General features: G+C 38.7%; 3 protein-coding genes across 9 annotated transcripts; 2 read left to right on the top strand and 1 right to left on the bottom strand.

The window, feature by feature from the left end:
* The first annotated feature begins 521 nt into the window (after positions 1–521).
* On the top strand, positions 522–18,248 carry ndc1 (NDC1 transmembrane nucleoporin). 2 transcript variants are annotated; one of them, XM_012869493.3, is made up of 18 exons: positions 523–707; positions 2,864–2,984; positions 3,089–3,190; positions 3,477–3,651; positions 3,738–3,864; positions 6,043–6,151; positions 6,233–6,284; positions 6,382–6,514; positions 7,582–7,674; positions 7,757–7,838; positions 7,936–8,097; positions 8,958–9,218; positions 9,352–9,464; positions 11,568–11,618; positions 15,809–15,872; positions 15,962–16,062; positions 17,342–17,502; positions 17,588–18,248. In XM_012869493.3, exons 1-18 carry the CDS (start codon positions 669–671, stop codon positions 17,649–17,651), a joined length of 2,010 nt encoding a protein of 669 aa, XP_012724947.2. In that variant the 5' UTR covers positions 523–668; the 3' UTR covers positions 17,652–18,248. The 2 variants fall into 2 exon arrangements, with proteins under 2 accessions (XP_021175645.2, XP_012724947.2); XM_021319970.2 differs by lacking the exon at positions 11,568–11,618 and having other exon boundaries at positions 522–707.
* Positions 18,249–20,246: 1,998 nt separating this feature from the next.
* dcaf8 (DDB1 and CUL4 associated factor 8) lies at positions 20,247–37,311 on the bottom strand. Of its 3 annotated transcripts, none has more exons than XM_036138445.1 (13): positions 37,264–37,311; positions 36,517–36,592; positions 36,308–36,403; positions 33,127–33,770; positions 30,504–30,644; positions 30,292–30,386; positions 28,249–28,359; positions 27,983–28,113; positions 26,785–26,892; positions 25,672–25,802; positions 25,309–25,428; positions 23,404–23,520; positions 20,247–22,252 (listed from the first exon to the last, which is right to left on the bottom strand). In XM_036138445.1, exons 2-13 carry the CDS (start codon positions 36,551–36,553, stop codon positions 22,145–22,147), a joined length of 1,839 nt encoding a protein of 612 aa, XP_035994338.1. In that variant the 5' UTR covers positions 36,554–36,592; positions 37,264–37,311; the 3' UTR covers positions 20,247–22,144. The 3 variants fall into 3 exon arrangements, with proteins under 3 accessions (XP_035994338.1, XP_035994337.1, XP_035994340.1); XM_036138444.1 differs by having other exon boundaries at positions 37,038–37,297; XM_036138447.1 differs by lacking the exon at positions 37,264–37,311 and adding an exon at positions 36,741–37,031.
* A 4,532-nt stretch (positions 37,312–41,843) lies between these two features.
* LOC105931034 (guanine nucleotide exchange factor VAV3) lies at positions 41,844–120,892 on the top strand. Of its 4 annotated transcripts, none has more exons than XM_036138448.1 (28): positions 41,846–42,323; positions 51,640–51,756; positions 64,659–64,717; positions 65,518–65,583; positions 66,393–66,513; positions 69,123–69,215; positions 69,510–69,578; positions 69,657–69,760; positions 71,812–71,911; positions 72,257–72,352; positions 75,948–76,016; positions 76,811–76,897; positions 78,169–78,254; positions 78,442–78,574; positions 84,416–84,525; positions 87,845–87,946; positions 88,365–88,456; positions 90,954–90,979; positions 94,022–94,046; positions 95,947–96,077; positions 102,225–102,290; positions 102,539–102,573; positions 102,701–102,817; positions 108,673–108,760; positions 109,560–109,689; positions 115,112–115,165; positions 117,437–117,585; positions 119,890–120,892. In XM_036138448.1, the coding sequence occupies exons 1-28, from the start codon at positions 42,120–42,122 to the stop codon at positions 119,929–119,931; spliced, it is 2,571 nt and encodes an 856-aa protein (XP_035994341.1). In that variant the 5' UTR covers positions 41,846–42,119; the 3' UTR covers positions 119,932–120,892. The 4 variants fall into 4 exon arrangements, with proteins under 4 accessions (XP_035994344.1, XP_035994341.1, XP_035994342.1 ...); XM_036138449.1 differs by having other exon boundaries at positions 90,957–90,979; XM_036138450.1 differs by lacking the exon at positions 115,112–115,165.
* Positions 120,893–135,097: the final 14,205 nt, after the last annotated feature.

Raw genomic sequence — 135,097 nt, forward strand, 5'->3', positions numbered from 1 at the left:
ATAACTGATAAATTTCAAAGAGACTGGATTCTGGATATTTATTAGCTGGAAACCTTAATACTCAATCATATACCTAATCAAAATTAAGAAACTCTTGAAATGTATCACTTTGTGCAATCAGATTATATAATACACGAGTTTCCCCTTTTTAATTAAATTATTGAAATAAATGACCATTTCACGAATACTGTAATGCACTATTGTACCACCTCATAAAACTGGGCTTGCTTACTAAAGGTTGGAGAACGAACATGGGAGCCGAAAGAGTCGATTCTTTCTCCTCTGCTAGCCAATCGATTCCGATCCCGAAAAGTAGTAGAAATTCCCACTGAGCCATATTTTTTGGGACGGCTTGTTTTAATGCCGTGGGTTGAGTTATTTAGCAATGTTGTTTTCCTATGGTATCTCTGTTCTAAAATAAAATAATTAGGAATTCTTTTACTTTTTCAAAAGGGGCAAATATTTCATCACGGTATTGTTGTTAAATAAAACATGCGCAACGGAACCGTTGGCAACAGGCAGTAACACGGACAACCTTTAATCGGGGGTCCTTCGAGCTTTCTTGAATGCATGTGGCGCGATGTGGACACCGGAGGCTAAAATAGTTTGACAGCCGGGGAGCTGAGGACAATTTTCTCGCAGAGAGGGGTTATTTTCGGACAAGCAACATGTTTCCATCAGAGACAAGCTGTTGGTTTATTCGCAAGGTGAGTTTAAAAAATATATATTTTATTCACGGTTCATTTACAGAAGTACACAAATAGTTCGCATTAGCTCAGTGGCTAACCCCAGCTCCGTTTGTTTATGCTAACTTCCTTTATCTCACTTATACAGCATGCTGTTCTCACTGTATTTTTGAATTGACTTAATTAATTTAAAGCTTATTTAAAGAAAACATGATAACTATTGGGTTAATGGTGTAAATGCTGGAGTCAGGAGAAATAAAGTTAACAATAAACAAAGTTTGCCGAGTTCATATTTCATTACTATTGTACGACTAGGAATATTCAGAGGATTTTTGTTATCATGCCGCTAATATTTCCACTGAGAGAAAGAGCATAACTAATCACACATTAGTTTAACATATAGATTATGCGTGTAAACCCTGGAATGATTTAATGTAGCGTTTATGCTTTCTCTCTTATTCTCTTTACATGTTAAACAAACCGAGAAAGGCTCTCGGCTTGGTAAGCAATATAATTAAAATGTCTGAAGATGTCACAAGACTAAATACATGCTTTTTTTTCGCGATACAGTACATACACATGCAGTTTGATTTAGAAAGTTAAATACTTTCGATTAGAACAGGCATGAAAATCTTGTGGACTTTTAATGAGGAATCAGTATACAATATATGATTTAAATGTTTTATTGTTTGCTTTTTTTAATGATGGACTTTAAAAAACAACAACTAAATAACAATCATTCTGATGATTGCGTGCATTTTATTTTACCATCTTACTGTAACAATCAATAATCTTTATTGTCATACTGAGTTACCATAAAGAAAAAAAATGAACACAGATATCAGCTCAAGATGTACACAGAGTACATAACACTGCGGACACAACAGACATAATGTTTCCACGCTTTTTATAAAAGAGATCAGTTGATTGCACTGACCAGACCTGCTTCCTGAGAAGATTAAAGCGTGCAAATAGTCTTATGGTCTGCTAAGACTCGTAAAGAATTAAAAAAGTCCAATATCAGTCCCTTTGCAAACAATATCAATTAATGTGTTGCATGAATTAATCTCTCCAACGCTCCCTCAATGACACATCTATAGCCTCAGTGATCTTAAACCTTCGTTTACAGAACTGTGCAATCAAAAATACCCTGAGAAATTAGTCTGCCATTACCAGTAGTGTGAATGTAACACAAAGCTCTCAGCAGGGGTTAAAGCCCTTACAGCTTTTGGAAAGAAGATGTTTTTGAGTTTCTGAAGCGTTTGCCTGATGGAAGTGGCCATTGGGTCAAACAGTGCATAGCCCAGGTGGGTGGGATGATCTGCAGCACTGTGTCTGGCCCCCCTTTTTTTTTTTTTACTTGTGCTGCATAAACCGTGTCCAGATCTGTGCCAAACCCTTCCTTTCCTGCACTCTGCAGCTCCAGTACCACACTGTTATGCTGAGGCACAGCATCCTTTCTGTAGAAGCTCTGTAAAGGTTTGTTTTAAGAGCTTAGTAGAAAGTCCAGTCCATAAAAATATCACATTCTAACTCACTTTTTGTGCAGCAGGGTGTTTTAACAAATACAGTCAGACTTTAGTTTTCCTCTAAATGTAGGCTTTAATATGTCACCCTTGTTGCAAGCGTGTCATTTTAAAAAGTGACAAACGTGTTAAATCTCTCACTAAATACTAGGGCTGAGCAATTAATCGCATTTTCAATATAATCGTGATTTAAAATAACGCAATTTCCAAATCGTAGAGGTCTGCAATTTGTGGCTATGTAATAATTAGGGAATAATTATGATTGAAATTATTGTAGGCAGAACGCAATCATTAACTTACTGCTCCGAGTTTAGATGCTATGGGTCTTTTAGCAACTAATCCACATGGCGAGGAAACAAATTGATTTGTTGTTTGTATATATTTTGAAACACTTGATAAATTAAACTGGAAAAAATTTGCATTAAATCACAATATTAAGAAAAAAAATCGCAATTAGATTATTTTACAAAATCTTTCAGCCCTACTAAATACCTGCATTGCAGGTTTTGTTAGTCAGGAATGGTTTGTAGGTTCTTTTAGAGAACAAATATAAGATAATATTTAGTTTCCTGACCAACACTGCAGTAGATTATATATAATGTTTTGCAGCATATTCTTTTTTGTCTGTGTAATAATGTCATCTCTGTTTAGGTTATTTGGTGGAGAGCTGCCGCCAGCATTGCCTGGTCGGTCCTGCTGTTGCCGCCCACCACAGCAGTTTTTGTGATACTCAGCAAGTTCAGTTTTCTTCACCCTATCCAGACAGTTTCAGGTCAGTCATCACATCGTCTTCACTGTTTGACCCGTTTACATGACTCATTTAAAAATCTGTTTAAATAAAAAAAAAAAAAAAAAAAACTTTTCTTGTGACCCCAGATTGCCTGTCTCTGCTGATGAGTGCCAATTCAATTTTCTCCTTCATCCTGCTTGGTGGAGTGGTCATCATGGTTGGGTTCTTGATTTTGGAGTATTATACAGGTGAGTGGCAGACAGCTGTAAAAAAAAAAAAAGTAATTTCTTTGTCATTGGGGTTGAGGGTTTTTGAAACTTAGATTTAAGAGAAAATAAAGAAATGTGTTACCTTTTTAAAATTGTGTTTTCCCGCTTTTTTTTTTCTTTTACCGGTTTTTATCGTTTGGTCAGTTACTGGAGGATTTGTTTTGGTGCAGCCAAAGCACTGGTATATTAAAATAAGTGTTTGTCATTTAATTTGCCAATAGATTTTGTTCATTTTTTGATCTACCACGACTCTCTTTATCCTTAGTTATCCCGACTATTGCCTGCTCAAAAATTGCATTGTTGGGTCAGCTGCTCCACCCTCGTCAGGTTGTCAACTCCCTTGCCCACGGCCTGATGGGAATGATTGTAGGCTGGTGTTGTGCAGTCACTGTGGGCCACAGATATGAGACGCTCGGCTACCCTGCTAGAAGTAGTGATGGGTAAGTAGATGCCAGGCCAGACTCGGTTTTTAATTTGTCAGTACTTTAACCAACTACTTCAGAGGTTTTTGTGTTTACGCCCACAGCCATCCTCAGATGTGCCTCAATGAGTACCACCTCGTTTTTCTGCTGGCAGGAGCATTTGTGGGGTTCTCTCACAGTTTGCTGGGAGTGATCCATAACATCAATTATGTCTACTTTCACACTGTCCAGGTACGATATGATACCAGTGACATTTACAGTACCACTCGGTTTTAATGTACTCATCATTAGCATGAATCTGGTCTTATTTGTGGTTTTATTTTTTATTATTTCTTAATACAAACCATATTTTTCCAGCAAGTAATGATGGAAGCTGTTATTTGGGTTCACAACGTGTTCAAAAGAAGCCCAATTGGCAACACTTTTTTTTTTTAGATTTTGGGAGTTTGAGATAATTTTTTCGCAGCACCACAGTGGTCACAGAGCTAGTGTTCAGCCTGAAGCAAATAAAATGCTGAAAAAAATAGACATCCCCCTTTAATTTGTTTCTGCAGCATGTCTGCTCAGACGTACTGTGCGCATACCATGAGCCGCAGGGATGTTTTATTCTTCATAGTCAATAGCACCGATTGCCTACATTTCTTGTGAAAAATTCCTACATTTCCCACACTTTTTGCCGGTGGCACGAAGTGGGGGGAAAGCAGCGTGTACGTTAATCTAGTCGGTACGTAGAGTCGTTTCTTCTCCAGCAGGCAGCCACCAGGCATCTGTTGGGTCCTCCTTGTTTTTTTTTTTTTTTTTTTTTGTTTTCCTGAAAAAGTTATCAGCTCTTTGCTAATGCTCGTATTTCAGTTTGACTACATGTGCGCGCAGGGCCCGCTGCAGTGTCCTGCTCGTTTGGTAGATTCAGGGTTTAACTGTTTACTGTAAATTCTGCAATTCTGTCCGTGTTTTCTGCCTCACGGAAACTATAGTGCCCCAGCAACAAGCTACTTTATTGATACCTTGAAGATTACATAGTCCTCCAATATGGGAGAAAATTTACTTGGCTCTGAAACAGCAGCTTTATTGAGTTGTAGGAGCATGAAGTAGGCTGCTGATGCTGATCGCTGCTGATGCTGATCGCTGCTGATGCACACTGGAGTGAGGGTGGGTGGTCTATGTGCGTTGTTTAAAAATACCAGGGTTTTGTTTTTTTGGGGTGGGGGGGTTATCTTCCTGGGCGGGTCTGAAGTAGAGTCTATGTATGGGAAACACTGGCCATAATTTAAGTGATTTAACTGCGGATCTGAAATTATGTTGCAGTCTCTAACTTAATTCATCACCTGCATTGTGTAGCTTAACACCCCCTCAGCATGATGCTACCATGACCATGCCTGACAGCCGGTTTGGTGTTTTGGTATAAAAAGCTTCATCTTGTGTCCTCTAAATCCTAGATATTATCTTTGTGGCAAAGTAGTGAGGTATTTTTGTAATAGTAATAGTAATATCGCCTTTATTGTTATTGTAACATACATTGCAATGAAATTTGTTCTCTGCATTTAACCCATCACCCTTTGGGAGCAGTAGGCTGCCACTGTGCGGCGCCCGGGGAGCAATCGGGGGTTAAGGGTCTTGCTCAGGGACCCAGAGTGTCGGCACTGGGGATCGAACCGGGTACTTGCATCCTTCTCTGAGTGCAAGCGCGCTGCTCTAACCACTCGGCCACACCCCCCCCTCCCTATTTTTGTCATCTAGCCATATTGTTTTCCAAATCTAGGCATTTGGCTTGTCCATGTGTCCAAAAGAAAAAGACAAAAATTATGTCAAATCTGACAACTTGGAAGCAGGAGCTATTTTCTTTGTCTTCTTAGGACGTTGATCCTAAATGCATCAAAAAAGATTCTGAAGTGGATAGAGCGTGCTGACGTTAAGCTTTGGGAAAGTCCTGACTTCATTTATACTAAACAGTTTCATATTACGCTTAACAGTCAGGCTTGTGCCAGGAAACTAAGCAATTTCAACAAACTCAATATGAACTTAAATCTCTCTACCATGAAAAGGGTTCAAATATCCACCAGAATTGGACCAGAAACCTGCTGATAGCTTTGAAATATATGGTTTTGCTGCAAATCTTTAAAGAAAATATCTGTAGACATTCATCTATAGTTTTCACCATGTGTAGATAAGAAAAACTCCCCATTCAGTTAAAATGTATGCACAACATTCTTCTCAAAACTTTTGTTGCTAAACATATTAACCCTATGTATTCAAAGTTAAAGTCCTTATAATAAAAAGAGGAGATTCAGGTCTATGATGGGTGTATGCAAACTTCTGACCTGACTAGTGGCTTCAACTTTATTGCCAATATTAATCCCAATGTAAACTGATTCACACCTCTTACTAACCAACCTGTTCCGGGTTCCTCAGCAATACAAATACCTCCATTTCAAGGGCTCCCTGCCTTTGGTGGTGAAGTGCAGCGCCATTCAAGCCTTTTACTCCATGAGGAACTTCATAGTCGTGTATTTCTTTCTGGGTAAGTGACTGTGCTGTTATTTATGGCAAATTATCACAACATTTCCTGCACAACCTTTTGATGTGAAATGTATTTATTTAGGATACATTCCAAAAACCTGGATCTGCAAAACTCTGACTCTTCATTTGGACAGGTATGTTTTCTACATCAGTACCATTACACGTTTCTGGCTTTAACACCATCGCGAGGAATTAAATGAGCAGTGTTGTCTTTGAATCTTCCTCCCGCAGCTCTGTCCATCCTCTCGACAGCATAGCTGGACTTCTGGACCTGTCCCTCCTCTACCACCTCTGGATCAGCGCTACCTTCCTCCTCTTCACCTGGTACATCACATTGCTGCTCTTTAGGATCTTTGTCACAGAGGCAAGTGAACTCATACGTGTTTTTCCAGACTCGCTCACAGTAAAAGTAAACTGACATTCATTTGTAATGTTTATTTTGTGTGCATTATATGTTACTATGCGAGTTAGTTTTACTTTTAGCAGACTTGAAGATTTGGCTGTTTTTTTTAAAGGTTTCACTCCCTACGTCTGAGGAAGAAGCTTCAGAGTTTTTTGCAAATTGAATAATTTATGATTTGACAGTGATTTATGGGGTACCTCGGGGTTCAGTATTATAACCTTTTATGTTCCTTGTATAGAAGGTTCTAGGTCACAATTTAATTTAAGTGTCTCTGCATTCCAGCATAAAAATGTTATGCTGTAATGCCGTTATGTGATGATTTTTATCTAGAGTGACTTACTGTAGAGTTGTACGATAAAACTACATGAAGTACAGGAATTGTGGCTGTATAAAAACCAGGTTAATGTTTCTGAATACATCCTGTAAACTTACTGGAGTGAAATGTGATGGACCAGAACAAAGTGGCCCATATTTGTTAAGTGGAAGGAAAAAGTATGCATGGAATATGAATTTTTTTGTTAGACTAATAAAAATCAAATGTGTGTGGTGCATTTTGTACACAGTACCCTTTTTACCCTGGTATCCTTAAATAAAATCCAGATTAAGTTATATAAAGATGGGTTCATATTACTCATTAGGGGTCCTCTGAAGGCAATTCTTTACACTTAGATCGGGTCATGGCATCAGCAAATGGGCTTAAATCAAAGGGGAACCGGACTTTCACATAGTTTTTCTGAAAAGTTTCTGACACCTATACAGGAGTCTTTGTCATTTCTGGCTGGTCGTATTTCAGCAACCTGTTGCAAACCGTCAGAAATGACAAAGACTCCTGGATAGGTGTCAGAAACGTTTCAGAAAAACAGAGTATAAGTCCAGTTGCCTCCGTTTTAAGCCAGTTTGCTGGTCGATACCATGAGCATCATCAGACGGAAGGTTAAATATTGAGACTGTTTTAGAATCTGGATCAGTCTGGCATGAGAAAAATGTGGGTTTTGATTTTTATTTATGTAATTTTTTTTTGTGTGCAGGTGTACAGTTTTCCTGTAAAATCAACGTTTACAGATGATTCCCACCAGTGTCTTCCCAAAGTTCTTACTGATAACCAGCCAATGATCCTGAAGGTATAAGAATCAGCTTGCAGATCATTACAGTACACGCCCATATTTGTCTGGTCACTGACGTTTCTCTTTCTGTGAATTTTAGTTTCTAGCCCTGCAGGACTTGGCGCTGTTGTCCAAACATTCTCCGTCAAGACGCAGTGAAGTCTTCAGTCTCAGTCAGCCAGGTCTGCCACGTTTCCCACAGTTCTTTTTGATTTATTTATTTTTCTCCTTTTTGTTGTCAACACGATAGTTTGACTTATGGCAACATTTTCCCCCTAGGTGGACATCCTCATAACTGGAACACGGTGAGTAAAGAGTGTCTGGCTCTGGTGGCTGATCTGACGCAGAGACTGGTGGCTTATCATGAAACTGTAGCAACCAACGGGAGGGCCAAGTCTCTGTCAAGTGGGAGTGAAAGGAAAACTTCCTCCGAGACCTCAGGTAATTTCCTTTACAAGTGTTTTGATAAGGATAAAGCTTTTAAGAGAAATGCTAACCTCACTCTAGCCAGATGAATTTCGCTCCGCCTAGTTCCACCTACATCCATCTGGGACCTCTCCATAGGAATTGCCTTTTTTGAAGGCTGGGCCTTATCAAAAATCCTTGCATATGATTGGATAAGCCACTTGTCTGTCATCTTTATCGACGTGCTATTTAAACCACTCACACCGAAGCTGATGAGAGCGACGCAGGAAAAAACAAAACTTTTTTTTGTGTGTTTGCGGCTCTAGTAGCACGGGTTTTATTGACAGTGAGCTGACATGAAGAGGGGGGAAGACAGGCAGCAAAGCGCCGCGGGTCGGAGTCGATCCCGGGCCGACCGTGTGAAGGACTAAAGGCCTCCTAATATGGTTCACGCTAACCGCTCCGCCGCAGAAAACAAAACTTGCCAAATCGGGTCGGGAGAAGGGCGAAAACATTGTTTCCACCAACAAAAGCCTTCAGAGCCGTTCTCTGATGTTCTTTTAATAAAACAATATTTGGTAGATTGGACAACACGGAAGAAATAGCAGCATCAATGTTAACGCTTGCTTCCTCGATGCGAGCCGCCATTGTTGTCTAAATCAAAACAGTCTCACGTCACGGTCGCTTCTCCACTACGTCACATCTATGAAACTCCAGCCCTGCATCCTGATTGGCTGGACTATAAAATTGGTTGAAGAAATCACTCTCTATGGGAGATGTCCCAGATGGATGTGAGTGAAGCTAGGCGGAGCGATATCAATCTGGCTAGAGTCAGGTTAGAGAAATACACCTTTTCTAATATATCTTTTTTTTTTTTTTTTTATTATTCATCAAAGCAACCTCTGGTACAGAAGACTTGATGAGTCCAAGACCCACTTTCCTAATGAAGACTCCAGCTTCAATTTTTGCCCGCTCCGTTGCCAGAGGTCCGCACAGCCCCCTGACTTCACCGTTCACGTCGGACCTGGACAGCCCCTTCGCTTCGCCCGCCCTGCGTCGGCTCACCGCTCCGGTGGATCAGTGCTCGCCGTGGCACGGCTCGATACAGAGCCCGCACATCATGAGGAGGGGGCCCCAACTCTGGTCCACCTCCACAGGTCAGAGCGGCGTTAAAGAAAGTTCGCATTCTACATTTGGTGTCTTAATGTTTAAGAACAAAGCGTGTTTAACTTACCTTGTCTTCCTGTTTTGGTGGTGTAGTATTGGTAATGAGGCTGTGTGTTGTTTCAGAGTCTCATGCCAACGGCAGCCCACCTCCCTCTCCAGCCTCGGTTCCCAGTCCCAAACAAGAACCCGCCAAACCAAGTTTCCTGGCTCAGTTCCTTCAGAACAGAAAAGAGCAGGTACAAACAAGTCAGAAGGTTTTACTAAAAGAAGACAAAGTATCTGAAATTAAGATACAAATACAATATCTTAAAGGGAGTACACCTCTCACATTTTTGTAAATCTTTTCTCTTTCTGGGACCCATGTGATATGACACTGATGCAGTGTAGTGTGTGTACAGCCTGTGGAGGGGCGTCTTCTCAAATTAGCTCAACACACAGCAATTAATAGCTGAAGTGCTGCTCCTTATTCCTCCATGAAGAAATCAGACTTGCTGGATGTTGGAAACCTCCAATTTCTGGAAGCCCCGCATATGTTTAATGGGGTTTTAGGCGGTGATGGTCTTGGAGGTGTGTCTGGGGTCGTTATCGTGTTGGAGCCCAGTTTCCAAAGAATGCTTCAGTATGTAACGGAACATGTTGGCATTCATGGTTCCCTCAATGAACTGTACCCCCCTCCCCCCTCCCCTCCAACGGTCCACAGCCGTCCAAAGTCATGCTGGACTGTAGGCAAAACATATTGGTCTTTCTTTGCACCATGTTGCCGCCGCACGCTTGACACCATCTGAACCAAATAAGTTTATCTTGGTCTCATCAGACCACACGAACACGGTTGCTTGTGTAGAGCAAACTGCTTTTGGGCTTTCTTCTGTATCGTCTTTAGAAGAGTCCTTCCTCTGGAGCAACAACCATGCAGACCCATTTAATGCGTATTGTCTGAGCATTGACAGGCTGATCAACTTCTTTAGTCGACCACGGCTTGGCCTGTTCTAAGTGGAACCTGTCCTGTTAAACCGCTCTATGGTGTCCGCTACCGTCCTGCAGCTCGGTTTCAGGGTGCTGGCATTCTTCTCACGTCCACCGTCGTCTTTATGTAGAGCAACAATATTGTTTCAGATCAGAGGTGCATGTCAAACCTCCACTGATCAGTATGGATATAATGAGAGCGATGACTACACCAGAGACCCTGTAATACTAACAAATCCCATATCACAGGGAGGGGAAAATGGCTAATTGGGCATGATTTGGACATTTTCTTTTAGGGGTGGGCACACTTTTGTTGCCAGCAGTTTAGACATTAATGGCTGTGATATTTTGAGGGGAGAGCAAATTTAAAACCTTTATACAAGCTGTACACTGACTCCTTTTATATCAGGGGTGTCAAACTCATTTTGGTTGAGGGGCCGCATACAGATTAATCTGATCTCAAGAGGGCCACACGAGTAAACTCATTGCAAGATTAAATAGAACTAATAAATGTGGACTTGTTGATTTTTATATTAAGTTAATTTCACGTTTACACAATATATTATGAATAACCTCAGCGTTTTTAAGAAAAGTATGTGCAATTTCAACAATACTTTTACTCAGTTAAACATTTACTTGTGCATTATGCATAAGAACCGATCACAGTGATTGTACAATGTTGAAAAACATTTATTCACATTTTTTGGAACTTAAAAACACTGTTCTGCATGACAAAATACATCAAACAGATAAAAATTAAGAAATGATTTGAATTTTTCCACACCTGAAGCTTAATCTGCTAATGAAAACACAGCGCCCCCTCGTGGACAATATAGGAACTGTATATTTTCAATTAAACGAAGTACATGTTTTTTTCAATAATTGTCTTATCATTCTTTTCCTTTTATCTTGTCCACTTGTGAAAGTCAAATCTGATGAGCTCGTTGTGGCATCTTATTGCCACATTGCCAGACAGGACACTGGGGGGAATTTTTTTTTTTTTTTTTTTTTTTTTTTTTTTTTTTTTTATAATGATAATGCGTTTAGCCACAGGGCCGGACTAAATTGTTCGGCGGTCCGGATCCGGCCCGTGGGCCGTATGTTTGACACCCCTGTTTTATATTGTATGAAAGTGATCATATTTCCAGTGTGGTCCCATGAATAGATATAATCCAGTATTTACAGAAAATGTGAGGGGTGTCAGAAAAATGTTTGAGGAGCCTAGCAGCAGTTTTTTATCCAAACATGTATTTATTTATTTATTTTTTGCTGGAAGTACGGCTCCACCTTAAATAATAGTCTGACATGAGAACTAGGTGTTATCGCTATTATCTGTGTAATATCAAAACACTTCTGCACTTAATTGTCTCGTTCAGGTTAAAAATTTCATGGCAAAGCGGGTGCTGATAATGTATTTGTTTAACAAGGTAAGGACGTGTGAAGCACGTGCATGAACACCGAGGTGCCGCTGCATGCTCTCATCTGACACCGTAGATGCTCGTTTGGCTCTAACAAATCACTAATCTACCTTCTGGTTCTGGGCCTAATCTTCCCGGCATTACTAATGTAGCTCTTTTCCATCTAGCTGTAACACTGAGCCTGGCTAATTACCTTGAAAGCTTGGATTAAGGAGTCATGTAACATGCGCTTTGAAACTCTTGCTTGATGATGAAACCTGTGTTATTTGTGCTTATCAAGTATTGATGAAACTTTGCTTTTCTAATCACGTCCGGACTTTTGTAGTGCCAGGTATCTGTCGGCGTCGCACAATCGGTGGTACTTTGTCTCCCGAGATTTATGCTTCTTCCTCTAATTAGTGCTGCATGTAATGTAGCCTACAGACATGTGTCCAGCTGACTACCCTTGAATTTACAGCTGTGAGTGTATAAATGAAAACCCGACTAAGACGACTTATACAACTGCTAAGAAACAGTACTCAAAAAACAAAAAAAAATATTTGAATTGCTATAAAATACTCATTTTGTCATATTTTGAACCCTAGAGCCCACCATAACCTTTGGAGGAATAAAATATACCTTCTTTAAAGGTGCATCTCAATAAATATTTAAGGTTTAGTTTGGATATGAATAACACTTATGAACAAAGTTAGTAATTTTAATCAAATAAGTTGGGGCATTATCTGGTTATTGGGAATAAATAACCAAGCAGCTTTTGGTTTCAGTCAGTTTTATAAAAACCTGTCGGTTGGGTGAGATGTGATATTACAGAATAAGAAGAAAGAGTTAATTTACGCTCTGGTGTTTTCAAACAGCAAGAACTGCACAAATCTAATAAACACAAACTTTTTTTTCTAAAGAATTTATTAACAAAATACTTCCATTAAAAAAATACTTTAATCAAGAAACTCTGACTAGGCTATTGACATTTAAATAAAGTAAAATGAAAAGAAAAGGGAAAAGTAATAAACAGTGGGGGGATAAAAAGGAACAAATAAGAATAAAACTGAAATAAATAAACTATGCAGTATAACAGATCAGTGTGAATAACGATGTGTAAGAGCCAAGGTTGGTCTCCAAGAGCAACAGTTGCTAGGTGTTCAAACAACCAGCCCACAAAGCAGAAGAGAAACTAAAACTCTATTAGTTGTTTCTAAAATAGTTTTTGCTGAACTAGCAATCATTAGTTATGGATAATTGACTCTAAATGTTGCTAACCAGCCATCACAGTGACTGAATGGAAAGGGTTGGACTGTCAAGATGTTGGGAAAAACGTTTATGGGTTCATAACATGGCCAACGAACGGACAAACGGCGCAGTGATGTCACTTCCTGAGTTAGCACTTCAGCTGATGGTGAAGTAAAATAGCAGCTGCTGCTCTATTCAGCAATCCCGGCATTAATACAAATCTAAATGTGTGATTGAGCGCTAGCAGCTCGCTACGGCCGATAGCATCTTGGATAACTCAGACAATTTAGCAAGTTTATTCAGACCATGCAGGCATTTTTTTTTTTTTTTTTTTTTTTGGCGAGTTAATTGCCATGTTTCCATCCAATTCTCATGCGAATTTGAGCAAACTTTTAAAATGTGGCCAAAAAAATGTGAATCTAAATGTGAATTTCCATCTAAGTCATTTCAGTAGTTTTGAGGCAGATCAAAAGGTTGGGACCACGGCGCATCAAGAGCCCTCTCACACACCGACACGTATTCAGGACATGAGCTTCAACGGTAACAATCTCAGACACCCCTGGATTTAGTGCAAGTTAAGTAAACATGATTTTTATCCCTGTTCGTTGGTCTACTCCAGGGGTATCCAAACTTTTCGGTACAGGAGCCAAAATTGTCCAGTTAAAGGAACTCAAGGGCCAAAAAAAACCCCACAATTATTTTTTTTAAAACCCCAAGAAATTATGTAAATTTTTTTACCTGCTCTACAAAATACCTTTTTTAAAAGGTAAAAAAGGGCTTTGCTCATTTGTCATATTAAAAGATGGTCGTCCCGCTTGCAAATTATTTTAAATAATTTTATTTGACTCTTATTGGTTAAGCCATATAAGAACAATATTTGGCTCAGTTGTTCTTTGAAAACACTTGCTGTAATTAGCCAATTTTAATAATTAAATTCAAAGCAGATTTAAGGCACCAAAGTTTGCATTTGAGTAATTAAATGTCACTGAATAGATGTTACTATGAAATTAAAGAGAATGCCAAAAGTGTGTTTATTTAAAGATGAATACTTTGTGTTGAACTTAACATTTTCAATTGTAGGCTTTTTACTTTTCTGTCATAATTTTGCCCTAATTAAAAACTAAAAAACTTCCATCTGCATCAGCCACCTGGACCAAATCTTTCTTGAAATGCTGTTGGGGGGCCACCCAGAATGAGTCCAGGGGCCACAAATGGCCCCCGGGCCGCACTTTGGACATGCCTGGTCTACTCTATATTGTAACACTGGGAGTCTGACAAACTAATATTAGCACGTTTTAAACATTCTTTAAAAATGCATTTTAATAACGTTAGCTGAAATGTTGACTGTAGAGAAGAATGCCTTTCAATGAATCTATTTGTTACAAGTTAGGTCTGTGAATACCTGCTTCAGAGAACATCCTCGGTTAACGTTGAAAGAACTTGCCCTTTGTAAAGCGCTAACACAACTCTGCTCAGTCACAGGAAACTGCTCTCTCTTCAACTGTCTGGCATCTTCTCAAAAGCACTTTAATCTGGAGCAACGCTGTGAAATGGAAACTCTTAGTGGGTTTAAACTGGGCCACCTGCCCCGAGCTTTGCCTGCGCAGGTTTTTATGTTGATGTATGGGACAAAACGCTGCCTTATGATGCAGGAGAGACCACCTGGATGCAGAAATGACATGGGATCGTTTAAATAAGACAAAAAGATGTTCACTTTGTTTTGGAAAGTCGATTAGGTAATAGACCTGGAAAGGTAACGTTGACCTGAAACCTTGAAATAAACTAGGTTTCCAGTGATATTCTAATTTATTGAGATGCACCTGTAGTGTCCAGAGGCGCTTGTGAAGCTTACCGTATTTTTCAGACCATAAGGCGCACTAAATATTCTTCCCAAGTGTGTGATATCACTCTGCCCCTTCACGTACACAGCTCTCTGTCAGGAGGATGGAGAAGTTGGACTACACTGCCCTGTTTCTAACATAAGGCCAAAATAAACGTAACTTTTATGTTGAATTAGCTTACTAGGTTTATTGTTGCTAGCCTTTACTCGGAGCGCAGTCTGCCTAAAGGCTCCCACATACTCGGGCGTACTGTACGCATACTGTGAGCTTGGTGTACTCTGCCTGACTTTCTGTGGATGTTTTACCTTCATAGTCGAGCGTACTGTTGCTTACATTTCTTGTGGCAAATTCCTATAATTCCCAGACTTTCTGCCAGTGGGATGAAGTGGCGTAACGCATGGTAAAATTTGTGATTAGCTAGCTGAGCACCTAGAACCGTTTCTTTTCCAGCAGGCTCCCACCTGTCAGGAAGAACAGAGAGGGACTGCGATGCCATGCGTCCTTGTTACCGCCTGCTTGGAGCAGCTCCATGTATCAAGCTCGGTGTCACATATAAAACAGTTCAATGTAAAGACTTCTTGCCTCCAAGAAGTTTATAGTGTGACACTGTGTATGCATTCGTAAAAATTGAGTTCTGCACGTACCTGAATGCACAGAGTCGGCGGAGTGAAGTACGCCCGAGAATGTGGGGGTCTTTACATGAATGCCCTTCTAGTTTCAACATTACAGTCAGGCAGTACTGTAGACGGCTCAGGGGTCCGATCAGGTAGTGAGTGTACCGTAACGCTCTGAATGTCCATTGAGCGGAACGGCTTTGTTCCTTACCAAAGTCGTAGTTAAACATTTTAACAGATTTTTGAGCGCATTGCATGACGGTAATCATATGTAAGGCGCACCATCAATTTTTGAGAAAATGTAAGGAATTTAAGCGTGCCTTATTGTCTGAAAAATACAGTACTGTAATTTAACAGTAAGCCGTTTATTTAACCACTAAAATCCTAATTGAAAAGGAGCAGCATTCTGCTCATTGTCCCCATGGTACCAGTACTGATCTGAGAAGCTGTGTGAGTCTCGTTAGTCGGGGTTAAGCCCTGAAGCAAACGCTCACTGACTTAATATCTCGTCCTGCAGCTTCCAGAAGCCTCTAGTCAGGCTCTCTTCGCTGACAGCCAGGCTCACATCTGGGCGCTAGAAGGTAGGAGGAGGCGTCTCTGGTTCTGTGTCTGTCAGATGAAGCGCGTTAGTCCAACATGTTCATCATGTTCTCCTGCATCCACCCTGCAGCGCTGTCTTACCTTGTGCAAGCCTCCTTCACAGAGGACCAGTTTGGGGTTGTTCAGACTACATTACCCAGCATTCTCAGCTCCATGCTGCACTTACAAGAGGTAAGTTGACATGGTTTACTGTAGCTTAGCAGCTTACATTAATTACAAGGTAAATGCACTTAATGGTGGGTATCTGTGAGAATAATGTTTGGTGCAAAACGTCTGTCTCGTTGGTGATGGTGATCAGGAAAGTGCCCTTTGTTTTGTCTCAGCAAAACTAAACAGAAGTGGGTCGTTTATAAGGTGAGTTCTTTGAAGCTTAAATAATGTATAAAAAGATCAAGGGGTGTTGGCACAACTTCAAACCCACCAAAGATGCGGCCGATCAACTACACTGGTGGGTTGGAAAGAATAGCATTGATCAGAGTAGCAGCCAAGAAGGTCGCGGTAACTCTGGAGGAGCTGCAGAGAAGTAGGACAACAGCCACATGTGCCTGGCCTTTATGGAGAGGGCTGCAAGGAGAAAGCCACGCTGAAGCAAGCTCAGGGCTCCCACTGATTCAACTTTATAGTGGCGTGAATATTTTCATGCACTTTACTTTTGCTATTTTGATATTATTATATTTAGGAAATAGCACAGTTTTTATGCAGGTCATGCCATTTTGTATTCTTGTACTTATCCACCCAACCTTAAAGGCCTGACATGCAGAAAAGGCTGGGGACTACTGATTTAGGGGCCACTGCAAACATGTGGAAGAAGCATCTCTGGTCAGAAGAGATAAAAACTGACCTACATGCTAAGTGAGTTATGGGATCTTATGATATTGACTCTGTGTCCCATTAAACTTTTTTAATTTTAACAAGATTTACATTTTTTGGTGAAAATCTCACTGAATTTTTAAAATTTTTCCCAAGGGTCCATCTGCATCAACCAGCTGTGTTGGGGGAGCAAATTAGTTCCATTATTGAGCCGAGGGCAGGTGCTCAGAAAAATAATTCACAGATGGGCCCCAGGCTGCACATTTGGACAAACCTGGAGTTGGAAAACTAAGACTTTAGTACAAAATAGAACGACCAGCTCAGATTAAGTTTTTACAGGAAGTTCAGTGTATCCGCCTGTATGATTGAAATCCAGTAATGTGATGGTTTATGCAGGTAAATGACCAGTGTGAGCCAGTGGACATGTGGTTTAAGGGTTTAAATTGTTGTTTAAATGAAGTACTGGAGTTTAAATAAAATGCATTGTTTTTCTAATGTGTCCAGTGTTGAGTTAACATTCTTGATTATATCCTTGGTTCAATGAAATATTCTCAGGCTAATAAAGATCACTGCGCCGCTGCCAGATTACAGCTCCAGAGGTTGCACAGACTAGTATCTGTTGTTCCCTTTTCATTTTTAGGCTGTGGATCGACACTTCAAGCTGCCCCACGCGTCCAGTAAACCCGTCAGGTCCACCAACAGCATGGAGGACTTCGCCTTCAAAACGCTGCGCTTTGCTCTCAGAGCCACGCTCAAGACCGCCATTTACAGGATAACCACCACCTTCGGGAGTCATTTAAAGTATGCTGCTTTGGATTTGAAAGGAATAATACAGGTATAGGTGCACTCTTTACATTGCTAATAACGTTGTTTTTTCGGCTTTCAGCGCTGTCCAGATGTCCGGAGAACACCGAAAAAGACTGCAGCAGTTTTTGGAGTTCAAGGAATAAGAAGCTGCGCTCGGGTTTCTGCTCCTTGTTGGTGTGAGTTGTGCTTGTTTGAACCAAGAAGAACCCGCTGAAAGCAGAGGATCGTGCCTCCACTGGCACAAAGGTGTTGTAGATTGTATTGGACATGTTTGATCCCAGCTCCCACATGCAGAAGATGCAAACAGACTACAACCTGCAAAAAAATGGACTACAAAAAAACCTTTGTACAGTCGGCTCATTCAGAAAAAAAGTATTGTTTGTAAAGAAAAAAAAAACATGATTGTCTGTTTGGATTTGTAAAAACCCCGTCTTTGCCAAAGTTCCTTCTGTGCTCGTCTTACAGCAGCATCTTTTTATCTGGTATGAGTGAGATGGCGTGACCGTTGGCAGAATCTTGTTATGAAATATGGATGTTGTGTAGTTTGCGTCTAAAATCTGTTTTTAGGTTTGTAGTTTCCTTCCAGTCTGCTGCTTCTGAAGTTACACGGCCAGATCTTTGGGTTTGTGTTGGATGAGGATGTCCTTTTTCCTGATCAAAAGCACAGATTTGGTGCAGCTTTTTGAGTGTTTGTTTGATTTTTCCTCTCAGACTTGAATAAAATTTAAAACTAAAATTTATATGATTCTCTGGTGAAATGAGGCAGATAAGGGATTTACACCATCATTCGACTACAGCATTTATCCTGTTGTAAACCTTTAAATTCAAACAATGTCCTCCAGTATTTTTTTTAAATGTATCGAGTGGCGACTGACCAAAATGCCTTCGTCTTTCCCATAAACTCCTTTCAGGTAATAAATAAAAAAAAAAAATGAAATTTTCATTACAGAATTATGACTGACGTAGCCCATCCATCATCTAAGTCCAGCTGACAAGCGGGGAAGAACACAAAAGTTAAAGTTCACTAAGGCTCTATCTACTCTGAGCTTTAATTTTTTACAAAGTGAGCAAAAATAAAATGTTCTTTAAAGTACAAGCTGTAGATGTGCAGCCTGCAAACTTACAGCTGTAACTTCAGCAAAAGGTGGATTTATAACACAGGAGACACAGGCAACATTTTTCAGATTTGTTAAATATTTTTAAAATCGTCTTTCTTCCACTTCACAAGTATTTGCTAACTGAGAACCCTTTAAAGCAAACTGGAATAGGCTCCCACATTAGCTTTTCATTTTTTTTTTTTTTTTGTGATTTCTGATTAAGCCCTCTGTGAGTGGAAGATCTTATTTTAAGCCAGACTTTAATGGTCACTAATTACAGTCAAAAGTTACCAAAAGTATTTGCTTGCTCACCTGTTTTTACTGGTGACATCCCTTTAATCCGTACGGCTCAATATAACGTTTGCAGCTATAACAGTTTCAGCTCTTCTGAAAAAGGCTTTTGAATTAATTATAGAACTTATGGACCATTCTTCCAGCAGTACCTCTGTGAGGTCAGACATCGATGTTGGATAAGAAGGCCTGGCTCTCCGTTCAGTCTCTGCTCTAACTCATCCCAAAGCTGTTCCATCTGGCTGAGGTCAGGACTGCAGGCCAGTCAAGGTCATCCACACACCAACTCTCATCCATGTCTGTATGGACCTGGCTCTTCCAACGGTGCACCCGAGCACAAAGCAGGGGGCCGTCTCCAGATCCCACAGGGTTGGGAGCAGAAATTGTTGACAAGCACAGCTCCTGAGAATCCCCTCTCCACCAAACTTTGCACTCATCTCGATACAGTTAGGCAACCACCAAACCCAGACTCATCCATCAGATGTCCAGGTGGAGAAGCGCCATTTGTCACTCCTGAGATTTGCAGAAAGTTGGAGACTAACGCCTCAGCATCCGCTGAGCCTGCTCCATCAGTCTACATGGTACACCACCTCATGGCTGAGATGTTGTCATTCCCAATTGCTTCCCCTCGTGACATAACACCACTGACAGTGGACTAAAATATTTAAAAGGACATTTCACGACTGGACTTGTTGCATCCAACACAGAGAGCAAATGTAGAAACAGTCTACAACCAAGGTGCTTAAATTTAGTCTCCTTTGGTCATGGAGGTGATTGGAAAACATGATTTTGATCATTTGGATGGGTGAGCAAATACATTTGGTAATATTGTGCATTTACTGCATTTTAGATACAAAAAAATAGAACAATACCAAGAAATCATATGTAACAACTTTAGATATTTTCCAAATTCCTGTGTTCCCCCCCCCCCCCCCCCATTTCAAGTGATAAATATCAACCCAGTAAAAAGTAAAACAAAACCATTTGCAGCAGGTAAAATACATCCTCCATAATCACACTGACAAAAGTTATATTTATATTATTAGCAGCTACAGCAAAGCTACAGCAAAGATACAGCAAAGATTTCTAGGAAGCCTCAAAATAAACTCGTCTTTTTATCGCAGTGGCAAAATTGTCAAAAACTGTCAATGTTACGTTCATTCAGAGGGCATAAAATTCTCACGAAAAAAAAAATCTATCAACTCACCAGCGGCTCAATTAAGGCGCCAATACTGCAATAAAATTTGTTTATTGCAAAGTGTTTTTCTCTGTATGTGTTTTCCAGTGATGACAATAGCAGAGGGCGCTGAAAACTTTTTGTTCTGGGGGAAAAAAAAAAAACAGACAACCTCAAGCGCATCATCTTTTCGTTTATTGCACAAATTGTACATATTTCCAAATCAACCAGTAGAATGCAATATTAGGCAGACGTGGGGAAAATAGTTTAATCAAAGCCTTTTCTTTTGCTATGTATGCGAGATGCCAAAAAAAATAGCACGTGGGACAATCTGGATAGAACTGTTTGAAAACATGGAATAATTATGTGAACAATCCTGAACAGGAGGAATACACTTTTGAATACTTAAATGACAGCTGTTCATGTCAAGAAAAGGAAAAAACAAACCAAAAAAAAAAAAAAAAAACACGTCAACTTTTTCTTTTGTGGATTTTAAAAGTATTTTGTCCTCGGTACAGTATAGAATATAAATCTCTGCATCAATACCAATCAAATGTTTTGACTATTTTTTCCGTTTTTTTTTTTTAAAGTCAAACAGCATTTGCTTAAGTTTTTTTTTTTTTTTTTTTTTTACAGTTCTAATATATATTTATATATATGTACATATGAATTCAATTAACTACAGTTCTCATAGAAAATGAGAAAAGCTTAACTTTATCGCTTTCACGCAGCAACTGACTGGCAAGCAGACCGACCCCGCCGCTCTCTCCGTCCCTCGTCTTTCGGCCAGCGTTCAGACGGCGCCGACACGACTCCGAGTGCAAGAAAAACCGAAAACCCGGTTCAGGCGTTTGTCTGAAGAGCGTCTTTAATTTTAGACGTTCTGCAAAATGTTTGATGGATTCACTCTTGATGCTCAAATAAGATGCATGTTTACAATTATGTCAAAGGAGAAGGTTGAAAAAAAAAAAAAAACACGCAAATAACTTCTGGCCCTTTAAAAAAAGAAAAAGGAGGAGGGGGTAAACACAACCCTCAACAGAACTAAAAATCCATCTTTTTTTCTATTCACCTGTTTACCTCCCGTTTGTCGTGTTCACCGAGAGGACAGTTAAAGGCTTCCTGTCCTAAACGTGTTTCTGTTTGGAGAGAGAGGGAGGAGGAAGCGGAGGGAAGGCCGCTGGAAGCGAAGGAAACCAACCCCCCCCCCACGGTCAAACGCTCAAGTGCAAAATAATCCCGTCTCAAAGGGGACAAAAGAAATTAGATGAGCTAAACTCCGCTGCTGCGATTCCTATGACAAATACAAGACGATAGCTGCTCCCCCATCATAGTCATCATCATCATCATCACACAAGCGCACATTTCGTCTGTAAGCACACCAAATCGTCCCTGATTCAAAGTGCAACCAGCAGTGATGAGAACGAGGAGGAGAAGATGAAGATAATTACGTGAAAAATGAAAACTACCACCTCAAGCTGCTCCAGAGTAAAAAGAAAAACACAACTAGGGAGAGTCTGGAGTAAAGCAGAGCTTACCCCATACACTGAATCTCAAAGGGAGTCACATTTAGGGGAGGTTTAGGGGGGGGTACGCGCCGTCAGCGGTCATTTCTGCTGAACCCTCCTTCGAGAGCAGGAGTTGTGGAACCCGGATTGAGGGTATGGGTCTGCTGGTGATGTAAAGCTCACTACAGGTCGGATGCAGCAGGTTTGTCGCGCCTCTTGCCACGCATCTTTTCTGAGTCTACGACGCGCTGACCAGCGGGGGCGCGGCCGAGTGGTTCAAAGGGTCGCGGGCGCTCACTAGACCTCTGTGCACGAAATTCCCGCAGTAAAATTCTGGAAGTGTCGCAGTCGAGAGTCGCCGCTGCCAGGAAAACGGGGCGCCGAGCACCTCCGCCGCCCTGCTTCAACAGTATAGTATGTTCAGGTAAATGCGTCTGTGGCTCGTGCCGGTGTGTGGATAGTGCTAGCCTATGTGCATCAACTCAAGGGCAATAGATTGTGTAAATGTCTGTATATGTATGTGTGTGTGTGTGTGTGTGTGTGTGTGTGTCTCTGTCTGTGGCTCAGGACGACATGCACTGGACGTGGTCGGGACCGCCGTCATCTTCGTCCGAGGAATCCGGAGAGCTCCAGGACTCGTCGGTGTCTGTGTCTGCTCCCTCACGGCGAGTCTGGATAGAGACGGAGGAAAGCATCGCCGGGGTTATGTGTGCTAAACAAAACCGTGCTGCCACCGATCTGTCTGTGTTTGTTCCAAAACGGCGTTTGTGGCACCAGTGGCCTTTATTGACAAGTAATCGTTAAGCAAATGGGCAGAAAACGCCTCGCTGTGGGGATACGATCCTCCGTACGGCGCGGCTACCCAAATGCTACCTTGCTACCATCTTTCTTTCTTTTTTTTTTTTTTTTTTTTTTAAAGCTGATTACTACTCAATTTTCAATTAACTCATGACAATCAAGAGCAGTTTTATCCGATCGATACTCTTTAGACGTTTATTTAACTTTATGCTTATTTATTAGCAGCTTAATTTGGCATTTCCAGCATAACACTAAATAAAATGTTCTCTAATGCAGGTCCTCCGCTAACACTAGTTTCTGTAGTTAATATATTAATGGTTTTAGTTAACCGATTAATGAAAATCAATTTTATTTAAATGTTTAACCTTTTAAAAACAGCCAAATTTGACATTTAGGGTTCAAAGCAACCTAAAAAGTACCGCTAAACAAAGATAGGCAACCACTAATAATCTTTTTAATCAAATTCATTTAGTTCTAATATTCTGGTTAATTATTTGATCTGGGCAACACATTTTCCTCCCATGTTACAAACTAATCAAGTTATGTATCTTTGTCCTGAAATTTATTTGTAATCAAATAAATAAAATGTAAACAAAGCTAGGAGTGTCAAAAATGCTATTATTTTTTTTACTAATAAGCATTTTAATAAACATAACCATAATCTAAATGAGAAATGTTCCACCAAAAATAAAAATTAAATTTTAATGTTTTTTTAGACCTAATTTAGGCATTCAATACTTACCTTCAGATAAAATCTAAACATATAACTACTATAGGATTAATTTTATTATTACTTATATTACATGCTGGCAGGGGACACTTTTTTATATAGATTGTATACTTTATAATGCACATATTATATTTTATTTTGTGTCAGGCAATGGACACAAACGTTTACCGTTATTACCATTTAAATCTGTAGTCTTAATCTACAGTTGGGCATTGTGTGGAAATGTTGGTTCCTAAAAACAGGTAAACCAGTGCAGTGTTTGAGAATGCAGAGATGCTGCGTCAGCGGGTTTACCCTTTGAGGTCGTCTGTTTCTCATGTGCCTCATCAGGAACCACAGCAGCTGGGTGTCGTACTGGTCGCCATGACGCACGCTGTCTTCATCACGCTCCCGCTTGTTTTTCTTCATCACCTTTTGACAACACAAGAGATCAGTTGGGCTGCAAAAATTGTAAAACGTCAGAACAACATCAGCTTTACAGCAATAAAAAAAAAAAAAAGAAAGAAATTTGAGTTTACATATTTTGTCAAACAATATTTTTGCTAGGGATTTTGTGACAGACACAACGCTGTGTAAGGAAAAGTTACCACGTAAAGCTGTAGGTACTCACTTATTGTACTATTACAAAAAAAAAAAAAAAGCCTTTAATTTCCCATATAGGGGGTGCTTCATTCCAGTTTGAACAAAAATTATTTTGCCACAAACAGGCCTATGCAAAAACCTTATAAAACCTATAAAAAATTATTATTTATGACCCCAATCAGGCAGGAGCAGTTTAGGAAATCCACATTTTGTATGATGAATCCAGTAGAACAAAAATGTTAAAACAGCTTACTCATTTTAATTAACTGATTATATACCAGCAGGAAAACTTTAATGTATTCTTATCTGACAAGATCTAATATCTTGACATGACGCCCTCCAATGATCGCCAAGAGCAGCGACCAGGAAGCTAATCTTCCTGATCGAATCCCAGATGACTCACATTATAAAATCTCTTCTTTTGTTTCCACTCACTCAAATTTCCCACCACTTTTCATGAGCTCAAGCATCTTGATCACCAAATCTGTATCACAGTTTGCATGAAATGCAGAGAGAGAGAGAAAAAAATCCATCCAACAGACCAGTTGGATGGATTTTGCATGCAGACTGTTAATAATCTACAAAATATGACCACGAGAAGCTAATTGCAATTGCAGTATTGTACACATTGATATTATTATGATAATTACAGACTGATAATATATTGTAGCTCTATTAAGAACAACTTACTGGCCTAAACGTACCAACATTTACAGTCAGAGCTAAATTAAATAGTTTTAAACAACTGGCTCCAGGCTAGATGAGAATCCTAGTAGCAGAATGAAAAGTCTCCAAAACTCAGAGAAGCTCTTCATATATTATGTTTAAATACATTTCAATCTTATGGTCACTTTAAACCAGGGGTGTCCTAGTCCATTCCTCCAGGTGTCGGTGTCCTGCAACTTTTCAACCTTAATCAGACGACTCAATCCCCTCCTTCACATGTAATTAGGAGGAAACGCATCAAAGGCTACGATCACACTGCAGGTCTTAATGCTCAACTCTGACTTTTTGGTTGCGCCGTCGTTCAAACCACTGAACGCTTCACGACCCGAGAGCAGAAGGAGAGGGTAGCCGTCGCGCAGCAGCGTCCCGTTTATGGAAGCAGTGACCGATATAATTGTTACCAGAAGTGTTCAATTAAAAAAAAAAAAACACAGTAGTGGAAGTTGTTGAGTAATTGGTGCCGACATTAAGACCACATCATAAAACCATGAAGGTAAGAAAACAGCCCAGCTATTAACAACGCCGTTTTGAGGAGCCGTGACTGTTGCTGCTGAGGACGTTTAGTGAGAACCGGGACATGTGACGTAAAAGACGGGTGAAATACGACATGACCGTCCAGACTGAGGACACTTTAAAAACTGATACGTATGCGATTTTGTACCATATATTGCAGAGGCATAAATCATATTTTATTGGGGTGAAAAGATCGGAATAGGTTCGTTCACACTGCCATGAAAAAGTTGGATATGGGTCACATTTGCCCGTCGTGGGAACGAAGCCAAAATGCTGCAGGACACCGTCCCTCCAGAACCGGAGTGGGACGCCCCGCTTTAAGACAAAAACACCATTACATTTATCACTGGATGCACGTAAAGAGGCAGGAATCAGTACCTCTTTCAGGCCCTTGAGTCCAGTGGGGTTTTCTGCTGTGGGCGCCCACAGCTTAATATCATGGTCCAACCCGCTGGTGGCCATTCCTGGCAGGTGGGGGTGCGGCTCCAGACAATTTACCTGGAGTTACCAAAGTTAATGTCAGGGCTTGTTTCGGAAATCACACAGCAGACAATCACAGAATGTCAAAAAACCCTAAAGTTAAAGGGGAGGGACGGACGCAATTTGTATACAAGAGCCAAACTTCAATAAAAATGTCAAAATTCAGCAGAATTATAAAGAGTAGTTTTGCCTAACTAACGTGGTGTTTTCTGATCTCCATCCACAGCCTGTTAAAGGCGGCACTTCCCTGTTCCAACTCACCACGCCTCCTCGGTCTCCCTCCATGAACTGGACGATACGAGCAGAATTTTTGTCCCACAGGTAAATATGACCGCAGTCACTGCCGCTGACCACAAACTCGCTGCAGGGCCCGTAGAAGTTCACGCCCTTCACTGGGAAACACAAGTGATCCAGAGTCAGGGGCAGAGCTTGAAGGGAACTCAAAATGGCTGCCTCATTTTATACACTTTGGGAAGGGCTGGGGGGGATTCAATTAAATTTTATTTATATAGTGCCAATTCATAAAACATGTAATCTCGAGGCACTTTAAAAAGTCAAATTCAATCATATTAAGGCAGATAAGATTTTTCTGTCCAATTTTAGAGCGCTGCCCATACAGCTTTTAACAACCTTTCTGGATAATCTCAAAATTTCCCCATCTTAACATTTTACAAAAACACAATCTGCACAAATAAAAAGCAACTAAATAGAATCCCTTGCATCACATTTACTCAGTTTACATGAGAGATTATTGGTATTTTCAAAAAATTTTTTTTAAAAAACAAACCTAAAAACATAGACGTTTACACATCACATCAATTTTTCAGTCAAATTAAATAACTGCTGCATTCAACTTAGTAACCGAGCTCTGAGTTAGTGAAATGTGTTAGATTGGTAAATTGTTTATTCTTCGCTTGTAACTGTAGCGGCACTTTAAGTCTTTCTGATTGACTGACTGATCTTGTCGAGAGGCGACATCAACGTGTGTTTGAGAGAGTGAGCAGTCTATGTTAAACAGCTCTGCAGTTAAAGGATTTCACTATTATTTAAAATGAAACATTTTTAGAGTTGAAATTTTATTGTTTCAGCATCTGTAGATTTTTTTTTTTACAAAAGTTCTGCATCAATTTTCACTGAAACTGACTAACTATGCATGTTTTTCCTCCAACAGCAGCTCCCACAGCTAAGTGTTGTTAGTGTGACCGTGTGATGATTTTGTGTTTTTCTTTTTACTGGTCAGATTTTTTGTGTGTGTTTCCGACAGGTTGATCAGGGCTGGTTGAGAAAGAAAATCAGACGTTTCCATTCAGATGATTTTTCTTGGTGCATCTCTGAAATACTGGAAAATGCTGCTTTACCGGCAAAAATAAATACCTGTGGCATTATTGCGATGTCCCTTATATCTCCTGCGATAGTCCGCCCCGTCGCTGTGGTTTGAGTCAAACAGGTAGATGTCTTCATCGTTGTAACTTGCCAGGAGTTCTGAAAAGATGAAAAGTGATTTAAGTGTTGCAACACTTTCCACGTGTTGAAATTCTTCACTTTTCTACAGGCTAATATGCAGAGTTTTCATTTCTTTGTTTCCATTTTAAAATAGAGATTATAAAACTTGACAAGGAGGTTTTGTTGTTGGGAGCGCAGCCTGTTCCACTTTGAAAAATACAGAAAGGAAGGCAGGACAAAAAACAAGGAATTATGACATAGGGAAGGAAAGAACAACATGAAGGACTGAAAAAATAAAAACAATAAAAAGAGAGCAAAAAAAGACACATGAACAGGTAGAAGATTTAAGGAAGGAGGGGGGGGGGGTAAGGGTGAACACAAAGAAGGAAGGAGGACTCGGTGAAGACAGGACATACCCTCCCTAGCCCAGGGAGAAAGGAACAAAGGACATAAAGAAGGATAGAAAAAACAGAGGAAGGAATGATACAAAAAAATTCAAGGGAGGTGTGAAATGGATAATGAAGGATATTATGGAAGGTGGAAGGAGAGGAAGGACGCAGGAAGAAAAAATAGAAGGAAGGAGGGAAAGGAAGGAAGGAAGGAAGGAATGTTTTTTATTGTATTTTATTATTTATAAGGGAGGAAGAAGAGAATTAATTAATGAAAGGACAGAAAAAAATAATCATAAAGTAAAATAGGACAAGGATGGGCAGGAGGGAGGAAAGACAAAGGGAGGGAAAGAGGAAATAAAGTAAAACAAAACAAACTATTTTTTTCCCCCACTGTCTTCTTTTTTCATTCCTATCCAGACCTGGAAAATCCTCCAATCAAATCCCCTACTTTTCCTATTGGTGCCTGAATAATGTGTTCAACAGGTACTGAGGACAGCTGAACTTTTGACCATTGCTCGATAAGCTCAGCCTAAACGCTGATAAACGTGTGCTGCTGATGCCCAATCTAATCTCATTGTCTCTCTGCAAAGACAAACACGTAAACCTTTGAGTAACAACAGGTCAGGCTGCCACAGTCCATCTGACATATATGTCAAACTGGCCAAGTAAGCGGAAACATCAGCAACCCGACTGACGGATGAAACAAGTAAAAATCGAGGTAGAGGTGTAGCTTTCACCTGTGCCGTCGTGACTGTACACCAGACAGGTGATGTTGGTTTTAGACTCGCTGGACACCAGATGTGAAGGACAAAACTTTTTCAGTACGCCGTTGTTTTCATTTTCATTAATCTTCCTCTGGTCATAGATTCTACAAAAAAAAATAAAAAAATTCAGAGAATGAAACAAGGAAGGAAGAAAGATGGAAAAAAAATGTCTGACAGATCAAACATCACGTCATATTCAGAGTTCTTCCTTTACATCAAGCGCCAGTGGAGCCTCGTACCTCACATACTGATCTCTCCCACCGACTGCGAACTGCTGCGTCTTTGCTGGGTTGACAAAGATGGTATACAGCCCAACTTTTTTATCGCCCTCCTTTACAACCACCAGTTTACTGCCACACATCACATAAGGGAGACAAAGAAGCAAAAAGAAAACAAAAAAAAGAAAAAGAAAAAAATCAGCTTCAGCAAATAAACTGCAAACAAAATACAGTGCTGCTGTTGCTACTCCTGCAAAATATTCGCACGCATACTTCAAATCTACTCATCTTTATTTGGCAGTAGCATCCTCTCACACTGGAGATTCTTTTTTTTTTTTACCTACCCCACTATGTTTGAAATTAACCTCCTGAATCACAAGTCTGTCTGACTCCTGCTAAATATCTCCACATAATCCCGCTACGTAATTAGCCTAAATGCTAGCTGTTAGCAAACGGACATGACAAAGTTGTCGTTCTCACGTCACATGTGAGAATGTTTGTGTAGGTTTGCGTTTTTTTGTCATACGAGCTGACAGCAGAGGAACATAAACAAGCATCTACCCAAATGATGACTGAAAAAACACAATTTATTTGGTGTAAACATTTACTCGCCATGTGGCAGCTAGCGCTCCAAAATTTACTCGCCAAAAAGGAAAATTAACTCACATTTGGCGTCTGGCGAGTGTTATTTTTGGACCCTGCTACCTCGCCATCTAGATCACAGAGCGCGGCGTTAAGCCTGAACCCTCATCGAGGTTTTTGGTTCCAGGTGTTTTAAACTTTTGGATCTTCAATGTAACACGAGATTTGGGCAAATATAGTAGAGTTGCTATTTTCTGCCTCACGAAGATCCAGACATCTGCTTTATTTGAAGGCCACATTCTCTTGTGTTTACCTCTTTTCATACGTCTTTCCCAGGAAGAGAGGAAATCCACAACTACAAGGTCTTTAGACTGATTACAAAAATGCAGTAATTAAATTAGTTTTATTGAAATTGACCAGGGTAATAATAATCATGACACTTGTTTGTTGTTGTTGAGGTTTTATTTTTCAAATTTTTTCCTAAGTACTAGAATAATTTCCACCATTAAAACTGACTCAATTAGAAAACTAGATAAAAAAAAAAAACATTTCTCTAAATTTATGCTACTGCAATAAAAAGATGATATATTTATTTTACGGCTTTTGACACAATTTTACCATTGGCGGCAATAATTGTGGGGCGGGGGTGGGGGGGTGCTCTCAGGTGCTGTCAAAAACAGAAGGAGAATGCTCAGGTATAAAGGAACGCTAGCAAAGGGCAACTAAAACATTAGCCTAACATCTAGGGAAGAGCTTCATTCATATTCATTTACAGCCCCGTTTGGCAGAAAAACGGTAAACCCCACCTGTCAACCGCATCTTGTTTCAAAGGGGTTGCAGCACAGCTTTAGAAATGTCCCCTAACGTGTTGATAATGTGTTAAATTGGTTAACTTATGGATCTAAGCCTACTTTAAGATTTGATGTTGCATTAAAGCAAACACTGATAATTATCCATCATTGATACCCGCTGATCCATGCAGCGTCACAGGAGACAGAGGCCACTACCACAGATGTGTTTATTTCATAAGAAATCAACAGGGATAAAATTAGATTAGGCTTTTTCAACTCTTACATCCTTTTAGGTTAAACGGAAACCCAATGTGGATTTCAGTATATATTACTAAATTTAACGGAAACTAGATGAACTGCAACAAACGCATTACAAGAACTCGTCAGCTAAGCTGCAGCTTGTTGGAAACGGGAAGCAGAAGCAGAGAAAGTATTATTGGAGGAAAGAGAAATTATTTACCAGCAATACTTTATCACACTCATACTGTTTGATTGTCCATTTAAAAAGATGATATACCCATAAATAAGTACAAGTCAGAGGTATTTAGAGGGACACAAAAAAGCAAATATTATAAGCCTCCAATATATAGATTTTATATATATTTACATTTAGCACAAAATCGATGATGAAATTCGATTTTTTTTTCCTTTTCTGCAGGAAGCCCAGAAGATCCAACATGCAGTGACTTACTTGGCAGGACGATCTAGACGCAGGTCGATGCCGTACACCACGGCGTCCTCTCCGGCTGACAGAAAGGAACAGGGCGAGTCTGGCTCTAGGGCCAGCTGATGGAGAAATTAACCAAAACGGGCGTGAAAACTCAAAAAGAGTGGTTTAGGAGCATGTTACTCCAGAGGCGGTTCAACTTTTCGTCACATGGAAACCCCGGCCAGCTTGCCCACCTTGTGTGCGGCTCCTTTATGCTGTGCTACCCGCTTTGTGTTCTTGCAGCGCTGCGTGGCGGACAGCTCGGCGACTCGAATCTGACCGTCACGGGCGCACATGGCCAGGGTGGAGTCTCCGCTGTGAGGCAGGAACTTTGCCTGTTGGAGCCCAGGGGACAAGAAGCAAACTCAGATTAATCACGTGACGTTTTTTTGTTTTTGGTTATTATTACTTTATTATTATTGTTTTTGTAAGATGAGAGTAAAACACATTTTACTCTCATCTTACTGATGTTAGTTTGTTTTGTTTTTTCTAAGAGATCATTCTGGATTTCAATCACTAAAAACTCCTAAATACACTGTTTTTTAAAAGAAAAATAAAGGAACACATCAGAGCTTTCTTGAAAAAAAACAAAAAAAAACAACAAAAAAACAGCAGGATATCCATCCTGATAAGGAATGGATGAGGTTAGGAACAAAAAGGGTGCCATCATTTTAATCGTTTGATGAACATGAGCAACCCACGCAGGGTTGAATCCAAAGTCCCTGAGAACGTCAAACTGGAAATCCATAACAATATCCATTGTATTTTATTTTATTTTTTGTCTGCACCATCAACACCAAGTCAAATTCTTTGTAAGAGCAAACTAGGGCTGAACAATTAATCGCATTTTCAATATAATCGTGATTTAAAATAACGCAATTTCCAAATCGCAGCGGTCTGCAATTTTTGGCTATGTAACAATTAGGGAATTAGACACGTCCATTAGGTGTTGGTAAAATGTTTGAAGTGGGTTTGCCTCCACATGGAAGGGAAGACAGTTGCAGCAGTGAGATAATCTAATTTTATTACTTGTATTAGAGTTTATATAATCATACATAGCATTAAGTACAGGTCAATTAGTTTAATACATAGACTTGTTGGTTGGACTTTGCATTTTATGTTCAACGAGGATTGATGTCCAATTAAATTAAAAGCTGTTCTTTTGAATAATATTCTGATCAATAGAAACATTAAAAGTTCATATTTAAAATAGTCCTTGTTTACAAACATCTTTATTTAGAGGCCATTTTTGTTGCTTGTAGTTAATGTGGAGAAAAGTCAAAATTGCAATTTTGATTGAAATATATTGTAGGCAGAACGCAATCATTACTGCTCCGAGTTTAGATGCTGCTGGTCTTTTTAGCAACTAATCTGCACAGCGAGGAAACAAATTGATTTGTTGTTTGTATATATTTTGAAACACATGATAAATTAAACTGGAGAAAAAAAAATCGCATTAAATCACATTATTAAGAAAAAAAATTGCAATTAGATTATTTTACAAAATCGTTCAGCCCTAGTGCAAACCTACTTGGCAGTAGGTATTGGATTGTATCCCGATACCTACTGAATGGTTAGGGTGAAATTGCTTATCCTGTACAGGTCCTACTGCCGGAGTTGCACTGCCTGTGTCACCTCAGTAGTGTCCAGATATTGCCTCTTGCTACCAATAGTGACACAGACCCTGGTCAGATTCAAAACTATTGAAAAGTTGTCCAAAAAACAAACAAACAAAAAAAAACACTGAGGGAACAAATGTCTGTGGCCTCCACCTGCAAAACCGTTCTGTTTTTGTCTCATTGTGGCCCCTTTAGCGCCCCTGTGGTTAATATCAGTCGCACCATAACAGCCGAGAACCGATTAACAACCCCCTCTGCTACTGCACTGACCACATGCAAAATCCACACATCTAACCGCCTTGGTGTTATACTCGATTAAAAAGTGTTCCCTTATTTTCTTTCAGAGCAGCGTACCTTCAGTGCTGAACAATGTGTGAACAAAGTTTGTTTTATTAAAACTCAACCAAGCCTTTCTCTACAGGGTTCCTACAGATGTTTCAAATCAAAGATCTTTTAATTTCCAAACTGAAACGGTTTCAAGCTCATTTAAAGAGAATAAAATAAGAGTTTGTTGCAGATATTTGCACCGCTGTCAGGCATTAAATAGGAACCTGCAACAACCCCGAACAAAGTGGAAAGAGGATTGAAGGGCAAAGAGAGAAGATATACAGCTATTGATTTCTGTCTACACCCCATGCGTCAAACTCAAGGCCCGCGGGCTGAATCCGGCCCATCAAGGCAATTTCTCTGGCCCTCAAAAACCAATAAAGGCATATTAGGTCATAAAATAGAGGCATATATCCTTTTTAAAGTGGCTAAAACTGTGGCTCCTGTAGCGAATGTTGACTTATTTATTTTTTAAACTGTATATTAATGTCTGTTTTCCCAGAACACACTGAAACATCCCAGAAATTTACAAAAAGGGAAAAAGTGATGCAGAATGCAGAGTGTTTAAAGGGTAACTCACCCCAATATTGACTTTTTTTTGCAGATAAACTGTTCAAGTGGGCTTAAGGGTGATACTTTTCTGTTACTGTGAATTTCTTTTTTACATTTTTATGTGAACTGAAAGTAAATTCTGAAATCAAAGTGACTTTTAATGACTTCACAGTGCCAAAGTGGCCCAATATAGAAATGGCTTTGACACCCCCTGGTCTACACAGTACCCTGTCTGTGAAGATCTTCAGCCTCTGGTTTTTAATTATATAACTGCTAATAACACAGTCATAAATCACCGATCCGGATCAGCAGCACTCACCTGAAAGACGTTACTCTTATGGCCGCTGTCGAATTCCAGCTCGGCCCGGCGGACGGCCCAGTCCCAGATCACCACCCGCAGGTCGTCGCTGCCCGACGCCAGACGCGTGCCGGAGGGGTTGAAGTGCAACGTGTTGACGCAGCCGGTGTGCCGCTCCAAGCGTCCCTGGAGCTCCAGCCTTTGGACGAGGCCGCGGGCTCCACACACGCGGCGGACAAACTGGTGCGAGTTCTTGCCGATCTCTCTGGAGCGGAGAGACGGCACCGCCTGCCACGTGGGGCCGCGGAGGTCGTAGAGCTCTGCTCCCAGCCAGGATTCCATGGCCTCGTCGTCATCATCGTCTTCGTCGTCATCGTCGTCCTCCTTTTGCTCGTCGTCGTCGTCGTCCTCGTCCGAGCTGGAGGAGTGATTAGTGCCACCTCCGGGTCGGATTCTCTTCCTGGCCGCCCTTTTGACTTTCTCTTTGACCCTCTCCCGCCTCCCGCCCTCGCTCTCCCGCTCTCCGTCCTCGGTCAAAGAGAACAGTCCGCTGCCGTCCATGCTGTCCGAGTCTTCCTCCTCCTCGCCTTCTCTGTCTCCAACTGTCTCTCCTTCTGCCTCTGGCATGGCTTTGTCTCCAGACGCCTCCGCCGTTTCTTTGGGAGCTGCGGAGAAAAGCACAAAGCCAGGACGTCAGGACAGCGCCTGTCTGATTAGTAGGGCTGAACAATTAATCGCATTTTCAATATAATCGCGATTTAAAAAAAACGCAATTTCCAAATCGCAGAGTCTGCAATTTTTGGCTATGTAACAATTAGGGAATTAGACACGTCCATTAGGTGTTGGTAAAATGTTTGAAGTGGGTTTGCCTCCACATGGAAGTGAAGACAGTTGCAGCAGTGAGATAATCTAATTGTATTACTTGTTTTAGAGTTTATATAATCATACATAGCATTAAGTTCAGGTCAATCAGTTTAATACATAGACTTGCTTGTTGGTTGCACTTTATGTTCAACATGGATTGATGTCCAAATCAACTAAAAGCTGTTCTCTTGAACAGTATTCTGATCAATAGAAACATTAAAAGTTCATATTTAAAATAGTCCTTGTTTACAAACATCTTTATTTAGACGCCATTTTTGTTGCTTGTGGTTAACGCAGAGAAAAGTCAAAATTGCAATTTTGGTTGAAATAACTTATATCGTAGGCAGAACGCAATCATTTCTGCTCCGAGTTTAGATGCTGAGGGTCTTTTAGCAACTAATCTGCACAGCGAGGAAACAAAATGATTTGTTGTTTGTATATGTTTAAAAAGACATGATAAAAAAAATAAATAAATAAATAAATCGCATTAAATCGCAATATTAAGAAAAAAAAAAAAAATCGCAATTAGATTATTTTCCAAAATCGTTCAGCCCTACTGATTAGGAGAGTCGAAACAAAAAAAGCCGCGCCAATCAAGAGCGTTTTGAAACAGACGGTAAAGCGTCAAGAGCGTCCTGGCAGGGAAAACTGAACATCTGGTGATAAAGTCCTTTTAACAGGACCGACTGATGACAAGCGAGTTCCTCACCCAAAAACTACGAATGAGAGTAAAACCAAATCGGCGCCACTGAATTTGTAAAAAAAAAAAAGAGATTAAAGAAGAAGCACTAACCGAACAAATGAACTAGTTTAACAAATTCAAGACTTAGTTGAATATAATTAATGAAGCATCACCGAATCTCTGGACATAACTTAAGACTTTAAAGAGGCCTAAACGTAGGTCTATTAAACGTTGGAGTTTTTATGTTTTTTAAGACTTCGCACAAACCTTTCGAAACGGTCGAGGTATTAAAAAAAAAAGCTGATTTAAAAAGGCTACATTGCACTATTTTAATTTATTTTCTGTTACACGTCGCAGCCTTTTTTTTCTCCGCCAGCCGACCTGCACTGCGCAGCACTGGCGGAATGGTAATATAAATATTGCAGCAATTATACCAGCAGAGATGAATCCATATTTTCCTGACAGCTCCCTGTGTTATTTATGCTTTGTGGCACGGTGTGGAAATAATAATTTCATTCTGAACGTGGATAAAACAATGATGTTGATTTCAGCAGAAACAGGATATGGTACCAGCAGCATGTTGGGAGAAGAGGTGAAGGTGGTGGAGGAGAATAAATACCTTGGGTGTTCACATGGACAAAAAACTAGACTGGAGGCTTAAAAGTGAAGCTGTCTACAAGAAGGGACAGAGCCGGCCGTACTTCCTGAGGAGGCTCGGGTCCTTCAGGGTTTGCAGAAAGATGCTGCAGATCTTCTATAAGTCTGTTATGGAGAGTCTGATCTCCTTCTCCATCATCTGCTGGGGTAGCAGCATCAGAGCCAGGGACCTAAAAAGGGCTCAACAAGCTGATAAAGAAGGCCGGCGCTGTTCTGGGGACCCTTCTAGAACCTCTACAGACAACTTTGCAAAGGATTCTTCAAAAGGACATTATGGATTACGACGAGCATCCTCGTAATCGGACTGTGGAACAACAACAGAGTGTCTACAGTCAGAGGATTCACCGGATCCGCTGTAAGTTAGACCGCTGCAGGAGAGCCTTCCTGCCTGCAGCCATCAGCATCTACAGCAACGCGCTGAACAAACATTAAATTTCCCTTTGGAATCAATAAATCATCTTTGAACTGAATCTAATTTCTCATCATGATGCCCTCAAAGCTCTCTGTGACATCTAGCGTCCTGGAGACACTCCTCCTTCTTACGTTTGGGCGTCTCTGCTGCGTTTTTTTTTTCACTATATGGAGTCGACAGTGGCGCAGAGGTCAGGGAGTTCGTCCTGTGATGATTGGCTGGTTGCCGGTTTGATCCCCCTGGCGCTCCGACCGTCTCAGTTGTTGTGTCCTTGTGCAAGACACTCCTCCGAAGTCAGACGGCAGCCTCGCCTCTGTCAGTCTGCCCCAGGGCAGCTGTGGCTGCTAGCATAGCTCACCACCGCCAGGTTGTGAACGGCTGTAACCATTTACCATATGGTGTAGTCTTGATTTTACTTTCATAAATCATAACTTCAGAAAAAAGAGAAACTAGACGATGAGCCATGGCCTATTTGGTGCTTACGTTTGTTTATGGGTGTAGTAAAGGCGAATCGACCTGGAGGAGGCTGTGGCACCTCAACTTTTTAAGGAAGCTATAAACAAACACACACAAAAAAGCAGCTTTACCATCTTCAGAGGAAGACTGTGTCTGGCCGTCTTTACTTCCAGAGGCGTCCTCCTCCTTCTGTTGATCTTCTCCTGGCTGCTTTTCTTCTGATCCACCTAAGAAAGCCAAACATGTTTCCTCTGAGAACCTCGCAGCTCCAAGGAGCGACAACAACATACATGGTTACGGTCATAAATGCGTTTTTAATTCCCCCTCTCCGTCTCCGTACCATTGAGTGCAGCGGGCTTTCCGTCAGCCTCGGCCATTCTCTCTCCTTTCCGTCCTGCGTCGCCCTGAGGTAGAAGCTGCAAGTTATCGAGACAGGAAAAAGCAAAAGCGTTTCAGTGGGTCTGCTGGTTCGCCGAGCAAAGTGTGGAAAACAAAGCAGGGACAGGCAGAAATCAAATCATCCCCGTTGCCGCTTCGCCGCATAGCTCCAAAAAAAAAACTTACTATCGGGCTACTTTTTTTTTTTACCAGCTTTGCATCGCAGCACCTAATGTAACAACGCTGACTTCCCAGCTAGCCGACCCAGAGGCCCGAACTAACGCCGTGTTTGCTTTGTGGTCCTCTGCGTAACTGCGGCCGTTCCTCCAAGCTGACGCTCGCCGTATCGAAAGTAAAAGCTACGCAGCACGTTTAAGGCGAACAAACATCGAAGGCAAAACGGGACATTCACGCTGTCTGTCATCGGACGGGCTGTCAAAATGCGGGCACTTTAACTTGCTAAGTTAGCATTGCTAGCGTTACCTCTACTCGAAGGCCCGACGAGGCGCACTTCTTAGTTTAGTCCTAATCTTTTTCCTGCAGATTTGTTTTTCCTCCACCTCGCTACTTGGCAAACGAGCTAAGTGCCTCGACCGGGAGTTCTCTGACGGGAAATACACGACATTAGGAAAGCTTGCATTAAGCTATGTTTTATAGCCTTAGGGAGAAAAAAAAAAGTCAGACAACAATACGAGCTAGCTGCGCTCACACTCTCTTCCACTCTGTTTATGTTTTGACGTTCCAGCTTCTCTTTTTTTCTTTTTGCGTAGCTCCATTTCCGGTGTCGTGCGTGCCTCTTCTATTTATAATTTTTTGAAACCGGAAGTTTCCAAAAAAGAGCAATAATAATAATAATAATAATAATAATAATAATAATAATAATAATAATAATAATAATAATTATTATTATTATTATTATTATTATTATAAATAATATTATTAATATTATTATTATATACTGTCTGTTTTATTTTATCTCTATTTAATTTTAACAGCTTAATCATGCTCATAATTATATCACCATCATTACTAATAGTTGTATTATTATTATTATTATTAGTAGTAGTAGTAGTAGTGGTGGTGGTGGTCCTGGTGGTAGTAGTAGTAGTAGTAGTAGTAGTAGTAGCGTTATTATTATTAGTAGTAGTAGTTGTAGTAGTGGCAGCATTATTATCATTATTGATATAACAACAAAAACAACAATAATAATAATAATAATAATAATAATAATAATTATTATTATTATTATTATTATTATTATTATTATTATTATTATTATTAATAATAATAATATTATTATTATTATTATTATTATTATTATTATTATTATTAGTAGTAGTAGTAGTAGTAGTAGTAGTAGTAGTAGTATAGTAGCACTTTGGTCTTACAGCAAGAAGGTCCTGAGTTAGGGTAGCCAACTTTTTCCCTTGAAAAAAGGAATGGTGCGAGTTAAATGTTTGAGTTAAATGTTTGCAGAATTATTTCACACAGAAGAAAAGACAAAAGAAATGAATCATATCAGTAGTGTGGTAGACAGTCCCTGGCCAAGAAGAGTCCCTTAATTATTTTTCAAGGAGTTGCCAACACTGTCCTGGGTTCAAATCCCAGCCTGGTGTCTGTCTGCATGGAGCATGTTCTCCCTGTGCATGCATGGGTTCTCCCTAGGTACTTCATCACACAGTCCAAAAACAAAATTTCAACCTGCCATCAGGTGTGAATGTGTGTGTGTAAGTTTGTTTTACCTGTATGTCTCTATGTCGCCCTGTGATGGACTGGGTGCCTGTCAATGGTGAACCATGTCTCTTGCTCAATGACGGCAAGAGAAATACATAAAGTTACAAAATGTAACTGAGTAAATGCAACTAATTACTACCTACCTCTGATTGATGTTATTATTAATTGATTATTACCCATTTGTTGTTGTGCCTTTAATTATTTACATGTATTCTTTAAGACATTCCATATTAAACTTATCCTGCTTATTTATTTTGACATTAGTTTAAAATCTTTAACTCGTGCCTGCTAATTTTAAAGGGAATTGGTTAGATAATACATATGGTTAGATTCACCATATGTATTTGAATTATATTTTTATATTTTTTTCTTTTTCTTTTGTGCTGTTTGTTTGTATTATTTTGTATTCTTATCATTGTTGTTAAAAATGACGTTAAAGAGGAAACACGCTCACTTTCATGAACTATATTACAGTAATAATAATTTCTTATAGAACAATAAAGCATTTATTTGTGAGGAAATACATCACTATGTGATCTTTACAATGTATGCCGTACCCTACATGAAATTAGTAATAAGACTGCTGCTTCATCTCAAGACAGTTGATATGCATACATTTTCTTGAGATTTCACTTTAACAACGTTGAAGCTACTCGGTATCTTCAATGTTTTTAGAGTGGCTACTCAAAAAGCTAAATCAGTAATCACAAGAAGTAAAGATTAATATTTTTTAGATTTGGAGATAAACACAAGGCGTAGTGCTTTGACACTGCTTCAGATGCTTGAGCCATCTGTTCTCATTATAGCTGCAAAGTAATATTAGCCTGACAAAACTCTCATGTATTTCTATACAGGTTTTTAATTTTTATTTTAATATATATATATATATATATATATATATATATATATATATATATATATATATATATATACACAAAAAATAACAATTAGAAATACCTGAGAGCTTTGTCAGGCTAATATTACTTTATATAATATCTATCTATCTATCTATCTATCTATCTATCTATCTATCTATCTATCTATCTATCTATCTATCTATCTATCTATATATATATATATATATATATATATATATATATATATATATATATATATATATATATATATATATATACAAAAAATAACCATTAAAAACCTGTATAGAAATACCTGAGAGCTTTGTCAGGCTAATATTACTTTATATAATATCTATCTATCTATCTATCTATCTATCTATCTATCTATCTATCTATCTATCTATCTATCTATCTATCTATCTATCTATCTATCTATCTATCTATCTATCTATCTATCTATATATATATATATATATATATATATATATATAAGGTCACTCACAAGGTTTGGTCCTTGCTGCATTGGAATCTGTGAAACATCAACGGAAAAGACGTTTAGTAGCACTTCTTTTGTCGGTGTTGCATCACATCCTTTGAAATGAAGCATTCATCTTATTGTTATATCTGGACATCGATTAGCAAAATAATCAACACAGAAACACTTTAAATTTCTTGTATTTACTAAGTGCACCGACGCCATTTCTTCTCCTTTAGAAGTGCAGTAATCAAGCTATTTCAACTTATCTTTGACGGTGACTGGACCAGCTTTATATTTGGGATGATGTACCCTGCTCTTTGAGAAACTGTGTCTATGTTTGCCTCCTCGACCCAGTTACACAAACATTCCCTCACTATACAAGGCGACTAATGTATGTGGGAATCATGGGATGCTGCCACCTCTTTGTTTTTCTGCAGTCAGAATGAAATGGAAAAGGATCAGGGGGTCCAGTAGAGGCAGAGAGGGACTTTGTCCTGCCGACCCCTGCTATTAAGCTTGTGACATAAACACAGGAAGGAAAGAGACCTCGCGCTTCGACGTTGGTGAGGAAGCCAGATGTTTCTGAAGCTTCTGTAGCTCAGGTTCAGCACACATGATGGGATAGAAAGGAAAACAAGTAACTTTCTTTACACTTCAGTGGCATGGATTTAATAAAAATATCATGCATGTTCACATATTGTGTCACAACTCATGATGTGAGTTTTGGATCAGTTCTGTGAAAAATAAACTTAGGAGAATTCTGAATTAGATATTTGAAATCTTTAGTTGATTGAACCACTAATTCATTATAGCCACTTATTATATTTGCAGTGAAATGTAAGGAGTTTCCATTTAGACACATTGTTTCTGTAGCTGAATGTAAACTTTGACTGTTATGTGACATGAAATGAGATGTGGCAGGGGTTTGTGTCATGCTGTTTCTCTTTAGCTGTTTGGAATCTCCTTAATAACATTGACGTAACATTACGCTGAAATAACCTGTGCTTTGCAAAAGTATTCATAACCCTGGAACTTTTTAAATAATTTGTCAAAAACATCACAAATTTCTATGTGAATAGAAACGATACATGGATTTTATTAGCATTATTTTTCTAGACACTGACCAACATGGCTCCCGTTGAATAAAGTATTTGACTGCATCATGATGCCACCACCATGTTTCCCTGATGGTGTGTTTCAGTGTACTGAGCAGTGTTAGTTTTCCAGTCAAGAATTTATGTTTTGATCTCATCTGTCCAGCACACCTTTATCCACATGCCTGCTGCATTCCTTTGTGCATTGCGGCAAACCGTGAACGGCACATCTTATCAGTCGTCTTGTAGCAACGACTTTCTTCTTGCAACGCTTCCAACAAAGGTAGAATTTGCTCAGCTAACTGCTGTTGCTCCCAGCTGAGCTGTGAATCTCTGCAGCTCCTCCAGAGAGGAAATCTCTTCCCTGACTGTGTCTCTAGTTGGTGCTCACCTTGCCATGCTTGTTTGTTTAGGCGGATGGCCAAGCGTGTTGTTTGGATTTTCAGATGATTGATTGAACATCTCCATGAGATGTTTAGGCCCTACTGTTTTATAGTCCAATCCCCAACTTTGAGCCTGACCTGCTCCTTGATCTTCACGGTGATTCAGTGTCGTTCTGAAGGGCCTCTGAGTCCTTCAAGGAACAGCTGTATTTTGGTCTGAACCATTTTTAGCATTTATCTTGGAATTATGTACTTTTTTTTTGTCAGTGAGGTTGCCCATTTCTCTTTATTTTTCATTATTATTGAAAATACTCCTGTACTGAAGAAAGTTTTTTTTAAACCACCATCGTGTTTTCTTTGTTCAAAATCCAGGTATAAAAGTAGAAAGAAAAAAAAATCAAGATCTTTAGATTTTTTTGAAACCAAAATAAAGTGAAATAAAGTGTAGAATATTTCCACTTTGATGAATGATTTACATTCTCAAAAGCTCAATCGGGTTTTTGCTGTAAATAAATCTGAATTTATAGACAAGATGTGTTTTTTGTTTAATTTAAATTCACATTCAAACTATTAACGGACAACACCAATCACAGCCTTCATATAGGTCGCCGGCAAAAGTAAAAGCTGCGCAGCAAATGTGATATTCTGTCAAATTTGACAGGTTCTTATTGTTTCATCAGAAGTTCTACCAGACTTGCAGGAGGAGACGCAACGACGAGTTCAGTGCAAATGTCTGACTCTGAGAGGAAGGAAGGGGAAGTTCAGCCAGACCGAGGGGGGTTTCGCGTCAGCCAGCCAGCCAGCCGCCCCCGTGTGTTGCAGTCAACTCTCATAAAGCCTCAGCCACTCTGTCGGCTCTCCAGAGGCGATGCTGGAGTTGACGTGCGCCAGCTGACGGCTCGGAGAGCGGCTTCTATCATGACGCGCACGGATTTAAAGCAACGCCAAAGTTTTTAATTTAATTATTTTTTTATTATTATTTTATTTTCGCGCGTACCCGCTGTTTACGGACAGCAGCGATGGAGTACTGGAGGCAGTGCGCGATGTGGCTGATCGGCTGCAACGTGCTGCCGGTGAACCACCGGGTCACCGCGGACACGGCGCAAGTGTTCGACCTGGCGCAGACGCTGCGGGACGGGGTGCTGCTGTGCCAGCTGCTCAACAACCTGAGGCCTCACACCATCAACCTGAAGGAGATCAACCTGAGGCCGCAGATGTCACAGGTACGGGGCGATAGGCAGAGGTTTGCTGCGTGTTGTTGTAACGCGTGTAGGAGCAAACGGGGGGAATTGGCCACGAAAAGGATCCAAGTTAAAAGCAGCAGCCACACCCGAAAGAAACGTTCTGACTAATGGAAACTTTTCATGTTAAATGACTTGACGTCTGTGTGGATTAGTTTTCTAGATAAACATGCCCTAGGGGCGGCAGGAGCGACTCCACAAAGTTTTATACGTGGGAGCCAGATGGGGGCCAGTAATATTTTTGGGATGTCACTCCAAAACCAAAAGCCATATCCTAATTTTTGTTCATCCTTTCCCCCTTCATGATTTATTCATTTTATTTTATATATGGTAATATGGCAGAACTCAACTCTTTTTGTCTCTTTCCCCTTAACCACCCCATTTGTGTATCTCATTTAAGTAGAACATCGTTAAAAAGTTAATTTCAGGAATTCATTAAAAAAAAATTAAGAGTGATATATTTCAACCATTTCCTCTGCTAACTTTGACATAACAACCAGTGAAACCCCTCAGTTTCTCAGATAAAAATGAGCAAGGAAAAAAATCAAATCTGGATAAGGAGATGCAGGCCAATAGAATCATGCCAACAAATGCTGACTCAACAATTGTCCAATCACACGCTCCACATGGTGGTTACAAAGGGGCTAATTTAAAGAAGCTGGCTGTTCACGGACTGCTGTATTCAAGACTATTCATGGAAAGTAAGGTGGAAGGAAAAACTGTGCCAGAGAAACTGCGGCCTTTAGAAATAGCCTTGACCCCAAAGGCTATTTAAGAGTTTGAGAGAGGTCGGAGTGGACAGTTCATGAAGCAGCACGATGAACACGACTTCCGGTATGCAGGGACACCACATCCTATTAAGGAAAGCCTGTAGTTTAAGGTTTGAAGTACCTATATACTACAATCAGCTGATCTGACTTGCTTCTTTAGCCCGAGCATCACCAAAGCATCACAGTGTAATTATAATATTGTAATTAAATATAAATAATGTAAAAGTCTCTAAAAGTAAATTCTTATATTTATAAAAATATCCATATAAGACTATACATTTATAAAGCAATGCATAGATTAAAGACCAGAAGTTTTTGAGACAATTTATACACCGTTTTAAAAATTTATACACCAGGAATTTTGCTCATTCCACGGGAATGAGCAAAATTCACATGTTATGGACCAACATTCACCTGGGTTGCATTGCAAAAAAAAATAAAAGAGAAAAAAAATAAATAAAGTTATCAGATCAGTGAGTTTTTTTTCTCAAACTTTTGGCTTGATTTCAGAATAGATCTGCAAATGACGAAGACTTGTATTTCCAGGCAAACATTTCCATCTGGAACAAGCTAAATGCCTCATCTTAAATTCTTTGGTGCGATGCCAGACTGTCTTTAGACAAAGGCCTTCATTACCAAAATTGTTGTGAGTGGTTGCTTTTTTAGAGGCTTCATTTATTTAGCACTCAAATTAATTAGTTGAAGTTTTTTCTTTCGTTTTTGTTGTTTTCTTTGCAAAAGCGAGATGGAATTAAATGTTCTTCAGACAGTTAAACTCCTTACAGCCACTGGAGAGGTCTGATAAAATCCTCACTTTGATCCACCCGTTAGTCAGGAAACATGTGCAGTCTGTGCAGCAGGATCATGTTTCCTCGAGCAGCAGTTTGAAGTGAAATCCTAAATACTTTTAGACATACAGGGTGTAAAATAAGTATTGGCTACGTGTTTGTGATTATTGTCAGGAATATTCCAGTAAATCTCTCTTCTCATCCTTCCTTCAGTTATATCAGTGGTTCTGAAGCCTATTCTGTTGCGCCGTCTTTTGCAGAGTGAAAAACTTTCACAGCCCCACCCCCAATCCATGCAAATGTTTAAAAAAAGCATAAAAATGTAATTTCCATTGTTCTTTCTCAACTGCTGGGAAGTTGTTATTTTCAGTATCACCCAAAATCCCTTTCATATTTTTTATGACCATACCAAATTTATTTACAAAGCCCATTGAAAAGCCACAATTGAAAACAAAGTGCTGCACGAAACTGCAAACTAAGACATGCATTCACGTACGCAAACACTTATATGCATCGACATATGTACACATATACATTAAATACACACATTATTTATTATTTGTATAAATATAGAAAAAAACAATAAAAGAATAAACACAATAACACAATTTTAGAGCATACAAGGTCAAAACTAAGTCCCATGGGTGTTAAAAGCCCGAGAGTAAAAATGGGTATCAAGACAAGTTTTAAAAGGAAGCAGTGAAGGAGCCTCTCTATAAGGCAGGGTTAGGTGATTCTACCGTTGAGGGCAATAATAGAGAACGCTCTGCTTCCACTGAGCTTCCTCCTAACGTACCTCGACTATTGCCCGGCAGTTTGGTCAAATGTCACTTGTGGAAATTCAAATAAGCTGCAGTTTATACAAAACAGCTGCTCATGTAGCACTTAGATGCAACTACAGCAGAAATGTCATATATATGCATAAATATCTAACGTGGCTGCTGGTTAAAGGCAGATTGTTGTATTCACTGATCATCTTTGCAACAAACATTTCCATCTCAAAATCGGCAACTATTTTGTCCAATAATCTCTTTTTCCAGTATAAATAACCATCAGTGCAGTGCCACATATGCAATGTCACCTTACCCATTGCGAGAAGCTCACTGCCAACATGAATCAATTTAAATTATTTGTAAAACTGTATCTATTAAACATAATTAGATCTGAGATGTGTATGTGTGTGTATATGGAAACATATAAACATTTATGTATAAATGCATGTATGTACATATACAGATATATACAGATATATTTTTTTTCTTTGCTAAGCACTTTTGTTTATAGGAGATGTCATTGCTTCTTTATATGTAGCTATGACTACGATCAACTTATTCAAGCTATTGACATAATTAAGAGTATTTTGGTTGTGAGGAAGTATATTATGATGTATTGTGAGAACCCTGTGACTGGGTAACATCTCTTAAAACATCTTTTATTTTTATTATTTTTATTTGCTCTTTTTGTTTGTTCTCATTTTTTTTATTTTTTGCTATTTATTTCATTTTTATTCTTGTAATTTGCAAATGCTGTATTCTGTTTGTATTAATGTAATTTTTTTGTTGGACCCCCTGAACAATAGCTGTTGAAGAATAACAGCATGGCTGCAGCTGATGGGGATCAGTATTACTAAACTAAACTAAACTAAACTAAACTAAACTAAACTAAACTAAACTAAACTAAACTAAACTCCTAGACATTGGTACCTGCAAGAGCTGCTGTTTGGCCAAACCGAAAAGGGCAATTAAATGCATTAAATGCATACGTTAAATACATATCAATACATACATATAACAATAACGGTTTCTACCAACTGGTAATTTTTAAAATTACCACATTTTGTAAACTATATATTTACAGTAAAATAAAACATTTTCAGCCTGACACATATCTTACATGTCTTTAGAGGCAGGTGCTGGACAAAAAATGCAGACTTGGGGATTGCATGATGAGATGTACCAGGTTTAATAAATAGAATAAGTAACTTACAGGAGCAGATAAATACAAAATAGGAAGCTAACAGGTGGGTAACACAACAGAGGACCTGACAACTACGGAAGGTAACAGGGGATTAATATAAGGGGGAGAAGCAGAGAGGAAAGAAGAACAGGTGTAGGCAATCAATAATTAAGGGTGACAGGCGAAAGCAATAAAGGTGAGGGAGAAAAGTTGACAGGACAGACAGAGAGGTAACAGAAATCTAACAGAACATATACCAAATTATACTGAAAGAGTAAACAGAAAACACAAACTACACACAAACTAAATCTAAAATTAAAAGGTAAAAAATAAACAACCACAGAATCTTGACAGTATTTGCAGTCAAAATAAAAGATTAAACTAAAACGTTTACTGCATGCAGACACAGCACACTCTCTCTCTGAAAAGCTGGCACAGCTTACTTTTAGCTAGCCAGGCACCTCATCAACAATAAAATACTAAGACCTGTAATATACCATACCATACCACACCACACCACACCACACCATCTTTATTTATAGAGCACTTTAAAAACCCACTGGACCAAAGTGTGGTACACAGAGTAAATAAACAGCGGTCATATGATACCATTAAACGTATATTAACACCTGAATAAATTAAACAGTCCTATACTAAAATAATAGATCAAGCATATGATCGCTAAAACAAAGCAAAATGGCAAGAAATAGTATATACAATTAGTAATAAAACAAATTGAACAATTTTAAAAGTCATCATCCCAGATGGTATCAAAGGCCAAGTAGAAGAGATGGGTCTCGAGAAGGGATTAAAAATCAGAAACTGAAGAGACCTGTCTGATTTTCACGGCAAGGTCATTCCACAACTTAACAGCTGCTACAGCAAAAGCACGGTCTCCTCTAAGCTTACGCTTTGTCTTTGGCACACTCAGAAGCAGCTGATCATCTGACCTGAGGAAACGGGGTGTGTAGGGATGTAGTAGCTTAGATAGATAGAGCGGGCAAGACCTTTTAGAGTTTTAAAAGCAAATAAAAGGATTCTTTAAATGAATGCTGGCAAACAGTGCAGAGAGGCTAAAATAGTGGCGATATGGTCAAACGTTCATGTGTCACTTAAAAGATGTGCAACAGTATTCTGTACCTTCTGAAGCTGAGAGATGCATGAATCACTGACTCCTTTATAGAGTGTATTACAGTAATCCAGCCAAGTGGTTACAAAGGCATAGATTACTGTAGCCAGACCAGCTGAAAATATGTCGGAAACATATAAAACCACTCATAACAAAGACAAAATACAGTTCCAATATGTTTTATACTCTTTCAGGAGTTTATTCATTTTATTTGTCCACAGACATTCATAGCTATGCTACATTAATGCAGTGAAGCCGTTGCTCTGAGGATTACCCAGAATCCCTTGGTAATCAAACTATTGACTGCAGGTGCAGACCAAACAGCAGATGGTACCGTTGTCTCGTGTAGCAACTTCTATCTATGATCTATGATGTCCCCGTGGATCATAGTCTGCCAGTCTAATATGATAAAAAACAGCCAGACACCATGATGTTCTCCCCTCCAAATGTTCATTTCAGTATGTTTTTTTTTTTGATTGTGTGCATTGCTAAATGTTGTACAGAATGAAATTCAAAAAGTCCCATTTTGAGCTTTCTTGACTGAACATTATTCCTTCATTATTTTATTTTCTTCTCTAAATCCACCGCAGAAAACCTTAAATAGCTTTGCCATGCTTTTTCTTCATAAGTGGAGTCTTGCGCAGTGAGTGGGCATAGAGGACATTGCAGCTAAGAGCTCTCTAGAAACAGTTTCCCCTAATTTCAGATATCTGATGCTCTCAGAAATGTTGCGAGGAGGACCTTGTTGTAGTTTTTTTTTTTTTTTTTAAAACAAAAACATGTACTTTTCACTTTCGAGTTATAGTCCCAGCAAGACCATTCAAAATAAAAGTAGCAGCAATAAAAAAAAAAAAAAAAAAAAAAAAAAATATATATATATATATATATATATATATATATATATAAAATATATTCTTTTCGTGATCATGCAACTGTAGATTTATATATATATATATATATATATATATATATATATATATATATATATATATATATATATATATATATATATATATAAATTTCGATGCCTCGAGATGCTGACATGGACAATTTTAACTCAATTATCATAATGTTCATTTATGGCCTAATTTTGAGGGATGCATAAAAGGCAACTGGGAAGTACCTGAATGCTACACCTTGACAGTTTAGGGTGAATATAACATGCAAGACAAAATCACTTGACAAATTCCATGCTATTTGCCGAATGTTCAAAATTGAAAGAAATCCTATTAAATTTCAAGAAGCAAGATGAACTACAATGTACGTTTCAACAAGGAGGTGAAAGTAAAACAACTCTGTAAACCCATAAAACAATTTATAATTGCATCTTAGCCTTCGGTTTCGTAATCAAATCCATTTGCTGGCTCCCTTAAGATCTAATTCACTAGTTTAGACACACACACACATCTGTAACCAATTTCCTTAGTTTTTCTTGCCGTAGTAAGGTTTAAAAAAGGCTTGACAGAGCTCTTTGGTGTCACTCATCATGAGAAGCTTCTCGTGAGATACCATGGCAGTAAGAGACATTTTTAAAAGCTATCAGTTTGGAATAAACCAGTAGATATAAATTTTTCGCTGATGAAGAGCTGAACTGCAGTCTGGGTAGTGGCCAGTTTCACAAGCACTTTGACACGTTCAGTGCGTCCCTCTCCTGCTGTGTGGATCACACGTTTTCTGTCCAACATCTTCTAAATGACAGGTTTTTATTTAAGCTATGTATATTCTGAACAGGTAAAAGGCACTGCAACAATGGGCTTCAGCTAAACCTAAACAAAGCCCGATAATTCATGGTTTTAACCAAGGCAAACCTGCCACCGGATGAGTTGTTGTGGTTTCCATAATATTCTCTTATTGTTTACAGGTCATTCTTTGAACCACACTTCCTGTGCAGTCACATGCACAGCTGCTATTAGAAGTGAGATAGCTTCTTAAAGTATGACAACCTGGTGCTGCATAAACAGCCCGTAGATACACATCATAAAAATGAAACACAAGGAAGTAGGTCTAATAATAGCTTTCCTAAGAAAAAAAGGGGAGGTTTTACATCAAATGGCAACAATTAAAGGGGGATCTTTTTTGACATATTTTCAAGACCTAATCCTTTTTTATGAACTGCGATGGTTGGTGTATGCCCCGTCAGTTATGTCTGCGTCCTTTTTTATCTTCATTAATGACACTCAAAGTGAATCCAGAGTACAAGAAGCCAAACAAAAGAGTCTTGTGGCCTGCAGCTGTAGGCCACATGGTTGTATAGTTAAGCTAGGGATGCGTGTCAGTGAGTTCCAGATTTGTAAATGGCATTTTCTTTGTTCCCCACACTGATAAGCTGTGATTTTTAACAAAAAATGGAAGTGAGTAAAGAAAAGAAAGGGGCCACTATACAGTGAAGATAACGGGTTAGGTTCAGCTAAACATGGTAGTTTCAAAGCAAAATGATGGATCATCAGAAATCTCCACTTTTTGTATAATTTTGCCTCATCTCAGCAAATCCAAAAAGCAAGTTATACACAACGCATCTGTCTGCTGTACACAGAAACACCAATAAATGGAACAAAAAAGCACAACAAAGGGACAACTCTTGAAAACATTTAAATTAAGGGTGCACAAATAAATTAAATATAGAAAACGTCTTTCACAACGTAGCTGTCTGCACTGCAGGCATATCAATAGTAACTTAAAGAACTGCTGAAACAGGTCTCTCACAGATTATTTCCCCCACAATCTTTCAGTCATAATATTAAACACGTCGACCCCTACAACAGCTTTTTGAAGATAAGTCAGCGGATGATCCGTAGCGTTTCTGTTTTGCTCTACCTGGTGCGCACAACAGGCTGTGTGCACGACAGTTGTGTCTACACTCAGAAGTATGAGGCTGCTGGTGGTGCAAAGCCGTCGTGTTCAAGCACTTCCTCTGCAGAGTACCAGGGCCCCTGGGAGGGGGGCGGTGGAGTGATTACAGGCGTCTCCACGATGAGCTGACGAGATAAAACGGAGCCTATCTGTTCTCAAGAATCTCCTTCTGAGAATCTCCCCTGTTTTAAATTCGAGCGTTTGCATAATCACTGTTTTAGATTAATCGCTGTTTGATATGAGCCTAAAATGAAGTTTGTTACATCGGTCAATGTGTTTGTTCATTGATAGTATTTAAATAAAAAATTTTTTTCTTGTACAATACAAAAGGTGGATATGAGCCATACCAGATAGCCGAACTCTTCCTTAAATTATAAGTCATAACCGTCAACGCATTGCATGCCTTTCCACCGACGCATAGATCCTGATAGGAACCGACACCAAAATAAGGCTTAGTTTAGGGTTTCATTTCATGCTAACAAACTTTTAGTTTTTACTTTCAGTTTGCAGAGCCTGTGGAACACGTTTACTATGATAGGAGTAACATCACATATTCAGTGCTGCCATTATAAAGTGTGGGTCAGATTATCTGGGTTAAATAAAAAAAAAAGTTTTTATTTGTTTCACCCAAAAAAAGTAAAAAACAAACAAAAAAGAACTGAAGATACACTTCAATGACAGTCATCTTTAATTGATGGCACCCTGCAAAAAAAGAATCATCAAACTTTTCCAGGTGTTTTCACATTTTCGCAGAAAAAAAAATTGACGTAATTTACTTTCCAGCAGAAAGTAGAGGAGAATTAAAATGTTGAACGATAAGTAGACAAAGCTTTCACATTTTACATAAAGAAAAACCTCAGGTTTACTGTGAATTTGTTATGTTAGCCTCTTTTACTCTGACACCCCTAAAGAGAATCCAGAGCAACAAACTGCCTTTGGCGGTGACCTAAAATTAAGAGAGGAATAATAACGACAACAACACACTCCATATGTGAGGCTTTTATTCTGATTATTGCATCATAACAACGGTACCTTAAGGACAATACAGTGTGCAAGGCAAGCATAAATTTTATAGTGACCTGATTAACTTGAGAAAAGTATAGAGTGAAATGCAATTTTCACATTGAGAGATGAAAGTCAAGAAGCTGAAGATGTTGTTAAATTGTTCATCTGATTCATGTTGTGAAAACCAAAAACTTTCATTGTGGGACTAATGTGAAGAAACTGTTTTTAACACCCTCACCAAATAAGAGGATCAATTAAAAATCTGTTTGAAAAAAAGAAAAATGTCAAGAAGTGTGTTTTCAGTTTATCATCAAGTTTATTTCTGTAACTAAACTGAAGTAACTGCATCAAATATGGATTTTTACTGTAATTACTGCCTGGTATAAGATTAGTCTTACTCTATTTAAATATGATTGTGTTGATTTTCTTTATTACTCAGTGATGGTCTTGTAAAACATACAGCAGATCACTGGAAATGAAAAGTGATCCCTGAAGGCAACTCATAAAAATACTGAAACTGTGATGAATGAACTGTAATGAAAAGTTATACGGTGAAAAATTTCCCCGGTGAATTACTGTCGAGTCAAACGATAAGAAGCCCAAAATTTACACAGAATTACAAATTTACAGCTGAAATAAGCGTCTAGAGTAAATGTATTTCTGGCAATGTTAAAGAGCCAATTCAAGGAATTCAGTTAATTTTCAATGAAACACATAGAAATACACTGAAATGCATGGAAACACTGTATTTCTGTGATTATTGGCTATCATTGCTGAATGTCAGTTCTTTCTCCTTTTAGTTCTTGTGCTTGAAGAACATCCGGACCTTCTTGTCTTGCTGCTGTGATGTGTTCGGGATGAGAAAAAGTGACTTATTTGAAGCCTTTGACCTTTTTGATGTCAGGGATTTTGGGAAGGTAAGTCACCCACTCATCATCCTGTCTGCTGCTGTTTCTCTGAGCAGGTCTGTGTTCGAAGCTTGAGGAGTTCAACTTTCATTTAGAGCGCCTCTCAAGCGATTTCGATATTCAATAAATGCAGATTCAACAATAACACAGTTCTGAAAATGTATTCGCAGTTAAAAAACAACTTGATAAATTAAAAATATTACTGGGAATTGTTGTAAATGACAGTTACTGTGCAATAAATAATGAGATCCTATTTCTTGTTATGGGGACCTTTAAATATTTTCTAGTTAAATCTTCAAAATATAATTATTGCATTCGTCGTTAAATATGGAGAAAGGCAAAACTTCTTTCTGTTGTCCTTATACAGTAGATCATTCATGAAAAATATTGTAGACCAGATTAAAAATAAATAAAACAAAATGCAGAAAAATGGCCAAGTTGATGTCAAAACTATTTTTTCCCATATGAATATAATTAAGGTGACCAACATTTTATTATACATTAGACTCATTGAGGCTTATGGTGAGACACGTATTTGCAACATAGGTTAAAACACTTGAACCATATCTTTCTAAAATATTTGCTTTCTTGTTTACAGTATTTTTTTTTTCACTTAATTTTTTAAAATCAGTTGATACATTCTGGACACTATCATCTGCAAAGCAGTTTTAGGTACCCATTTAGGGCATCATGGCTAAATAAACTAAGGATCAAAATAAATAAAAATCTTGCCTTCTCTTGTGTTGACTTTAGTTTGTGATTGTTTATGCATATTCAAATATTACTTCTTGACCTTTGTCAGGCAGTTGATGTTATAGATTAAAACATGCTATTCATTACATTGTTTAGGAAACCTTAGAGAAAATTATGGGCAACAATTCGGTATAAATGTAAAATAAATGGAGAGATTAAGGTTGGAGTCTCTTACCTGAAGGAAAACAGTGTTTTCCAGCTGCTGATTTTTAAGGGGAAACCCTAGAACATGACTAAATATGATATAAATAATATCTATCTATCTATCTATCTATCTATCTATCTATCTATCTATCTATCTATCTATCTATCTATCTATCTATCTATCTATCTATCTATCTATCTATCTATCTATCTATCTATCTATAAAATATATTCTTTTCGTGATCATGCAACTGTAGATTTATATATATATATATATATATATATATATATATATATATATATATATATATATATATATATATATATATATATATATATATATATATATATATATATTAAATGGACTGAATTTAAATTGACAACTCATTTACACCATAGCCACATTAACCCAATAGGTCTCACTAACACACACACATTCATACACCGATACAGAGATCGCTGGGTAGCTTGGGGTTAAGTGCACAATGACAGCTTATGAGCGGGAATCGTACCCACAACTTTGCGATTGCTGAGCCACAGTCGACCCTATATTGACTCTTGCTCACAGGGCAGAAGCCAAACATAAACCCTCTAAAGAAACCGCACTGACTGTGAGCTGCCCCTTTTCCCACCATTTTCTTAGCTGAGGGCACCTGATGAGCAGCTTTTGATCAGAGCATCTGGAGCGCTCCAAACATGCATCTGCAATCTGTCTGGAAATAAAGTTTTAATATTTTGAGGCATGAGGTGTCCCCCATCTTCTTCCTAATAATGCAAGATAAATATAGTTCTGCAGGATATTTTGAAGTGAATATAAACCAGTTAATTGTAGTTTTATCAGTGCGTAGAGATGGCATTCCCCATACACAGCTTATATTCTGTGCATCTTCACTCTTCCTGCAGCTTTTGAATATCCTCCAAGCCCTTGAATGCATTTTGCTTCACCATCCTCTCAAGGCTGCTGTTATCCTTGTTACTTGTGCGTTTGTTCCTACCCCAGTTTTTTCTTTTTTTTAACTTTCTGCATAATATGCTTGGATACAGCATTCTACAAACAGCTAGCTTCCTTTGCAGCAATCTTCCCCCCTGATTCTGCATGCCGTAACTTAGCCATAACATAACGTTTCTGCATTAAACATCCCTATATTATTGTTCTTATGTAAACCCGACGAAATCTGGAAAATACGTTTGTACGTTTAGTGAAAATTGTGATGATAATGATGATGATGATATTGATTACAGTACGTCCACATTTTCGTAAAACAATTTTTACCATTACACAATGTCTTTAAGTTTTATCATCTGAGCCACTAAATATCTACATCAGGTGTGAGCTTTCAGAACAGATAGTTTTCAACCAAGTGGCCAAAAATATTATATGCAGAGGGTAAAGACCTGATAATTGAAATATAATGCCTAACCAAATATTGTATCTAAGGAGTCCCTTGCGATTGCATTGTTGCACACCGATATCGTAATGACGACTGTGATTCATGACATAGTGTAGCTTTTGTCTTCAGTAATATTGTACCTTTTCAACAAATTTTATTTTCGATTTTCATCGGCTATAAGACAAAGTTGTCCAAATTAAAAGAAATATGTGCTTGAAATACTTTTACATTTTTAAAAAAAAGCATTTAATACATTTTTGATTGTATTCAAAATTACTGCGGGTATAATGTGGTTTATAACTTCACCTTAGTAATTTAGTTGAGCTGTATCCATTCCTGTTACTTTCTTTTCTTCAGTCCAGTGTGCAGCGACCTAAAGAAGCTTCCAGTTAATCTGGCTGCTGATAATCCCACAGGGGAGGTGCTGCCTGCAAATATGTACAGCACATCCAAACCAGGCTGCGTAATCTCGGTCATGTTCAAGGGTTGTCCATCAAGCGGACATGCCGGTGGTGGGAAAGGATTGCTGTGCAACATAGAAAAAGACGGGTCTCCGCAGGTTGGGCCGGGGCGATTGAGTTGGATTTGCCCCAGAAAGGGCTGTACAGCTAAACAAGAAGTGGTCAATCTCTTCCTTATTTTGTACATTCACAAGAGAACATCGTAAATCTCAGGCAGTCTAATCCACTCGGGTTTGAGTTGTGCCAACTGTGCCCATAGACTGAGCATTAGTCCGCTGAATATCTAATGAGAGCCCTCTAACCTACATTCCCCCCGAGTTACTACAGGCTTCACTGCAGGCTGCTTCTATAAGTCTGTGCAGCAGTCTGAAGGCTAATGGCTACAGGGGAGGAGTGAAGAGTCAAAAAGAGTGTTTATTTCTTCCTTTACTGTGAAATAAAGTCCTAGCCCTCCTTTTTAATGTTTAAGAACACTCGTTGGTCCATTAGTTGTCATTGCATTAGTTAATTTGGATTTTCCAATTATAGTTCGTCTCAGAGAGAGTACAGATATATATTCCTGATCATTTTTAACAGGAAAATATGGAAATGTCTTTTGTTGTAACTTTGTTCTGAACTGAAATCTTTTTTAGACTTGCAGCCACTAGCTTTATTAATTGTCGTTCAAACAATTAATAGGAGAGGTGTTAATTATATTCAGCACTGCTCAACAAAAATAAGATATATTTATATGTATTAAATTCAGTACTAAAGTTTTTTTAAACTTATGAGGAATATAATTTGTAATTTTTTTTTGTTTTGTTTTTGCTTTGAATTTCTATCACTCATCCAAAACCAGGCCTAGACTCAATTAATTTTGGTCTTATTAGAATATTTTAATTTTACTGACTTTCCGTCTCTTTAAGAGATTTTTTTTACCCCTCTGCCCATGACAGTGATATGTGTTTTTAACGCTTATGAAGTTCTTAAATAAAGTAAATTTGTTAATTCAGGAATTCGGTAACTATAACAGCGTCCATTGTTGTTCTAGAGCTGTTTCTACCAGGTCAGCCTTTGGGGGGCCGTATGACAGCCAAGACACATTTAAAAAAAACCCTCATTATTTCATATTATCTTTATGTAAAACTTTTAGGCACCAGGCACATAACTGATGTGGTTAATGAGATGAATTTAGACAAAATACCACCTGCCTCCTGTTGCAAGTCAGAAAATTTAAATCACATAAACGTGCTTTCTGCTGGACCTTCAGGCTTATTTTTCAGTGAAGACATAGAATCTATTGAATAATAATTTAATACACATTGTATAAATTACAGTAGCACATTTTTAGGGTTGCCTTGCACAGAACCTGGAGTCAGCACAAACTTTGAATGAAGCTAAAAAATACCTCTAGCTGACCGGCTAATCGTTTTAACACTTGTATTTCTCCAGCTACTAAAAGGGAGGTACAACACCCTGAATTTATCAAAACCATGCCATAAATTCGGCTGCGTTCTTCAGAGCCGGGACGAGTGCTGAACTCTATTGTTGTAACCGAAGTGACGGTGTTTGAATGCTGCATGATAGCAAACAAAAAGTTTGCTTTCTAATGTAGCCTCTTTCACACTGCCCTCCAGGCCGAAGATGCATTTGCTAAATAGGCCACACTAACCGAGGAGGTCGAACTGCAGCTAAGCTTGTGGCCTTGTATGTCAAGTCACATGTGGCTTAACCACACAGACTTGGCGTGAGAGCAGTTTCTTTTTACCACTTAGATTTTTTAAAATGCACACTTAAAAAAAAAAAGTGAGCATCTTTTACAATCAGACTGTCCTTCGAAGCCAGACTCTACAATGCAAATAAACTGACACAGTTCAGATGTTTTGTTGCATTCGCGAAAATGAACGCAAAAGCCATGGTAGGGCTTTCCATAAAGAAAAGAAAACCAATACTGATGATGAAAATCTTCTTGCATCCAGAGCAAATATTTATTTTGCTTTAAGTGAGAAAAAAAAAAGGACCTTAATTGCTTTATCCTGCTGTGGTGCAAATGTGTTTTTTAAAGGTCGTTTTCAAGCTGGTCTCGAGAGTCTTTCAAAGTCACAAGTACACCTGTGTGTACCAAAGCCGCAGCATTCACACAGGAAGAGGAGATACACACAGATACACACAGTTTTAGTTCTGACACATCAACTCATCTTATGTTTAAAAAAAAAAAAATTGTCGTTCAAATCCAAGCCGTCTGACTAAACCATAATAACAATGTAGGTCATTTACATTTATTACCAATACATGCAAGAGAATAATGATAAAAAGTAAGAAATAATAAAGACGAAAAAGGGGACCACCCACAAAGAATAAGGAAGCAAACCGAACTTTTCACACACATTTTGCAAACTTTTAAATCCTAATTTCAAAGCTTCATTCAGATGCAGCTGTTATGAAGATTTTCATATCTGAAACATTGCATCCGCACAGACCACCGTCACACTGACACGCACCCGTGATTTGGACAAGTGTGAGTTAGAGGTAGCGTGACAATTTCCTGGAGAGGCTGTCGGTGTTCCCTCCTTCACCTTTATGAGCTGAGTTTTAATTCAGTGACGCAGTGAAATTATTAATGAAGATCACAATGGAAACAGATTAGTCATTGTTTGCGATTTTCACAGTATAGAGACGATTAAATACAGAAAGAGTCTGCAGCTGTATACTACAGAATTTGATAGAATATTGCTCAAGGGCTTAAATTCAGTAAAACAAATCGGCCACTTTATTAGGTACACCTGTTCAGCCAACATGGCGCGGTTGTTGGCGGAAACTTTTGGTCCACTATTATCACACACAGCCCAACTCTCTGGCTTAAAGAGAATGGTTTGAACAAGAGAAAACATTCAGCGGGCTTCAGATGTGGGGACAAGCATGTCTGAGATCAGAGGAGAATGAGCAGACTGGTTTAAGATGATAGAAAAGGCAACGGTAGTTTAAAAATGAACTTGTCCTAACCAAGTTATGCAGAATACAGCGTTTGAATGCAGAACACATTTAAACCTCGAAGTAGAGAGTAGAAGACCAAACCAGGACCTCGGGCGGAAGATATCTGTGTTTGCAGTAGAGATCCGTGCTTGCAAGCAGAGGAACAAGAAGTTCAACTTTAATCAAGTGCATGAAGAAGATAGTCACCTGAAAAAAAATAAAACTTATAAACCCATACATTAAAATCAGCAAAACATAATTGCTGAGTAGTGGAGGCTTCCCAACACAAAATATACTCAGCAGCATTCAATATTGTTTAAATTCATGATATATAGAAGTTTAGATGTAACTTGGTTACCTCTTCAGTATTCTCTCTGGGATCTTAATATTTTTATTAAAAAATAACAATTTTTGTTAGGGTTTTGAAAGTGTAATGGTTTTCATAATCGGAGAAATTACATGAATGGCTGACAAAATGGTCACACTTGGTTATTTACATTACATGAAACCACTCTAGCTGCTTTATTGTTCAACGATAATAAGTCAGAACTTATATCTTTGATGAAAATTGTATTTTCTAAAGTTCTTTCCCCATATTTTGTCTTTTCTTTATGTACCCAAAAATGCTTGGGTTGTGACTGTGCACCTGTAATGATATGTAAATTCTTATCTGGATCCGCCTCAAGCTTTGTCAGAGGAACTGACTTTGCTTCACTGGTATCCCAAACACATAACAGCAACAGCAACAGTGCGGAATAGTTCAGAGAAAAAAAAAACGTAGTAGCTCTAGTTATTTCACTTACTTTTAATTGTACATTTTATCAATTTGAGTGCAATTCTATCAGACAATTACCACAATGTATTATTTATAATGTGATATAAATCTTGAAAAGGACATACTTGTACTGTGACGACAGAGACTGCTTTAAGGGTCAGTTAAGTTACACATTAAACTACTTTTTATTCAGCATCGGTAAGCTTGATAAAAAAAATGTTTTGTCATACATAATAATTAGAAAGAAACGCTGCAATACTGACATGAGTTTTTGTTTGATATTCAATCAATGAATGAAGGTTTTTGTGACAACTCATTCCATCGCCAGCCTTTTAAAACTTAGGGTCTAAATATTAAAACATATTTGGGCTGCAAAATATTAGGCTGCAAAATTTTTGCAGCCTAATAAAGAAGGAAAAAAAGGAGAAGTTTTTTATAGTACCTAAGGTTTAGTGGTTAAAATGACTCATGACTTATCTATTTAGATTACTGCATCTTAGAGACGCATTATCCACAGTAACTCTTATTTGGTACAACGGATGCTGATTTGGTTTGAATTGAAATGAGAGTTAGTGTTAGTTAGTGTAGTAGAGGTGTTCTTCTCGGGTTATAACTGTTCCTGCTTTTGAACAGAAAGTTTTTGGGAAAGCCCTCGGTTCGGCACGAGCACGTAGCGATCAAATAGCGTTGTTTTAAACCTGATAGCATGCAGACTGTTCATGTATGGAACCAAACTGCGAAATTCTGCTTCGCCTCCCAACTTTTAAAAAGCAGCAACAAAACCCAGCAGGGTATGACATTCAGAAAACGGTTACTCGTTCAGCTAGGAGGAAGAAAGAAGCTTTACGTCAACCCTTTTCAACTCCCTCTACTCTGAAATTAATTATTCACCTTGAACAGCCTCAGGTTGAAAGTAAGCATTATTGGTACAGAGGAAAATAGGCTACAGTGCAAACAAAGGTGCTTGTAGATGCTGTTGGGGTCTCTGTAGCGGCAGAGGCGTGACCACACACCGGTGTGGTTCCAAGAAGAGCTCGCCTGTCAGGAGGTTTCCCACCGGGGCTCGTCTACAGCGCATTCAAGAACACTTTGTCCTCTCAACACAAGTATTAAAGGTCACAGCCTTATTTAAAAATCCCTAGATAAGAACAGTGACCTTTTTCAAGTGCTTTTATTGTTTTACAAGAAAAGCAAATAAAATCTCCAGTCAGTTCGGTACTGACCATTTTTTCGAAAAACTAGAATGAGTCAAATTGTCAGAGACTTTTAATATTATTTTCTCACTGTGGAATAAATTATTTAAAGTAAAGAAAAATTAATGACACGTTTTTGTTTGTTTCTTCGGCTTGAAACGCACCGTTTCTAATTGAGACAGAATCAGTTTAGATTTGAGAATTGGTCCAATTTACAAAGGAGACTTTACACTGGTGTTCCCAGGTCAGACTACTTTTTATTCACTTTTCCACAGCTTTTAATTGGATTTAACCCCACATTCTAGCACACAAACTAAAGAAATCCTTTTACGCTGATATTAGTTTTTATTTGATTTTTTCACTTTGAGAAAACAACAGGTCAGTTTAAATGGGTTTTATCTTTACCTCTTTACGAAATAAATAAATATTAAATCAGTTATTAATACTTTAAAGTTTTATTTTTCACAAGAAGCGGCTGAGAGAACTATCTAATATTGCTCATGGTGACACATTGCCAAGGTAACCAACTAAATTATTGCTAATGTTAGAGCCATCGCAATTATTTAGAATAATCAGGCCATTTGACCGAGTCTTTTTTTTTTATAGGTGTCCTATAACACTTCTTAATTGACACCCTGCAGCCAATCAGAATCGGGTATTCACCCAGACCATGGTATAATGAAAAGTAATTGCGTTTTCAGCCAGTGGCCAAAAAGTCACTCCAGCTTATGTGCTTTTTTTTCCCCCAAAGCTCTGCAATTTTAATCCCAGTTAGGTTTTTATGAAGATGTTTTATTGAGTCTGTTCTTACGTTTTCTTTTATCCGCTGGCACGGGTCACTTTCAGGTAAAAGCAAGAGCCGTCTGCAGGGTATTGTAAACATGTGCAGTAAAATTGCTGGTATAGCCCTGGACAGCAGCTCTCTAAAGAATCCTTAAATCACCCTGGCTGACCGTGGTCATCCTTCATAAATACTATTCTCCCTGTTACCCTCAGAGCAGAGGTGGAGGATGCCACGCTGTAGAACGTACAGACTGAAAACATATTTGTCAGATTGCTGGAGTTGACAATGTGAGGATTAACTTTTATTGTTGCTGTTGTGCGCTTGTTTCTATGTGACTGCTGTCTGAACAACAAATTGCCCCACAGGGACAATAAAGGTTACCTTTGACCTTGAGGTCATTTAGATTTCTCCAGGTTTCCACAATATACTTTTGGAAAACCTGTTACAATGCAGAACAACTATACTATATACAGTCTGTGCAACAAGATCCAAAACCCTGTTTCTGTTCTCCTACTGCGTTATCTACTGATTTTATTGAGTTTATAAAATGCGTCTCCCGACACATGCTGGGCTCTAAAACCCAAATGGGTTGCTTTCTTTCATTGTTTGATAGAAAAAAGAAAACGTTTGTTTTTGAGCCACCAGGTAATGCTCTGCAGAGTCAAACAGAACTCTGCAGTTTGTTGATCAGTATGTCTCCTGTAAAATATTTGCCCAAAAATGTACATGTATGTTCAACAAGGTAAGAAGATCTTAACATTTATCAGACCTAGACTCCAGACGTTTTTTGTTATAATGCTTTTTTTTTAATCCCATTGTATAATTTCAATAATTTCCAGATATTTAGTACAGTTTGCTCAATGCCTTTTATGTGTTATTCATGCTGTGTGCTGCACTTAACAGTGGAGTCAACTTTGCATGTTTACAGAAAACCACAACCCCGTTTCTAATAAAGTTGCCACATTGACAAAATTGTGAATGAAGACAGGTGAACTGCCACACAGTTTGCCACACAGTGTTCAACAGGAAACTATTTGCATAATGGTTAAGGCGATTGCGGAGTTTCCGAAATCAGTCAATATAAATTTAATTTAAAATGTATTGAAAAATGTATTATGAAACGTAATTCATTCCTAATCAGAAAGCTGTGTTGTTGAATAAACAAGGAGATGCTGCGTATTTTTCATCATTAAAGTATATTACAGATAAAATTAAGTAAAGATGTAACAAAATGTTTATTAATAATCACACTGTCTCTGTGAGAGTTAAGTAAGGCTAAGCACAAAGAACTCAAAACAAACCGAAGAAAAACTAAATTTTACTTATCTTTACTTAAAATGTATTCACTCACTTTCTACAAAATTAAGAAGCAGCTGTTTTCAGAATGAGAAATAAATGTTCAAAATTTGAACTTTTAGTTAACATTTTCTTTAGCTGTCTCCACTAGTTAAGCAAAGGGTTCACAGCTTATATTCCACCTGAATGTCAATACATATGTGTCACCGTGAATGTACATAAGACATTCTCTGTCTTATTTCTATTTTGTATTTTTATTCTTATTTTTCTTATCTACTTCTTTTTTTGATCCATTGTATAAATGAGGACACACTGTATACAACTGATGCACCTTGTTCTACTTTTGGCACCTTCTTCTGATTATTGATTACTGAGCCGATGTGACAAGTGAATTTCTCCAATGTGAGATCAATAAAGCCTATCTTATCTTATCTTATCTTATCTTATCTTATCTTATCTTATCTTATCTTATCTTATCTTATCTTATCTTATCTTATCTTAAGTTTGAGTTATAATAAATTAATTTGAGGGGTTTGGGAGGGATTTACCATTTTGAGACCACTGGGGCTGACCAGTTTGTCCTTTCTGGACAACCACCAAACCAGAAGAAGCAAACTGGTGTGCATCTTATGTTTCCTCTCAGTGCATCGGATCAGGTCGCTGTACTTGCAGTTCTGTGTCTCAGCTCAGCTGTGGTGTAATGTCTGCACATACAGCTGGTTGTTCTGTGGCTGGGTGGCAGAGGCTGCTATTATATGGACTTTTCTTTTGATGGTTTCTTACTTTTGATCATTCCGGGATCAAGTTAGGTGCAAAATAAAAACAACTAAGAAAGTCACCGAGACTTTGAAGTATTTGAGGAAAAAACAGAAAAAAAAAAACTTTGCAGGAACTATAACCCAAAATTCAACTAAAGTTTAAAAAAATCATCAGGCTCAATTTCCCCATTGAGGGACGTTAAAGGAATTCTTATCTTATCTTAAATGTTATTTAAAGGTACCAGGTGTGACACAAAGTGCTTTACAGAGGTAATAAAAATGTCCAGTGCACAAAATCATCTATTGCAATGGAAATCTTGTATATTGATCGGATATTAGTTTCGTCTGTTTTTTTCCTCTTGGTCATCTGTTTCCTTAAGATTAAATTTTCTCTGTTTTGAAAAACAAACACTTTAGACTCTACTTAAACTTGTGCCCCAAAGCCTCTCGGTTTGGCTTAGACTTGATCTGAGACTCAAGCCTTATAAACACTCACCAGGGCCACCTTTCAGAAGGAATGGCCGATCTACACTGAGTAGAAAGCAGCTTCTCTTGAGTAGTTCTACCTCACGCTGTTATACTCAGCAGTTTCAGAACAGGTGGTATCAATCAGGTTACTAAACTCAGCGTCCTATCAAATCTTAGTTAAGCATGACTACGAGCACGAAAGAAATCCTCATCAATGGAACGCAGATAACAAGTGGAATTGGAAATGTTTAATAAATCAATATGGAGAATAATGAACAAGAAACAAAGCTGTTGCTGTTGAAAAAAGCGAGCTGGCGGCAGAGAATTGCTGAAAAAGTCAATGCATGAGTGATATTAAAGCTGTATTCTCACAATACACTCATTCAACAAGATTCAAGATGAAGTATGAAAAGACAGTTTAATCAGGTACAGTCCCATTATAAACTATTCTTATGTTTGACCTTAACCAACTAAAGCATCGTTGGCTATATTCAACATATGCAATTAACGATTGGGTGGTGTGAGTTATTGAACGGAAACTAAAATATCTGAATGGAAAATTAGAGCTGGAAGCCTCAAATTTTGACACAGAATAAATTCTTGCTTTCATTCTGTGTAGTTCTTTTAATAATCTTGTGGGTCTCTGACTATAGAACACCTTTAAACTATAACTTAGTGCAACAGTAACATTACTGACAGTGCCAACATACAGCTGCCTCTGAAAGATTTTCTGCCTTGCCTACATTATTAAAAAGCTGCCGTTTCATAAAAATGAAGTGCAGGACAAAGACACTGTTTAGAACTGAGAGTGTCCCCTCGCTGTGATTGAAGAGCGATGTGCGGGGTGAGAATTTGAAGATCAATCATTGACAGCGGTGAAAAACGGTAACGCTTGAAAATATGTTAACCCAGAAGTGATAAGACGTTTATTCATGGTCTGATTAGCCTCTCCCGACAGAGATTTCTGTGGAGTATTTGCGCTCCAAACTTTACAGGCTCTTCCAAAAAAAGTCACGCCTTTTCCGACACGTTCTTGTGCAGATCTCAGCTTAGAAGTAGGTAAAACTTAGGGTTTGCCCAAACAACTCTGCTTGGTAGCAGGGTTGGTTCACCATGTGATTTGCTGTCATAATTTGACTCAGGGTAACGGCTTCCGAGCTTACTGAAACGGAAAAGCCAGGGTATGCAGGAATTTAACCCGGAAATGACTCTGGATCTCCACTAACCCAGCTTTCTGAAACCCAGTAATCAGCAGTGAAACCAAGCCAGGATGTAAGCCACTGACCACAGCAGCTCTGACAGGTGATGTGCTGTAGTGTGCTTAATTAGCATGTGATGTTCATGGACCACAGTGGAGAATTAGAACAAGCCAATGAAGCAGTTTTAACTAAATCATAAGAAAGACAAATTAAAAAGTAATTTGTTGATTTATTTAGAAGTTCAAAAGCAGTATTAGCATCAAGTAGTGTGAGCAAAAATGCCTGTTTACCTTTCTACGTTTCTAATGGGACAAACATAGCACTTTATCTACTTTTGAGCTCATATGATTTGATTTATAACAGTTTATTACATATTAAGTTAAACATTCTAGCATTAAAAGATCATTGTTAGGAGTTATCAAACGATTAAATGGTAAATGTGTAAAATTAGGCCTAAGGGATAGCCCCCCCAACTCATGTGGGATTCACAAATTGACTAAGAATTATATCGAAAGAATTGAGACTTGAAGAATTGAAGAACTTGTACATCTTTTGTTACAAAAGGTTGTAAGCTATGTTTCATCTTTTTATTGCACTGCTTTGAGTTTAAGGTAATTAGTGTAATGATTACCTTGCATTACTTCCACATATATTAAAAACAATGATAACATCAAAATAAACCCTATTTTTCGCCCTAAGTTGTTCAGAAATATGATCATACAATTCTGCTTCACCAGGTCATGGACACTCTGTCAAAGCTCTCTTACACAGCAGTTGCTCAGCAAGGAGGATTCAAGTAAGTCTTTTATATATATTTAAAAGACCTTCTATACTCCCACCTCTGTTTCATTTCAATTCACTCTACTGCCACTTCCTCCTTCCCTCTTTACTGGTACAGCAGCTGAAATTACAGCAACAAGTCACCCACAAGGTTCCAGTTTGCTTCATTACGAAAAACACCAATAACAGTTTTTTTTTTTTGTCCGTAATAAATAATTTGCTTATCTAACATTTCTTCGGGAGTACAAAACACCCACTGACAGATGCATTTTCACCCTGATAGGTTACACAGAAAGACATGCAGAAGCTGATATCAATCATACTATCCAGCCATCATCTATAGCTGCTGGTGTGTGCAGGGGGTGGGTGTAGTGGGGTCATTCCAGTGGTCATTGGGACAGAGGTGGGGGTCATTGGGCAGGTCGCCAGTCCATTGCATGCACACGCTTACCCAAGTGCAATTTAGAGAGACCAGTTAACCTAACATTGGAGGAAGCCGGATTACCCGGAGGGAGCCTAAGCATGGACAAAAACATGAATACTCCATGCAGAAACACCGCTGGCTGAGGCTCGAATACAGGAGCCTCTTGCTGCAAGGCAACAGTGCTACCAACTGTGCCACTGTGCAGCCCTCTATTTAAACCTAAGTATGTTAAATGTAGGTTTGACCATGTCATCTCCTGTTTAGGTTCTGTAAAGGCACATCTATTTGTTCTAATTTTTCTGTGCATTTAGAAAAAAAAGGCCATTTTGCTTCAGTTTTTTTGTTTTGTTTGTTTAATAACGGAAGTCCTGGTGCTTTTACCTCCCTTCCAGGCCGTTTCCAATGGAGGAGAGCCTAAAAGACGAGGACATTTACAACAACCTGGAAGACTTGATTGAGTATGTATGAGGCCCCTCCCTGTGGGCCCTTTAGTGTTGCAGATAGAGTGTGATTTTTTTCCTCATTCAGAAGCAGAACCAGTTTAACTACTTACCGTCCAGGCTCTCAAGGGGGGCCGCAGACACCCACATGTTTTGGTGAAAGCCTTGGCTTAGTTTCCCTCTTACTGTCAGAGAAAACAGATGAGTAATTTGACGTGTTTTTGCTGAATGCCGCCGTGCCACCCACAGATTCTGGTTGGGAGCTGTTGACAGTGTGATGGATAGAGAAGAATAAAGTTACGGGAACACTTGGGGGCAGCTGCGCGTTTGATATTTGTTTCTTGCCCCACTTTATGTAGCAGATCAGTTTGTTTGAATCATGGGCTGTCCTGTTAAATAATGTTGTTCTTTTATAATTGCATGTGTGTATGGCGAGAAATAATGATGAACAGCTGATCTTTTTTTATGAAAATAAACCCTTGGTAAATTTTACTGTAGCCAAGAAATGTGTTTTTGCAATTTGGGTTAGTGGAATAAGGTACCCTATTTGTAACAAATTATTTGCATTATTTAGACTTGTTAATGTTTGCTCGTGCATGTGTGCGTGCTCATTTTACTAGTAAAGTGAGGAGTTTGATGAGGACCTTTTTTTTATTTGGTCCTCACTTTTTTTTTCTGGGCCAAAGGTTAGGTTTAGCACTGAGGTGCTAATTAGGTTTAGGTTAGGCCATAGAAAGGCTTGAAAATTAATGAAAGTCTATAGAAGTCAAGTCACAGTCCTCCTTGTTTTAACTTTAAACAAGGATGTGTGTGTGTGTGTGTTATAGTGAGAATGTTCCTGAAGATGAAGATGACTTGTATGCAGCGGTATACGGGCTGGAAGATGACTATGCAGGCGGTGAGATCTATGAAGACCTCATGAGGACTGAACGACATCATCCACCAGTGGTACCACAATGAGTCAGACACTCTCTCTCTCTCTTTCTCTCTCTCTCTCTCTCTCTCTCTCTCTCTCTCTCTCTCTCTCTCTCTCACACACACACACACACATATGAATGATCAACAATCCTGGATGTTTATGATCACTTTAATCTCCATCTCAGAACAAAGACGCTGAAAATATTTAGACTTGACCGCTAAAACTCTCATAAAAGACTTTGATGAGAGCACACACTCTCTATGCGTCCATGGAAATGCTGAAACTAAGTTCCAAGCTTTCTCTAGTTAAATTTGTCCACTAACTTTGGCAGATTTTATCAATGCAATCAATGCAAGCGTTGCATTGATTATAACAGTATGGTCGGCTGTCCTTAGATGTTGTGTTTCCAACCAAAAAACACTGACCTCCTGCCATGCAATTGAAAGTTAACAGAAAATGTGAACCGCAGAGGAGGGTAAACTGGGAGATGACTGAAACTAAATTCAAGGATATTCAACCTGTAATGTTTAACAACCTGCCAATTAGAAGTTCCACACTCAGTTTGGGGATAAAAAAAATCCAAAAAATCCTTCCTGTCTACCAGGGCTGGAGGTAGGAACCTACCTCCTTAGATATTTTCTTGGTCTGTCTCAGGCCCAACCCTCCCAACATATGTGAGAGTATGTGGTTGTAATGTTTCAAAATTGTAAAACTAACTAAAACGGTTCATCTGAGGGCTGGGTGATAAATGTTGATGGAATTATTTAGTAACTTGCAGATGTTTATGAGTTTCTTGTCTTCAGAAACCTTAAAGCGTGACTCACCCCATAATCAACTTTTTATGTCAATAAACTGTATAAATTAGGCCTAAGGGTGTTACTATAAAGTTACTGTACAATTTAAAATCTAATTTATGTGAACTTGTTTGCTTCTCCAATATCTAACTTAAAACCATCTTAGTGCTGCCTACTTAGGGCTTAAAGGTGGCTATTGCATTTTTCTATTGGTTCTAACGGTACGTGCTTTTAGTCAGCATAGCTCCACATTCGGGTAAAATAGCAAACACACGCCCCATCGGCGCCGTGACAAGTCAGGACTCAGGTGTCAGGACTCTTGGAGCGTTGATCGATGTTGTTTTGCGTCTGTTACTGCTTTGAACGTTAGCCTGTGTTAGCAATGCTAACACTAACAAACTGCGCCCATCCTGTTCTGCCCTGCCTCGGCTTCGCCTTGAGCCTACGGCCCCGAAATTATAAGGCTCAACCCTGCTGGGCTATGGAATGCCAAAGTGTTCAAAATGAAATAAATCGATAAAACATTATGAAATAATGATGTACATGAATAAATAAGATATAAATATTTAAAGTGACAACAAAATTGTGAAATAACCGAATGCTTATAAAATCATCAGCTCATTATGATGAAATATTTATGAAATAATATATGAAATTTTCATTATTCTTTAAAAATGTGTATAATAATGAAAATAAAATTCACATTAATATTTTTCACAATAATATAACATCATTGTTTTGGTATTTTCACTTAATTCAAGCAGTTTTTATTTCAAAATGTCATCTTTTTAAAAAGTCCTCTTTTATTTCATAATAGTGTTTTTCCCAATAGCCTTTTTATTTCATAACGACGCTTTTCTGCCGAATTACTAGCCAGCCAAACAAGAGCAACAGGGCAGGGCGCGCAGTAGGATTGGCTGTTTCTGTTGGCTGTTTGATTGAACTTGACTTTGTAAAGTGCCTTGAGATGACATGTTTCATGATTTGGCGCTATATAAATAAAATTGAATTGAATTGAATTGAATTGAATTTCTTTACCCAGACCAAAGCAATCCAACACGGAGTTTCAAGTCAGGCCTGAAGGTCCTTATTCAGCGCTGCATCCTTTAAAGGACCAGGTTTTCGTGGGACGGGTCTTGCAGCACTACTGCAGCTCGCTGAATTGACAGCACTTTAGTGTAAAAAATGAATTCAAGAGATCCTCTGAAAGACCCTCTGCTGCCAGCTCAGCTGGATGCTGACGAGGCGAGCCAGTGGCGCAGGTCACAGCGCGTCCGAGCATTTTTTAAATCAAGCGATATGGCAACATCCCGAGCAGCTATTTCGGGGTTAACATAGCTAACTTCTCGGGTAAAACCTCATATAAATTTGTAATAGATGTTTTATTATTATGCAAATTTTTAAAGAATTAAACATATTTCATAATAATGAGACAATATGCATTCAGTTATTTCACAATTGCATTGTCACCTTAAATATTTATATCTTATTGATTCAAGTAAATGATTATTTCATTATGTTTTAATTATTTATTTCATTTTGAGCACTTTGGTGTTCCATACTGGGCTGCCTCAGCCTCCGGTGTCAAGGGGTGTGCCACCCTTGTTGCTCCATGTTTCAACATGTCACTCCCTCGTCCTGACCGCTGCAGCCCCGAGCCCAGTTTAAAACCCCAAACCGCTCATCCCCACACTTAGCCGTGTATCTTGGATTTTTCAAAATGTATCCGGGGCGGGGTTTATGCCTTACATCGGGGTGAGTTGTGCTTTAAAAAAAAACGTACGTTTGCTCTAACCGATTGGGACTTTGAAACAGCATTTTGTCTTTTCTATGTGTCTTTCTAGAAGCAGGTGGAGGTTGACGTCCGTAGCTGCTGCCTATCAGAGATTAAACAGACAGAAGAGCGATACACAGAGACCCTGGAGTCCATTGAGAAGGTGCTGAACTAACTTTCTGTCACAAGTTAAAATAGCTATGATCTCTTCCTTACACCTTAATCTGATCACATGACGATCATTCGGCATCAAGAATTTCTGTGTTTTTGTGGCTGTTGAGTTCAATTCCTGGGGAGCATTTCTGCATTACACCTCTCTGTCACACTATTCATCAGATGATACATCTGCATGATTTCAATGTGTGTATCTGATTATTTTGAATTATCCTTAAAACAAAGTGTGCATAAGCAGTAAAAAGGTATATTTTTTACTGTTTTTGTTTTGATTTCTTTTTAGTATTTCCTGAATCCCTTGAAGAAATTCTTCTCTGCAGCTGAAATCGACAAAGTTTTTGTTAATATTCCAGTAAGTAGGATTGTATTTCTCACCTCTTTAACCACGTAACATGAAAACAAGACCTCATGGCTTTCTTCTCCAATGCAGGATCTGGTTAAAGTACACAAGAGCCTAATGGTTGATCTGCAAGACTCCATCCTGAACAAAAACGCCCTTAATCTCTACCAAATCTTTATCAGCTATAAGGAAAGGTACTAGAGTCTGACCCAAGATATAAAGGTGCTGTGTTTTAATTATTGGTTCCACAGAGGGGCTTAGATTAATGTTATAACACCTGGAAGATCATTTGTTTTTAGTGTTCTTTTGTTTTGCGTTGGTGTATTTGTTAATTGAATTGTGTTAATCTTTCTATTTTATTAGAAATCATTTCCTCAGAGCCATTTAAATTGTGTTAGAAACACCTGTAACAGCCTATTTCGCAATACTTTCTTACTGCAGAGCTTGTTTGCGTTATATCTATTTTGAGAATGCGTCTTAACACCACAAACTGCCGTGTCTTTTACTATAGGTTTATTTGATGATAAGATCTGATAAGTGTGGTGTGTGTTTTTCTCTAACCATCCCTATTGCCTCGACTTCTGTCAGATTAGGTAGAGAGTATCTGCGCACAGCGAAACGGTTCCAAAATTAGACGTGGGTTTTTGCACTTTGATATTGCCATCCTAGCACATATATCTGTCTGATCTGAAGCATTCCATCGTAGCTACGGCTGTTTGTTTAGAGTCATTTTCCTGCTATAAGGTGAACCTCTGCTCCAGTCTGAAGGTTTTTGTTGCCTCCAACGGGTGCTCTTGTAGGAACTTTAGCCCCACCCCTCTTCCCATGAAGCTTCTCTGTACCTGCTGAAGAAGAGTATCTCATGCCGTAACGCTACCACAACCAACTTCTGCCATCTGGTTTCATTATTGTATGTTTGCTGTGGACAGGACTTTTTTTTATAGGTTTCTTTCAGCAATGGTTTTCTTCTGGCCACTGTTCCATAAAGGCCAGATTTTCTCTTAAGCTGTGCGTCTCTGCAGCTTGTCTAGAGTAACCATGTGTCTCCTGGCTGCTTCCCTGATAAATGTGATTCTTGGCTGCTCGGTCAGTTTAGATAGCAGCTTTGTTATGGTAGGTTTGCAGTTTGCTTTAAACCTCTCCACAACTATCTACCTAACCTTTATGGTGTGCTCCTTAGTCTTCATGATGCTGTTTGTGTTCTAATGTTCTCTAATGAGCCTCTGAAGCCTTCAGCTTTCCCAGCTGTATCTACGTTTACATGGACAAAATTAATTGGAATAAAGGGCCGATCGGAATAAAAATGCGTCATGTAAACTAGCTAATCGTAATATTGTGATCGGATTAAGCTCAATCGGAATGAAATTGTGTTCCGAATGAGAGGGGTGGTTTATGCTGATTGATAATCTGATCAACATGCATGTAAACAGTTTTCAGGCTCAAGTTATTCTGAACGTGGCAAACTGACCCGAGTCAGGATGTGCGCCCGACCTAAACGCAACGCATTTCCGTGTTGCCGAGTAGCGGAAATACGCCAGGAAGCAAAACTGTTTATGTTTGAAAAAATAAAAGAGCTCAAAATTGTTGCTAACTCAGTAACGTTTCAACCGTAATAAGAACATTGAGCAAGTCCAGCCTGGGCACTCGGAAGCAAACAAACGCGTATAATACTACATTGTTTACTATTTTTGTAGTTTAGCAAAGACGGAAGTTCTTGTTCTTCTGTGGTTTTTTAGGGGAATTTGATAACTGCGCTTGTCAGAGTGGTTCAGTTCTGAGTAAAGCCAGGTGCATATAAACGCACATTATGATCGGATTAATTGATTGTGTGCCCATATATACGGTTCAGATTATTTAATCCGAATACATTTTAATCCAATTGTGAAATTTTGTGCATGTTAACACAGCTATTGAGTCAAACAGAGACGGACTCTTATCAACTAATTACAAACTCTGGAGGAAACTGGTTGCATTTGAAATGGCTGAATATAAATGTACACAAATTATTTCAGATTTTTATTTGTAAAACATTTTAAAGTGAGGTATCTTCCTTCCACTTCACAATTTTGTGCTTAATTTTTTGTCCTTTTATATAAAATTCAGATAAAACGCATTTATAGTTGTGATTGTGATGTGAAAATATTTAAGGGGTATGATTTCTTTCTTTTGCAAAGCACTGCATTCTTTGATGGTTTTCAGGATATTTTGGATGCCTTATAGCAGTATCTTTCATTGTGACTTGTAGACTTCTCATTTATGGGATATACTGCAGTCGGGTGGAGATTGCCATCGCGGTTTTAGACCTCATCTGCAAAGAGAAAGAGGACGTTCGGCTGAAGCTAGAGGTGAAGTATTTGAAGACCACTTTTCTAAAAATCCTCATGCCTCCATGTACTGTACATTTAGTGCTATTTATTAACCTTTACTGACCCCTAGTGTGTATTTTATGCATTACATATACAAATGCGATATTGTGTTAAGACCTCATTCTTGCTTAGGAGCACATACTGAAAATAATAAATCAAAGGGATTTCAATTAACGATTTTTTAACTAGTCAAAAAAAGTCATACTTGAACATAATATGGACTCATTCCAGACCAAAAATTCAGACCTTTTTGTCACAAACATGAACAGTATTTGTCATTTTGCTAATTGGCTTACACCAATGTGTGTTAATGTATTTTTGTAGGAGTGCTCCAAACGGGCCAACAATGGGAAGTTTACACTGAGGGACCTGCTGGTTGTTCCCATGCAAAGAGTTCTGAAGTACCATCTCCTGCTGCAGGTAGACTCCTTTAACACACCAACTTTAAAGAACTATTTAAACAGGCATTATAGAAAAAATTGGGAGTCTGTAGAAGAACTATTTTTAAAGTTGTCAATAATCAATACTGAAAAATATTTGATGTGTGAGTCTCTGGTTTTAAAATGGTAAGTATTATCACAGTGGACATCTTTTTTTCAGCAGTCCCCTGTGTTTTTACACTTTGATCTCACTATACTCATCTCCCACTTCAGATAAATAATTCAAGGACACACTGAGTTACAGTTTATGTTACAGATTGGCCTCCCAAATAATCAGTGGTAATCTTTACTAATGGAAAAAAATATTTTTATGTTTTCTGGTTATATATGGAAAGAAATAAAAATTCTCCATCAGACTGTGATGGAAGTTGTTCCTAAACATCCATTTACAAGTATGGAAATCAGTAACAGTAGTAGATATTCACCAAATAAATGTGTATCATCATTTTCTCCAAAAACCTTTACAGTGTAAAGGTTTAGGTTTGGCAAACATTTAGCCCAAGATGCAGAAACTTTGTCAAGGTTATTTCAGCTAACGCAATAGTTTTGTTCTAGGATGCAAGTAGCCACTAGGGGGCGACATCCTCCACATGTTTCCTTTATATTATTCCATTTAGCCTTATGGAGCAAAACTATATTGGTGAGAAATATACACTTTACTTTACTCTGGATCTGGTAGACAAATAAATAAATAAATAATAATAAAATAATATATATATACTCTTAGAATATATACAATGCATTTAGTTCCATACAGATTTCAAAGGAAAATTTATCATATGACCCAACTAAAATATTATTATGCTATAATATCTAAAAATATATATATTTTTTAATATGAGGAATAATTATTGTACCCACTGAAGAAAACTGAAGATTAGCTTAGTATATCCTCTCCCTGCTGCTCCTGTTTTCTTTACTGCACCTTCTCCTCTCGTTGATGTGAATCTGAGGTTAGATTACAGCTGGCGCGGCAGAAAAGGCCAATGCCAACAGAGTGTTTTTAAATTGTCGTGGAGGGTAAAGGCCTCTGTGGTAAATGGTGTTGATTCAGGGAGTTCTTAGCCATTGCCTGGGGAGAAACTGTGTGACGGAGGGGAAAATGGAGAAGAAAGGAAAGGAGGAAAAGCAAGGCAGATATGGCTCATTTATCTTTTCATTGCATGTAGTGTTATTAGAAAAGTTGCCGTTACTTAAATTATCTGACACTCTTCGTTAATATTTCTACAAATAATGGGCCTGCGCAGTACATAATAATGCAAAAACGATTAAATTATCCTGATTATTTTCTGTTAAAAGAAAGTAAACACAGTTAACAGAATGTTTGCAGCTTGTGTTGTTAAAACGCAGCATCTGCCACTTCAGTAATTACAAATGGGCTTCAACTCAAGGCAATGTTGCGATGTGCTTTAAGGGTTTCCTGTGGAAAACAGCCTCTTCCATCACACTTGGTTTGCACAGTACCAACAACTGTTATGGGTTAATTAAACACGCTAAAAATAATGAAACCAAACACAGAAATGAATTCCTTATAGTCATTACTTAGGCATAGTTTGTTTAGCAAAAGCTGCAGCTAAAATATTCTGAATTCAAACACAATAAAATAGTTGAAACAAGAACTACTTCTCACTAAAACGTTAAATTGTTTGAAGGTTCATAAACTAATCTATCTAACAGTTGATCAAAAAAACGGTCGGTCTCATAATATTTTATTACAAATAAAAGAAAAAGGGGGTCCTGCATTTTTTGCTCAGGTTTTACGATTTATTAACGTATGAAAATGGAAACTTCCTTTACAGACCACATTAAAAGCCAACAAGAGCTAATCAGTAAAATAGTAGTTACATTTTTTATTTATCACACCTATATGTAAGGCTCTGTGGTAGAAAGAAATGCTGCCGTAGATGAACACTCCCAGCTCTTTCTTACTGTGCTTTTGACACTAGCTGGCACAGCTCAAGCCAGAGAGCTTTAGTGTTTTCCACATGTTGAAAACACTAAAATTCTCATACGCCATCTATTTCAGGGTGCATTAAGATCACTTAAATTTCCTCCCCTGATGGTCAGTTGAGGCTTAAACATGAAAAAAAGAGGGAATGTGATGCTGCTTCAAAAGTAAAGTTTACCCGCTGTAAACTTCACACCTTTCATCCCACTACACATGCAACTTCTTAAATGTTTAGCACATCAAAGGCTGCACGCGTGCTCATAAAAGGTGACGGCACCTGAAGTGGCACAAAATCCCCTTCACTCCATTATGTTTAGACCTGTGTAACAAGTATTTTTCCAGCATTTATGGCAAGGTAGAGAACGGTGTGTCAACAGCTTTAAGTTGAAAGTTCCCCTAGATTCCCTGGGTTAAGCTGACACAAGGTGAAGGGAGGAAAGCACAAAAGTCTTGCAGGAACTCTGCTTGAAAACAAATGAATGTAACATTGCAAGTGATGCAAACCCCGCCCCCCTCAAAACAATGAATGCAACAAGATCTTATGAAAGGACAGTTAGTCCTCTCTCTGACTTCCTGATGGTTTTTAAGATGTAGTTCGGAGTCCCGGGACTCTGCTTGTTGGGGACATGCGTTTCTGGGGGAGTAAATGTGATGAAAGACATCAGCCAATCAGAAGTGGAGTTTGGGAGACGTTAGAGATGTCACTTCGGACAGCGAATGAGTAAAATGATTTACATTTTCTCCAGAACTTGTTCCTTGGGCTCAGAGACTATAATTCCAGTCACACTAATACCTCACGACTGAGGATGGTCTCCCATTAAACGCTGCAAATATTTGAAATTTCACTGGATAAAAGACTCACTGGTTCATTCAAAGTTTGACATATGAACAAAGTTCAGCATTCAAAGTCACGACGACTCATGTATTAATTTATTGCTTTCTGAATTAGCAGAACAAAACTATTCATAGGAACCACAAAACCTTTCTGCAGCATAACAACTGACGAGGTCACACTCCTCACACTTTGAGAGGTTTGCTTTGACAAGATTTAAACTATAGCAAGGACATCTTGAAGCGACCTGAAGAAAGGCAGAGTTGTTGTTGACGTCTAATCTTTATTTTTTGGCCATACAACGAAATTTACATCGATACAAGTTTTGGTTTCTAAATGTCCACCGATGATTGAATCCATCTGTCCATGAACGTAGAGATTCAAGAGGATGCTGCACTGTAGAGATGCCAGCAGACAACAATGTTTCAATAAACTAACGTTCAGTAATAGATCAGTGCTGATTACCTCAACGATGTGAATGAATTAACACAGAGACTGATTTCTTGTACCGGACTAAATAAACCTGTTACTACAACATGAAACAAGGGAACCCACAGGTGAGTAAGCCCTGCCTGTTTAAAATCCTGTCTGAGAAACTAGTAGAACTAGCCGACCTCCTTAGCTGCTCTGAAATCAGCGTAGAGGAAGAAAAGCACAGTACTTAGGAGGAAAAACACCCCTTGTCTTTTTCAAATTGATACTTCAGGTTGTGATTTTGAATGCACTCGCCCGTGAAATTGCATGTGTGTGCGTTGAAAGTCTGGTTATCGTTTATCTGTCTTTTCTCTCTAACAGGAACTTGTCAAACACACTCATGACGCTGCTGATAAGAGCAACCTGAAGATCGCTCTTGATGCCATGAAGGCAAGGGCCCGTTTTGAACTGTCTATAATCACAGATACGGAATCTAGCAGATGATTTCACTTGTATGGCTGCTTGTTTGGTTAAAACAAGGCATTTAGTGAGTTTAACACCTGCACAGTATTAAGCTGTGAGAGCTTTAGTGCATTAGTTAGAGGAGAGCTTGCCCCACGCTAATCTCGAGTTATGCCGAGTTGTTTAAGCCGCTAATCTGTGGCCCTTGCAACCAACAAACGGGACACCTTTAACAACATGAAATGATTTAGATTTTGGCATTTTACTGGAATACCATCAGAGAATTAATCATTTTCCATAATGCAATTTCACTAATACAGCTCAGATGAGCTATACATGTCAGAAATTATCTGCATTATTTTGATGAATAAGGTTTACATCTTATAAAAACCCTATACCTATGCACTCTATCTATCTATCTATCTATCTATCTATCTATCTATCTATCTATCTATCTATCTATCTATCTATCTATCTATCTATCTATCTATCTATCTATCTATCTATCTATCTATCTATATATATATATATATATATATCTATTTCTATAAATGATATTGTTTTTGTGATCATGCGACTGTATATCTATCTATCTATCTATCTATCTATATATATATCTATATATATATATATATATATATATATATATATATATATATATATATATATATATATATGTGTGTGTGTGTGTGTGTGTGTGTGTGCGTGTGTGCGTATTACTTGCATGCTGTTGATCTAAGAAAGTTTGTGTTTGTGTGTTTTTTTTTGTGTGTACTACCTAGGACCTCGCTCAGTATGTCAATGAAGTGAAGAGAGATAATGAGACTCTGAGGGAGATCGACCAGTACCAGAGATCTATCGAAAACCTGGTAAACCAAAAAAAAAAAAACTCTTCTGTAACAAGCCAGCAGTGTTGTGTGTTGTGGGATTTTTTTCTTTCTATGTCAAGTCCAAAGCAAGCAATAATCCAAACTCAAATACGTATATAAATGTTCAAGGATTTTGGTGAAAAGATCTTGTAGATGCAGGTTTATGTTACCATAGCTTCTTCAAAACAAAAAAAAAGTATTTTGTTGATATTTATACATCTTAAAGAGAAATAGGAATCAGCTAAAATTGCTATTGATAGGTTAAAGCTTTACAAAATCAGAAAGTGGCCACAAAATCTCCCATCAGCGCATCTCTTGTGGTGTGGTGTCTTATTTTCCCTGTTAAAAGCAGTTCCTTTCAAACAACTCTACATCTTCTAAGTTTTAATAGGAATTTACTTCATGCTTGATCTTAAAAGAAGAGTCTCAGGAAATTGTGTGAAGGTTATTTAAAGTACAAGCTATTCGATCCTCATCACCTCAGTTAAGTAATTATGTGGAGGTTCTGATTCAGGGATCAAAAAGCATTTACAATTAGACCATATCTGCTACAGACAGACTCCCACAGTAATGAAATAATAGACATGTACAACTCATACATAGTTAGAGCATAGAAAAGAACCTCATAGACTGCAAAAACATCAAACTCAACATTGCTCTACATACAGTATACTAAAAAAGGTCTGGTATCATCTGTGGCAGTGTTCTAGCTAAAATCTCTAGTTAATCCCCAAAACATCCTCCCTCACAACACGATTGATGTTTGCATGCAGGCATATTAAACTTTTAAATTTATGGATCATGCAGTACTTTTAGACCAAGGAGGACTCAGAAGGACCTCTAAGCAGATATGGCGATGAAGGTAGAGTAGCCTTTTTGACGTGGGTGTGGCATTCATTGCAAGTGATACCGTAATCCCAGACATCTGACTTGCACCCGGACTCATGTTTTCTCTTGGCCAACCCAGGTATTGGGTTCCTTGTTGTCTGGCCTGCACATCCTGATTCCAGTTTTCTACTCTAAGGACTAAAACAGAAAACAGGAAGCAATGGGCTGCAGGTTGTTCGATTGAGGTAGTCGAGTTAAAGCCAATAGTAACATGAAGACTTACAAGGATATCCTCGTTTATGTGTCAAAGCATATTCTGAAAATATGCTGCTCAAAAAAATTAAAGGGGACACTTAAACAACGCAATGCAACTCCAAGTGTTCCCTTTGTGTTTTGTTGAGCAGCGTACATCAGCGCTTGTCTCCTGTGTGTTTTGCCTGCAGAACCAGCCGCTCATCACTTTTGGCCGACCAAAAGGAGACGGGGAAGTGCGCTTGGTCTCCACTGTTGACAAGAGGAAACAGGACAGGTTGGTCTGCTTCAGCACTGCTGTCCTCAAGCACAGAGTACATTTTCTGACAAAAGAATTGCTTGTTAGGAGATGGATGGATGAAATCAGTCCAAGGATGAAACTAATACTGAGTAAAATTAAAAAATGTTTGTTCTTGGTATAGAGTAAAGGTAAAGAAATGAAATACTGTGTTCTTCTTTTATAGGCACATATTTCTGTTCGACGTTGCAGCCATAGTTTGCAAGCGAAGAGGAGACAACTATGAGATGAAGGACATACTGGATCTTAACTACTTCAAAGTCACAAACAATCCCACATCCGACAGAGAAGGCAAAAAGGTCAGTCGGAGGGGAAACGAAGCTTGCCTTGCATTTTGTCCGCCATTGCAAAACTGGTCTCCAGAATCTGAGGTTGTGCATCCATTCAGGCAGGGATGAGTTAACATCTGCTTTGATGGACCTTTATGGAAAAAACAACAACATATTACCCATATGCTACCTGTTCTTTAGGCTTTCTCTATTGTGGAAATTCCTGGTTTAGAAACAACGTGTGCAGTACGTTGCAAAAGTATTCAACCCCTCGAACATTTTTTTTTTTTTTTTTGCTTTGACACAACCATAAAATTTGATGTATTTTATTGAGTTTTAATGTGATAGACCAAAACATTTCCCATTTTAAGACGACTTTAATCTTTCATTGAAATTCAACACTGAAAAAGAGCTTCCATCATGAATCGCCTTTGCTGGCAGACCAATTTGTACACACACACATTTGTACACAATACTAGTACATAATTCTAGGAGTAGTTCAAGTCTTTTGCAGCATCTTCTTCCAGCATTGCCCTGTATTTAGTTCCATCCAGCTTCCAATAACAAGCAGCCCACTTGTCGCTGTTGAAGAAAAGCATCCCCATAGCATGATGCTGCCACCACCATGTTTTACCTTGGGGTTGGTGATTTCAGGAAGAACTTTCTGGAGGTCACTTATCCACCTCGCGTAATGTTTGAAACATCTCTAAATGTGCTGCTGTGTTGCTTTGTGCAGCTAAAAGGAAATATATAAAACAACACATGCAGTAAGTGTGTAAGCGTAAAAGCAAAGCACCTTAAGGAGGCTTAAGGCTGTCTTTCTTTGCTAATCTTCTATTTAGGTAAGTTTTATGGAGTGCACGGCGAATAGGTTTACCGTTGACAGATCTTCCCAACTGAGAGGTGGACCTCTGCAGGTCCTGCAGGGTTACCACGAGCCTCTTGACCGCCGCTCAGAATCACGCCACCCTTGAACGGCTTGTCAGTTCGGATGGACGAACAGGATTGCCGTTGCGCCATATTTTTCCCATCCTCAGATGATGGACTGAAACAAGATCCACGAGAGATTTAAAGTTTGGAACCCCACCTTGCTTTAAAGCTCTTAGCTGTTGTATCCCTGGTCTGTCTGGTGTGATCCTTGGACTTCATCATGATCCGTTATGTTCTCTGATTAACCTCTGAGCTCTTCATAGAACAGCTGTATGTGAAGGGAGATTATAAAACACACTGGACAACTCTGCTTACCAATTAGAAGATTTCTAAAGGCAGGTGGCTGCACTGGAATATTATTTAGGGATGTCAGCGTAAATAGGGCTGTATATACTTTTCATAAATTGAAAAAAAAGAAAACCATGCATTGTTTTTCTTCCACTTCCCCGCTATGGTCCACTTTGTATTGATCTGTGTCATAAAGTCCCGACAATATAGATGGAATATAGAAGTTTGTCATTTTTTCGCAGGCAAAACGTCAAAACTGCTGAAGGAATTGCAAGGCACCACTCGTCGCTTTTCACCAAATTTGACTTTTTTTCCCTTGCACAAGCATTTCCAGGCCATATTGTGGTGTCAGAGACTTGCTGATGTTGTGCTGATGGATGCCCGCAGATGGTGTCTTCTCACTCTGGTGCTGATTGCTTACATGAAAGCGACAGCTTGCCAAAATGTGATGTGGTTTTCATGAAAGGGAGCCTATTATCATCATCATTTACTCCATTGAGCCATTGTGAGATGTGCGTTGGTTGTTAGGGCTTGAGCAGTACGGTGATTGGCATTTAACATGTCATTGCCTCCACGTGCTTTTCAGCACAATTCCTTTTTTTTTCTTTCTTTTAAATCAAACATGACTTAAGCCCCTTTTTAAACACACAACTGCATCTATTTTTTTATATATATATTTCCTTGTAGCTGCACAAAGCAACACAGCAGCACATTTGGAGATGTTTGGGCTTAATTTTAACCGCTGCCTGGAACCTCACGCTTGCGGGGCTGAAATGCTAATATCAGGTGATGAATGTGTGTACTCCTCTAAGGCTGCTTAACTCTATGCATCACGTTATGCTAAATAAAACCTCAACCTTTTAATGTGGCTCCGCCGAACAGCACCCACACAGTCAACAATGATTTAAGACCCAGCAGAGCTCTGAGAGACTTAGGACTTTACAGATCAGCCTAATCACTGTCGGGCAAGCCCAGCTCCTTTTCCTCATTACCGGATACGACACGACCGTCGGCAACAGACCGTCGGCAACAGCAAGGATGTTGACTCAAAAACTGATGCGGCCAAACGCGCCGCAGTGGAGCCACTCCAGTGGTCAACAGGTTGAAGAAGTCGTGTCTTAGCTGAAATGAATAAGAAGTCAGTCTAATGCGGTCTAAGACATGGTCTACGTCATTGGCGGGGATTAAATTGAGAGGTAGTAGTTATGAATTCATAAATGGAAAATGAGTTTGGTTCGTCTAAAGCTGTATTTCTTTCCCGTCGGTTCTCTTCAAGCTGAACTTTGGTTAAACTCGTGTTGCGGCTGCAGCTCTGCTGATGTTGAAAGTATTCGGCTGGCAGTATGTTTTCCTTTATCTGAGCAGCTGGTGACCTCACTGGCACTAAAACCAGGGAGGATTGCTGACAGCATTATGTCAGAGAGCTGCCACTTATTCACCCTTTATGCCTCCCTTGTCACTATTAGAACTGGATGACTGACATGGTTACAACTTTTAGGTTGGCTTAGAGTGCCTCACATTTTTTTGATATCATTGAATATTTTATTAATGTTATTAATTATTCACCATTAAATACCTTAACTTTGGAGCAGCGTTCATGAACTTGTTTCTATTCCGCTAAAGATCGAAGAAAAAGGAATATTCCCATCAGTAGGATTGAATGATTGAAATATAACACATTAGGTGACATACTGACAAGAATAGCCTTTTCTAGTATTTTTCTTGGGAAAAAATCTTAAATATATAAAACTAGATCTGTAGTTATATTTGGGATGTATTCATTGTTGTGTTGGCCCTGAAGATGGCTATTTAGTAATTGGCTGTTAGCCGCAGTTGCACCAGACTTTATTTCAAGATAACAGAGTAAAGGAGGCTTTAAACAATTTTCTCATCTTTATCTGCAAAACGACTTGAAAACCGGCCATGCAGCCTTTCCCTTGCACAGCACCGCTATAGGCTATGTGCTATTTTGTGCTGGTCTTTTATAATAGTGTTTTTGGCAGTAATGTCACAAATTTGAAAAAGTTACACTTAAGGGTTATGGATACATTTGAAAAGTATTGTATGTGGTTCATACCCCATGTTTACTGTATTTTGGGAGTTTTATTTACTATAAAATTTCATTTTATATTTCCCAATCGGAAGGCCCTTCATATGGTTACCAAGCGACATCTGTTAGGATTTATATATAATGGTAGACCTGGGAAAATTTAGACCCTTCTTTGACTTTTGCTTGACTACAAAATAATTAATTGCATTTAACCTTTTAATGATAAAATATAATTGATCAATAATATTTGTTAGTAGTTCACATATTTTACAGCTAGCTCATTTTTATTTCATGTGGGTACAGTTTAGACACTCATTCTTAATGCTTTAAAGCTGCCTAGCTTTGGATTGCAACTTTAGTAGGAATTTTAAAATAGTTTTAAATGAAAATTGGATATATTTTAATATACATTTATTATTTATCCATCGCGGTTTATATGTAGTTGGTGAGATCAGTTTATAACTTCTTAAATAATGGATCATTCATAGCAAAATGGCTCAAAGGAAACAACAAAATCAACTTACTAACAACACAATGAAAAACTATGTAATAGAAGAATAAAATCATTTGTTGGTAATTTACAGATTACTAGAGTGACTACCCCACACATTAATGTGTGTGTATATCTCATATAATGATCTTGCATGATATGGTTTCAATCAATATATCCATTTTTTAGGTCCAGATTACAGTTTGCAATCATCTAATTTAGCTCTACAGTCATGAAAGGAAAGATTGATGGGGATTAAATTTTTCTGCCAGATTTGCGGTCCAGATTTTTTGTTCTTGACAGAACAATATGAAAGCTGACAAACCCAAATGAATTAGTATGTTAAAGGGTTTTATTTTAACTTCTGAAGAAATTACTTAACTAGATAAAAAATAAAGCATCTGAGACACTGCATCTCATTTCCAAGAATAAACTTAGCTAACAGATTTCTTTTTAAAAAAAGATCTGGACTACTTTTGATCATCTCTACTTTAAAATCAAAAAAATATATATTACTTGGGTAAACCCAGACTAGATTATTCTACACTACACAAAACATTTTAAGACACAGTTGGACATTTAGGAAAGCCTGTTTTGTGAAAACAGAAAGGTTGGCCATTTTCCATGCTTGTTTTGAATTAGGACCGCCATGGTTTGAGATCAGCATGAGAACGATGACATATAGTCAAGTCAAACATAAAGTTATTTTACATACATGAATGTTGTAAAACATTCATGTAACAATGTTGAATGTTCCTTAAATCACAATTTTTACTTTGTTAAGCCTTTAATTATGAAAATAAAACTACAAGGAGTTTCTTAATCTTCTGAAAATAATGTTGAAATGTAAATTCATAAATTTGTAAAGCTTAGTCAGCTTTAGTAATTGTAGACAGCAGGCTCTTTATGCATTTTCTTGATTATGTTGACCTTTATCTTAACTACGAAATTTCCGAAAGACACTTTTGAAGCCAAGATGTATCGCAACAGATCAAAGAGCACTACTGAAATTAATAAAATGGAATACCGTTGCTGCTGTCCAGACTTCCCGTTACTTGCTAAATCAGAATCAGAATCGAGCAAGTTCGAGCATACAAACGAGGATTTTGACTTCAGATTCCAACCATAGCATCGCCTAAACAAACAGAAAGCAGTAAGCAGACAGCAACTACGACCTATAACAGAAACCACATTATTTAGGGGAAAAGGCTAAGAACAGGAGCAGTATATACAAGAGATTTTTTTTTATTTTTTCCGTCCCCTCAGTAGAAAAGCTAAAGACTCTCCTCTTGTTGTTGCAGCCTGAATAAAGAGCAGACAGGATTCTGTAGAAAGCAGTTTTACTTGAAATAGTTTCTTACACCATCTCAGCTTCCTCTTAGTTTACCGCATGTCACTGATACTAAAAATAGCAATTTCTTTCCTTTAGTAAATACTTCCACACAAGAGTGTTGTTGCCAGTGTGGAGAAAAAAAAGGATCTGTTCTTTGAGTTTCTGACTGGCCTGTTAAGCTGAAGTTTCTGGTCGCCGGATATTGTCAACCTGAACTGCAAAAATAGAACTAAAAATAAGTAAAATTTTCTTGAAATTAGTGTATTTGTCCTTGATTTGAGCAGGTAAATAAGACTATTTGCTAAAGGAATACGATTTTTTCCATTTAAAATAGGAACAATTCATCTCCATCATCTCATTTCAAGTGCAGGATGTCTAATTATCTTATTTTAGGGGTTAAGATACTAATTCCATTGGCAGATAATCTTATTTACTCGCTCAAATCAAGGACAAATAGACTAACTTTAAGAACATTTTACTTGTTTTTAGATCCGTTTTTGCAGTTAATGGGTTACTTTAGTTTTTCACATTTGATGCCTTTAACAGAGGCATCGCAAGCTGCACCTGTTCTCTGGCATTTGATGAATGTTAAAAGTTAGACCTACAAAAACACACCACCAGCATCAGACGACCGAAACGATGAATGAAAATGAAATGAAAAATAGAACACAACCCCGTTTTTTAAAATTCTAATTGTGTCGTGGTGCTTGCGCTAACTCGTGCATATTTGCTGCTTCACATTATTTTACTCCTACTGTGTCTTCTCCTTGATGTCCGCAGTGGTGTTACGGCTTCTACGTGACGCACCAGCAGGGACACACAGGCTTCGAGCTCTTCTTCAAAACCAGAGAGCTGAAGAAGAAGTGGTTGGATCAGTTTGAAATGGCAATGTAAGTACGCAAATGTACAAACATGCCGGTCGTGAGCGGCAGCGGTGTCCTTGACACAGGTCGGCGTGTCGGTGTCTCTACGTAGAACTTATTTACGTCTGTTTGCAACTGTGTGGCTTCGGTGCCGAGAGCGCTGTTGACTCTTTCATGTGTGCTGTTTGATCAGGTCTTAGCCGTAATCAAGCACACAATGCTGACAACAGTACGGAAACACACATCTACACACGCTCACGCAGCTATGTGTTGATACAAACGGAGCTGTGGAGCTACAGTAAACTGACTCTGCTGTCAGGATTCTGCAGTTCAGTGCTCTGCGGAGATAAACAGTTTTATTTGTGTTGTTCTGTAACATTTGGAGGAGTTTAGCGATAAAGAGCCGCTTTGTCTTCCTGTGCCGATTGGAGAATGGTGTTTCGATTTGACATTGCCTTATGATTGACTCGGGTATCACGTTTTGCCCTTCTCCCTTCATAAACACTCGACGCTTTGACTTTGCTGAATTCTTCGCCGCTTTCAAATTGTCGTGAGGTTCTGAAATGTTTTTGCAGGAGTGTAAATTGTACCCTCCCAGGACCACAAAACCTCCCGATCCTTGCCCAAAACATGATGTGCATATGACAAACATTACAAAACATATTTTTTTTCTCTCTAGGCTCCCAAGTGTTTTTTTTTCCCTTCTTCTGGGTTTTAGTCAGAAATAAGCTGCGTATGCTTCTGTGCATTGGGTAATGACACCAGAAGGTCCTATTCTGGAAGTGAAAATTGTGCCAGCTGAAAAAGATGTGAGCTCATGATGAAAGACTCACTTATGGGAGCGCTCAGCTGGTGTCTCTAGGTTGTGTGCTCAGCGCTGAAAACGTTTTGGTTTGTTTTTGTCATGCATGTTGCGGCTTCCATATTTCAGCTCATACAGAAAAACAGTGAGCTGCACCTGTTTACCTTCTTTTTTTGGACTAAATAATGTAATTTTTGCCTCAGCAAAGCTGTTTTATTTACTTTATAAAGACACTGATTCACACTATTTCGTCAGAAAGAGATGCACGGGTTGGGCTTCTATTGGCCAAAGCCAGTTTTGGAAGACTATGCCACATGCAAAGTAATTCAACAAATATAACAAAAACTGAGCATAAAAGAGGCTTCTTGAGGTACGGTGCCGTGGAAAAGTATTTGCAATTTCGAAGATCTCTTCTGTTTAAATTTTTTGTCACAAATTAAAGTTGTAGATCATAAAGCAAACGTTGATATCAGACAGAAATAACCTCAGTAAATGCAAAATCCATGATGTCATTTATTAAGGGAAAAAGATATTCAAAACCAATCTTGCTGTATGAGAAGCAATTGCCCCCAAATCTCTTAAAAGGCTGTGAAAGTTAAATGATAGATCAACTGAAATCATACAGTCATTTTATGGTCAAACTGACCCCTCAATGTGTTTTACACTACATCCACAATCACTTAATCACACTCACTAATACACACATTCATTTAGACAACTAAATAAATAGCATAGACATACTTTATTGTCATGCATCTGCACATTCCCAGTGTACATTTGAGCAGAATTTCATAGTAAGGCTTGAGTAAAAAAACAGAAATTAAAAGAGAAACATTATAAATATAAGCATTTGCCAGGAATGTAGCAGCAAACAAGAAAAAAACTGACATTTTATGTGTACAAAAAAGTTATGTGTAACAATATGAATAGTGCAAGTATATGTAGCAGCAGGATGTGTTGCAACAATGGATGGATCGTATCATATGATAATGCAGATGACGAGTTGTTTTAGATCACTGTGAAGGAGTTTTAGCCCACACTTCCTTGCAGAATTGTTTTAATTCTGCCATCTTGGATGTTTTTTGAGAATTATCATCCTACTTAAGGTCATACCACAGCATCTCAATTGAATTTAAGTGTAGACTTTGACTAGACCACCCCAAAACCTTAATTTTGTTGTATTCATTCATTTAGATGTGGACTTGTAGGTGTGACAATCATTGTCAATGATCCATTATCAGCAGCTAATGGTTCTAATCTATAATTACAGCAAGTCATCCAAGTCTCAAAGCAACAAAGCAGCTCCCGACCATCACACGACCACTTCCATGTTTGACTGCTGTAATTATGTCTGAAATGATGTCAGTTCAACACTAGATGTGTTGGAATGAGCAGCTCCCAGAAAGCCCCACTTTTGTCTTGTCGCCCCACAGAATATTTTCCCTAAAGTCTTTTGGATCATCAAGATGCTTTTGTGGCAAATGTGAGATTGTTTTTTGTGCTCTGTTTGTTCAGCAATAATTTTCACATTTGATCTCTCCAATTGTTGACATTGAAACATGTTTCTTTCTTATTGTTGAATCATGAACACTGACCGTAGTGGACATTGTTACAATGGACAATGTTGGTTTGGATATCTTTTTCTCTCCTAATAAATAAAGATCATCACTTGAAAACTGCTCTGATACTAAAACTGTTGACAATCTGGGAGATTTAAGTGTGACAGAAAAACAAAAAAAACAAGAAATCAGTAGGGGGCAGCACTGTATAAAGGAGATCAACACCAACCTACAGATACCCCATAACATACTAGTTACGGAGTTAACTTCTCAGTTTCCTTGGCAAAGGTATTAATTCCACAAAGTCCTTTGAAATACAAAGATCAGACATTCTCATGTTCTAAAAGGACATAAAACATCATCTTACTCAGTCAAGACTTTGCTGCTTTTGAAAATAACTTGCTTACTTTTAGAGTATGACTTAGCCTTGAACTCTGTCTAGCTGGCTGTTCAGATATTAGATGATTCATGTGACTTTGTTCATGTGGTCTTTGCCGCTGACCGGAGAACTGCAGCAGGTCCTGAGTGTGTTCCTCCCAGTGGGAGACGTAGATGCAAGTGCAGATTCGTTGTCAGGTTGTTTTACCTGTAAGTTTCTGAAGGAAATGTTGGACCATTTTTACAGAAAGTCCTGCTCTGAGCGTCTTCTCACACTCGTTTTTATAATGAAGGCTGAGAAAGGCACAGCCTTGATGAAATCTTGTCCCACAGACATCTTTTTTCTCTGCCGGTGGTGAAAATAAAAATAAAAGGCAAACAATTGTCAGATTTACGACTAGGGAGAAAATCATACAACTCTCAGAGTACCACTTTTGTCATACACTTCGTGTTGTCTGTGATTTTTTTTTTTTATCTCTAATTACTGCTTTTTTTTTTTTTACAAGACGTAATTTCATATTTGTAAATGAACTTGTCATCAACAGCTTCTGTGACACCTAGTAATTTATAATTCACAACACGTTTTTTGTTATATCTTTGTTTTTAGCTCAAATATCCGACCAGAAACGGCCAACCATAACTCCCACCAGTTCAAGATGCACACATTTGAAAGAATCACTTCCTGTAGTTACTGTCACCTTTTGCTCAGGTAAGATTTTGCCACCAATTAAGAAGTCTGCCCAGTCAGTAATTACGCACACCGAATGAAGAGCCATTTGGGGTGGGCTTAAACTCCCAGCGAAGTTCTCTGCTGAAAAAAAAAACCATTACTTTAACACTGTTCTTAGATAAATGTAAGTTTTCAGATTTAAGGTATGAAGGAACAAAATGACATTTTGTTGAGGTCCAAATGCAGTATGTTCTGTCATCCACACTGTTAGCTGTCTCTTTTTTTTTTTAGCTCACCACAGCGGTTCTCTTATGTCTCCTGAAAGCTGAGGGACATTTCCCCCGTGTCATTTCATTTATCTTGACAATGTGACAGAAGCCGGAAAACTCTAAATGTCAAAGTGTTTCTTTCCAATAAATATATCCGGTGTTTTTATTTTCTTCCTAACTGTCTGCAGGGGCATCTTTAACCAGGGTTATGTGTGTCAGAAATGTGGCCTGGGGGCTCATAAAGAGTGTCTCGGTCGACTGGGAGTCTGTGGGAGAACGGGTGAGATGAAACACTAAATTAAAAATCTTCTGCCTTTGTTAAAGTTACCCACACATATTTGATGTAAAATTGCTGTTTCTTCAACAATTATTGGCTCCTCTGGTAAAGATGAATAATTGGTTGTTGTGTGGAGACTTGGTGACCCGAAGACTTAATCTTTGCTTTAGTTTTTGATTCTTTGTTTTCCTTTTTACCTCCTTTACCATCCTCCTCACTGTGTGGTGTGGCAAGATAAACTTGGGTTATGGTCCATCCTCCGGTATCAGTTTATTTTTGTCCTATAGGGAAATTTGCCTGAAAGCCAGGTGAACAACATCTCAGTGTAGATATAAACAAGTTTAAGCAACTATCTAATTTCTTGCAGACATTTTCCTTTCCTTATGAAGGTCCTAATATGTCTTTTGGACCTAAGTGGCATTTCCCTTTTGTCTTTCCCAATGTCAAGAGCACCTAAAAGAATGGCGTTGCTGTGGCTGTAGAGATGCACAAGCTGAGAAGACTAGCAATTTACCGTATTTTTCAGACTATAAGGTGTACTTAAAATCCTTAAATTTTCTCAAAAATGTATAGTGTGATTTATAATTCAGTGCGCCTTATATGTGATTACCGCTTACTGACCACTTTTATGCGGGACAATGCGCTAAAAAATCGGACAAAATGTATAAGTACGACTTTGGTAAGCAACAAAGCTCAATGGATATATCGGAGCATTACAGTACACTGTGTCACTACCTGATCACACCCCTGAGCTGTCTACAAGACTGCCTGACTGTAATGTCTAAACTAGAAGTACGGCCTAGCAACAATAAATCAAGTAAGTTAATTCAATATAACATTTATATTACGTTTATTTGGCCTAATGTTAGAAACAGAGCAGTGTAGTCCAACTAATCTGTCCTCTCAACAGAGACAAATAGCTCTCCCTCTCAGGAGAGAGCTGTATACGTGAAGGGGCTGAGTGGTATTACACACTTGGGAAGAATATTCGATGTGCCTTATAATCCGGTGCGCCTCAATGGTCCGAACAATACGGTGCTTATAGGCATTTCCTATCTTCTGAAGATCACAACGCGTGTCTGCCTTACTGAAATGGCATGTTCTCTTGTCTTGCCTGTTTTAAAAGATCAACTAAGAGAGAGAAGGTATTACTCTGACTCTTACGCTGGCTTAGGCCTTTAAAATATTCCTTACATTCTAAAAGGAGAACACTGAAACAACTTAGATAAGACTTTATTAATCTCACAGTGGATAAATTCATCTGTTACATCAGCTCTTGTGAAATAGTTAAGAAATGTAAAACAAAATTAAGAAGGAAGCAGAGATAGATGCATAAGATAAAACAAATCAACAAGCAAAAACAAATGAATATGTAAATGCAGACACATGCCCACATACATATGCATACACACAGTCTATGCCTATGTACATGGACATGAGGTAACCATGCTAGAATGGCGACCATTGTAGGTATGCAGTTGTTGCACAAGTTGCAATAAGGTAGAATCGAACAATCTAATTGATGCTAATGAATTGCTTCAATTGGTAACAGGTCATTGAATTAAGTTGACCCAAATTCATTTATTTACGATGGTTTCACTTAACAACTTATAAACTAAATTAACTTTGATCAACCTAATTCAATTACTTGTTACCACTTAAAGCAATTCATTTTAGCTGGAGCTGCATTTCTGTGTCCATATGATGTGTCTTGTGTTGTTTTTTTCCCGATTTGAACAGCACCAGAGAAAAATTCTGCTGTGCTAACTGTACATACTGGCAAGTTTTGGGGATGTCATTAAATATGGAACCAATGATTTTGGTAAAAAAAACTGTTCTAGCTTAAGTTGTGTCTTATTTAACTCTGAATGCAAGAATTTAAATGAAAGCTTTCAAAGGTTCAAATTATTTTAGAGGGGCTTATACATCACCATAAAAACAACAGAACACATTCAAACTCCTTAGAGTAAAATACTTCTACATTTTGAAAATCTTCTTCTATTTTCATCCGTTTCTTTTTATTTCAGAAGGTCTTCATGCTCAATGTTTGACTTTTTCACAATTTCCAATTGAATATATGTAGACTTAGAAACCTTAACCTTTACCCGCCTTTCTTTCCTGACAAAAAGTGTTTCCCTTCACGTACTGTACTCTTTACTAAGAATGTGCTAAATAAAACATATTCTCTACCTGTTTTAGGAGTTGAGGACTAATAAAAAAAAAAAAATGTGTAGTTGTTGAATTTTAAAGCCACATCCAGCCTCTTGTCTGTGTCACCAGACTGGTGCTTTCAGGCGCATTACCCTCACCCAGTTCACACACAGCTAAGGCCGGCTCAGGAGTCTGACAAGCTTCCCTCTTTCACAACCGCTGCGGTTTTTATGCATTCAGGGGCGTGATACGGGCCCACTGCAGAGGTTGACAGCTGAGGTTGGATGTCAAGAAGCCACCATAGTCTAATATTGTATTCCTCTCACTGTGTCTGTTTCTCACCTGCAAGCAGATCCTGTCAAGCTGAGGCCCAAGGTAAGACCCGGACTGTTTCTCTTCTTCAACTTAAGACATTTTAACTAACGTAACGATTCAGGCATGAAACAGCAGCTGGACTACTATCTTGTCTACGGTTAGAAAAAAAAAAAGGAAGGTGTTTTGTCATTAACATCTAGCAAAGTTTAAAGTGACCTTGGTTTTGCAGTTATAGCTGTATTCTTTAATCTGGGATGAGGCTTATGTGATTTTTAAGTAATGTCTGTAATGTTTCATTTCACGTTTGGATTTAAGGCGATTTCTTGTTTAGAAGATTCAACTCTTTATTTTCCATATTAGGTAAATAAAGTGGTGATAAACTATGTTGCTGTTAATGCAGGTTATATTTCTCTTATTCTGCCTTCCAGAACTTGTAGATTGAAAGGCTAATAATTGAAAATGATAGTTTTAATAACTAAAAATTGAGCAAGTGCAATGAATCTTAAAAGTATACTTAGTAGGGTTACCATTACCTTTTTGTACAGATGAAGCTGAATATTGAGTTGTATGAACATAGAAATATTTATAAAGGGATAAATGTTTAATGTACCTTTCTGGAACAATAAGGGATATCTTTCAACCAATTACATAATTACCAAACACGCAGAAAAACTGAATTGTGAAAACAAAACTTTACGTATTTTAGTAAAAGAAAAAAGAGTTGAATGGTCTGTCCATCCATCTATGCTTGAATTCACTTCCTTCCACTTATCCGGGATCACATCACTGGGCGAAACCCAGACCCAAGGAAACTCTAAAGCACCTTCACCTCCTGTTCACGCTTAGCAAAGGGGACACCATCTGTGCTTTGCAAAAGTATTCACACCCCTTAAACTATTAAACATTACAGTAACAGACATGTCATAGATGTAATTTAAAGTGGTGCATAATTGTGAACTTCTAGACGTGTCCCTTGCCCTACACACCTGAATCAAATGGTTAAACTACCTCACTAGCATGCAGTCAAACTCTGCTAATGAGATCGCATTGAAGTCAGGGGTGTTAAAGCAGAGACACGTCTAAAAATTGCAGGACATCAGCCTTCTAGGACTGGAGCTTGGGACCATGGATCTAAACCACCCCGCAGTAATTCTGGCTGCGTGTTTAGGGCTGTTGGCCGCTGGATGATAAACCCCTGCTTCATTTTTAAAATCTTTTGTAGCGTCTAACAGATTTCCCCCCAGCAATGCCCCATCTTTTTTCTCTCAATCCATCCGCCTAGCTTCACTCACATACATCTGGGACATCGCCCATTGAAAGTGATTTCTTCAACCAATTTTATGGTCTGGCCAATCAGGACGCGGGGCTGGAGTTTCATAAATGTGACGTAGTGGAGACGCGACCATGACGTGAGACTGTTTTGATAGCAATGGCAGCTCGTCGAGGAAGCAAGCGTTAACATTGATGCTGCTATTTCTTCCGTGTTGTCCAATCTACCTAATAGTGTTTCATTAAAAGAACATCAGAGAACAGCTCTGAAGGCTTTTGTTGGTGGAAACCATGTTTTCGCCCTTCTCCCGACCGGATTTGGCAAGTTTTGTTTTCCGGGGCGCGTCTGCAGCGGATGTGCCCCGGAGCGGTTAGCGGTTAGCGGGAACCATGTTAGGAGGCCTTTAGTCCTCGACGCGGTCGGCCCGGGATCGACTCCGACCCGCGGCGCTTTGCCGCCTGTCTTCCCCCCTCTTCCTGTCAGCTCACTGTCAATAAAACGCGTGCCACTAGAGCCGCAAACACATAATAAAAAATAAAAAATAATAATTTTTTTCCTGCTTCGCTCTTATCAGCGTCACGGGTTAGCTTCGGTGTGAGTGGTTGAAATAGCACGTCGATAAAGATGACAGACAAGTGGCTTATCCAATCATATGCAAGAATTTTTGATAAGGCCCAGCCTTCAATAAAGGCAATTCCTATGGAGAGGTCCCAGATGTATGTGAGTGAAGCTAGGCGGAACGAAATCCGAAATAATTGTTTCTGATCGCAGGTGTGTACAACAGCTCCTGTTGAGCTTCCTTGTAAAGCGCGGAGAACTGCCCTCGGCTCTCCGCGATTCTACGACACAGGATGTGATGTCAGGCGGCCATCATTGCCCATATTTGGGCAATAATTGCCGCCCCCATACACATTGATCCAGACACAATTTATGCTTTTTATTTTCTTATTGATTAACGCTAGTTAAATAACCACAGTTTTAGTTATAGCTAATGATCCCCTGATTTTTCCTTGTTGACCGGACTTCCCCTTTAAGGGATGATCGAGGTCACATGACTTTCTGAGTGATGGATCCGCTCCTCACAAGTTACATAGCCGGGTTTTTGAGAAGGGCAGCCCGCACAGACCCTCAATACACTCTGAGTGCTGTATATTGACATGGAAAATTAAATAAAATATCTCAATTTAGGCTACTATGTGGGTCAAAAGTTACGTATTGGGGCTTTAAGTGGATAAACAATCTCAGTGGGAGGGTCGATGTTTTATCCACCATTTTCAGTACAAATAATCAACCTCTGTTTAAATTTTTTTTTCACGTTTTTGAGATGGAAGCTGTTTTATGGAGATGGAAGATGCTTGAAATCCACTTTTCTCCTTGTTTCTCAGTAGACCTCAGCCACTAGGACCAACTAATCTTGATTTACACTTAATGAAGAGATTACCTGAATAAAGCTGCTGCTTGGAATGTCTTTTCAGAACCTCAGTTCAAAAATGCCAGAGCGTTGCCCTCAATGGCAAGAGATTCTTGACTTAGAGAAAATACCACAACCTGACCTACCAGCTCAGCGAGCCTGTAGACGTTTTTTTTAAATCTTTTACAATTGGCAGAAAGCAATAAAGGATAGTTCTGAATATTTCACCCCAAAACAAAAGAAACTAGTTTTACCCTTTATTATTAGTAATGTTTAGAACGGTTAAGCCATTTAAACATCCATCAATGTAATTGTATGACTCATCTTTCAGGTCAGCCTGATCCTGCACAATTCACCTCTTATTATCTTTCTCTCTTGTTCCCTCTCTCCCTGTTTTTTCCCCTTCTTTCGCAATTTACAGGAGAACACAGCACCACGAAACCCAGGTCAGTATGATTAGACCACTCGAGCAAGTTTGTTAACCTGCAGCGAGCTTCAAATCCTTATTGTAAAAAAAAAAAAAAAAAATCATTTCATCTAAGCTTGTAGCAGAGTGTTCACAGAGAGATGGAAATGATAACTGACACGATATTTTCAGTCACAGAAATCGTGCATTCCTCAAACACATTCAGAATGTTTTTTTTTTTTTTTTTTCTTTTCTTAGAAATGCGGGGCCATAAATCAGCTCTCTTCTAGAGCAAAATGTCCAAATGAATGAGACATTAAACAAATTTTAATGACCGGATAAAAGTATGAGCAGGGGATCGTTAACCAGAGCCAGAAAGAAAGCCTCTTTCCTTCTGCTCGCCATGGTGCCTAAACCCTTGATCGCATTGAGATGAATTGGAGTGGGTGGAATGATTATGAGGAGCATGCAGGAGAAATACTGGAAAAGAAATGCAGAATCACTCCCCGAGCAATCCGCGGCGCCTCAGCCTCGGCTGCTTAGCTGAGCGAGCCTTTGTGATGAATCAATTTCCATAAGGGGGTTTATGAGGAAGACAGCCGTTCTTATTGTTCTTATTAAAAACACGAACGTGAGCTATTCCATTCATCTGAGGTCACAGTCAGCTAATAGTTTCCTCAGGCTGGCTTGCAGGCGAACGCCAGCCTCGAAGGGTGATCTGTCTGTGGTGGGCTAGATGTGTGAGTCAGCGGAGAGTAAGTGGCTGTGTCTTTTAAGTTGGCAGGGGTGTTTAGTCTTTGCCTCAGCCCCGTGCTTGTGGCTGTGTTGGTCTGCCGTGCAGAGGAAAGATTGGTGCGGCACCTTTCAGGAATCAAAGAGATGGATTTCCTGTGATGCTAAATTGGTGCTTTTAGGGTGGAACCGTTTAAGTGCTTTAGATCTTAAAAGACGGAAGAAAAGAGTCAGGATTAATAAAAAAAAAAAAAACGGTCAATTAATAGCAATAAAATCATTTGACGTGTTAGAGAACAAAGAATGGAGAAAATCACGAAATGATTATCTCATTAACGTCTCGTTATCTTTGCTGAGTATCAATCAGCACACTCAGTTACATTTGGTCTACCACAGACACGTTTTTGGTTTTAAAGATAACGTTGTGTCAATGTGTTGATGAATTTTGCTTTTTGGGATGTACTGGTCAGGATTTGTTTTTTTTAGACTCCGATACCTATCCCAGTCATTTTAAAATGGGGATTTGCAGACATGTAAATGCGTATTTGCATAATGTCAGCCTGATATTTCAAGTTAGTAAAAAAAGAAAAAGAAAAAATACGTGTTGTGAATATCCTTTAAAACCTAGTAGCTTTGAAGTGGAGTAAAAAAAAAACACACCCCGTATTTCATCACATATTTCAGATTTCACGTACTCATCAATAACGTTAAGGGCGCTGCTGTCTGTCCTATCCGGTTTTGCTTGATAGCGCCTGTCGTGATCAAGGCAAAGTATTGACAGTGACAGTGCTATTTTCCTGTTTACAGATTTCCTCTTTGCTTCTTTGTCACATTTAAATGTTTTAAATATTTAGTATTAGACAAAGATGGTTTGACTGAGCTCAAAAGAAGTTCAAGAACAAATGGGAACAAACTCACTGTCATCTATCAGTCTTCTTGTGAACAGAATAGGATTTTATGGACCTCCGAATGGCTACATTGTCATATCTTTGCAGTTATTGGTCATTTAAGTTTTCCTTCATGCTTGTAAACAGTTTTTGATCTTGGCTTTTTTCTTTTTAATATGAACTAACTGCCCCCTGTTATTTAACCAGATTGTTTCCCATAATCATAAAGTGGTATTCCTCCGCAGTCTTTTAATAACACTCTAATACTCTGCTAAAAGCAGAGGATGTTGAATTTGACTGTTTGTGTTCTCTGTCTGCCAGCTTTACCGAGGATGATTGTGATCAGAGACTACAGCGGCGTCCCCAGTCCCATGTGTGGGCCCCCACTAAGCATTCAGGCGGGGGATGTAATTGAGTTGATGTTTGCTGACCTGCACAGCTCCTGGTGGCAGGTGTGTGTCACACTCAAGTCATGCCCGTTTTATGATGTCTCCACATCTGTGACTTTGTGAAAAAAAAAGATATTTTCGGACTCAGCCGACTGGTAAGACACACTGAACATCTTTTTCAGCGCCGCTAGTTTAAACGTGTGCCGCGTGGTCACTCTGCTGTCGCACTTTGCGGCGAACGCAACATCAGCCGTTTATGTTTCTATCCGCTGATTGTGTTGCGGTTGTTCATATTCTGGGTCCTGCCTGACGGGGTCAGCAACAGTCAGAAATATCAAAGGTTTGAATGAACTCCATTGGACCCAAGCCACATTACAGATGGGATATCTGTCCTTTCTGTCGCTGTTCAGATTGAATCAGGGCCTACATCGGATGATCTAACCAATTAGCGACTTCAGTTGATTAATTAGGTGCCACAATGAAACCATAAAACACCAAAGCCTTTAGCCCCCCGGCGGATAATTTATTGCTTATTCACAACCTCATGTTCGGGCATATTTAGCAAACCTCTCACAACGTCCGCCAGCAGTTCGCGGTCTTTGACCTTATCTATTTTTTGAAAGGATAGTGTTATCTGGGGTCTCCTGGCAGCCCACCTCGCTGCTTCCAGCTCTGTTTTATGGTGGCATCAAAGCCTCATTCTCCTTCTGGTGCTGCTCCAATCAGAGCGCAGAGCTTGCCAGGAGCCCCGGCCGGGAGTGGGCAGTCAGCCCGATTTCTGATGCCCTATGATTCTCTCTGTTGTGTCACTGCGCTGCAAGTTGGAGGACGAGGACACGAGTGCCAGGAGACTTGTTGTAAGCTGGCTGAATAGCAACCAGAATGTCATGCCCCAGAACTGATGGTGCTGCCTTATTTGCTGCCATGGCAACGGCGCATGCTGCAAGAGCATAATCAAAGCAATAATGTGGTGAAACACATTTCCGCATTCATGCCTGCTGCATAATGATACTAGAAACAGCTTAACTAAAAGTTTCCAGTGGTGGAGCAGTGTTTTTCTAGACAGGTTCTCAGCATGTGGTGCCACCGTACTCGAGAAATAAAAATGTAGTGCTCTGCAAAGGTATTCATACTCACTGGAGTTTCTCACATTTTGTCATGTTACTACCACAGACTTTATTATACTTTATTGGGGTTTTATATGATAGACTAAGAAATTGTTGCAAATAATTGAAATGGACAGACGATGATTCTTCAAAAATATCTTGTAAATAGAAATCTGTGAATGTCTGTTGTATAATGCACCCTGATGGAGATCTGAGAAAATCAAGTTTTTCATGTCCTGCAGCAAATTCTCAATCAAATTTAGGTCCAGACTAGGGTTGGGTGTAAAGCAACCAACCCAACCCAAGAAAATCAAAAACTCACAAATAACAAAAACAAAAAAACAACTGATTCCAGGTCAAAAGCTAAACCAAGAAATCAAAAGTAGAGCACTAAGACAAAACACCAGGATTGAGACGGAGCTTGACTGACGTAAACTGAGGGTTAAATGCAGGGAGGGATGAGAGCACAGTATGAACCAGATGGGTGATTAGCAGAAATCTAAGGGAACTAAATTAACAGATTACACAGAGAATCAGGGAAACAAAGACACAGAAACCAGAAGTGTGTACAAACCAGAAACAGAACACCTCCCAGTATCAGAATGAATCAAGATACCAATCAAAAGGAGACAAAGAAACTCAGAAACTGGAACAACAGAAAGAACAAAGACCTCACGGACTAAAGGATCCAAAATAAAACATGAAGTAAGATCTACGACTGCAGCTCATATCAGAATGTAAACACATTGAATTATTTAAAGTAGAGCAAATTTGAATTGGGGGCTGAGCATAAATGCATATAAGTGCATATAACCCTTTTCAGATTTTTATTATTAATAAAGGTTTGGTTTTAAAATTCTAATAAATTGCATTGTAGTTTGTGGTTGTATTGTGAAAAAAAAAAATGGGACAATTTACCGGGGTATGAATAGTTTTGCATTCTATGTCTGTAAATAGGATTTTACTTAACTCTGCTTTAAACCATAAAATGCGGTTTAACCACGCCAAATCATGTCACAAGATTCAAAAGATGAGAGACTAGGTGGGAAAGGATTGATTATGGCTTTTTATAACAGTGTAAAAATAGTCTTTAGCAGTGTCAGAGTTCAGGCAGTACTTCAAGTGCTACAATTGAAGATGTGACGTTGTGCCATTGTACCAACCTCTAGATCATGGAAGATTTAAGTGGTAGAAATATAACTAAATGCACCTTTCCTACTCTGCACCTTCTTGTATGAGCCGATGTGACGAGTGAATTTCTCCATTGTGAGATCTATAAAGACTATCTTATCTTATCTTAAATAAAATTGTACACAGGCCTTGAAACTGTAATAGCACAGGTGCCTGCAATGCTAACATTTACATTTTTACTCCAGCACCTTTCATTAGGTTATTGGGGCCATTGACAAATGCTTCCTCAGGGGTATAAGGTTAGGGTTAAGAACTCTGTTGCAAAGGGCTGGGAATAATGTGTGGTAAAAATTTAACCTGTGCAGTTCTGCATAGTTTTACATTTAACAAGGACACAAGGTCTGATCCATATTATATATAAAAAAATTTATATTAACATTATTATTTTCATTCATTAATGTTTTGTGGGTGATGTAATTCCTTCCATCTAACAGAATTGTCGAGTCCTGATTGGGTACGCTAGAACTGGTCACTTAAGCCAGTTTCTATTAAAATAAGGACCACTGTAAAAAATTCCTGATACCACACTTTATGAATCCACTTAACTTAAAGGGGTCATGTCATGCTTTTTAATGCCTTCCTTTTGACATTCTAATCATTAAGTTGTGGTCAGTATAAAGTGGAACTACAATGCTTTGGTCTGAATTCCTCATTATTGTCGCCCCACAGCTTCTCTTTTACCCCTACTCTGAGGTGCGTCTAAGAACAACTCATTTTGGTGCGTTCCACTCCGCCCCGTTCGGCCATTTCTGTAGTATGATGGGGGACAGTGTAGAGAATTTTGTGGGTTAATACACCCAACAACCGAACATTTTCACTTATCGTCTTGTATCTTTAGCACCTTCAGTTAGTGAAATTGGTAAGCCGGAAGTCCAGGACCTTCTATAGCAGTTCCTCAGCAAAAATAATACTGTGCATAATTGTTCAATAAATGTAACAGAGAACAGAGACAACTGAACTGCTTGAAAAATATGATCCAAACAGAAATATAAAGATATAAAGATTGCAGTACCTGGAGATATTAAATAAAACAAATGTCAACAGTGCTGTACACACAAAACTGAAAATAGACAAATAAAATACAGAACAAGTTTAAATAGACAAACAAGATGGTTAAAACAGTAAAATATAATAATAATCTAATAAATAAAATATATTATATCTTTTGTATATAATAAAAATGTATTTAAGGGCTAAAAAAGTAGATTTTACATGTTGTACATGTCCTCTTTTAAAGAGTGTTTGCTACGTATTTCTCACATAAAAAAAAACGCTTACCAGCTAGTGGTGGTAATTAACTAATATTTTTTTAATCAATAAAATTAAAGATTCTCTAAATAGGTTCATACAAACATGTTTGAAAGGTCTTATAGTTGCACACAATACGATTTTGGGGAGAAATGCTGAATCTGAACAGAACCTTGTTTGTTTACAATGAAAACTCCACAGGGTGCCTTTAATCTTCAACGTCCCCGGTGGCGCCAGAGGATGGAATTACAGAACACTGAGAATTCATATCCCCTGTTACCCAGAAGGCAATTATCCCCCATCCCCCTGGCAGAACAATACAATCAATCACTGTAATTTCATTTGATCCTCTGGCTGCTGCCTGTTTATGCCAACAGAGTAATAAGTTTAATCTGTATCATACGCTTATCGAAAGCATAACAAATAGAGAAGGGCTCTCTTAAAAACCTTTGATGAAATGTTATTACACAGAATGAATCATAGAGATGGGTAAAGATTCGCTTTCCAATTTAGTTACTGCCAGGGCTTGCATGGCTCCAAAAAGCATTTCATACCCTAATAAAGAGGAGTGAGGAGGAAAGCACAAACAGGTCAGGAAGCTGAATGAGGAGCTTAACCACTTCTTGTCTTCTTGGGTTCACTCAATGGACTTCAAATTGACCTCGAATTCAAACCTGTGAACCCCGATTATTAGGTTACTGCTGACATATGTTCTTCTTCTTGTCTGAGTCACCAGATACATGGTAGTGAATTAAAGCTGTAATAAAATTAATTAAAAAAAACAACGACAAATATCATTAGAACTTTTTTTCCACAACTGTATAGTGACAAATGACCTGCTAATTAAAAACTGAAAACCTTTGAGACAGGGCCAAAAAGCAGGTGGTCGTGGATGTTTGACCATGCTTAATCTGTTCATTGTCTGAAACTCCATGTAGTCTTATCTCAGCACAATTGTCTTTCTAGGTAAGAGTCTATCAACGTGGCTTATTTTGATTTGGCAATATTTTCCCACTCTACCTTGCAAAATAACTTAAAATCTGTCAGGCCCTCTTTAGATGACCCTCCTGTGAGATTCACAGGTCTTGGCTCCAGCCAGGTGATTCCAAATAATCTTATTTCGGGCGAAGCCATTTTTTGACGATTTGAATGTTTGCCTTGGATTGACGTACTACTGAAAGATGAAATTCTTGCACTTTCCAGTAAAAGCCTAAAGATCCTCCCTCGCCCAACACTAATTGCTGTTCTGAACTGTTCATAATCGCCTTCACATTGATTTAGACCCTAATTCCAGCTGAAGAAAAATAAATGCTTCAAGGTATGATGCTGCCACTACCATAGGAGTATGATATTCCTTCGATGCAGTGTTGTTATTTCCCCTAACAGCAGGAATAATGACCAGAGATTCCAGCCTAGGTTTCATCAGACCTTAGGACGTTTTCAAAATGCTTTTGGAAAACCTTAAATGTGATTGAAGGCTTCTCGTTGGAAGGCTTGTGACTTTGCAACCTCCTCATAGTCCAGATGTATAAAGAACACGGGACGTTGTTGTCACTTCCTGTATAAAACACAGCTAGCACTTGCCAGAGATTCCTGCAGATCCTTTAATGCTGGTGTTGCCTCTCGGCCGCCTCCCTAACCAGCTTTCTTCTCATCTAATCTTCAGTATTTGATGGGCATTCAGTTCCTGGTAATTTAACTGTTGTACGATTTGTTTCCAACTTTAAAATTAGTCTCTGTACGACATAGCATAGCAAACCTAATCCCTCGGAAATTCTTTTGTATTCTTCTCCTGACTGATACCTTTTGGTAATTAGAATATGCCAAAGCTCTCTGCGGACCATTTTGCTGTAAGATGTACGTAAGGAAAAAGCTGAACTTTATTTGGGATTAATCTGAGTCACTTCAAAAAACGGCAGAAGCCTACTGACCCCTATTTAAGATGAGCTTGAATGTGGTGGTTAATTGTAAACACAGTAACATCCTCTACTATAAAGGGGTGTGTATGGTTATGCAACCACATCAGTTTAGATGTTCAGTTTATTTACCCCTCCTCTCCCCCCCAACAATTTTAGTTGATTTTTCAATTGACAGGTTAAAGGTCCCATTAAAAGTGGAGAGGTATTTTAACAGGGGCTAGTAGTCTGTTTCTTTTTTTTTTATGTGTGTGTGAGTGCGTGCATTGAATCTGCATTTGAAGTAGAGCAGTTGGTTTTATCAGCTGGGTTTATTAGACGCAGACAAAAGTTTCTGTTGTTTGTTTTAAAGAATTAAAAAATTAGCATATAAAACTTGCGTTTGCTTCAGGCGAGTTTCCTGAAAAGCAGCCGGGAGTCTTCAGTGTGAGCCCGTGCTAACACTGTTTGGATATTAAAAGACGAAAATAAGATCCATTATTTAGTGTTAAACGAGGCTCTTGTTTTGATGCAGTACAAATCTAACTGCTGGCAGAGTTTGAACCATAATTAACTCAGGCTGCAAAATAGATGCACTGCTTGTTGTGTGCTAATTGCTGAGGATTTACTGAAGCGAGCGGGAGAGAGAGAGAGAGAGAGAGAGAGAGAGAGAGAGAGAGAGAGAGAGGGAGAGAGAGAGAAAAGAAAGAGAGAAAGTTCATTTGAACCCAAACAAGTATAATGCGATTAACAAGCGGCTGCCATTGCAGGGCAAAATTCCGTCGACAAGCAAGACTGGCTTCTTTCCAAGTGATGCTGTGAGGCCTTGCCCATGTGTAAGTGTTTGTATTCATTCAAATCAATAACACAAAATCTAGTGTTATTACAATGCATTCAGTAGATAATGGCTACTATTGATGTCTCAGCCATGCGATGTAGTGCTTAGAATTGCCTTTTTTTTCACTGCAGATGCCTTATTTTAGTCATCAGATGTGCCTTGAATACCACATTACCACTAATGACCTCCACCCTCTGTATTGATTGTATTAAAACACAGAATAACCACAATTCCTCATTCCGCCAGGTTCCAAAACCTGTCGATTACTCTTCCCAGCTTTGGTAAGAAAACACGGATTGTGTATGATAACCATATTTAATTCATGTTATTGATTGCCATCCACTGTTCTCATTGTTATACCATGAATGACCACGTTGTAAGTGCAGTAGTTGTTCATTGATTGTTCAGGTTTGCAGGGCTAATGGAGAGATACCAGGCTGAGTTGGAGCTCATGGACAGAGGGAACAGCACCTATCTGGTTCGACACCGGAGCAAAGAGTGCAACGAATATGCCATCAGCATAAAGTAAGTCACTTGAGGGCATCCAAGTCTTTCTTCCTTCTCACCATCCATTCAAAACAAATAGAATAATAGCGGAGGATCATGTTGTGATGGGCATGGGGTGCAGTGCTCCCTGCCTCAGATGGAGGAGTTTAAGTGTCTCGGGGTCTCGTTCACGAGTGAAGGGAGACTGGAGTGGGAGATCGACAGATGGATTGATGCAGCTGCCGCAGTAAAACATACACTACGCTGGTCGTTTGTGGTGAAGAGAGCGTTGAACCAAAGGATGAAGATCCCGGATGCAAGAGGCTGAAATGAGCCTTCTCCACGGGGTGGCTAGGCGGTCCCTTACAAAAATCCCACAACTAAAATTTTTTTTTTTTCAGTTTTACAAAATAAATTCTTCAAACCAAACCTCACAACCTGGGTACAGTCCTAACAAGCAAAGTATCATAACATTTTCTTAATTGGGGAATTAAAGGGGATCCACCATTAGTTGTAACAATGGACTTTATTTCAAAGATATCTATTTTAAATGCAAAAACAATACAGTAAAAACACTGTAAGTTGTTTATTTTTTATAAATTTAAATAAAATATTGATGCGCGGATGTCGCCATGTTGTTTACGCTGCAATGCATTCTGGGTAAATGGCATATACTAGGTCCTAGCGCTAGCTCGGTCAAGACAAAACAGCAATGAGTAACTTTAAACCTTTTAGTTTGAACATGAGTTTGTTTAAATTGATGACAATGTAGTAATAATAATCAGAATCAGAATCAGACATACTTTAATAATCCCAGAGGGAAATTACATCATTACTAATAAATGATGAATTACACGTACCGCTTGTAGAACTGTATGATCCAGCAAGTAATGCATTGTGTCCGGTGTCAGGTCCAATAACATTAGCATAGGATCTGATCGGTCCGGTCTTCGGTCTGTTAACAATAGTTTATGGTCTGGTCTTCGGTCTGGTGTCGGGGCCGTGATTTTACATTCGGTACCGGCAGAGTGACAGTACCTTCATTATTTAAAAGGGCTTTTTGTGTTGCCTGTCTCTGATGTTTTTCCCAGCATCCTTCGCTCTCAAGGTGTCTTGGTTTAGGTGCTATATGGACAAAGATAGTCGGCACAGCGGCTGGCTTTAGCTTGTGAGGGTAACAGTACACCTGCTGTTATCAAGTTTGTTGGTAGAAATGTCTCAAAGTCTTCTGGAGAGAAGTGTTGTGAGCAAAAATGTTCTTCCAACGGCACTTTTCTTTCTTTCACGTGGGAAGCAATGAAGACTTACCTCACTTTTTCCTGTTTTTTTGTTTTGTTTTGAAATTACAGCCCACAGTGACACCCTGTGGCATTGTCTAAATTTACACCAGTCAAACATGATACGATAAAAAAACTATTTGGGTAATGTTAACTTTCCTGTGAAAACTCTATAGGTTCCAGTCCAGTAGGACTTAACCGCGTCATCAACCCAGCATGCATTGCACAGGTGAAAAAATGCCGACCTCCATGGATGAAAAGTATAACAAAGAATATACAATTTTTTAAGTAATTATGAGTTTTTATGTATCACAAACAGCAATTTTTTTATGTTAATAGGAAAATTACAACATATTTAGGCCAACATGTTCAACTTATCATGGATCCCTTTAAGAAATAACCACCTCAATGAACTTAACCCACAATTTTTTCCTTTTTATACTTTTTTATGTGCCTTTCATTTAATCAGTCCGTACATTATTGGCTTAAGGGATACAGATTATTTTGAATATAAGATGCATCCCAAAACCAAATGTCACTAGAGTGTCTTATTAAACTGCCAGTCTAGGTCAGTCTACCCTTTACGGGTTTAGAAGCAGTAAAAATGAATAAATGAACTGAGGTCACAAAGCCCAATTTGTTATGGTATTACAAGAAAGCTTTTACAGAACAGCGGGTCTTATGACTGCTCTACCTGCAAAATGAGAGCCAAGAAAGAAGATTCAGTGAACCAGCTTCAGGATCCCTACTGGTGCCCAGTGTTCATTGATGTGTAGGGAGCAAAGGTGGCGAGATCCTGTAGATTCCATTATACAGCCATTAAATTGCTGAGAACCTTTATGCCGTCCCCGTTAGAAAGGTGGCAGATCGCACAGTGTGCTGCTGCTTGCTGATTATTGGGCTGTACAGCTGCAGACCAGTAAGAGCGCCCATACTGAGATTTTTCCATCGCTGAAAGTGTCTATGATGGACAGTCGAGTGTCAGAAATGGATAAAGCAATGAAATACCAGTAGTCTGATCTGATGAATCGCCTTTTTTTTTATTTTACATCATTTGGAAAGCAAAAGAGTAGATGTCAAAGGAATGCACTGCAGGAAGATGGTAAGCAGTGGAGGCAGGAGCAGAGGCACTGTGGTGCACTGAGGGAAGACGCCCTGGAAAATCTCTCAAGCTGGGATGTATGTTGATGTTTTGACAACACCTGCCTCCTGCATTATTGTTATATTCCTGCACATTTTTATAGCACAATTATTTATTCCCTGAACGCCTCCTGTAGCAGGGGAGTGCTCTCTAGAGGAAGTGGCAAATTGACTTGGTCTCCTCATTCAACAAGACCTAATCCAGATGTTTAGATTTATTGTTAAAAACTGAGTCTGATCATGTATGGTACATTTTATGGTTACCTCTCTTCTTTAATGTTTACAGCTGTAGCCAACAAGTATTAGCCACTAATAGCCATAAATTAGAGTTTTGTCTTTTGTTTGGTGCAAAACTAACCATCATCCTAAACATATCCACAGTAAAATATGAGGGTAGTGGCGTCATACTGTAAGGATGCTTTTCTTCAGCAGAAACAAAAAAGCTGGTGAGGATGGAGCTGTATTTAGGTCCTTCGTCACATCAACCCTGCACATAATTCTGAACATACAGTCCCCATGCTTTAAACACGTAGTGGAGTCATTACGCTTTCTTGCACCTTTGTTTAAGAAAACAATCCTAAACATACAGATCATAGCGAAGCATATTCCTGTCACAAAGGCCCAGTCAGACTATAGACTTAAAACCAGTTAGAATATGAGGCAAAACTTGAAAATTGCTCTTGAAACAAGCTTTTTATTGTCTGACAGAGCTTTAGCTACTTTGCAAAGATGAATGGGCAACATTTTCTGTCCTCTATAGAGGAGAGATTGAACATAAAGTGCCTTACAAAAATCCCCCCATGGCTTTTTACCCATTTTGTTTCATTCCAACCTGTAATTCAAATGTTTTTTCAAACTTATTTTATGTGATGGATCTGCACTAAGTGAAATAAAAAAGAACATATACAAAGAAGAATACAAAAAAATAAAAACTTAAAATTGCCACGTGCATATATGTCCACCCCCCTTTGCTACGAAACCAAAACGTTCTGGTACAACCAATTACCTTAAGAAATCACATAATTAGTGAAATGACATTCACCTGTGTGCAATCCAGAGGTCACATGACCTGTCAGTATAAACACACCTTTTCTGAAAGGACTCAGAGGCTGCAGCACCACTGAGGCATCACACCATGAAGACCAAGGAGCTCTCTACACAAGTCAGGGACAAAGTTGTTGAGAAGTACAAGTCAGGGTAAGGTTGTGAAAAATATACAAATCTTTAATCTTCCCCTGGAGCTCCATCAAATCCTTCGTCATTGAATGGATAGCTCATGGTAGCACAACAAACCTGCCAAGAAAGAGTCCCCACCAAAACTCGCAGACCGGGCAAGGAGGGCATTAATCAGAGAGGCAGAGAGACCAAAGATAACCCTGAAGGAGCTGCAGAGTTCCACAGCAGAGACTGGCGGATCTGTCCATAGGACCACAATAAGCAGTTGACTCCTTTGAGCTGAGCTATATGAACAATTGACCAGAAAACAGGCAGTTAATTAGTGTTTAAAAATAAAAAGACAAGGTTTGAGTTTGCCTTGTGAAACCTTGAACATACCTTGAACATACCTTGAACCTTAAGCATTATCATACTCCCCATACGATGGTGCTCTGGTCAGATGAGACTAAATTTGAACTTTTTGGCCACCAAGGAAAACACTGTCTGGTTCAAACTCAAAACATCCCATCACCCCAAGAACCCCATCCCCACATATTTGCATGTGTAATTACAGCAAAATGTGGCTCACTTGGTGGAACACTACTGCATGCCATACTTTTGTATTTTATTTCAATTTCATTTTAATTTGTGAAAACTCTAAAAACCCTGTACCGTTTGCCTTCCACCTTCCTGATTATAACCATGGTCTATCAGACAAAATCATAAAACATAGATTTAAGCTTGCACTTACAATGCGGTTATAATTGTGCAATGCACTGTTTTTATGTAGACACTACAAGACTTTGTTTTAATGTAAACTTTTTCATGGTTGACTTGGTTCATGCATATCGGGTAAATATGGCCTGGAAATGGATTGGCACTTTCATTATCCAGCAATGTGTCTCAGACATAAGGAATAATCGATAGCTTTTGATGACACCACTCGATGCACTTTTGTTACAACCCTTAGAAATACATTTCAAAAGAGGGTTAACAACACCTTTGAATTGTAGAAACCACATACAATCCCGCAAATGCTCCAATAAAAAGGCTGCTTTATCTACAAGTAAAGTGCCTTCTTGTCGCTCTTTTGAAATACAACTTTGTCTGTTTAAGTAGAGAACATCTTTCAAGCCACATCAAAGCGTGGTCGAGCTTTTAAAAGAAAGAAAGAACCATCAAGTCCTCCCGACCTGGCATGACAATTGCAGGAGATTATAACGACATGGAGAGCGCTCTGAAAAAAAGCGTTTGGATTTTAAGACTATTTAGCCAGTGACACACCATTCCAGCCCATTTATTTTTGGTCGGCTAATGCGGTTACTCATTCCTTGCTTTGATCTAGTGGGCCAGTTTCTGAACAATCCAATCCTAATTGCTCGTCTCAGTGCTTAAGATCATTATCAGGGTGGCTGTTTGAGATAATGGAGCCTTTACGCAGCGAGCTCTTACTGATCAACTAGATGTCCAACTAGACCCCAAGTGGTCACCATATGAGCATATTGTATTTTATTCTTATGTATTGCCCTAGATCTTACATGTTCGTTTGTTTAAGTTTTTTTGTCCAATTTGTGACTTTGGGTGCCATCTATTCCTCATGGGAGAAAGTTCTTTTACATTTTTAACTGTGGATGTTATTTAAAATATGTCCCAGGTTTTCACACTTTTTTTCTCCAAATAATCTGTAGTTGCATTACAATATGTGAAAACCTGTGAAACATGCTTATATCTACATATTAAGGGTACGTTAACAATGCTGTATAGAGAAAGGCAAATTGGATAATTATATTAGCTGTTGTTTAGCCGGTATATTTAACCGAATATTCTTTAAGTATTAATTCTGGACTATACTTTTGTAGGTTTTAATGTATAAGAATGTTGGTATAGAAATTACTTATTCAAATGTCAAGCAAAACCCACATGACCAGACACAACTGCTAAGCTTGATGTAATATCATGGTGCAAAAAATCTCATGAAGGAAGACTTTCCCGAAAAATACAGCGAAAACTATTCAGTTGATACCTCTAAATGCTATTATGAATAAAGTATCAGTTGATGAATAATAAATGAAACAAATATACATTAAAACACATCATTACAAGTAACATTTTGCTGGGTGAAATTGATGAGGTCTGTGGCACGTTCAATCGTTATAGCAGAGAAAACCATTTCTCCTGTTAAGTTTACAATGCAAACGTACTTGCTCACATGACAACCAACCCTCTTCTCAGTGGAATACTATATGGTTCACCCTAGAGACCTGATGAATGTGAAAGCATGTATAGTTGATTAGCAGCCCCTGTCTCATTCGTCCTCCACAGGTTCAACGATAAAGTCAAGCACATTAAGATTCTGACCAGGGATGGAAGCTTTTACATTGCAGAGAGTCGCCTATTCAAGACTGTGCTGGTAAAGGCTTTGACTTTGTGTGTATTTTTTTTTTTTTTTTTACAGAACTCTGTAGCATAAATGGACACAATTGTTTTGACATTACTTTTGCCGCCCGCTGTAGAGATGCATGTGGTTTTTAGACCAAAAATTTTTCTTCCTTTTTGTCATCTGGTTTTACCCTTTTTATACTCATACTGCAAGAGAGCAGCTAAAATATGCCATTAGCAAATATGTGGTGTATTGTGCAGCAAGTGCTGCAGTTTTTATATAAGGGAAATTTTATATATATATAATATTTTCATAACTTTGTAAACCCAGGAAGTCCTTTTACTCCTTTTACATTTTTAACTGTGGATTTTATTTAAAATATGTCCCAGGTTGTCACACTTTTTATTCCAAATAATCTGTAGTTGCATCACCATATGTGAAAACCTGTTAAACATGCTTATAACTGCATATTAGGGGTACGTTAACAATGCTGTATAGAGAAAGGCAAATTGGATAATTATATTAGCTGTGGTTTAGCCGGTATATTTAACAGAATATTCTTTTAGTATTTAATTCGGGACTTTATTTTTGTAAGTTTTAATGTGTAAGAACGTTGGCACGTATGTAAATATATATATATATATATATATATATATATATATATATATATATATATATATATATATATATATATATACATTATCAGTAGTCAACATCATGATAGGTCATATCAGATGAGCAGCATCTTTCTACCTATGTTCACATTAGTGTAAATATTACTCAGCCTCCCCCCTGTACACTTTTTTCTTATTGTGCTTGTCGCACACAGGACTTGGTGGAGTACTATAAGCAAAACTCGCTGAAAGAGGGTTTCAGCAGTCTTGACACCACTCTGCAGGTTCCCTACCGAGAACTGTCCAATGGAAACATGCCGAAGGCCATTACCAAGGTTGGCAGTGGTGAGTCTGCTTCAGAAACATCCAGGTTTCTTCCCTGACATTTGCTGCCTGACAGGTGGAAACACTACAGGCTCAGATCATATCCTGAGCCGGTTATATCTGAAAGACATTCTTAGCAAAGCGTTTGTTTTGACCTGTTTCCATGACCAGCATTTGTGCATTTGTGGCTTATGTTATAAAAAAGATCAGATAAAAGAGAAAGACAATTTTATTTATTTTTTTTTTACTTGGGAGGCTGCAGACCTGCCAGCTGTGCAAAACAGGCACAGCCATTACTGCTTGGTTTTCATGGTAGCAGATAGAAGGGATGGAAGACACAGTTTTAAACTTAACAATTTTCTTAGATCAAAGCAGACTAAGATGTGTGTGTAAAGCTCTCTAACTTCTAAAGTAGCGATTCTTTCATGAATAGGATCCTGGCTGAACCCTTTCTGCTGTTTCCACTACACATCCCACACGTTTGATTCTCCATCCAACCAAACCGCCAAAACTCATTTTGCAAAAACAATAACCTATTGATTAGATAAGAAGTTAAATCATTTAATCCACTTCTAGCCTTATTTGGAAAAAAGTATGATTGAACCAGGTCTAGGTTAATTAAATAAAAAAATGAAATTGTATGTATATAAAAAAGTGAGTGAAGCACAAAATTTCTGTAATCTGTCTGTCAGATGTCAGTGGGAAGACTAATGGTCTATAATGCTGTTCAAAAAATAGCAGCATCCGCATTTTTCTTTATGACTCCAACTATTGACTTTATAAACTGAAAACACAGGGACAGTTTTCTTTCTTTCCTGTGAATCACTGAGCTTATATGCTGAATCTGAATCTGAGAACTGCTTGACACTTGACATGCATGGTTTTCTATTCAGGGATTAGACTGGTCACTCGATACCATTAATCTTTTTGGTCTGAATCAAAGATGGTATTTGCCTACTGGTAGTTTGGAGTTGTCTTGTTTTAACATAAAGCAACATGACCAATATGACCTCTTCAAGTTTTTAGGTTATATATGAGCCGTCATCCTTGGTATTTGATAGATTGGTATTAGTGTTGGGGCAGAGGAGGGTCTTACAATGCCAACACCCTCCAACATATAATTTTTACCCTAATCCTCCCTCCTAAGTGTTCCTTTAAATAGATTTTATATTATCAGTCATTTCAGTGCTTCTGCTTGTCAACTCTATACACATCCCAGTTCAAATCAAAGCACACTGAGATAGTTCTAAACCATTCCTTAAGGGACAGTATTTCTTTTAATGTGGTCCTGATAAACAGTTCTTCAGGTTTTTGAAGTTTCTCAAAGTTTCTCTTTCAACTTAGGCTGCCTCTTTTCTATTCTTAGTAAATTACAGACCATTTACAAAGGAATTATTTTGTTGGTTTGCTAAAGTAAATTAGATTTAACCCTTAAACTATACCTATTGAAACAGGACTGCGATAGCCCATACCTTCTTAAAATAAAACCTAAGAGTACGGTTTGAAATATCCATATATCCATCCATTTTCTTACTCGCTTTATCCTTTATGGGGTCGCGAGGGGTCCTGGTGCCTATCTTCAGCATTTCAATGGGCGAGAGGCGGGGTACACCCTGCACAGGTCGCCAGTCTGTCGCAGGGCCGGTTTGAAATACTGAACATAATATTTTAGCTCCAAAGAGCCATTACCTGTAAAAACAGCATAAAGAACATGATCAACTGAAGGTTCTTGTGTCAACCCTTTGCTGTTTTTTTTCCGCCTCTTTTTTAAAGTTATGACGCAAAGATACTGTTTATCTGCTGGAAATGCTTAACAAACATAGAAACGAAACTTCAAAACACGTCAAGAAATCTTATTTGATTCCTTTATTTAATTTTATTTTAAAGTAGCTACTCCTTGGAATAAGACTGCAGGTGTTCGACGGTCATCAGTGAGCTTGCCAGATTTTCTATAACAGTGTTTAGGAACTATGAAGGAAGTAGTAGTTCCCTGCATAGGTATTATGTAGGTTTCAGTGGCACAATTTAATTCAGCTCTTGATCAAAATGCATTTTTTTTACTCACCTTATATGAGACAAGTCATTGTTTTTTATTATATAACCACATGAAATAAATCCATTGTTTGAGGTGTGTCTCATGAAGCAGCCCATTTTGGCTGTTCCTCAATCCATTCAGATGGTAGTTTTCCATTTTCTTCCACATCCTTCTGTTTTTTAAAGCATTTGAGATCATTTAACCTAAGAAGCCTAATATTTCCTGTACTACTTTATACAGTCTGTTTCCTTTTTCTAGTCAATGATTTAATTAAAGTATGCCGTTCGATGTTTGACACCAGCCAGTTTAGTAACCAGCACATACAACGTTTACTGCCTTTTTTCTTAAAAAAGAGCCACCTGTTTGCTACCTGCTTGTTCGCAGATGAGCTGCTAATATTTTGAGTACAATGGTATATCCGCTATTTCCCTTCATGCATGTTAATGAGAGTAAATAGCTATAAAGATGCACAGAGGAGTGAGAAGATTTAGAAAACAAAGGGACTGAACTAAAAACAATGGAGGGAGCGGGAGGAATACAGACTGAGATAAATAAAAAGGAGCCGCGGCGGCTCACCAGCCGCGGCGGGGAGGTCCCAGTTAGGGCTGAGCGCCTCAGGCAACCACCAAGAGCCTGCTACTCCAAAACGTCACACTCTGAACTCTGCTTAGCTGTGAGATGGCTTCACAATCTTACTGACAGGACATGACATTTCACTTGGGCTGGCTGCAGAAACGTAAAAAAAAAGAAAAAATGGTGTGACAGCCGCCTACTGACATACACCTGGGGGAAAACCCTTGGTCCAACCGAGGGACATGGACTGCTTCCACAAAACTGGGAAAAGTTTGCAAATGTGATCTAATCTAGACGAGTGGAAGACAGCTCTAGATAAACTTAAATAGAAAAGGAATGTAAACAACCAGGAGCCAAGGCGAGCAGATGAGCGCTGGAACAAAGTTAAAGTTGGCCCTTTGTGTCTGTTTGGATGTAAAATTCTGCTGCATCCTCATCCCTTTGCTTCTCTTGGCAGAGTGGGTCTCGGAGCGCATCAAGCTTTAAAGCACCTCTGTAAGAGGTGCTTTTGTGTTCTGCAGCCACTCACGGCACTACGTTTTCTCATGAAACCTTGACAGAGCCGCGGCTGCCTCTGTGCTTTGCGGGATGGATTATTATTGCCTTAAGTCGTCCACCCCCGTAGACACACTAGTGTGGGCACTGTATTCTCTGTCAGGTAAACAGCGTCTGTGGAAAGATAGATGTCATGCAAAAGCAAAATAGTAAAAAAAAAAAAAAGGTTTGGATCTCAAAACAAGATGCTGCATAACAATGAAAAGCGAAAAAAATGCACGGCTGAGAGAACATACACAAAGATTCAGAACTACGGAAAAGCTATTAGAGTTATTGATAAATGTCCTTGGAAAATCCCCAGCAAGAAGGCTTAATTAAGTCTGACTTAGTGCTTGTTATTGTCTCTGTGTTTAATGCCGGAGCCAGGAAATAATTTGCTGTGTAATGATAATTTAATGTCGGTCGGGAAAATCTTTAATGGTTGTGTTACTCATGTTACTAGGCTTCTCAGGTCTGTTTTTCTCTGGGAATGAAAATCTTAAACCCAGTCCGCCTGCAATAAAAGAGTTCTTTGAATAGAAGAAACGTTACCAGATGCTACCAGCTTTGAGGCCTTATTTAATTTAATTCTGAAGTTGGCAGATGCACGCACTTTATCATGATTTGTATGTAGGCCACTAAATTTAGTTTAAGGTTTCATCTGACCTGAGCACCTCCTTCCAAACGTTTGCTGCGGTCCCTCCGTCTCTTTCAAAATTAGCATTCTTCTTGCCACTTTTCCATAAAGCTCAGATGAACAAAATAAAGATTTACTAACATTACCAGAAAACCTACAGGGGTTATATAAGGAGAACACAACAAGTAGCACAGGAAGAGTCACAGTCAGTATAATGGGGCAACTGAGAAACAGGCAGTCTAATGGAGGAACCAGCAAATAACAATAATAATCAGGGAGCTGCTATACTGAGGGAAGAGTGGAGAATGACATTAAATGCTGGTGAGTTAATCTGGGGATTAGGAACCGGTGTTGAGGAGAGAAAACAGGCAAACCGAGGGAAGGAAAATAATGAACACAAACGAAGCTAAATAAGACACAAGCAGAAAAAGACTAACACTGATCTAAGAGAAATAAATCCAGTAGTAAAAAGAACAGAACACAAAATAAACCAAGACACTAAACACAAAGGAATGAACTAAAAATGAAAACACCTGAATTGTAATAGTAACAGAATATGGCAAGACCTTGTCAGACAGAAATAAAGAAAGATCAAAACCCAATCACCTGTGGATCATAACAGAAATGTTCTCTGACAAACCTCTGAGACTTTCACAGAACAGCTGGATTTATACTGAGATTATATTTTTTACTGCTTACTAATGTCATTATTTCAGGAATTAATTTGTTGTAATTGGATTGTATCCATTGTATAAGAGTAAAGGGGATAAAGTACAAAAGCTGATACAATAAATTAAAGTGGTTATTACCTGAGGAAATGACAAACATTTAAGAGCTGTGAATATTTTCTACAAGGCACTGGTGGGGAAACGGCTTGACAAAGATTTTATGTTTGTGATCATGTCATTGCCGCTGAGTTATACGCTACACCCTGTTGGTTCTGCGTCGGCAACTGCATGTTTGGAAGATGCAGCAATCGTATTGGGCCCCTCTGCATGATGTGGGAAACAAAAGTTATTTGGTTTCAGTTTGCAGTTGTGTAATTATGACAGAACTATGACCTGTCTGTGGCTTTAGTCATGTCCTTGTCAAACCCCCTTATATGACCACATTTATTTGGTTTAGCCCATCTGAATTGAAGCTGAAAGATTGTTAATGCCAATTGATTGGCAAGAGTTCCCAATTATTCAGTAGTCCATCAACAATTAGCAATTACTCTGTTCTTTTGTTGCACTGATATAGCCTTGCCAAGTTATTGGTCTTTCTACCATTTACCGGTATGTCTCTGTTTGTACCTATTCTAAACTGAATGAGATGTTTCAGGACCATTTCCAGAAAAATGCACATGCGCAAAGTTTTCCTTAATATTTACTTTTTCCTCATAAAATGACAATTTTGTCTGATGGCTTCACTGTTTTGCCCATTTCTCTCGCAGCACTTCAGCAGTATTTTCTTCTTCCTTGTTTTTTTTGACTTTGACAACTTTTCTGCTTTCTCTCTACTCTCTCCACCATCTCACACACCCTCTTTCTGTCAAACTTCTGTTTACTTTGCTTGTGTTTTCTCTCTTTGCTCCCACTATGGACTGAACCTCCCCCGCCCTACCCACCACCCCCACCCCACCCTCTACTTCCACCTCCATTTCTTGCCATGTTTCTCTGTAGTTCCTTCTGGCGGCTGCGGCTTTGTTCCTCCCTCCTCCTCGCCTTTCTGGTCAGGTACACGTGCAGCTTTTCTGCTCTTCTTTCTCTCTTTCCTGCTGTATGCCCACGTTTGCGAGTTTATGAAACAGAACTGTCTTCATTTATTACACATCAAGTTCAAATATTAGAACATAACCAAAATGTTTATTTATGTCAGTAATTCAGTTCAAAATGTGAAGATTCAATCAACACAGAATTACGTTTATATTTTTTTTTGTTGATAAATATAATTCACAAAAAAACCTTTCTCAAAACGTTTAAATATAACAAAACTAATAAAAAATTTACTTTAATGCAGAAATGTCACTGCCTATAAAACAATGAGTAAACCAACAGGCACTTACTGACACTTTTAACCCGGAAGTAAAGCCTATAGAGGTAATTGCTGAAGAAAACTGACCTGCTGTATGCAAACATATAAATAGAAAGTTGAATGTAAAATAGAAATGTGGTAGAAAAGGGTGCACAAGCAACGCGCATAACTGAAGACTTGGAAGGATTATAAAAGTTCATTTAAGAATCTGGAGGAGATTCACAAGGCATGAACTGCAGCTGGAGCCTTTGCTTGAAGAGCCGCCACAAACAGAAGGATCCAGGATATTCCCTGCAGCTGTTGCCTTCCTTGTGTTGAGCCACTCCTTAACCAGAGATAACATCAGAAGAACTTAAATTCTCTCTTTACCCAGAGTCTGGAACTTTCATCACCACATTAAATATAAATTTGACGTACCTCTGAAAGGAAAACTTTGGGCCACTTAGCCGGCGAACGGGAAAGATGGTCGCTGGTTCAGGAATGGCTCAACACGAGGAATGTAACAGTTGTGGCACCTAACCTGGATACATCTGTATGGGGTGGCTTCAGTTAAACTTATTGCTTGTGAACTTTTTCTATCATAATCAGTTATACTTATTGCTTGTGAACTTTTTCTATCATAATCAATCAATCAACCAATCAATCAATCAACCAATCAATCAATCAACCAATCAACCAATCAACCAACCAATCAATCAATCAATCAATCAATCAATCAATCAATCAATCAATCAACCAATCAATCAATCAATCAACCAATCAATCAATCTGTATTGTCAACTACAATTTGCATTGTAATCGAAATTCCAATTAACTCTCCATTACCAAGCTTGGATACAGCACTATGTGAACAGACAGCTTTTCATCTGTAAGCAATATAAATCTATGACTGTTTGTTTAATGAATTACTTTATGTAACCTTAAAGTTTTGAATTAAATCACTGAAATTAACGGAATTTTTATTGATACTATTGATGGTGCTATTATTAGGATATTTCTACACATTGTCCAGTAATGTCGCTATTGTGCCATATTCCTTAGTATGAGTGCCACAAAGATAAATCAGAACAAATCTTGAAATGTATAATTTGTTGGTCTGAATTTCTGGCAGACGTAACAGTCTCATTACAAGCTGGTGGTGTTAAAATAAATGTAAATTTGCATATAGAAATGCAATGATATACATGTACTTTTAATGTTAATTGATCTATAAAACGGTGCACAGTAGAAACAGGTAGAAATAGGCTTAAATATCTTCCATGGTGGACAGTACACAGACAAAATGAAGAAATAATCGGAGAGTGAGCAGTGGGGAAGATATTTTTCATTTTCACTTTGCTAGCATGATGTAAATGCATGGTAATACTTAAAATATTCCAGTTCCTATTTGTTTGGTGAGTACAAATGCTGTACAGGCACATATGTATTTGGTAGAGAAGAGCACCTGGCGTCGCATGTTGTGCCTTTGTGTGCACTTGGGAGCTGATGCACTCCTTTCATCCTGCATATCTTCACAGCTATGTCATCTGTATTTTTACTGATAAGGCAGACAAACCTTTCCACACCTGTGTTCACATGTGATGCGAGCCCTGACCTGCATGTGTAAGGAATAATCTTGTATATCCTGATAAGTGAGGATGCATAGCGTGAACTGACTTCAGGATTAACTTTTAATAAGTTCAGCACATGGCCACGATAAACCTGACCTCTGATCTTCACTATGCAGCGAGCCTCTACAAGCTGAACTGGTGAAGGTGCCTCCCCTCATACCAACTAATCTGAAGTTTCCTTTCACTTTTTATTTGCTTCGGCTTTTAGTATGATTCGAGTCAGTGAGTATAATTAGTGCCTCTATGACCATAACCCTTTAGATCATGCACATTTTAGCTATTTTGTGATGACTCTAAAAGCAAAAAGAGTAAATTTTTGTTGGTGAGTTGTGATAGAAATAACCGGATCTTTCTGTGTCTTAGTTTTTTCTCCTAGGGTAGTGGGCATTGCAGTCGCACGTTATGACTTCAGCTCCAGAGACACGCGGGAACTCTCTCTACAGCAGGGAGACATTATCAGGATCTACACGAAGATGTCCAACGGCTGGTGGAGGGGAGAGGTTGATGGCAAGGTTAGTTTTCACTACTTTTGATTCAAGGGGTTAGATTTAGGCTCTTTCTTTCTTAAATTAGAGCCAAAGAAGATCATAAAAATGTTTAGACAGTTTATTTTCACATTTGTATGTTTATTTTATATAATCTTATGAATGAAAAGTGCTATTTAAAAGTTGGAGAAAAGTGCGTAGTTTTGACAGTAATGGACTGATTCTGGATGGGATATGGGCAAAAAACCTCTTCAAATCGCTACCTACACAGCTAGAGAAGGAAGTTCAGCTAGTTAGTTTGAAAATCTTAGGAACATCAGATTTCTTTAAAACCACTATCATCAACAGCCTCAAAAATTATGTATACACTCTGGTTAAACTGAATAGTTGAAATGTTAAAGCACAGCAGTTATGTTGCAGACCAAATGCTGACTCTATCGCTATGAAAAGTGTTTGTCTGTTACAGGATTTCTGCTGTTTTTGCTTACTTCTCACCAAACTCATTTTAATATCGGTAAAACATAACTCGAGTATATAGAGAAAGCAGTCCTCAGTTTATTTATTTCATTTATTAAGATGAGAAATGTACCTAACAATCCTGGCCCTTTGTGAAACACCAAATGCGGCAGCCTTGGCGGCAGCAAATGCTATCGAGCGTTTGCAATTGCTCAAAATAGGTCTCTTAAATGTGTGTGGAGGAGCTTTGGTTCACTCTTCCTTCCATAATTGGTTTAATTCAGCCACATTAAAGGGATATGATTTTTAATGCCTTCCATTTCACATTGAAATCATTTTCACTTATCCACTTGTAGCTTTGGCAACCTTCTAACAAAGATATCTACGCAGCACCTGGAGAGACAAAATGCACCTTTTCTGCACTCCTAGAGACAAGTACACAACAAAATGTATTTAAAAAAGTGCAATTTGCATGATATGTCCCCTTTAGGGGTTTTTGTAGAATACACAACCTACTTAAGGGCATGCCACATGATGAAAGTTCAACCAGGCCATTTCAAGGTGTTCACCTTGTGTGTTTTCAGCCATTCAGAGATGAACTTGCTGGTGTGCTTCATATCATTGTCCTGCTGCATAAACCTATGTGCTTTTGGTATTCAGTTCACAAGTTAATGGTCAGACATGCATTCCCTGCAGGATTTTCTGCTTGCTAAGAAATGTATGCTTCCATCAGTTACGGCAAGTTGTCCAGTTACTGAAAAAGCAAAGCAGCCCCAGCATATCTATACATTAGGGAAACCACTAATATTTAAAAAAGTCGTATTTTGGCATTATGGTGCTTGGAACACTTTCTTCCAAACACTAGCCGCCCAAAGAAATTTATTTTCTGGATATTTCAGGTTGGTTAGCGCTTGCATTTATGTAGCCCACAGGTTTTTTTTTTATATTGTAGTCTATAGTTCATGTCTAAACTTAGATGAAACAAAAATGTTGAAACTCCATCGTTGTTAGCTCATAGATATCGGTACACGTCTTTACGTATGCGCTTTCACCTTTCATTTTTCTGACACGTTTTCCCGCTGCATTGGTTGACAAAATCCTTCGACAACATGTAGCGTTACGTTTCCAAATACGTTTACTAGTTTGAATGACAGTTTGTTTTGATCTCTAAATGTTGCCTCCAGCTACGCTGTGTTCATACAACGTTCAGTTAGGAGAAATTGCTGTTAGCTCCTAGAGTAAATGTCTATACAATCATTTTGGTGTCAGTCATGTCTAACCACAGCAATTCAGAGTGTTGATGACTAAATGACGGTCATGACGGGCGAATGATGTCACAGAGGTTATTCGTTTCAACACGGTTTATGGTTACGATTCCACCGTGCTGTAATTACTGCGTTTGGGCTTTTTTTTACTTTTACAAATTTCAGTCCATTGTTGTTTGCCTCTCATTAACATCATCATTCAGGTTGTCCTGTAAATCGTCTGATCACCTTCAATGCCTAATTAATATCTATCCTGATCTGGGAATGTCTGGACAGTGCTAATGTGTCTCAGATGTAGTCTGAGACACATTATTTTTGTATCTGCATCAGTGGATCACCACCGAACCTACGTGACTCCCCGCAAGCAATAATCGTGTTTTCCTGTGACCTGAGATTTAGTTCATGAACAGGTGTTTTTTGTTAAGTTTCTAAAATATTTTCTTTGCAGAAACAACTTTACTCATGGGAGGGCTTTAGGTCGTATTAAACAATAATTAACTAAAGTCTAATTCTCGATGTGCCTCAACCCACAGAATATTTAAAGATTCTGTGATGTTTTTTAAATATCTGAGCTGCTGCCTGATTGTTTTACTGTTCTGCTGTTTCTCAGGTGGGCTGGTTTCCCTCAACTTATGTGGACGAAGAAGACTAACTGCGCTCAGCCATAAGTGAAAGATGGCGACGTGCAATGACTTCCACCCTCTGTACCTTTACTCAGATCTCTCTGATAAAACCGGGACATGAGACGAAGAAGTGGTACTACCCTTTAAACCTTCTCCTGGTTGCTGACAGACTCTAACATGAGGGGGAGGAGGTTGGCAAAACAGAGATTCCAGAGGTGTCATGCAGCATTGTGGTTCTGTCTGCCCTCTCTGTTCCCTCTCACCTTCTCTTATTATTGATCACCGGTTTGGCTCGGGTATGCCTGCCTTTGCTGTCATCATGTTTCAACACCTGGAAAGCTCAGTCGTGGAGCCGTAGCGCAGATCCTGCTGACAGAGCGCCGCCCAGGTACCGCTATCAAGGAAAACTTTAGGCGCTGAGGAGCTTGGACCGTGGCAGGAACACTGAAGTCCTCTCAGCTTCTCTTTTCATTTGCGATTTTTTTTTTTATTTCCCTCTTACAAACTGAAGAACTGAACAGATATTAACTTTGATTCATTCCTATTCCCGACTCTTTGAGGACTGCTTTTTTAAAAGAATATGAAAAACTTTGATGGAAAAACTTTGATGGACTCAGCTTGACTTAGAGAGGATGGAGGAATGTTTGGAAAAAGCTCACAAAATGGACAAAAATCTTCCACATATGAGGCTATGGGACCGAATTTCAGTTCTGTTAACATGTTTTTGTTCTTAATTTAAGTCGTCACCATAACTTGCCCTTAACGGTTCACACCCTAGCAGCTTGTTTTTAATGATGTGTAGCTTTACATAATGTTTATTGAGTCAATGACACATTCACACACCAGTAATTTCCATTGACGCTATTTTCATGAACAGAGTTTCAAATCTTCCCTAAGGACAGTTTGCACATGCTGAAGGATTAGTGGACACCCAACTCTTACAGTCTACTTCACCTCTCATGTGATAACATGGTGTTTTTAAAAAAAAAATCTATTTATTAAGGAGAGCACAAATGCAATGAAAGGTAAAAGAAGGCCAAATAAGTGGTTGTTATAATTAGTGGTACAAACGTATACCTGACTGTGAGCATCCGCTGGGGAAACCAGAGTCCTTTGCATTCCAAAGATTTTAATGTTTACCTCAACCTTTTTCACTTTGAAAATGAGTGATTCAAGGGTGATGTAACAGCTGTTCACTGTAGAGCAAAGTAGCACAAGGGCGTCGAAGTGATGAGTTTTCCTTCAAACGCCAAGACCCCGCTAACCATGTGTGAGACATCAATATTTAATAAAAGCTTTCAATTCAAATTGTGCTTTTTGAAATTTTATTGGCAATTCTTTTCTCTCTTTAAGACAAATGTGTTATTGCATTAACGATGTAGTTGCATCACAAACCGCGCCTGTGTTAGACACGGTTGTGGGGGAGCGCTAGAGAACTGGCGGTTCTCGAGTATGGCTAAACAAGCAGAAGAGACAGACACCTAAGAGCAATTATGCTGCATGGAGGATGGCGCTGCAAAGTTTTGTTTGCTTTCTAATTTCTGGAAACTAAATTGGTAAGAGGCATGCTTCTCATTCTTTTAGTGAAATACCATTTTAAAAGATGGAAACCGGTGCATCTTCATAAATTACAATACCAGCAAAGAACTGTTTAAATAATGTCATTTTAAAACAGAAATGTATATGTTAAACTGATTCATTACTCACTATTAATACTAAGACCCAGGACATATTTTAGTACTTAAATATTGTGTTATGGCCCACACAATCCCGGGGAAGACGGCCGATCTGACACTTGTCCAGCAGACAGTTGTTGACCTCCGCCACAATGAGGTTACGCCACAAAAGGTCATCCCTAAAGAAGCTGGCTGTTCACAGCGTGCTGCATTTTATCACATCAATGGAAAGTTGGGTTTAGGAAAGAAATGTGTCTGAAAAGGTTACGCAAGCAACTGGGATAACTGCAGCCTCAGAAGATTGTGAAGCGAAGCATTTTTCAGAGTTTGGGAGAGATTGACAAGAAACGAAGTGACAATATTTGGTTTTATGACCAAGGTATCACTATGCCAGCCAAATGATGTAACTCAACCCACGGGGTAATGTCAGGAGGAAGATAAGACAACAGACATAGTCATGAAGTTGAGAGGAAGAACGGGATTTAAACCACCTGGTCTTCCTTAATTAATTATTTAACAAAGATACAGCATGATTGGCTCCATGCCATGCAGCACTGGTGGAATTCATGCAAAGGAGCCCCACCAATTATGTTATGCCTGAATTGTACAGTTCATGAACATTCTTCTCATCTCTGTGCTAAACATCTGTTTGATAGGTCTTATATGCTATTTTTACTTTACAGATTTGAGGTATTCAGCTGATGTACACAAAAATCATCCAACTGAGCCTGAATAATAATCCCTTGAAATATATCATTCTGTCTATTGAACTGAAATGAATTAACTTTCCGATAATGTTATTTATTTAGACACACCCTGCACAGAGATGTGTAATGAGTTAGGTTTTTGTTTGTTTGTTTTGGACTTTTCCAGATTTAGCTTTGACACCTCTCAGCCACAGAAACCCTCCAATCAGCTCAATCCACTCCTCAGTCACCAGTCATCAGCCTGGACCAGCTCCACCTGCTGCCACTAATCAGCTCCTACTCTGCTCACCTGTTCCCCAGCCTTCATATACCTGCCCCACTCACCCACTCACGGTCAGATTGGCTCATTTTATCATGCCCTGCTAGTGCGCTGCTGGTCCCACCTGCATCTGGTCAAGTCTGGTTCTGTTTGCCTGCCTCATCTACCACAACTCAACCTCTAACTCTATGTCTGGTTGGAATATTGGCTTCTTTGAGCACTATTCATTACAAGATGAACATTATTATTGTCTGGACTACAGATTTATGGTTGTTTAACTACAGAAATATAATAAAAAAAACATACTTCTTCATCCATGTCTGGATGGTGTTGCTGAATCTTCATGAAGACTACCAGAGATGCCAGATCAAAGCAGCCCTAGTAAACTGCTGGTCTCTCCTCTCTCCTCCTTCTATAAAATATGAATAAAGTCGTTGATAAAATATATAATCTTTTGGAAGATATTTTAATTTACCCAGCAGCATTTGTATGCAACAATTCCTTCAGTCGTTGACTCCAACCAACTCCATATTAACAATATCAAAACAGCTGGTGACTGAGCTAGTTTTTCCAAATTATTTCACTGTTGATACCAAATCGTTGTAAACCAATGTTGGATAAAAATACTAAAATACGTTCTAGTTAATTCACGATATAAGTCATGTTTGTATTAAACTGGTGTTTCTTGAAAATAATTATTTTATTCGAGTATTAGAATTTTACAAATTCTAATACTCGAGATTTAAGTTACATAATAGTAAATTATTGTTATTTTTCTAAATGGAGTCAATCTGAATGTGTTTAAAAAACCTTTTAAAAAAAACCCTGACAAACATAGTACCTATTTAGTCGATCAAGGTCCAAACACTGACTGAGATTTTCACCAAGCTGATTTTATTTTAAAACATATCCGTGCAGAACGATAATTCCTAAGACAATTATCATCTAGATGAATAACATGTTTTCATAGTGTTTAAATCTTGCATGCCTCATCACCTAGTCAACTTGTTCTTAGTTGAAGGAAGCTGCATATTGTTGCACATGGTTCACACATTTGCAGACTTGTACATTTTTTAATCCAAACATACAATCAGTGTACACTCTTTAGCACCATTGTCTACGTTTTCCCAGTCACTGAAGGTTACCAGTATTGGTGTTCTTGTAATGTTAGCTGTCCCTCAGGCGTACATTTCCCTTTGCTTCTCTGCTACCTTCCTAATGACCAAACCCTGCAGGGGGAGGGCTCTGCTGTGCTAGAACAGTAAAACCTGCGATCACAAAGAGGCAGAACAGCTCATCTAATACTTCCTTTATCTCTCTTTTTTTTCACAAAATCTCCCCGTTCCAGTCTTAGGCAAAGTAGATGAAAGACTGTAACAGAGATGTTCGAGAGCAGCCAGAGAGTATAAGTTTGCATGGAGAATGTTCATGAGTATAGGTGTTAGTGCTCAGGTATGCAAGTGCATGTGAGCGAGGTAAAAGCCAGGGAGAGAAAGGTGGTCCTGCATCCTCTTCATCTGTCTAAATGATCTTTTCTTTGCACCAGTTTCTGCCAGTCATCCTCCTGGATCTCTGTACGGAGGTTAAACAGGGATTTAGCCCAAACTGAAGCTGCCCTTACAGTAAATACTCTCAATCCCTCTCCAAAGAGCTTGGCTCTGCAAAAGACTTTATCTTTCATATTTATATTCAGCTGCTGACTTGTGACCATCAGCCATTCTGCTAAATCCTGAAAGCACATTGTGTCTGGAAAAATCAAAAATTTCAACTTGATATGATTTGCATTAATTATGTTGCTTCAACGTTGGTATCATCACAGTCAGAAAATACGCTGAATATTGTGTTTAATTATAGACACACAAGTACTTAAACGTTTTCAAATTACTTAATGTTAGAAACTCAAACTTCAATGTATTTTGTTGTAGTTATGCATGATGGCGAGGAAGGACCCAAGCTAGGAAGGAAATGTAACATGGAAGTAAAATTATGCTTTTCCTGACATTTTACAGATACAAGAAATGTACAAGAATATCAACAGGACCCAATTTTGTTGCAGACAACATCTGTAAGATTTTGGGTTGTGTCCCAACAAGCTTTCCACATCTGGAGAAAAAACATTTATTTCCATACAAAAAATACTTTCTTAATCTGAAATGGAAGTTAAATGTTGGTATAACTCATGTTATATCATGTAAATATTGATTTTTATGAACGCAGAAGCCTGTGCTCGTTGGAGGTAACTGGCTGCGTCCTGGAAACCATAGCAACGTGACGTGATTGCTCACGTCATTCTGAGACGCACTGAAATCTTCGGAGAAATTAATAAAGGAAAGGTCGTCTACCTTCCCTGAATGAAGCTTATAATATATTATGCATACTTTTCGCTAGAGATGTCATCAAAATGCATTCAACTGTAGATGTTTTGGTTAAATGTTGTACCAAAACCTTTGTGAAGTAGGTAGGAAACGTCACTTTCTCACATCTTTCTGAGAAAATCTTTGGCGAAACTAATGAAGGAAAGGTTATCTACCTTCCCTGAACAAAGATTATGAAAATAATATCCATACTTCTTAGTAGAAATGTAATCAAAATGCATATAAATGCAGTTGTTTTCCTCAAATGTTTACTTTTCCATGGGCAACGGCAGCAATGTTCTTTTTTTTGTTGGGGAAAACTGACCTGGTTGCAAGCCAGTGTAAATGAATTGGCCAAATAAAGTGTAAGCCTCACACTTATTGAAGACAGTATGTATAAATGAATATGACAGTATGTGACAGTATATTAATTTATTGAGATGCACCTGTACACAGATGTCATTATTACTGTCTGAACTAATGATTTATGGTATCCAGATGACAGGAGTGGGGGAGAGAAGGTTAGAAGCAACAATTCTTCTTCATCCTTGTCTGGTAGGTGTTGCTGAATCCTCATCAGGACTCCAACAGAGCTGCCCCGCAATTAAGATCTTCCAGATCAAAGCAGCCTAAACGAGCTAATCCTCAGAGAACTGCTGGTCTGTGCTCCTCTATCTCCTTATTTCCCCCTCAGTCTCTCGCTCAGCGCTGTTACTTCCTCTTGACTCATGGCAGCGTGTGCTGACTGGGCTTTGATGCTTGCCAGCAGAGGGTTGTCCCAATAGAAAATGTTGTACAAACAGAAATTAATGGGTTTCATTCCTTCATATGCTTAATCCCAATTTACCGAAGCCAGGCAGCATATTTTCATAGCTCTTAATATGTAATCAGAGATCAAGCATCTGGAGGCACTTAATGTGAGGCTCACATATGGTGAAGCTTGAAGAAGCAGCACAGACGATTGGGTGTTCTTCCAGCAGCCAGGCATTTAGGACACTGTTTGGTGTTAATATAACCAAGGCTGCATTTAAAGCATATGGTGAATTAAGCCTCTTTTGACGGTGGTGAGTTGGAACCGGCAATGGCGTCAAAGCGAGTCTCAGCTCCGAGGTCAGTAGTTGTTCAAAGGAGCGTGACGCTGCCCGCTGCTTAGCAGGTCTGTCATTATCAGAGGAAAGCAGAGCGTCTACCCGCGGCTCCTGGGAGCAGCTTTAACAAGGTGGCACTGCTTGTCCTCTTTGGCAGGGGGCTGTCTTCCTCCCAACCCACCTGTTCGGGCTCTCTTTCCAAATGTCCCTATCCTCCAGCTCTGCCAAACAGGCATGTTCATGCTTGCTGCTGCCACTTTCCTTTAGGGAACCTTTGCTTCATGGCAGCCTTTTGTGGTAAAGACATCTTTTATGCCCACTGTGATAAGATTCTCTTTGTTACTTGTGTGCCTGTTATCTGGCTTTAAAATGTTTCTGCTTAGCATGTCAGTCAAGCTATATGTTGCTTTGTTTCCTGTGGTTTAGGATCTGGTGCCACTATCGTCAGTCCCTGTTGTAAAACAAAATACCTCATAATAAAGAAGGATAGGACAAAATAGAATTTATTAGATTTGTCATACACTTTTCTATGCGAAGAGCTGCCAATACAAACGGGGGCTTATGCTACATCTTGTTAAATTTGCTAGATATTTGTGATCTAATGGAAGCAAACAAACAAATTATAGAATAATAACTTTTAACAGCAACCAAACGGTATTCAAGCAGCTTACTCTGTCATCTTAACAAAGTATCCAAAATAGCATGGTATGTTAACACTTACTAAATTTATGTTTTGTGTTGTATTCACCTTTCATGTATTTCCAAACTCTGGATTACATGTGACCATTTCTAGAGCCATCAAACGACATACTTGATTGCATGTTGGCTTCAGAAAGGTGTAGACCAAAAGTAGCAAATGAAATACAGAGAACTGCTCTTATTTTACGTAGAGTGAAAACCAGATGTTTATATACACTGCACACATAATTGCATCCAACAGTAAATAAGACAAGACCTTTACTGCTTTTTGATCAGTTTCATTACCCAAAGTTTTTATGTATTACTCAAATTCAGACCTTTACATATATATTCTATAACTTTTTGAAAGAATTGGCATTTAAACTGTATAAGCTGCGCCAAATTATTTGGCTATCCTTTTGCAAAATTCTTACAAACCTTTGAGTCAGGTCTGTAAGCCACCTTGCTCATGCACACCTTTTCAGCTACGTCCACAAATTCCCTAAAAAATTTAGTTCAGGACTTTGAGATGGCCATTCTAGACATTGACTTTGCTGCCATTAATCCACTTTCTAATGAAGGTGGTAGTATACTGAGGGTCACTATCCCTTTGGAAGACCCACTAGTACCCAGACTATACTGACCTGGTGATGTATTAAGATCCGGCTTCAGTATTTCCACATTGTTCTGTCCCCATGATGCCATCTGTTTTGTGAAGTGTACTAGTCTTTCTTGCAGCAAACAAAATGGTGCCCCGTATAGCAAACAGGCTTAAATCGGAGGCAACTGGACTTTCGTAAGTCAAAGGTCTGGTTGCCTCCGATTTAAGTCTTTTTGCTGTCACGATAACTGAGAATTTGCACAGGCATGCCCCCCTATAATTCACAGTTGGGATGGTGTTTATAGACTTGGATATTTTCCTCCATTGAGTTTGCTGTATAACCGGCGGGTTGCTGGTTCGAACCCCTGCTCCAACTGTCTGAGTCGTTGTTTCCTTGGGCAAGACACTTCACCAGCATTGCCTGCTGGTGGGGGTCAGAGGCCCCAGTGGTGCCAATTGTATGGCAGCTTCGCTTGGATGGAGCGTCTTCGGGAATCACTTTTTAGAAGCAGGGGATAATTTGGGTCCTACATGGGCGAGCCAAGGTATCCAGACAAGCTGCCCGTAACTTGTCTAGAGACCTCGTAGCGGTGAAAACTCCTTCCTTGAGTGAGCAGACAGGGAATATGTGGGTCAAAAACCATACAGGCTGATATAGGGGAGTCGTGGCCGAGTGGTAAGAACAGTGCGCTTGCACTCAGAGAAGGATGCAAGTACCCGGTTCGATCCCTGGTCCCGGCACTCTGGGTCCCTGAGCAAGACCCTTAACCACTGATTGCTCCCCAGGCGTCGCACAGTGGCAGCCCACTGCTCCCCAAGGGGATGGGTTAAGATGCAGAAGTGAATTTCTCCATTGTGACATCAATAAAGTTCTATTATTATTATGATTATAAGCAGAGGTAACCAGAAAGGAGCGAGCAACAGGCTTGGTCAAAAGACCGGTCCGAGGTCTGAGATCTAAAAAGCTAAGGTCAAAAGAGAATCCGACAAGGGCGATGCAAAAAGACAACTGTTAGGGATTATAAGATTACAGAGATTGGACTGAGAAAGTCAGTTATCATGGCAATTACAGATAGACAACAGACTCTGGAGGCACAGAGTCTGACATACATGGATTGGACAGGATGACTGATGTGTCAGCTAGGACTCGTCTGCATTATAGTATGATGAACGGAACACTGATATAATATTGTACACGCTCCTGAATGGGTGTACACAATTGGTTCTACTTAATGTCTGTGTGAGGAACGAAAGGGGATCTCTGGTGTCCGTAAATCTACCTGTCGCGTTGTTGTGTATGAGAGCCCAGTACTGAAGCTGTAAACATCCCTCTGCCTTTTAGATTAAATATGGTAAAATATAGTTTCAGTTTCAACAGTGTTTTTATTTCTTCAGAAGTCTACAACAGAAACACCACATTGTTCAGCAAAAGAACCTGGGGTGACCACAGCAAGGTCAATTCTTTAACACAACAATCCACAAAAAACGGGCACTGGTCATAAACTGGTTGTCAAACAGGTATTGCTGGATGGTTTACTCACACTTGGGTTTTTCAAGGATCTGGCAGCTACAGACTGGGAGAGGCAGTTATATAGAGTTATCTACCCAGGTGCAGCAACACTGCTTAGTTGGAGTATTTGCAGATGTAACTGCTCAGACCTTGTAAGAGCAGAGCAGAGCAAGCAGAGAATAATGTCACAATCACTGCAGACAGGATTAGACAAACTGGATCAGAACACAAATTTTAAAATTGGAGTTACATCATACCAAAGGACATGCCACCAACATTCATTGCCTTTGTCTCTGGGTCAATTTACAAATTTTAATCTGGCTTTTATGTTGCTTTTTGAAGCAATTACTTCTTCTTTGCTGAATGGCATTTCAGTTGATGCCATTATGGGCTTATTTCACTTTGGATACTGATTTTCTCTTACCAGCTTCAGCCATCTCTTTGACATTCCTATATCTTCTTGATCCAGACCGCTGCAGCAAGGCTTTTGATAGGAACCAACAGAAGAGCACACATCACACTGATTTTATCCTGTCTGCATTGGCTACCGGTCAAATTTAGCATTGGTTTTAAAATGTTTGTTTTACTTACAGTTTTTACTGGACAGGCCCCCTGATTAGTCTCCATAATGTTGGTTCCTTATTCTTTTGGCCACACTCTTCATTTATTGGCCTAGATCCTCCTGAAGGTCCCACAGCTAGACACAGTTTAAAATCCGGGGTGACCTGTCCTTTTAGGACAGTTAAATGTTAGTTAAATTTTCTACTTATTGTTTTATTTGCTGTTCCTATTTTCTTTGATTTATATTTAAGCCCATAGCTATTTTACCTGCACTCTGTGAGGCACTTTGGGGTCCGTGAAGAAAATTTACTTACGTTTCACACCAAAACACACTCATCTCTGGGACACAGAAATTGTCATTCCTGAATGACATAAGGGCTGGGCATTCTGATGCTTTATAATTGTTTGAAATGATCAACAAGGCACCTTCAGGGTTTCTGGAAATTGTACCGAAGGATACAGCAGACATCTGGAGGTGCACAATCACTATCATGGCTGATAAAAAAACGTCAAACTGCAGATAATCAGACAGCCTGGCAACAGTGTTAACTTGTCTATAAACAACTGTCATCGGCATAGAGATGAGGTAAATGCATCAAAATTCTTATTCACATTGTTAACGTAAATCACAAAAAAGGGTTGGATCTAGAACACAGCTCAGTGGGAATAAAAAGACTTAAAATAGCTAACACTCAACTGTAAAACCTGTAAAGTAGCTGTCTTTTTTTTTTTTTAAATCTGGGCCTTTGAAGTCCGAGTTTGACTAATCACCAGAAATAGCAGGCAAGTAGACTACTGGTGAAAGTGATGTAATGACTGCTCTAAGTTGTAACAATCTCAAGAAGCTCAAAAGATAAAGCAAAAATGTTTTAATTGCAAAATGAAATGATCAGATGAGTGCAGAACTCTTCAGTGGTGTTTAGATAGTCCTACAATCTTAGAGCTGCAAAGGCTTTCCAAAACCCCATGAATGTAATTTATCACTGTCATTTACTGTATTTAGATGATTAAGTGCAAACCTTCCATAGTTGTGCTTACACTGTAACAAATTCACATTATCCAGGTGTGTTATTTCTGGTTTCCAAGCCAGAGGTAATCATGATGTAATCTCTAACAACCAACCCGAAAAACAGCTCCCCTCCCAGCAAGCACAGAAATAGGGGGGGATAAAGCAGTGTTTTCCAAAGCCACATACTCTGAAACAGACCGTGAATGGCATATTTTATTTATGAACCATGTCACTGTGATGTATAAATATTTTTCCCACAGGGTGTTAGAGGCTCGCTGTGCCCAAATCAGCTAGGACCGATTTGCAATTTAGTTGTAGCCATATAATCAAAAAATGCTGGATTTGGCATTGAGGAAAACACTAAGGAAGAGACCTGTAATCATCTCTGAGAATAAATAGGATTACCATCTGGGTCTGGACAATTAATTACTGCCTATAGATTTAGTTAAAATGAGGAACAATCAGTTTAGGTTTTCTGATATTACAAGGAAGATAAGGTATCTCCCAAGACCTCCATCTGGTGTCATATAGTTAAATCTTTCTGGTTAAAGTAATTTATGTTATTTTTTTTTTACACACACTCTAGCAAAATGTTTGCAGATTTAGAAGATTTAAACATACAGTTTTAACAATGCCCTGCCTTCCTGGTTTAAATGATTGAAAAGAGAGTAGTAATATAGCTCTCTTGAACGGTCTACTGCAAGAACTGAGTAATTGGGAGAGAAGCAAAAATCATTTCAATCATGCTATAGAAGAGGCAGCTTAACTCTGTCTTTGTTCTGTCTATTGATTCTGGTGTAGTCAGGGCTCTGTGTGCCAAGCCGGCGAACCACCCACCAGCTGTCCTTGCAATGTCAGAGATGTGAATAGCAGTTTGATAAAGCCCCATATGGCATGCTGCTCCAACCTTTCCATGAGTGCCATTTCTTTCTTTTGTGTTGTTGCACAAATAGGGTCAAAATACTTTCTAAAGCTGTAACTGAACAATATCAATTTGAAAGGAGAGGTCGGATGGTCTCATGAAAGTAATGTGGAATTTCTCATGCAGGGAGGGTTGGCATCACAAAGTGTGCTCAATGACAGATTTTAAAAAAAAAAAAAACTAAATTCCAAATTTGAAAAGACTATTCACTACTGATGTTACCTTTGACTAAACCTATCATTTTTGATAGAAGTATTTCTGAGACCTCTAGCTTTTTATATTTCTACTCTCCTCAAAAACCCGCTATTTCACGCAAATAGTGCATGTTGCTAAATATGTTCTAAAAATCTTTTTAGATATAATAATGCAAATTATATATTTTTTTTAGCTTTTTAGTCATGACAATTACATAAACTGAAAAGACTAGTGCATTTTTTTGATGCATAAAACAAAAATTGGAAAACCCCAGGTGATTCAATTATTTATTGAATCAGGCTTCACAGCGTTAACTAGTAAGATCGATATTCTTTGACAGTTATAATGAGGACAATGTGACTGTCAATAGTCTGCCTTAAATCTATTAAAAGGGATTTTATTTACCGTATAATGGCACATTATTAAAGATTAGGCAAATTGATTGGGAAATTGTTTTAAAGTGCAATACTGTGTGCTTACACACAATATCAATTGTACTGAACATTTGCATTCAAAACATATTTTCTAAATTAGAACTATTAAAAATTTGCTGACAATTAAACCTAAAAAACAAATAGATGTGGAGATGCACGGAACAATTTCAAGTTTCAATTCAATACAATTGCCTTTCAGACGTTGTGAAAATTTTGATTTGTTTATTTTGTATGTCTAAGATACCTGAAATAACAAATAAATTGAAACAAGGAACAATCAGCCCGTAATTGAATAGTTTTCAGCTTGACCAGCCCTAAGCCAGTGAAACTCAAACCACTCCGAAACATAAACTGTGTCCAGTTGGTCAGTGTCCCTACCACAACACTCTTCCTTACTGAGTTAACAACACTAAACTTTTGTTATTTCAAGCTTCAGTCAGGTGATCACAATAAATGAATTGCACAATGGATATGCGCATGTGCGGGTCAATCCAGTTAAAAAACTTTGGCTACCAAAAAAATCATGGTGTCATTGTAATTTTTGCTGAGTTCAGACAGGCTCACAGGCATTGGATTTAAGGCTTTAAGCTTTAATATACATGCTGTGCAATAAACGGCATGTTCAATTGCTCCAATGGAATTCATTGGCTTGAACGGTGGTGGAAAAAACACGATTACAAGGCTCCACCGAGTTCACCCACAGACAGAATGAAGAAATGTGGTTGTAAACCTCCGTTCACCCTTCACAATTTCCTGACAGAAAAGAAAGATACTGACGGTCTCAAAGAATCATAGTTCTCTTTGTTGCTTTCCGGGATCTTTGTTTGGCAGCCAAAAATAAAACACCTTATCCATTTATACGGCCCGGCCCGAGATCTGCAACTCGACTATTCAAGTGAAGAAAAAAAGGTGTAAGACGCAATTGAAAGGTTAGTATGTTTATTCATACAAGGTATTGGACTTTAGCCGATAACAGAAAAGCTGAACAGAGTTCAGCATAGATGCTTTGTTTTGTTCATGGTTTGAGAAGCTAGATTTGGAAATCAAGAACTACATTGTTGCTGTTTTTGCCAGGTCTCCCTTGGAAAATAGATTTCTGATCTTAATGCAACTTTCTGGTTAAATAAATGTGTAATAATTCTTGAGGAAAAACAAAATCCATTTTTTTTGCAGTATCATAAATGAGGCAATGAGACAATGTCATCATGTCCTCCATGTATTTGGTACCAAGCTACTGCTAATATTAATAATAACTGATCTCACAATGGAGAAATTCACTTCTGCATCTTAACCCATCCCATTGGGGAGCAGTGGGCTGCCATTGTGCGGCGCCTGGAGAGCAATCAGGGGTTAAGGGTCTTGCTCAGGGACCCAGAGTGCAGGACACCACTCCCTAGTGGTTAGAGCTACAGTAATAGCTACGGTCATTATCTGAAAGGATTTTTGGCTCTGTTGCCAAGTCCACTTATTATAAGCAACTTTGGGCTTGTTTTTTTTCTAAAGTGGCTTGTAAATTCTGCAGAGTAACATTTCTTTTTGGCCTCGTTTCTGAACGTGCAGGCACTTATTTGGGCTCCTATATAAGCGACTATAAACAGGCGTTAAAAAGAGACACACTTGCACTGCTTCACTACGGACAAGAATGAAGCGGCTGATATCATTCCGCTCCTCCTAGTACACATATACTCCCTGAGAGGGAGACAAGATGAACAAACGAGCCGTCTCCACCGGAGGAGAGAGTAGTTTATGGGCTACACTGTCGTTTCTAACAAACTGCCAAAATAAACTTCTCTATTATATTGGATTAACTTACCTGTTCAGCAGAAAGCCTGCAACTTCCGCATCTCCTTTGATTCCCTGCTCCCTCATGAATTCTCTCCACTCCACTCTCCCAGTTATTACTTTTTTTTCTTTTTCTTGGTTTTCTCTTGCTTCTTGCTGGGCAAAGAGTATGGATGGTCATCCAATTTAACAGAAAATGGCAAATAGAATGATCCACCGTCGTCTTTGCTTGTTTATACTCTACCTCCACCGACAGCACGTCCTCAGATAGAAGACAGATGGGAAAAATGCATATGCTGACAAGTTTGTCCCCTTTTGCAATGGAACAACATTGCCATGTCATAAATTTTTTTACAATAAATTTTAACATCAGTTCTAAAGGAGGTCTACATAGGGCTCATACATATTATTTAAGTAAAGTGAATTATAAATCTTAGATAATTCAAGTGTGGGTTATATGCTGCAATGTGAAAATGTTTTGTCTAAGAGTGAGTGCAAATCATGCTGTGGTACAAGGTGTGGGGTTAAAAAGGGCAAAACCTGGACCTTTTTAAGAGAATGGGAGTGAATGATCAGTTCATCTGCACAAAGTATTTTCAGTCAAACTGTCTCCCTATTCTCAGAGTTCTGTAAAATGCTTCTAATTTCTTCGCATGTGAACATTGTGCAACAGTATGTAACTTCTTCCCCAACTTAATGCCAGCGTTCGCAAGGAAACTTTCTGAGCAAACAAACTGACAAGCAAACAAAATAAATAAAGAAACTTTCATTTTCAGGCAGCGCACACTCTTTGAGAACAACACGAACAGAAAAGAAAGTCTTTCTAACAACTGCACCTCTCCATATGGAACCGGCTTTATTTCTTGTCTTTCAGCAACAGTTGAACCAAGAGGAAAAGTTTTCTCGGTGACAGGGTCATGGACAAGTTCTTGCTGCATGAGAAATGAGAAATGCGAGGACCTGCAGCTGCCTAACTCGAGTTTATGAGCGGTAAATGTAGATAAACATCCAGCTATTCATGACTTAAATGCAGGCTTTGGTTTTCTTTTCGGTCCCTTGATCTTTACCAGCCGTTGGAGGAATTTTTTGAAGGAGGGCTTCTGTCCCTATTTTAAGCATGAAAATCATTAATGTTTAAATTCACCGGAAGATGAGCAAAGTATGGAAATTTGATACGCTGACACTAATTACACAAGCATTACAATAGTACCATTTACAGTGCTGGATGACGGAAAAGTTTAGCTTCTGTCCCAGAAGAGCTCTGAGGTCTGCTGCTGGGCATCTTCACCCAGGCTGAATATTGATATTGATTTGCAAATGAGCTGAGTGCTCCAGTCATGTTGCTGAGCCTCCTCTTTCCCAGACACTGAATACCCCTGAATGTCTTCTGTTACGTAACTCTGTGCTGGTGCCACCAGC

This window comes from Fundulus heteroclitus, chromosome 6, assembly GCF_011125445.2.
Source record: "Fundulus heteroclitus isolate FHET01 chromosome 6, MU-UCD_Fhet_4.1, whole genome shotgun sequence".
In the NCBI taxonomy this organism is placed as follows: domain Eukaryota; kingdom Metazoa; phylum Chordata; class Actinopteri; order Cyprinodontiformes; family Fundulidae; genus Fundulus; species Fundulus heteroclitus.

Bases quoted from the DNA above. Each gene is read 5' to 3' on its own strand.
- ndc1 (XM_012869493.3), top strand. From the start codon at position 669: ATGTTTCCATCAGAGACAAGCTGTTGGTTTATTCGCAAG. The intron at 3,865-6,042 runs GTACGATATGAT...CGGGTTCCTCAG, and splicing joins TCTACTTTCACACTGTCCAG to CAATACAAATACCTCCATTT. The intron at 16,063-17,341 runs GTAAGTTGACAT...TTTCATTTTTAG, and splicing joins CCATGCTGCACTTACAAGAG to GCTGTGGATCGACACTTCAA.
- dcaf8 (XM_036138445.1), bottom strand. From the start codon at position 36,553: ATGGCCGAGGCTGACGGAAAGCCCGCTGCACTCAATG. The intron at 30,645-33,126 runs GTGAGTGCTGCT...GGGCTCCAACAG, and splicing joins ATAAGAGTAACGTCTTTCAG to GCAAAGTTCCTGCCTCACAG. The intron at 26,893-27,982 runs GTGAAAGCTACA...TCATCTTTTCAG, and splicing joins GTACAGTCACGACGGCACAG to AACTCCTGGCAAGTTACAAC.
- LOC105931034 (XM_036138448.1), top strand. From the start codon at position 42,120: ATGGAGTACTGGAGGCAGTGCGCGATGTGGCTGATCGGCTGCAACGTG. The intron at 51,757-64,658 runs GTAAGTCACCCA...CTGCTTCACCAG, and splicing joins ATGTCAGGGATTTTGGGAAG to GTCATGGACACTCTGTCAAA. The intron at 87,947-88,364 runs GTAAGATTTTGC...AACTGTCTGCAG, and splicing joins TACTGTCACCTTTTGCTCAG to GGGCATCTTTAACCAGGGTT.